This window comes from Pseudopipra pipra, chromosome 1 (genome assembly GCF_036250125.1).
Source record: "Pseudopipra pipra isolate bDixPip1 chromosome 1, bDixPip1.hap1, whole genome shotgun sequence".
Taxonomy (NCBI): domain Eukaryota; kingdom Metazoa; phylum Chordata; class Aves; order Passeriformes; family Pipridae; genus Pseudopipra; species Pseudopipra pipra.
Genome location: NC_087549.1, coordinates 12,168,123 through 12,312,301, shown reverse-complemented (window position 1 = coordinate 12,312,301; position 144,179 = coordinate 12,168,123). Strand labels below are relative to the sequence as shown.

Below are 144,179 nucleotides of genomic sequence, written 5' to 3'. Positions count from 1 at the left end.
TCACACCTTCAGTTTAAAAGCTTTGCAGCTCTCTCGTCTCCCATAAGTCATATTTTCTTCTCTGCTTGATACAGATTAGAGTTTCACAAACAAAAGAGTTCCTTAGTTCCAAAGTTAAATCATATTATCAGGAACACAGAAAAGAGTTCAGTAGGCAAAAAGCTGATTCTGCTAGTATCCCATGAATGACATTTTATCTGTCAATTAAAGAAGAAATACTTCCTCTTCTTTTTAATGCCAGAGAGCAGAATTAATGCCACAGCCCAATTTCTGTCATACAATGTAATAATACAATTATGAAGCTGAGAAAATCCTAAAATTTATTTTGCTTGGCCTCCAGCCTGACAATTTTCAGAACTCTATGCAATGCATGGATATGTTTCCCATTATAAAATTATTTGTTAAGCTCCATTCATTCAAGTTGCAGGAAGAGACAACTCAATGGTTTATCAATTTAATCTGAACATCACTTGACTTTTCTGCTTGGCCTGCATTCACATTACAGTTTCCCTAAGTAATTGCAACAGCGCATATTGAAATAGAGTCTTGAACCAGACGACAATAAATTATAGGCCTGTCAAGTCTTCAAGTCTCTTGTGCCAAGCATGGGACTCCCACATGCTCCCCTCCACAGCTGGGCTGTTCCCTTGGACGTTTTATGTGCAGCATCATACCAAGTTGACTCAGTCTGTGCCCTGCTAATCCACTTCATCTAGCACAAACTAGGAGATTCAGCTCAAAACTGAAACACCTAAAGACAAATGTCCCCATGTGGTTACATGTACTCTAGGTATCTGAGTTTCAGTCAGTAATGATCTAGGGCTCAGCTTGGTGCCATCAGAAATGCCCTAGGAGATGCCACATGACCTTCAGGCACTACTCCAGAACAGTCTGAGCTCTCCTTGGACCATATTTTGCAGATCCATCCAAATATCTCACCTGTTATGAAACCAAGCTTTGCCCTTTACCTTAATCCCACCCAGAAACATGGAGGATAAGAGCTTTGCAGCTGGAGAAGGAATCCGAACTGCATCTGGCAATGCCTATTTTCCTTGCAGAAAAGTGTTAGATTCATTACAACCCATTGGACTGTGTTCATACACATAAACAAACAAACCAAACAACAAGCAGAAGAGAGAGAGAAAAAAAAAAGAAGGGGCTTATGCTGTAAGCTAGTCACATTCAGAGCTGGCTCAACATTTGGAACTCTTCAAGATTGAAGTCTGTATGGACCTGGAATACTATCTCCCTCTCATGGAAAGATGGGGTCTTTTGGAAAACTAGAAATTAGATGTAGATTCATAATACTGCTGAAATCGTGGAAATATTGGAATATAAGGATTGGGTCAGGCCTCTTTTCCAGTATTATAAAAATATTGGAGACACAATTCATAAACAGAAAAATCTGTTCAATGAAGTGCACAGAAAATGAGTAATCAGTTGCTGTATTTGAAATATCTCTATTTTTTTCTGAAGTTGCTCATTTTATCTCTATTTTGGCTGATGTGCTGCCGTGTGATATCTCATTAAACTGCTTGTGATACTTGTCTTCAGGTCCACGCTTTTGGTGTGGCCATTTACAGTACAGCTTATTTTCATTGTCACATGGACCCCAACACTGGCTTAAACCAGCCAGACAGTGAGTGTGGGAGAACTTGTTAGCAAAGACTCTAACTGGGGGAGTAGGGTAGGTTGTGGAGAAATGTCGGAGTCAGGCCACAGCTCCCCAGGCAACAGGCACCTCACATGGGACAACCACACATGGGACCAAGGCCATGTTGGGATATCAGGGAACAGTCTGGGATGAGGACCAGGACAAGGACCAGTGAGGAAAACCAGGGTCAACACAGCTCTGGAATGGCTGGAGAGGGCCACAAGTATGGAAATGGACTCCATGGGGCCCATGGCTGGGCAGGGAAGACCAGGGCTCTGACAGAGCTGGAGACGAGCATCCTCCAGCATTGATGTAAGATCAGCCACTATCTAGACCTCAATTCAGCCACCTACACATAGGGATCTTGTCATAAAGGAGTTGCCACAGAACACAAGAGACGTCTGCAAACTGCTGGCAGATGTGATATAAGACCAGTAGTGAAGAGGCAGATGAAGACCACAACCTGAAGTATCAGGGGCCTCTTGGGAGCTGTGTATGAGCTACTGAAGAGAGCTCCTGACAACATACTCAATTGATTGATTCTGTTCACCATAAAGTGTGTGCCTAATTTAAAGTATACTGAATCATTTGCTTCTGGAGAAGGAATGTCCCCTGGAAGCCAAAATGCAGTGACACCTGAGCACAGCTGGACAAGCAGGGTTACAAGAAAAAGTGTTAAGCAAAAGAAAACAATACATGGCCATTCTGTTTAAGGAGGCCTGGTCCATCACAGAGGTGGACGGAGGTCAGAAGAGTGACAGCATGAAGATAAGGCAGAAGTAGGACATGGTAAAACCAATAGGTGCAACACCCATGATGCTGAGCTAAAGGGAAGAAACATAAGGAGATATCCAAAGAATTTTACCAGTGGCAGCCAGAAAACTCCTGGAGCTGATACAAAGGCATAAAAGCTCTGGCATCAGAAATTTAGGTTGCTCTTTCTTTTTTCCCGTCCCCACCACTCCCATGGATTTTCCTGAATAAATCAGAGTGGGGGCTTACTGACTGCTCTAGTAATGAACAGCGTCTTTGTGTCTTTCATTAACTCTTTTAAGAGAGTAATGTTCTCCAAACATAATATTCAGACACACATTGGTGAATGATCCTTACTACGGTTTTTTTTTCATTTCCCTTTTGGTTTGCATTTATTTGGTCTAATTAATATTCAACCTGAGGAATTCACTTTTCACTTACTCAGAAAAATGAAGCAGAAATCAGAGCAAAAAGGACTTTTTTGATATATCCAACAATGGATCTTCAATGTGCATGTCCTGCTTTCTCAGGTAAGAAATGGCTCATCTATCAGTAATTAATAGAGGGGGTGAAGTACCAGCATTTGTGGGTCCATTGCAACGTGCTGCATGGGCACAGACCACAAACCATTTTTTTGAAATTAAGCATTTCACTTTCCAAGGATAGGCAAAGGAGAATCTGGGAATCTGGCTTCAATTTCCAATTCTGGCACACACTGGTGGGGATTGAGCTGCTGTTCCTGGGTTTTCCAGCAAGTCAACTCAACTCCTCTTTACCTGCATATATCCATAGGCTAAGGTGCCTAGCAAAAATTTACCCAGATTTTGGCATCAGGTAACATTAGCCTGATCTAAACACTGCTCCAGATGTTTTAGTCCTTTCCTGATGCAGGGCCAGCAGCATGGATGCTCTCTGGATCCACGGCACTGATCCGAGCAGGCTTGCTGGCCTGACACCCTGGATAACACCAGAAAGTGGCACCAGTGCTCTCTTCTTTCCTGCATCCCATCTTCCTGGGATCAGGGAAGCACAGTTTTCAGTCTTCTCAAGCAGCAGGAAGGCCTGATCCCCAGGATCCCACCTCCTGGCAAACAATCAGCCAACTCTGACACCAACAGCAGGACCACTTCCCTCTGCTGTGGAAAGCTCAGTTCAGTGTCACATGTATGACAATGTCAGGCAAGAATCCAATTCTTCAGGGTGGCCTTCAACTGCATTAAACATTGGGACACACTTTCTCTCTCTGAAATCCCTTTATTTGCTCCCTCCACACTTTCCAAATTTTGCAGCTAATGAGGCTTGGACCCTACAGACAATAGCATTCAGTCCCACACCATCTCAATTATTATTTTTCAACCTACACACTACATGGAGCAAGGATTTTGTGAAAGAAATAATATGCAATAGGTTATAATCTTTTTCTGCTAACTATCCCTATCCCAAGATGGATTAGTTCTCCTCAATTATGGGTCCTTTCTCAACCAGCCCTGAGAACTATAGCTTTATTATTGTGAGCTTAAATAATTATGTATGTCTATCCTAATAAGAGAAAACGTGTTTTGGATTTTGTAACAGGTGATCTTGAGAACTTCAAGCCTGCTCTGTCACTGCAGTTGGCCATCATTCTCAAACTGACTAGTTTTATTATAAATTTAAATTATTAAAATCTCATTAAGTTCTAAGCTTTCACTGTGGCACAGACTTTATTTCCTTGTTAGTCACATTTCTATGGGGCTAATCATAGGAATATCCTCCTGATGAAAGTACATGCTGTCATCTCAGTAGCAAAGCGTTGCAATGCCAGGAAAAATTTTATCAACCCAAACATACTTCCTAGGTTGGAGGAAGGCAACTGCCTCCTGCATCATTCAAAGACTGGCAACATTAGCATTGAGTTGCTACTTCCTCTAGATTTAAGAGGTCAGCTCTGTTCTTACTCTACTGTCAGACTGTTCTTACTCTACTGAAATATGGAAAATGCCTCTGGCAATGTCTGGGTTGGAAGATTAGTGCTGTTAAAGTGATTTAATGACTATGGTTTAATCTATGGAAATTTCTGGACAAATAGACAGTACATGTACAAACTCAACTGGTCTAAGCACACAGAGTTAAACCTAACACATTTGGGTTGAGCCTACTGCTTTTAGGCTGACCATTGTCAGGGGAAAAGTAATAGATGTGTGGATGTGAAAATCGAGATACTTTCAGAGCTTTAGAGGTACTTATAAGCTAAGTCCTGAACTATTGCTGTTGAATCTCATTTCTCTTTGGTACCTTGTAATTGAGTGATTGCAAAGGTTTACAATAACCAACATATTGTAGCACAATACAAGACTATAAAATTGCTTTATTTTCCTGCCAATTATGTGGTGAGATATACATGGCTGACATGTCTTGCCACATAGGGGGAAAAAATCATTTCCCAATTATCTTTGTATATTTTTGGCTAAGAAGTTTTCTCATGAGTCACAAATCATTTTCTCATGGCATCAGTAACCTTATTACATATGCAACTAATTTTATTCTGTAATCTAAAGCAGTAACAAAATGAAATTTTCTGATATCTCTCCTGGCATTCAGTTATGAGAAGCTGCAATAATTTTTCCTTGTCTATGAATAGCAGTAGGTAAAAAGGATCTCAAAAACAGGAATACCATCGTGTTTTCAGTTGGCAATAAGAAATATAATGAACAGCATATACAATGATCTTGACCTCAGCCCATCAGTCATCACTGACTATTTTCCATCAGAGCTGCAAAACAATGCCAGCTCAAAAAACATTTCCATAGCACTCTTCTTTTATTTATCTATCACATGGAATTAATATTGGCCCCACCCTATTCACAGTAAGATCAAGAGAGAGTTCTAAATTGGTTTCAACAAAGGAGAAATTAAAGATTCCTTTTTCATTTGCTGACCCTTGAAAAAGAGAGAATGCTAGTAACCACATTAAATAAAAGCCAACATAACTACTTGGCAATCAACAACATCATAAATATGAAACATTTCATTTTGATGAACATTAGAAAATCTAAACATAGTGATTCCTGCTTGCTTGCTTCTTTTGAGTTTATCTACCTCCCCCAAGAAGTGGTCTTGATGTCCTCCATGAGAGATCATCCACTGTGAAATACATTCTTAAAAAGAAAACCACTTGACAGTGAAGCTTGTGTTAGTAACTGGCTATTTTGAAGTCTTTGTGATGAATTGCTGCTCTTTCCATGATCTGATTGTTTTGAATCTTCCCTGCTGTAAAAAGATGTCTGATGCAGTTTGAATACTTTTTTTAAAAAACAACCAAACTCCTGATCACCACAAAAATGATCACAATGTCAGACCAATCACAGATATGTAGAAGTTGCTGTACTAAACCTGTAAAGATCTGGAGATTTTGAGACAAATCTTTGAAAACTTCTCACTGCAGCCCACAAATGAAAAAGCAGCATGACTATTTCACCATGCAAATTATTCTGAAGATTTAACTCATAACATTGACCTAAGTAGGAATAACTCACCTCAAGCCTTCCAAGTTTTGAAACATCTCTATACACTCTGCTTTCAGCAGAAACCTTTGAATGGATTAGTGATAAATATTTTCAGCTCTGCTTCTGAGATGCTACAGAAGATTAGAGGTACAGTATCTCAGATATTATGTTCAGAGTGGAGGGCAGGCACCGGCAGAGTCAGAGAGAGCCCTGCCTTGTTGAATTACACTATACTGCACAGGAGGCCACAGCCTCAGCTTTCACCCTGTACACCAAGTACTTCAGTCAGCCTCTAACTACACTTTCATGTATAAGAACTGACCCATAGGACACACCAAGTGAGTTTTTCATACTGTCTTTCTTGCATGTGTGTCAGCTGTTTTAGCAAGGACCTGTGGTGGCTGATCCATTAATTAGTGCAGACTCTTTCCACAATCCAACTTGGGTTTATGCCGACCCAGTGAGGACACAGATGCACAGAGATGTACATGGACACATGTTCATCTGTGTGAAATCAAGGCTTCAGCATGGCCATGGCTCTTGAGAAGAACTTGCTTTTTAACATTTTTCCTTCTTTTAAAATGGAGAATTTTTTTTTCCCTCTTCCGTTTTGGAGACTGCTCTCGCTGCACAGCATCTAAAGAGACTTTACAGACAGAGTCACCAGCACCATCAGTTCCTCTGGTCTCTTCCTGCCCAGCCTGGCAAAGCTGGTAGCAGGGACCTACCAGCTGAGGACAGGAGCTGAGACAGTCCAACTGGAAGGGAAGTGTTTTGCCGTAAGATCAGGAAAGACCCGTCCTAGTACACTAGCTGGAACTGTGCCAGTACCAAACGGTATCAGACCGACTCCAATACCAAGTGTCTCAGCAGATCTGGAATGGTCAATAGGATTACGACCCTGATCCCAAAACCACTAATTCCTCACCAGTTTTTACTGGTGATGAATCTGTCTGTACATCTGTGACTGCTGAGTTCAAATTCTTCTGCAAACCAGTATACTTTGAGAAATTAAAAAAAAAAAAAGAAAAAAATGGACAGAGACGGGAACCAGTTTTAAGGCAGGCATGTCTCAAAAGGAGAGTTCATTTCTGTTGCTCAGAGATATTTCAGCTCTGCCAGTCTTTTGCAAAGCCCTGGATGCTCAGGATTCTCCAAGCCCACCTGGCTTCCAGATATTGGTGAATTTCAAGCAGGACTATGATGCAAATCAGGGGGTTTTCTTATCAAGCATCCACCCAAGTCCACATATAGCACTTACATTCACGGATGGCTCAGTTTCAAGAAGTTACAAAGCTGAGGGCCTGTTTCATCTTAACCAACTCACACTGACTAGCTTTAACTACTTCTTGGGGTTTGACCTTACAGCTCTCCAACTATACTTTTTCTACCAAAATTTTTTGTTTCGATGTTTTTCTTTCAAGTGTCTCAAGAGCACAGTTCATATGACTCCATATAAATCTGGAAATTTACAGCATGTCTAAGTTATACACAAGATGGTCAGAAAATTATGCCTAACAGAAAACTGTCAGCAGCAGATTATGAGAGAAATGTGTGTGACAGGTAGTGATAAAGCAGGAGAGAAATGCAAAAACCTGCAGGAAAACAAAACAAGAAGCAGTGGGTTTGGGTACAGATCACCAGTTGGCATTTTTGCCAGCTTAATCACATCAACTCTTGACCACATTTTCACGGTGTTTTTCTCTTTGCAAAAGCAATCTTACCAGCATCAAAATATGATATATTTCTTTGCTCCAGGAATTTAGAAAAACTGCACAAGCCCCAAATACCTACTTTGTTGGTTGATTCTGCCTCTAAATCTAAAGTTTACTAAATTAGCCACCCCACCAGTCCTTCCCTGATGCAGGGAGGAGTCTGAGTGGGTTTCTGTGGCTAGGTTTTGGCAGTGAGGGGGGGCTACAGGGGTGGCTTCTGTTAGAAGCTGCTAGAAGCTTCCCCTGTCTGGTGGATCCAATGCTGGCCAGCTCCAGCATGGACTTCCTGCCACTGACCAAGGCCAAGCCAATCAGGAGTAATAGTAATGCCTCTGTGATAACATATTTAAGAACAGAAAGGTATTGCACAGAAAGAATTCCAGCCAGGAAAGAGCGGAGTGAGAACATGGGAACAACAAGGTAGACACCAAGGTCAGTGCAGAAGGAGGGGCAGGAGGTGCTCCAGGCACCGGAGCTGAGGCTCTGCAGCCCGTGGTGAAGACCATGTTGGGGCAGTTGTGCCCCTGCAGCCCATGGAGGACCATCGGGCTGCAGAGACCCCCCTGCAACCCATGGAGGAGTCCATGCTGGAGCAGGTGTATGCATGAAGGAGGCTGTGACCCTGTGGGAGGCCCAAAATGGAGCAGGGTTCTGCTGGGGAACTGCAGCCTGAGGAGAGGGAAGCCAGTGGTGGAGCAGGGTTTTCCCAGGTAGGACTTGTGACCTCTGTGAGGGACCCACGTTGGTACAGCTCATTCAGGAAGGACTGCACCCCGTGGAGGAGTGACCCACAGGACAGCAGTTCCATGAAGAATTGTTGCTCATGGGATGGACACACACTGGAGAGGTCCATCAAGGACTGTCTCCCGTGGGAGGGACCCCACGGGAGCAGGGGAAGGACTCCTCTCCCTGAGCAGCGGCAGAACCAACAACTGACCGCAATCCCCACTCCCTGTTCCTGTACACCACTGGGTAGAGGAGGGAGAACATGGAAGGAAGGAGGAGTGGGGGGAAGGTGTTTTTTTAAGATTACTCCTCACTCTTTTGCTCTGATCCTGTTAGTAATAAATTTAAGTACTATCCCCACTTTGAGTCTGTTTTGCCCGTGAAGGTAATCAGTAAGTGACCTCTTCTCTCCCAGCTGTTATTTCAACTCATGAATCCTTGGCTGTTTTTTTTTTTCTCTCCTCTGTCCAGTTGCAGAGGGGCGTGAGAGACTGGCTTTAGTGGGTACCTGGCATCCAGCCAGGGCCAACCCACTACAGAATGTCAGCAGGGAAGAGGAGAATTGTGTGAAGGCGCTGCCCATTGTCCTTCCCTCAGAGAGCTCCAGCATTTTCAGTCTGAGTTCGTCCATGCGTGAGGACATGGCAGGTGAAAATGGACATGGTGGACCCATGCCTGACTTTAGGGTAGATGTGCTTAAGCCTCCCTTCCTCTCTCCCTTTACAGACTCTGTACCACTGGTCAGAACATCCTCCTGCTCTTCAGTTGTGTTTCCCAAGTTCATTTCTCTGACCTGCCAAGATGGTCAGAAAGGAGAGTTGGGTTTAATAACATGGCAAACAGGAAGAACATTGCCCAGAGGATCTATTTCTGGAAACCTTTGACACCTTCCCCTTTTAACCTTGATAAGAGGCGAGCAGAAGATGGGAGAGTGGCTGGGTAGAGAGGCTTTTGCTGCAGGAGGGCAGGAGGAAACCTCCCAGTGACAGAAGAGTGAGAAAAGGACAGATATGAGCCTGGCAATTCAGAAAAGTACATCAAGAGGGACACAACAAAACACCAGTGCAAACAGTCAGTTCTTAAAAGTCCAGCTGCCTGCTCCCCTCCTATCCTGCTTTCTCAGGTGCCTGGTCAGTAACACAGTGTTTTGTTCCTAGCCTCCTCCAGTGAAACTGTTTTTGAGCAGGATCGTGTCCTAAGGAAAAACCCTGAACAGTCCTGCTGGACTAGGACACCTTTCTGGTCACACCTTTCTGCACCCAAACTGGTTTTTGCAGACCAGGCAGTGATAAAACTTTGTTCCTCTATTAAACACTTCTCTAGTCAGAAGACATTCAAGACTGGGTTTTGGTAGAGCCAAATGGGTGCATAAGGTTAAGCCACACTAACGTGTGGAGCTATTTCTTTTTCCAAGTGAGAAAAAAAAAAAAAAAAAGAAAAAGGAAACTCAGCTTTTTAATATAGGCTTTGTCTCATCATTCCCCAGTATGTAGTTCAGATTTGACTCCTCAAGCAGGACATTTATTCAGCTGACTTGAAGCTAATCAGCAGTGTTTTGAAGTTAAAGCAGCCTTTGTTAGTCAATCTTGTTGTGAATAAGTTTGGGCGGAGGGAGGAAGAGTTAATCCTATGCTTTTTCCATTATGAGACCAAAAAACAGCAGCTACTGTCTTTTCCCCTTCAGCATTTTTTTTTCCCTTTGCCTTTATTTCCAAAAGTCTGGGATAGAAGATCCATATCCCCATCCCTCTGAAGTTTTGTTTTTAATAGGTTGCAAACTAAGTAAAGAGCAGTGATTTTTTTTCCCTGCTTCCCCTCAGTGAGCTGAAGCAGAAAACATGTTCTGCCGTCCTCTGGCAGAAAAGAGAAGCGTCAGGGAGCCACAGCAGAGAGGTCACCAATAAAATGGACCCAGAAAATGGAAAGACAGTGCCCCAAAAAGAACACACTCTGGGTAACATCAAGGCTTTTCTTTGTCTTGCAGCTATTTTGGCCATTAATATTTGAGATATTCAAGCCTTGAAAAAAAAACCAGTTCTGAAATAGGGATCCCAGGTCTTATCTTGAATTCTCTGAACATTTCCAGCTAGAACACAAGGAATGGTGAATCAAGTCCTTAATACAAATACCAACAAGGAGAAAATACTGCTTATGTACTTTCGTTCAATGCTTATGTACTTGACCCCACACACTCTTTTCCCCAGCTGGTAAATTAGAGCTTTTATTTGCATTTGGGTCCCTCTAGTGGAAAAAGGAAGAAGCCCGAGGACGGCTGCAAAACTTGGGTAGGACCTGCTGCATTACAGAACAGCACGATCTGCCACCGACGGTGTTTCTGCACCATTGTTTCACCGTTTAACACCGGGTCATATCGTGGCTTCATACAGATTAAGCTGTACAATCAGACCCCTGCACTCTGAGTGGCATTACTCTTTCCAGCCTCCTGGTCACCTACATATCAGGATATTTATTCCACTTCTCATCCATCATTCAGGTGTGCTGGGATAGAGCAGCCTCACACAGCTGTACAGACTGGGAAACAGATGGCTTGGCAGTAGCTTTGCAGAAAAAGACACGGGACCGTGGTGAACACCAAGTGAAACTGAGTCAGCAATGCACCCTTCCCAACTTCATTATGAGCTGCTGCAAGACTGAAGCCTGCAGGTTAAGGGAGAGATCCTTCCATTCTCTGCAGCACCGGTGTAGTCACAGCTAGAAAACTATGGCCAGTTTTGGGCTTCCAAACACAATATTAATGTTGATAGGCCAGATGAAGTCCCAGAGAGGGCCACCAAGGTAGCTGGGGACTACAGCACACTACCTCCTCCTCACAGGAAGAGAAACTGAGTCAGATAGTCTTGTTCAGCCAGAAGCAGCAGCTCAGGAAAGACCTTACTGCAGTGTACACTATCTAATGGGACAGAAGGTGAAGTCCACCTCTTCTCAGAGGTGGCATGTGAAGAGACACAAAGCAACAGGCACAAGCCAGAACAAGGGAAACTCGAAAGAGACACAAGGAAAAAATATTTCACTGTGAGCACAGTTCAGTGGTGGAGAGAGTATCCAGAGAGGGTGAGGAATCTCCAGCACTGGAGAAATTCAAGACTGGATTGGACAAGGCCCTGAGCAACATGCTCTGATTTCGAAGTCAACTCTGCTTGGAACAGGAGGTTGGGCCACATGAAGTGTAGAGTTTTCTCCCAGTCCAAATTGTTCTGGTTTGGATCTTTCACCTGCTGAATAACTCATTTGGGCCCTGGCTTTAGTGAAGATGATTTTGAAAAGGAGTGGTGTCTATATGAGAAAATTGCCAAATAGAATAATCCAACATATGAAATTGTGGAACAGAACTGGTATCTGCAGTTCTGCATGTCAGCCTGCATTCGTCCCACCTAACCCCAAGCACCTGCACTAGGAGTATGACCATCCAGTCTCGACCCATTCTGAATCCCTTTCTATTTCTCCATCACTGAAGAAAGAAGCTAAAACACAGAAGAATTCAGTGACACATTCTCACCAAGAGTTCAGCAGCTCTGGAGAACAATTCTTACGTGCTTCAAATCAAGGCACACCACTGTTCAGACATCATAGAATAGTTTGGGTTGAAAGAGACCTTAAAGATCATCTATAAGTTTATGTTTTCAGTTAACTCTGCTTACCAAAAACTTGCCATAGGGCCCTGTTCCCTTCAGCTCCATGACAAGGGGTGGAGGGCAGCATATGGACCTTGCTGGTAACCATACATGTCACTGGTTTCAAACACTATTATGAGCCTCAGTTAAAGACAGAGGCACAATTGCATGATGTCTGTCTCTGATTTCTCAGCAGCTGAATGCCCTAGTGGTAGTTCCCCACAGCTGGGTCCCAGCACATCTATTCACAGTGGCTGTTGTCTTGCTTACCTCCTGCCCACAACTAACATAGATCGGGATCACACTGGTCAGGACAACTTTGCATTCTTACTGAAGGGTATCTTCCCTGGCAGGACCTTCCCAGCCCGAGTCTTTGTTGTCTGGTAGAAACTGGTCCATCCCTCTGCCTCTGCCACTGCCTGTCTCTGTGGGATTTCCATGGTGGCACTGCTTTTTCCCGTGATGGTGAGCGATCCAGAAAGGCTCAGCAGCCTCTGCTCCTTTCAGAGGATGACTTATCCACTCTTCCCTTTGTACATGAGAGCAGCCAGTCTGGCTGAGAGTACGCCTGGCATAAACCTCCTGGGCAAAGGAGACAACTGGCGTGCTGGACCTGGCCCTTATGGCCCAGGGGTGGTGTCTGATATGACAAAGTATAAAAGAAATTCGTGTTTAACAGTGCCCTCAGCTAACCCTACTGACCAAAACACCACCCTCCAGCCAGAAAAAACCAAGATGCCAGAGTAGGGAGATGTAGAGATGCCTTAGCTAGGCTGCGACATGGATTTCAACCACATTAGCAGGAAGCTCTTCTCTTTGATGCAGAGCTGTCTACTACTCTAACAGAGAGTTTTGGAAATAATTACCTACAATAGGGGATTTAGGACTATTTTACACCAGGTTCTACAAGGGGTGTCCACAAGGTTATAAAATATCATGTCCCTCATTTCTCCAGGTCTGCTACTAGTAAAAATTGAAAGGTTGGATTTCACAGTCATAACAAGCTCAGAGGGCTGGTAAAGCAGCAGATAATTAAATGAAGAAAAAATTATACATTTAGCAAATTTGGCTATAATTCCTCAGAACAAACAAAGACAAATCATGACCTTAAGATGACTTTACTGTGCAATTTTGGTTGCTTGCTCCCAAGACTAGAAGTAGTCAAGTTCCTCATCAAAACAATTTTACAAAAACTTTGACTTGAACAATACTCATGCAATAGTTCACCCCCAAAGTTAGACTGCAACTGGCTGAAATTTCCTTCCAAAAATCACAGTCCAAGGAAAGAGGAGAACTGATGAATTTCAGCCAAAGTATTTTAAGTTTCAAGGAATTTCAAGTAAGAAAAGCAGGCCTTGGAGTGGAAAACTGTTTGGTAACACAGGGATACAACTGCTACCAGCTCCACCCCTAACATGTTCAAATTGGTGTATACTGCAGAGTCCATAGTAAAACTTATATTAGTGAGTCCAAGTGTTTCCACTATTATTTGTATTGATACTTGCCATGAGAATAGCAAATTTTTATGTATGAATAAAAACATCAAGTCTAAGCCTTTCTGGCACTACATATAACACTTCCCTTTTCTCCCATGTGTTAACATGGAGATTCACAGGCAACATGCCAAGAAGACCAGAGAAGCTAAATTCACTGTATAAATAATTCAGGATCAAAACCACTGGTGGTAAATCTGGAAAGTCACCATCTGACCTACCATATGTGGTTACTATGGAAATCGCTTTCTCCTTTAACTTAATGTACTCAGTAGTGGGAACCATTTCCTCATGATTCACATGAATCTCTGGCATGTGCTCCGCTGCTAAGTGCCAGTGAGAAGCTGTTTGTTGCAGTGATATTATAATACCTTGACAGGACTACAGGACTGGAAACCGCCTGAAACTAGGTCTGAGCTAGCCAGAGTGAAGCTGGAATACCTGTCTTCAAAAGCAAATCAAAATAGAACCTGGCACCCAGTATTGCTATGTGGTCATGTCAAATGCCAGTAATATCACTCCCAAGTCAGTAATAAAACTGTAGCTCACAACGAATAGGCACAGCTTGTTTCCAATACAGAAATAAGGTTCACGGCCACCTGTGTTCTTGTTTGGATTTAAAAAGGCTGGGTTTGTCATATGAAGGATTAAGTGCAGTGTAAAAATTCAAGAACTCAGGACTTCTTACCTGCCACTGTTAGTGCTACATTGTCTTCAGAAGTAATTTCACTTGTCTATGCCTGAAAAATTGAAACAATTTATTCCTGTGCATACAGATTGGATATCCTGGTGATTATAGCACCAGTCAGGAAGAAAAGCAGTTCCCAAGCTCCTGCAGAAAGGCTTTCCCTGGCCCAGATGTGGCTGCACATTTCTGGTCCTTCCAGCAGCTGGTTGTAGAAATCTGTGTTTAGCACACTGCAATAGGCTAGGAGGATTCACCCTGATATGAGCTGTGAACCTCCAGATGAGAAGGTGTTGAGGGGCTGTAACTCTCCAGAATAACACAGCTCTTGAATAACAGCAGCTGTGATTCTTTTTACTTTTAATAACGGCTGATCATTATTATTTTATTTGTTCAAATACCTCATTTGTGGCCAAAATGTGGAGCAATACTGCCTTTTACAGTTACAGGGAGCTTTCAGCACTGTTCAAGATTCTTCATGTCTATGTATATTGAAGTGTAACATGTTTTTTTTCTGGAATTCAAAATCTTTTGCCCCAATAGCCAGCTAGTTATGATAGAGATTAAAAAGCTAGCAAAGGAGTCACTAGTTTTTTGCAGAGCCTGCCTCAGCTCTGTAATAGAGAGGTCATCACAGTGCAAGATTTATACCCCATTACCTCCAGCACTAATATGCATTTTTCAAACTTGGGCAAATGGAGTTTGATCACACCTATTATTGTCAGCAAAACATGCATGAAGAATTAACAAAAAGCTCTTCACTATGGCTAACAGTGATGAGAAAGCTTTTGATTTGGTCTCACCTTAGAATCATAGAATCATAGAATAGATTGGGTTGGAAAAGACCTCCAAGATCATCAAGTCCAACCCTTTTCCAAAGTGCAACCCAGAGCACACTGTATTTTGGAGTGAGTGTGCAGATTCCCTGCACCTATCCTCAAAACAACATTTATTAAGTGATAGCAAGGACACTGTGTGCTACCAACTTTTATCAGGCCGTTAGCCTGATTGTAAGGGGTGATGCAGAGCCCAAAACAGCAGACCATGGAAAGGCATTTTGCTCTCCACTCGTGGAGCAGATTGGCTGCTCTGCTCACCCAGAGGAACACAGGAAAAGGATTGTCCCAAAGTGCTGAAAGCCTCTTAAGAGGAAAGGTGACCCTTGCACCTTCACATGTGGCACAGCTGCACCAGGGACAAGGCTAAGAGCTGCACTTCAGCAACTGTCTCTGGCCAGATACATTAAATGGCTCTTCTGCTTAATCAGTCATTACAAAGACATATAATTAGCCAAGTGAGGTGCAAAACTCTGAAACAGAAACTGCAACCTTGCAGCTATACATGTACTGCTGTATAATGGTTGTAGAAGTAAAAGTTTTATTCTGCTAGGGCAACTAAGTCACAGGTACTGCCTTAGGTGTGTGGGGGTGATCTCGACCTTGGATCTAGTCCTGAGTCTGAGCAGAGATTTACCTGGCACCTGGTAAGTTAGGTGCACCTCTGCAAGCTGAGGTAGCCTGGCTGTCCCAGCACCTCAGCCCCTCAAACTCTGCCTTTCTACTTCATATGGTGCTGGTGCACCTGTGTCTGGTCCTGCCTCATCCTCTCGATGCACTGGAGTGCCCACAGAGAGACTCACAGCAGCACTTTCAAGGTCCATAAGCTCTGTCTCTTCATGGGGCATGCCCAGGTCACCCACTTCCCAGACCAAGTCAAACCTGCAAACCCAACCCCATGCCCACACAACCCTGCTCTTACCATTAGTAAGCTCACAAGTCCCATGTCCCTGGTCCAGCTAACTGCAAGGCATCTGAGTTCCTCATGAATGATGGAGGGGGAATGGCACTGCACTCTCAGCAGACTGCAGAGGCAGCTGTCTCAGCACTTCAGATGCTGAAGACCCCTCTTTACCAGACAGGCAGATAAACCTCTTGTAATTAAGCAATGAGCCGCAGCACCTTTCATTATCTTGCAATCACACACTATTATGCTGACTTTCCTTACCTTCCTTAACTTTCATGTGCGAACTACTCAGATGCTTAATTCTGAAAATGATGGATGATCTCTAAATGGGCAAATCTCAATTTCCTTCCATACAATTAATATTGTCAGGCCTATGCAGACCTGAGATATCTGAGAGCTCTGCACATAAAGCTCTCCTTCCCTACAGCCCACAGAAATTCAAAAGCTGTCTCAACATGTCCAAAGTAAAGAAGACACAGCTGAGAGTTTTTGCACCATATTTTATGGTCTTTATGGCATCTAAAGCAAATCTTTCAGTAAGGGAATTTGTCTGATTAGCAATTAATTATTTATGTCAGGCAAACTCTGAACTCACAGTTGTTGCTAAGTTATCTGTTCGCATGATCATGTCCACCCGTTTCTGCAGGGAATGCATAAGAATTTGCATTACTAGGAAATCCAAATGTTTGTACTCTCAAAAATAGTCCAGAGAAAGATTATTTTGTTTTTGCACAAAAAGATTTGGGTTTCATCCACTGAAACAAGGGAAATCTTTGGCCCTCAACCGAATTCGCAGACAAAAATGTTTGAGCCTACAGTTATCATGAACCAAATAGAAATATTTATTTGGCCTTTACATTGTTCTATTTGTTTGTTTGTTTCAATAAAACCAGGAATTTTCCTCATCAGTTTTTACTTTGACAATGAAGTGATTTCTTTTCAAGCAGTGTTTCCAAAGGAATATTCCAACTGGCTTGAGCTGCTCACATTTTTGTCCAATAAAGAAAGGGAAAAATGTCAGTGTAAGACACAAAAGCTCCAGTCATACAAAGATGACCAATTATAAGGAGTGCAATTTACTTGGCTTTTTCCAAAAATTCATTCCTCAGTAAATAATTCTGAGTTTTTGTCCACTACAGATCTCAAATAACATTTCTAAAAGAAGCATTTATCCTTAAAATAAAAATTCACTCTTTTCACATGCTTTTCAAAAAAAGCATGTACATACACTTCACATGCAAAATTATTTCTAGCCACCCACACTAGCTTCAGTAACCACATATTCCAATTTCCATAACCCATTTTCTTCCCCACAATCTCTCCTCGCTGAACTGTCAAATCCTTCATTGCACTGTAATCTCCTTTTCCATACAATTTCCTTTCAAGAACCTCATTTATTTTCAGGTGCTGTAAAATAAATAATCATTTTCTAAATTGATCACCAAAGCTAAAATCTGGGCTTGCTGCTGCTGTCATTCTACTCATAGTTCGCATACACACATGTGCACAAACCTTAAGAAAATTAGAAAAAGTCTGGCCTTAGAATTTGAAACTCATGGGATTTCAGGAAATTCACTCTATTTCACAAAAAGCAGTCACATTGCACACTTACATCTCTCAACTTCAACCTACCAAAACACCATATCTGACAGAGTCCTGACTGTGTTCATCCAGCTGACTTAAATCCCCATTTTCCTGTCTTCCAGGCTCATACTGTCTTCTGACATGCAGTTTGAGGTACCTGGTACTAAAATCCCTGTAAGACCTTATACAGGGGGAACATCATATATCACATGCAACACCACAATAATAGACACAGCATACTCGATTAGCAACTGAATTATTCATTCTCTTACTTGAATTTTCTATCTCCATTCTTCAGCATAAATGAAGTTGCTATAGAATCACTACACCACAGCAGCCATATAAGTTGGTTCAGGAAGTTAGAAGAGGGAACAGAGGATGACAACCAAAAAAACCAAAAATTGAAAAGGAAGATTCAGCCTTCAAAGCAGCTGAACCCCCTTAAAACAGTGGAGTTTTTCCAAAGTACCCATCTAATGTAACTCTGTGTGGTGGGGGGAAAAAAGTTTTCCCCCTGAAGTTATAAAATGGTAAACCCCCAGGAAGTGGTTACCCTTGGGGTTGAGCCAATGAGCACTTCTGCAAAATATAAACATATCACCCAGACTGGAAAAGAAGGTTAGTTGTAGTTGTTGTTGGAGAGAGTGGCCATGTTCTAAGCCATGAGGAAGGGGCCCGGAGCCCCACTGGGGGCTATGCCCCCCCAGCCCCTGGCTGGGGGGCTACAGGGACTTGGAACAGTGTTAGACTGGGTTAAGCATCTGTAGCTAAGAGCTGGGAGTTTTTTCCCTCCACATGAGCAGCAGAAGCAGCAGCAGAGCAGTACTGACCAGAGAAATGGTAGCAGAGAGCCAGAAGAAGATAAGAACTGAAGAACCAGCAAACCAAGCACACAGCTAATCAGAGAGACACAGAGTTGTCTGAAGAGAGAGAGAGTTTGGGTAAGAACTGAAACAAACTCCCCAAACCCCTCTGAGACCTCCTAGAGAGGAGGAGGATGATGGACTCTTACTTGAGAAGAGTCTTGGAGTGCTACAGCACAGAAAAGAGAGGAGCTGAGAAGCTCAAGGCTTCCCAGAGCTGGACCGGGACGGCCAGAAGAATGCGGAGGAGGGCTTTGCTCCCCCCGCTGCTCTGAGACAGAGTATAGGAGCTCTGGTAGAACTCTTGAGGCAAAGGCCTTCAACTGAAAGCTGCCCAAGACATTCTGACTCAGGGGTGAATCCCCTGAGGAAGGGACCTTCATGGGATGTCTTACACTCCATGATTTGACGTGGTGAGGCGAGCCTTGTCCCTGCTACGCAGTCCATGGGAGAGAAAGACCCTCGCTTGGAGTTGAAGGGCCGAGAGGGGCTTGGAGACACCCCCTCCTCGTGTGTACTGGCAGAGATCCAGCTACAGCTGCTGCATGGAAGAAGAGAGCCTGCTGCCCTAGAGACACTGCTGCTCTGAGAGTGGAAAGGATCTCTTCCTTCTTCCCTCCTGGACTTTTGTCTGGAGGAAGAAGAGATATGATCCATTGTAAATACTGCTTTGTCATGGTAGAGATAGTTGAGATTGTGTGTGCAATGTATTATAATATTCATTTGTACAGTCATTGTAATATAAACCCTTCTGCCCATTCTGAGTCTCATGTTTTTGTCTGGAAAACCCATCTCACACTGGGCTGAGATGTGGGAGGGGGGCTTGGACTCGAGAATTGGATTTTGGGGCTCTCAAACCACTACACTCTGCTACTGTGTTCTTCCTTTGACTTCAAGATTAGGCTCTCCAGGTGCATTTGGCAGCTCTTTCCAGAAAATCTGCCTGGATATTCAGCCCGAGGCTACACTTACAGAAGTAGCTGGTTACTAAGATCTCATTAAAGTATTTTAGGGGTCAAAAAAAATCTGGGTTTGTCATAATTTATGCATTTTCAAAAAACTGTTTATTCTAATAGCATTTGCCCAAGAAAGAAATTGTTCAACACACTGTGAAGTTCATGTATCTTATTTGGTCTTTTTGGAACACCAGTTTTTATTTTCCTTCTCCTGAAATGGACTTTTGAAACAAAATTCAGTTACAAAAGATTTAAATTCAGACCAAACATTTTGTCTCATTCATCTGCTTTCTGGGAATTTCACTTGGAAAAGGTAGTTTTTCCTTTCCAGTTGAGAAAAGAAAATCAGAGTTTCCTTGAAACAGAAGACCTAGTCTCCACCCATACTATTTGCCATCAAATGTGCTTATAAATGTTAGGAAAGAATTTTCAAATAATCAAAACCGTATCAAAATTGCTCAGAGCTTCACTTGTGTTACACAGAGGAAATAGTGCTCTGGTCACTGAGACCAGGCTAAGTCCCACACTGGAGCACGTGGACCCAAGTGGCAGGTCTTTCCTGGTGCCTTGCTCCATTAAAAGACTTCCAGATCAACCAAAATGTCAGAAAGTAACACCCAGCTTTCACAGAGTTAGGCATGAAAACATTGCTCACATCCAACAGCAGCAGGAGCAGCTTTTGTAAATAGTATAAGTGAGCTTTTATGTGAAGAAACTTTGATCTGTCTCAGAAGGACACGCTTCTGAAAGTCACTTTTAATGTAATCCTGGGAGTATCATTATTAGTGATATCACTTTAAAAACTAAATAGGATAAAAAGTTGAATTTGTTGCACAAATAAGTCAATGAACTCACTGACACTGAGACTTCAGATCACACAGTGCCAAAACTCTGCAGTCTCAATCTTCCCTTGTGGTTGTCCTACCAAATTACATAACTGGAATTTTTTTTCATCCCTGAATAATTACAAAGAAGATGGACATTCTTCACTGGGAGAAGATTAATGAGTGTGTAGTACACTGAGAGGGATGTTACCACACCCCAAAAAAATGAGTCATGGGAGAACACTTTGAAGAACGTCACATTTTATGACATAAGATTTCTGCATCATTCTGGAGTGTTTTAGGACCAGAAAAAGGTACCTGTGATGTCACCAGGCCTATTGGGTGCTTCCAATCTGGGCTTTTGCTGCCAAGTATTCCTGGAGCGGTGATTTAATTTTGGCTGTGTCACTGCTGCTATGTCAGCTGTACTGCTGTGAATGCAGCTCTCGTGTCTTTCCAGCTGGGCTGTTGCTGTCCTTCAAAATCCTTGTCATGTGTGACTCTAAGAATGGACAAGTCAGCAAGGTAATAGTTACAATAATAAATTCTAATTGCACATATGGGGAAGATCAGTAATGTTTTACTGCAGATAGCAGTTATTATGGGACCAGGTCTGGGTCTAACAAAACCAAACAGCAGCCTGAATAAAATGAGTTTTTTGGAGATTCATGCTAACAAAGTGTGCAAATGTTTCCCTGCTCTCAACCCTGGTAGAGTGGCTCGATGAGGAAAGGCCATGGTGGGTTCCTTGCCTGGGAGAGAAGGGCTTCTGTCCTGATGTGGATCCTCCTAATCCAAAGGAAAGCTTATTTCTGGGCTCTCCACTCCAGCAATTTAAAGAACAGACCAAACAGGACCTTTTGTGACACAATGTACAGAGAAATACTAAAGTGTGCCAGCTTTTCATTGAAACAAGAGCGCAGTAATTCTCCCTTGGTAGTTTTAGTGAGATGGAGCAGCTTCTATCCCTGCATGGGATTCCAGAGCCCTCTGTGGCAACCATCTCCTTGGCTATAGACTGTTCCTCCTTCAGAGCTTCACAAGCACACTGTGACTGCCCCTCAGGCATTTTGAAAGAAAAATGAGGAACATACAGATAGTGTTCATTCTGGAACACCAATATATATTGAGTCAAGCATAAAATTATAAATGGAGAAGCAGAACCAGCACTGGAGAAAGTAGTTTGCAACAAAACCAAAAAGGAGCAATGTAGATGCAATGGCATCCCATGAAAAAGTCCCTTTTCATCTACTTAATAGCTGTTTTCCTGCAGGGACATGTAAAAACTTAATTGCTGGCCGTGCAGTAAGCTGACACCCATTCTTTAACTCGCACAAATCATCTGACATCATTCAGCTCCCTGGTGGGTGAAATAGAGCCAGGGTGTGAATCCCACAGAGGCAGGACCTCAAGACCCCAGCAGCCTCACATTGCAGCCTGTCATTGACACAGGGATCTAGACCATCCAGACTAGCACTAAGCCAGGACCCACTGCCCCATCTCCATGTCACAATGCAGACACAACCTCCTGGGGTCACCTGGGGATAGATCTTCATCTTCCTGAGACTCCAGAACATGGACCATCCAATGACAGATCACATGTTGCTGTGCCCAGCTGAGCTGGTCTGTTTCCACATGCACAGCCCACAGATAGTGCTGTACACAGGTCAAGGATGCTTTGCCTTCATTAATCTTTTCCAGCAGCAGACGAACTACCAAGCAGCAGAAAACTGCCATATCAAACACAGGCCTCTTCCAGTTTCTCACTGTACTGAGGAAAATGGTGTCCAGAAAGAAGGAACCAGAAGCAGCAGCCTCGAGCTCACTCCCTTTCTGCACTTCAAGGAAACAGGAGGCAGCACAAGGCAGACACCATCACATGATAAGTCAAGAGCAAGAAAATCAGTCATGCTATCCTGATAAGGAAAAGGTGGAAGATCTCATTAGGAACAAAAATATCAAATATATATCCACTAAAGCAACCCTCTGCTTATACACTGACCTTACAAAAGTAAAGTTAACGAGAATTTCTCCATTGACTAAAATGTCAGTATAAACTCTTTCCAGCCTGAAGTGACCCATTTGCATTGTAACAGCAGAGACAAATCTAAAACTGTGAATTTATGTATCGACAAAATGCAAAGACCGAACAGCCATACTGTAGCTGTCTGCTGACGACTGCAGGGCACACGTCAGTAGGATGTATACTCATCCATTTTGGGTGGCATAACATTACTGGACAAGATCTGAACAGAACACAATTAAGAAGATAAACCAGTTAAAGAAGTCAATTTAGATCCATATTAAAATACAGGTAACCCACAAAGTGATAGTGAAAACATAACCACACAATGTACAGGAGCCAAACCAGAATGAGTGCCTGCTGTATAGCATGTTTTGTTGACAGGATGCCTTGTTACTCACTGTGTTTCCTAAACAGAGGAACTAGAAGGTCAGACCCATTCTTGAACTGAGGCTGGGGTCAAAGATGACAAAGTGAGACAGGATGTCCTGGTGGAAGGTGACGGTGGCTGTCAAACAATCAATATTAACAGAGGAAGAACCAGTTCTGACATAGTCAAAAGTTTATTGCTGTCAGTGACTGTTGGATCCTTCCTCTGCAGTCAGTGATTTCTTTGATATAGACTGGAGGGACAGTGATTTTCTCTCTGGATAATTGCAAGAATAATTTCCCTGTCCCAGAATTTTAATAGATTAAAATTCTTGTACTTGGGGAGACTTCCATAACGTCTCTGGAGCCACATGATGACAAATTCCCTTGCTACTGCAGTCTGCTTTTGAACTGATCTTGGATGGTGGGACTTTCCTCTTGCTCGTTGCAAGGGCTCAAGGAAACTTTTTCACAGGCGTAAATCAGGACAACTCATAGATTTTAATTCCTGAGGAGAATTAGCTACATCACCATTTTTAAACTAAGATTTTAGGGCAAAGAAAATAGTTTTAAATGAGTCAGAGCAAAATCCATCATCCCTTCAGCATTATGCATACTTCTCTCTACTCTGCAATTTGAACTTTGGAAATTCCAGCAATATCAATCAGGGTAAACTGAGAGTCCCAAGGAATAATGAAATAAAACAAAATATTCAGTCTTACATCCATCACAACTTAGGAATTATCTAAAAAAATGAACTAGAACCTCTATAAAACCCTGAAAAAAATTTATATTTTGTAGTATCAGCAAAGTTGGAATAACCATCCTTCCCCCCCAGAAATTCACATAGAGCTATAAACACCTACAAGAAATATCAGAATTGTGACCACCTCTTAAACTGACTGTGTTGGAGGGGTTTTGTTGCAAATCCCAAGGTACTCTCAGTATTATTATATTTTATTATACTACTTAAATAAGCTTTAGAATTTATACATTGGACTAGGTACATTAACTTCCACAGTAGCTGTAATCCAGTAAAAAGTTTACAAAAGAAAAAAGCTTAGTAATTTTTTCATATTGTTTTATATATCAATAGAACAGCCAATATCAATTTTTTTAACCTTGATATTATGTGTTAGATTAAAATTCTGTGGTAACAACTTCCTGATTTTCTAGGAGTTGTAAGAAAAAAAGCTAGACTCTTCTATATGAAGGGATAGCTGAAATAATAACCACTTTCAGCCTAGAAATGGCACATGCCATCACCCAAAAGAGAACCACATACAAAAGGCAAAAGGTTTTACTTAATATTCTTCTGTGAACATGGATATTTAAGCAATAAACAGGGAGATCAAAGGAAACAGAAACACAAAGGATACAACTTGAAAAACATCCCCAGCATGGCAAGGTAAAAGAGAAAGCAGAAGTGCCAGGGAAAGGGCACATGGCTTGCAGAAAAAGCCACTGCCTCTTGTCATGGAATCGTAGTCATAGAATGAATCAGAATGAATCACAGAATGGGTCAGAAGGGGCCTTAACGATCATCTAGTTGCACTCCCATGCCATAAGCATCCAAGCCTTTAAAGTTCAGAAAAAAATTGATTTTGTATGTTACTTGAAAATAAGCACCCCTGTTGGAGAAGAGGACTACAACCCTTCCTCAGTTTCTCTTCTTCACAAAGGCCCATTGTTGCCACTCAGCAATTGGCTGCTGGTCTCCACGTCCAGGCAGGTCCCCTGAAGCCAGTGTGTCCCCTGAGGCAGAAGAATCCATAGGCAAAGCTCAGACCATGAAGACAAAGCATTTTCAGGCTCAGCATGATATTCCTGCCAAGCTTCCAAGGTGCTTAATGTTAAACAGCCCTGGCGAAATCAATAGCTCTGCTCACATTTGTACGCTAGCTCACAGCTCCCCTGGATGTTGCATGCTCATGTCCTAATTTGAATAATCAAAAACAATATCATCAATGTGGAATTATGATTACAGAAGTATAACATGAAGGAGAAAGTGGTGTAAGAATGAAAAACTGAAGGAGTATACTGACGTATTTAAATAAACAAGTCTTCAGAAAAAAATTAAGAAAAAACCATGCTACTGTAAATCTTCAAGTCTAATGGCAGTAAAATGAAAGAAAATTTAATGTTTAATTCAATTATTATTCATTAACGTTGACACTGTAATAGGATTTAGAAACCAATTGTGTTGGCCTTCACCAGGTTATCAGTCTGGGGGCTCCACCACCACCGAATACCCCAATTCAAAGAAATACTGCAATTCAAAAGCTGTTTTGCAGACTGCAGAGAGTTGCTCTCCCAGTGAGGCTTTGGGAACCCAGGAGGCATAACACTGAACTAGAAGCAATCCTGCATCAGAAGCCTCATAGCTCATCTTTTTCTGACCTATTTGTAAAAATTCCCCAATGAAGGAAGCTCCCCAGGCAGCCTGTTTCACTGTTCTCACAGGGATGTTTCATCCAAGCCAACTGCTACTGCAGGTTTGCAGCATCCTACATCAATTGCGGTGTGTCTTGACCTGGTTAAATATGGATTTTGGCCAGAGGCTTTGTTGTTAATGTTATAAAAGTCCACATGAAAAAATTATCAGGTGAAACTGTGTAAATATTCTAATTGCGTTAGTTTTGTTTTCCACTCCCTTTTATTTAAGAAGTCATTGTTTATTGGCATATTAATACTGGTATCTACTAATTTAGATGTTTGTCTGGAGAGTCAGAGTTAATTTACTAACTTGTTTTGTTACTTCTGTCTCTGTGGTGTCTATTTGATTGGAGTCCCCATGGTGTCTCTCCACTAATCCCCACCTTACTTCGAAGGCTCCAGACCAGTGTTAGAACCCCTGTAAACAGCTGTGAATTAAATGCAGATGATATTGGTCTTTTCTGTCTGCTATGTGCCAGCCAAAGTGACAAACAGACTACAGAGCCACATAGAAAGCCACATTTTCATATTAAGCTATAATTGTGATATACAAGGGACTTCAGTGGGCTGGTCAAAAATTGTCCTAGGGCTGCTATCCTGGCTCAGAGAGCAGTGATGTCCCAGTCTTAAGGGAAAGGGAGCACCCAAGATTTGCAGATGTTCATGGTTGAAAGGAATGACTAAAGTCAGAAGGTCCACAAAACCTCACAAAGTTTTATTAGTAAATCACACACTTGGCATGGAAATTGATACATTAGCCCCTGACCTCTTATATAAAAACGCATGACAGTGGGGTTTAGATAATGGGGTACAGTGATAGGGAAGAGAAAGAGAGAGAGAGAGAGAGAGAGAGAGAGACGGACTAATGAGGGGGAGAGAGAAAGAAAAGAAGAAAGAAAAAGAGACCACTAGTCCTGGCTCCAGAACCAATCCAGCTGGGCTGTCCAGGGTCTTGGGGCACACACGCGGAGCAAGTGCACTGGGCTTTCTGGAGGTACCTTTGTACAGATAAGTTTCCCCCACCCGGGAGATAAGTTTTTCACTTTCTATGCAAAATAGTTACCACGCGCAGTCTGTTCTTCCACATCTTTCTGGAAACAGGTCAGAGGGCTTTGGGGTCTTTGGTGGTCTTGATCCTCCCCCACAGTCGGTGCGTTTTTCTCAACCTCATTCCTGCAGTTGTGCTGTACTGTGTTGTGCTTATGTCCAGGAGACAGAACAAGGACGTTTGTCAGAGAAAAGTGCTGCCCCACTTCTATATGGCCCTCTTCTCCAGCCACATCCTTTTCTCCCTCACAGTGTGTTATTACCAACAATCCTTGGTTGTTATTACCTACACTCCTTGATTGGCTCCACAGCCATCCAGCTGTCGGTGTTTGAGACATACACATTAGCCTCCTTATCTTCTAGGCTTCTACCCTCGCTATCCTGGCTTTTTTAGCACAGCAAGTCTCATGTACTTCAGAAGAAACCTTTTAAAATATCACACAATAGTCTGATATGGATTGCACTAAGATCTGTGCTAAATCTCAGTCTTAAACCTAATTTTAATGACTGGATTATCCCAAAAGAGCAAGATTTAGTAATAAACCACTAAAATCTAAGAGAGGAAAAAAATGTAAAAACAGCTTTAATGTAGAAACTAATTTAGTAGTGACGGATAAAAACGGTGTTAGCAAGAGATAGGTAGGCTCCAGCTGTCATCCTTTCTCATCTCAGATCCAGATCCAAAGACACATTTGCATTACTAACTATTCTGTAGATATGGAAATCTCAGTGAGATCAGCAGGATCTGAGAACTCAAGTGGAAGCCAGGCACAGCCTTGCTCCTTCTATACCAGTTCATGGAAGCCTTGTGTCCCACTTGGGCTTTTATAAATGCTGATTCAGAAAAGATCCATGCATGTACCCAATTTTAAAACTCAGCTGTACTGACCCCACTGCAGTCTGGCAGAGTTCAGTTCTCTACAATGATTGGATCCCAGAACCACAGGACAGTTGAGGTTGAAAGGGACCTCTGGGCATCATCTGTCCAAAGCTCCTGCTCAACCAGGGCTACAAATAGTCCCTCTGTCTTCACTGAGACCACTTCCCAGGTACAAAGCCAACTAATCATGCATACCTTTTTGTGTAGGAGCCTCCAGCAGATCCCAAGGGAGGATTTCTGCTCTTACTGTCAAACGCTTAATTTAGAACAGACAAACAGTGTCTACCATGGTAATTCAGAGTTTTTCAATGAGCCACCACCCAAGAATGACTGCAGGCATCTCTCCAGTGGAATGCATACATCAGCAATGTTACATTGCACTGAGCTCTACCAGCAAACAGACACTTTCTGAAGCAAGATCAATGAGAGGATCTCCTTCGTACTTGACCCTAAATAATAACCAGCTGTGACAAAGACTGGGAGTTAGAGGCACCTAAGTTTTGGAGTGGAATTCAGTTCCAGACTCATAGGCAGAAATTTAGCTGTCCACAGGTGTAATAGTAGTGCACTCATGTTGCAGTCAGCTCCAGGACTTGATTTTGTTGAACAGTTTTGTTGAACTATGTAATAATGTTTGATATGCTCCAGAGCATCCAGTAGATCTATACAGGGGTGGATGACATGAAACTGCACCCATGAGATGTTCCGTCCCTCCTTGAGCAGTGTCAGAGGCCCAGTATGATCTCCTAAGCTGATATCCCAGAGCACCGTGGACCATGTTAATGTAGGCTGTCCTGATTCAGTCACCTAAGATAGGCACCTAGTGCCACTTAAGATGCCTGTCCCAGCTACAATTCCAGATGGTTACAGATGTCCTTTAGGTCCTGTACCATATCTGACAGCCTCATGCAGGTGTTGGCAAGTGCACTACAGCATCTCAAATGGCACTTGGTGCATACATGTGGACAAATGATATCACTTTCCTGTCACTGGAGAGAAAATATCAGTTCACACCAACTACTCCAGACAGATTTTTTGTGATGACGTGAACTGCATCATGGACATGTCTATTGCTATTTATTGGGTATAAACAGGCTCTAGATGATGCACTCATTTACAGACACATCTTCATCTGATCAGATGAGAAACACTCTAAGGAACACAGTTCCTCATATTACAGGGGTTTCCTCAGAGATTTTATTCTCACTGTATTAAAAAAAAGTAGTAATTTTTCCATGGCTGGTTTAATCTTTAATATTCCTAATTACGAAAAATTGTGAATACCTTTCAATCTGCAGAATACTTTCTTAACAGTAAAGAATAGAGCAGATCATTTCAGGGGGGAAAGTCATCAATTTTTTCACAAAATATAACATGAGAATTTACTAAATTAAGATACAATCATGGGTGAAAGAGAGTTGGAATTATTAGATCTCTTAAGCTGCAGAAATAGTTTAAGGGATGAACATAAATAGAATTACGTGCCTCCTCACAGTCTCTACCAACGAATATTCTATCCAATCAAAGTGAATACAAGCTTGATAGGATCAAGCAAAAATGTTATGAGTGGGGTGGCTAATTATTGAATGGAAGGCTGGCAGTGGAACAACTAATGACATCTCATCACTAGCTCATTAAAATGGGCTTCTCAATCTTGAACTGAAATCTGTAAAAAAAAAAAATTAGTACACTTTAATATATTCTACATTCCAGGAAGTGAATTCAACATAAGGACCTAAGGCTTATTGCAGACCCACTTTTGATGGGTTTGCAAGTGGAAGGTGTTTTAAGAGGAAAAGTCTGCTGGTCATTAAGAGTATCACAAAAGCAGTTCAAATTATGCTTCTCTTATTTACCTATGGGCCTTTGTATACTGCAAATGTGTGTGTTTATGTCTTCCTAAGGGATAAGACCTAATTGCCAAGGAGAACAAGTTAACCATTGTTTAAATGTAATGAATAACATTAATTTTACTGAACAGAACAGCAGCAAAAGTTATCTAGATGGATTCTTTTTAAATTTCTAAGCCAGGAAGATGCAGACATCATGCCAAACTAACCTAAGCACAATTCCCTAAAAACTAGGAATCAGACAATATTTTTGCTTCTAGTTTTCATATCAGATTATAGTCCACAAATTTGACTAGTTAATGGGAGTAGCAAAAGGTTTCTCAACACATAGAAGCTTATTGCCTATAGCCATGTTCCTATAGAAAAAGGGGAATTTATTTGGTGCTTTCTAGAGGACTAAATTATCTAGTCCAACCCCTCTGCCATGAGGGTTTCCCTTGGAGTCCCACAATACATGCACAGTGGGTTACCACAGTGTAGTTAAGTGTCAATTTTCATGTAGCGACCAATTCCATCATCAGCTGGGCAGTGATGGGATGCTGCTGAAAAGGATCCAAGGGTTGTGGTGGACACCATCTGACTATGAGCCAGCAATGTATTCTCACAGGGGAAATGGGCAAGGTGCATTATCAGTTGTATTTGGAACATCAAGGCTCCCAATCAAGGGAAGTAATTACTCTCTTCTATTGGGTATTGGATTGCTGGGTCTGGCTCTTGGCCCCACCCAACTGAAGATGATTGGAGCTCAGGGAACAAGACCTAGGAGGAGATGCCAAGGGAGATGAGCCTGTTCAGTTTGATCAAAAGGAGTCTAAGGGATGGTCTAACAGAGGTCAGCAGCTACCTGGTGGGAATTACAAGGGTGACAGGTAGGATCAGGTGGACTGTGCAGGCAGCATGGCAGAATACTGCACAGAAAGGTTGTGTACTTGGAGCTTTTCAATACAGCTTTTCAAGACAGGCAAAACCACCTCAGACCTGGACTAAAGTTCTCCTGCTTTGAGAAGGGTCTTGGACTACAGACTTCCAGAACTTCATGTTGTCAACTTGTCTGGGATCCCTTGCTTCAGTGGCTGCACAGCCTGACCATTCTTAAAGTCTGATCCTCTCCTCAGCTTACTGGTTGACCAGGGCCCTGGGGGATAGGAGCAGGGGCAATAGGATATTTGAAACAAAATCTCCATGGATAGATGCAGGTTTCCCTCTTTACTGGGAGAAATGGTAACAACTGTCTTTGTTTCAACAGCCTCTCTAAACTAGCATATACAGAGATGAAAGCAATACCACTCTTTTTAAGTTATTTGTCTCAACAGTTGCAAGTAACATGAGCTTGTAATATTTATGTTTGTGTTACTCAGGAAGAAAAGGCAGGGGAAGGACTGGCAATCAGAGAAACAGCTGCTGTGGCATGAGTGGGAAGGCATCACACAGGTTCAGTCTTTTCAGCAAACTGACCTTCCTAGGAAAGTATACCTAGTGACAGTTTGAAATTTTGTCTTTGAAAGGAAAAAGTGATTTTAACTATGTGGCAAGAGGACAAGAACAGTTAAGCACTGTTCTTGCCTCATTCACATCTGTAGTGCTCACAGAAATACACTTCACTCTTTTCCCTTTCTCACTGAGATGTCTCCAGATGCATATTAAAGCACAACATTGTCATGTGCCTGCTGCAAGATGCGGAGCAGAGAGCAAAGAGAGCTTCCAGTGTTCAGAAAACCTTACACTTCGGTATCTGCCCCTTCTGAGTCAGTGCTCTCTTCATTGGTGCTCAAAAGTCAATAGAGAGGGGGGCACACAGCATGTGCAGAGCACCATTCAAAACTGTTCACAGTCTGCCCTGGTTATTTTGTAGGTGCACAGATTTGAGACTTCAGATGATGATAAAAATCATCATTTGCAGCACTGCAGAAACCCAGGAATCTCCTTGCTCTTCATGTACCCTAATGGTTAGCCACAGTGGAGCTCTGTGATAGCCCCTCCTTTCTTTCTAGTGTAGAAAGAGAAAGCATCAGCCATGCACAAATGCTGGAGAGTACTAAGTGCTCTGTTCTTAATCTCCCCCACGTGTACGAAAAGTAAACGAAAGCCAAGTCAAGAAAATGGGACACAAAGGACCATATTTTCATAGTGCAGCTCTTAAGCTGTCAGCCATTACAAGCCCCGTGCACATTAGACCCATTTATGTCACATTTGCACTTGCAGATTGAAGGCCTCTGGTGCAATAACCATTCATTTTACACCAGCAGAGCCTTGACACCTGAGGCCAACATAGCCCTGCAAGGAGCAGAGACAGCTCCGTGAAAGCCAGGTTCTCTTTCACAAGAACTAAATCAGAGCCCTCTGTTTATCAGACAGGATCCTCTTGTTGTGTTTGAGATTTTGTCCATGCATCAGAAAAACAATTCCTGTAGTTCTGGTGGGTCAGGGCTTTGCTGTGTCGACAGGCTTTTTGTATCCCACAGCTATGATACATGCAGGCAGCTGCACTGGAGAAGTAGGGAAGAAGCAGGACCATCTCTCTGATGGCAAACCACAGTCCAAACACGAAGCTCCAGAGCTTCTTCACAAGCTGTTGAGAATGAATTAGCACCATTTGCAACCACAGGGTACTAGAGTAAAATGGCTTCAGTCTCAGGAATCTATAGCATATCCGGCTGTAATTCATGGCAGTTCAGCTGCTGCTGCATGGATGACTGCATCCCTGCAAAAAGTGGTGGGATTCATTCCAACTGTTTGAAAATAAGCTGGACACCAGAAGGGTCAGAGCTGCCCTATTCCAAAAGGCCAAGATGAAACATCTTCCTGCACAAACTCAAATTTCAGACACAGAAAGTGCCTGGGGAAAAAAATCAGAAATTTATAATGGAAACAAAGGAAAATACGTCACAACCATGATCAGACTTACCAGGTCTGTACGTGTCCCACATGGCAGAAGGCGAACCCTATCTGCGTTAAAGGAAAAAGTGCTTGGAGTACAGACAATTTTAGTTGAAAACTTAGACTATGGAAAGAGTAATCTTGGCTGTATTTTGCCCATTAAGCTTAGTGAAGTGCTCTGGGATAAGGAAATGAGTGAGAGAATCCCTGGCCAGATTCCACCTTGGCTTCTATTTACTGCAACCAACTTCACAGCTAATTCTTGTGCATCCCTTGCTCCATCAGAGCATTTACTAAATAACTTTAAGTACATAACTATCCCACTCCCATTAGGCATTAAACAAACACTCAAGTTTTGCTGGCTCAGGGCCCATAGTAAGTAAGAATACTCACAGATATAGCAGTAGTCAACAAAATTAACACCTAATTCTTTGCAGCAGGGCCCCTAGCATGAAGAACTCTTCTTCAGAGTGAGAGTGGGGTGGAGATTGCTCAGAACTCACCAAGCTCTCAGGCACAATGTTGGCATCCAATTCACCTAATGGCAGATAGTTCCTACACAGGTGTTGACAACTCTTCAACACCTTCAACTTGTTTTATAGGAAGTGGAGAGAAAAAACGTGGGTTTGCACTGTTCTTCATCTGATCACTCTGGAGGTCTGTCCAGGGGATTCATCAGTAGCATTCTGTTTACTATACAAGGGCCAGCTCCAGATAGACACACTCTTTCTAGGGAATTGATCCTTGCACCTGTCTGCAAAAGGCAGGGACTGTCCATCCTCCCAGGTCCTTACAGAGAAACTGAGACCCAGCCCAGGTGTGAGGGGCAATGAGGAACCCTGGCCTAGCCCAGTAAGTCTGGAGCTGCTGCACTTTCCAGGGAGCAACCTAAGCAAAAATCCCTGCCTCTCAAAAAAAAAGCCTCTCTGAAACTCAAGCCAGTGAGCCTTGTCCCCAACAGGAGCTAATCCCTGGATAAGCAAGGTGACTGCTCCACGAGGGGGATCCAGGCAACAGCAGGGCCTGAGAGGCACCTCTGTCCCTTGTACTGCCCACGCAGAGAAGCTGGGGAACCCCTCTCCTGTCCCCTTTTCCCAGCCCTGGGCCCTGTGGTAGCCTCAGAAACTGTCTCCCCTAGTCCCATCTGACAGAGAAACAATAAATGATGTCACCATGTGTCCCACCACTGCATTTTGGGACCAAATCCTGAGGAGTTGCTGGGCTGGCCCTGTATAAATAACTTCACACAGAGCAGACAGAGAAAAGACATCCCAAGAGCACTGGGTCAGGAATAGTGAAATTAGTGAGTTACTCCCAAGGACACCCACATCTCAAACCAGCCCTGAGAGAGGGTAATTAACCCCACACCAGCTCCATTCATTAATGGAGATGCAGTGCCCAGTGCAATGACAATGCCCTGAGAGAGGATGCAAAAACAAGCAGGAAATTATGTGTTTAGCCATGGTCTTCCTACAGCACAAGGATTGCTTCTGTGATTGCCAGGGCTCCAAGCTGGAGACAAGCGAGGCAGATGTGCATGTTCACAGCTTGGGTGGCAGATTGACGAAAGTAAATGCCCCAACAGGAACTGCCTGACAGATATATCTTTAATGTGCTGTGGGTTTAGTCCATAAACTCTTGCTGAATTCCTGCTTTCAGGTGAGTATATTCTATTCTAACTCTTGTGTTTGCCTTTCTGTACTGAAGTTGGTTTCTTTCTAAGATGGTTTAACGTGCTTGCAGCTTCTATCCTCAGAGTATGTCTTGGATCTCCTTGGGTACAAGTAATATGCCCATTGCAAAAGTCAAAGTGCAAACAGCTAAGGTAGAGAGCACTATTCCTCTCTCCTCTTATGGCTGGAGAGCTGAGGTCCAAAGAGACCAGCTAGCCAGTGTTACATGTGAAGTCTGTAGCAGCAGGTATAACACATTCCCCCGACCTGTATCCTCACAGCATCCTAACTAGAGCAAGGACTGCCACCCACTTGGTTTCCACTTTGCTTGCAAGGTTTTGTGCTTCTTGGGGAAAGAGATGAATCTCCTGGTTGGAGCTGTGTTGCCAGCTTGGGCTACATTATGGTGTTTTAACCAGGTGTGTATGTGCCTATGTCCACGAGAAACTGGTTTATAGTGTGTCCCAGCCTGCTTATAAGGTTCTTCGTCAAGTCATGTTGAACACACTCAGTGCAAGTTATTTAGTAGCTGCTGGATTTAGATGCAATTTAGCTCAGAGGCTGTGGAGATGTTGCCCAAGAAGTTCATGAAGCTTGTGAAGGGAAGCAGATACTGTGTTTTACTCAAGTCAGTTCAGAATCCACTCCTCATCCAAAGCAGCTGCAAGCAGAGGTGGTGAAAAGGTTCTGGAGAGTGAGTGCTCTATTGACAACTTCCAGGTATCTCCCCAGTGAGCAGGGAGGCCCATATCAAGTGTCAATGGCACATGTGAACAGCTGTAATGGGAGGAAAACACTCAAGTTATGAGGTTTGTTTTCAATTCTTTCCTCAAACTTAGCTCCATATGCTGTTACATTTTTCCAGCCCCTGCAAAGTGATTCATGTGGCATGTTGCCTAACATTGCATGAAGTGTGCCCTTATGAGGTCTCACAAGTACACAGGAAGAGCTCTGCTCTAAGGCAGAACCCACCAAGGGCAGGCAGAACCCACATCACTGCCTGTAGTGCTCCTGCCTTTCTTCAGCTAAATATGGGATATGAGTTCCTTCACTTCCCATCCTGCAGTGTCTCAGGGCAAACTATATTTGAAGTTCCCATGTCTCCTGCAGCTTTAGTCGTGCTGTTGCATCCAGTTGAGAGAAGACACGGCAACTCTGGCAGCAAACTCTGTCCTGTTGGCTGTAGAAGTCCTGCAAACAACTGGTCTCTGACCCATGCCTGATGCTCCCACATCGATCTCTGTGTCCAAGATCTACATAGCAACATGATGTAAACAGCATCTTCTATCCGGAAATGTAATTGCAAACTCTCAGATGATTTTGTGCCAAAAAGATATACCATAAAACTCTAGTCGTCTATTAATGAGAAGGACATCAGCAATAAAACCTCATATAAGTCTGCACGTAAACATGAGTAAGCATTATGGAGTGGGAGACAGACATGCAAACTCTGCATGCAAACCCTTGAGGTGATTTTTTTAACATTTGGAACTCTGGTGTAATAACCTTTCACATAAATACTGCAAGACTCCACTACATAATTATTCCATCTTGAATGTCATACTCTGTATTTTTCTCAGAATACAAGTGGTTTGGGTAATTGGAGGGAATATGTGGGAATCGGTCGCTCAGTACCAGGTTCAATTGCTTTTACAGCAGCATGAGCATATGTTGGAGGAATGTCAACTCCAGGGGAGGCAGGGAGACAGAAAGAATTTGATCTCCGCTAACACCACATCCTGAAAGTGGAGGGAGTCCAGTACAAAGTTGACTGAACTTAAACCTAAGCCAAACCATTCCCAAGCTAGTAAAAGTATGTTTCCTGTGATGAGGCAACTGGCATTCTGGACAAGGAGAGGGCAGGGGATGTTGCACCCCTTAACTTTTGATGCAGTCTCCTATCACGTCTTTATCATCAGATTGGTGGAATGCAGGCTGGATAAGAGTACAATAAGGAGGGTGGAAAATTGGCTGTGCCACCAGGCTGAGAGAGGTGTGACCAACAGTACAAAGTCCAGCAGTCAGGCAGGACCTGGCAACATCCCTCAGACCAGTGCTGGGACCAGTATTCCTTCTTGTCTCCCCTAACAGGTTGCATGATGGGACAGGGAGCATTCTCTGCAAGGATGCAGTCACCAAACCAGGGATAGGGATACACTGGAGAGCAGGTTGCTGTTCAGAAGGACAAGGAGAGACTGGATTAGGGGCCCTTCCTCCATATTGCAGGTTCCCATGTGATCCCCAAAGATTCTGCCCAAGTGTTTAAATGCCCCTCATCCAAAGTTTTAACTGTCTTGTGCGCCAAAGTCCTTCCCTCCCATGCACAGAATCACTGATAAGCCATCCTTCATCTCAGGCAGTGAGAGTATAAATAACTTTGAGGGTCTCAAGCTGAGATGCTTAGCCTGAGGGCCCTTGGTTTTAACTGGCATGAGTGTTGGACCTGGGAGAGCCCTCCATGAGGCAGCTGGAAGTATTCAGCCCTGAATGAATAGTGACAGGAAAAAAAGGTGTGAAAAAACAGCTGGGAAGATGGAAATCAAGAAGCTATTCTTCACCTGCAAGAATACCTAAGCCTGACTGGGTTTTTCCTCATCTCAGAAAGTGATTTTGGGTATAGATTTTTAAGAAATGAGAGCTTCTAACCTACTTCTTCTAACAGCAGTGTCTAACATTCAGGTATTCCTGACACTCGGGAATTTGCCTTAGCTGCAACACTCAACCCCTAAATAGCCCTAAAATGGGGATGTAGCTCCATAGGGTACTCTCAGACCAGAAGTTTCCCCCACTTTTTGCATTTTCAAGGCATGTCTTGGCAAGAGGCAAAACACTGTGTGCAAGCAGATGGAGAGCATGAGGACATTCATTTTCAGAGGGGAAACCAAGGAGACCACTGAGGCTGCCCTGAAGACCCACTGATTGGTACCTACCTTGGGGATGGGGTTGGAGCAGAAAAATAAACTAGCTGTGAAGAACAGGGACCAGAGTCTTCATTCATTCAAGGAGCACCCTGCACGTGTCAGGAGAAAGGACTGAGCCCTTCCCTACTCACAGCTAGGAACTAGCTTTGCAAAAGAGCATGACTTGACACCTGAGCAGTTCCCTCCACCTGAACAGATGTCTGCAAATACCAGCCTTAGGCTCCCACTCCCGCGGTGAATTCCCAAATGAGAGGCCTGAGTTCATAGGACAGCAGGGCACCTAAACACAAGGCTCAAAGATACACAGTAATGCAGCATTTGAGTCATGGCATTGAACCGCAAGATTTCTTACTTGATGCATCCATTGATGCTGCAAAGGGAGACTAAGATATTCATACCCCTCCATAAGGCTCCTGAGAGAACATGGGGCTTTGAGGCCAGGGAAAGCTGCCCAAATCATCTACATTTATGAGGCAGCAGGTCCTGCTAAGGGAATGGGGTAGTTTTAGGTGTGGAATCAAGATTAGGAGGAAGGAAAGTCAAGTCTTCCCCTTTGCCCTCTCCAAAATAGAGCATTCTTTTATTTTCTTTTTTTTTTCAGTGATGAATTCTCAAAGAAACTACTTGTTTAAGGCAACAAGCTGAGGCATTTAATTACAGTGATGCCATTCATAACATGACAGTTAAGCATCTGTTGACTTTTATAGAATAATCTTTATTCTATACCAAGAAAAAAAAATCTCTGGGCTAATCTGAGTGAAGGTCCCTGACCCCATGCCCCAGTAAGAGCAAATCCCTCTCTCCAGTAACTCAGATTTGTCCTCTCTGTGCCACATACAATTTGCATGATCATCCAGAGCTTTGAGATGGGTAAGTCAAACACCATAGAAACCTTCACTGCACATCGCTTGGTTTTGCTCACATCTGGTGATTTAGGCCATATTCTAGTGACAGCCTAGTCCAAAGTTTTTCAAACTATCTGTACTATTGGACATTCAAGTGGGCTTTGCTCAACCCCACGCATCGCTTCCACTGCCATGGGCTTCCCCATCTCATCTTTTCTCAGCCTTCCAGTGGGAAATGGCTAAAAGTGATGTGGTTCTGCAGATTAGCTGAATCCCTTACCATGATCTTAGAGAGAAATCCAGGTGCAGCTTAGGAACATTAAATGGGTGCCAAGACCAAATCAAACTGAAAACCACAGCTCTCAAATGTCACCACATTTTCACCATGCAATTCTGCCCTTGTTGAATACTTTCAGAAAGAAGTTCTGAGAGAATAATCATTGCAAAAGTCACCCAACATACTGCACTGTGAGACCGCATTGATAACGTTTCGTTAATGAAGCATCAAAACCTGCCGAAATCAGTTGCTTCACCGTGCAGGTAGGACAAGTTGCAAACCAAGCAGAGAACCAGCAGAAACCTCACCAGATAACCCCCATAGCCCTGTCCACCAGCTAACAAGCTCTGCCTTAGTAACCGCCTAACAGATGTTCACAATCCCTCCCTCCTCCAGATAGGTAGTATGTATGTAACTCCTGGCCAGGGCAGGATGGCACAGCACTTTCAGAAGCAGCAGTGGCAGTCCAAGACGGCACACACCCCATCCCCTCTTGTCTCACTTTACAGCAAGTCTTCACTTTACAGCCAAGATATTCAGGTAGCAAGAGAGGATGAGTGACTTACCAAAAAATTGTGAGGTAGGGTAATTATTTTTGGAGACCAGTTCTCTGAGGTCCTGTCCCAACACTATTTTAACTGTCAAGCTGCAGAAGAAGCTAAAGAGCCACTAATCTTCACCAGCTCCATCCCTACAACCCCATCACTCTGACATACCTGTAAAAAGAGCATTGTCCTTTAAAAGGCAGTTTTTGCTTGACCAACTAAAAATACCTATCTGTGAGGTGCATCTTCATTTATTTTAAATCCTTTTTGGAGAGATGTGCTCAAGCTATAGTGTGATTTGAAAGCTTTTAGAGGTGCAAACAAAAAAAATCTGCTCCTCAAAATCAAGCAGCAAAAGCCAACTGGGTTGGCCACTGCTCCCTCAGACTGTGCACAGCTCACAGGGGTCAGAATTTCACTCTCAGCAGCAGAACGGCTTAGTGAGCACACACTCTGGGAAACATGCACTGAAAAGACCAAGTCAAAATTTAGCTATTTTGGAACTGTTAATGTGAAAAATAGTACTTTATTATAGGCAATATCCTAGGAGACTTCCTCACACACATTCATCACTTGGAGCAGCTACAAGGAGGTTATGCAAACTTTCCATCCTCACATTAATTGTAGGAGCACCTTGGAGTCCCTGCAAGAAAAAGCCAGACTGCAGTAGGCACTTTGCATGCATACAATAAAGGAGACAGTGTGTTCTCTTGGAGTTTACAATGAAGGAGATAACAGAAATAAATAGATGAGCTTTGAAAGAGCAAGCAGCATAGAAAGCATCTAGTGAAATTATAACACTTTGAGTAAGCTGTGAATGCATGGAAATTGCTTTCTAATTGACATTTTTCTGAAACCCAGACTATACTGCTTGCCTTCAAGTGGACAGAGGAGTATCACAAAAACCTTCAGTACATTCAGCACAAGCTTGACAGCTACCAATTAACCCATCCATTAACTGAACAGTTGAGGGAAGAAAAAGGGGCCAGGGCATCATGACCCTCAGTGTTATTGTGCTGATTAAAGGCTCTGTAAATTATGGCTGCATCACCTGTAACAGTCTTCTTGCCTACTGTTTCAAGTTTCTTTGCTGTTTTTCAGTTCTAAGAGAAAAATCTTCTGATGATATTAGAATTCTAAAAAATAAATCTTCCTTCTTCAGTAGGCATAGAAGACTCTTCAGCTGATACATAACATCAAAACAAAGCAGGTTTTTGGGGAACAGACATTTGCTTTTATGCCATTTGCTGTACTGAAATGAGGTTGAGGCTTGTATGTGCCATCCGAGATCAATGAGAGCTCTCCGATGGGTCTCACTCCACACAGCTTTATAAAGCAATGATGTCTTCAGTCTTAGTTTTGAAAAATCTGTATTGCTGAGTCTTGCATTCACTTTATCATGCTGATTTCCAGATTACATGCAAAGCCTTGCATGCAAGTTCCCCAGCTCATGAAGAGAAGTAATAAAGACTGCACTTGCACTTTGAGCAGGAGACAGTATCTTAAATAAAGAAAGGAAAAAAGATGAGGGAGGAATTTACATTCCTCCATTTTATTTTGAACTATAGAAAACAAAGGAAGAGAAGAAACCTGAAAGGACAAGGATCAATTTCAGAAGGAAAGGATATGTCTCAGAGAAGTAGTTGAAGTACTCAGAACAGCACAAGGGAGTGAGAAGGAAGCATGCAGCACAGAGGATTGGGGTACATCTCCTTGGACAAATGACCATCCCACAGTAGGCCTGCAAGGTGCCCCACAGTGCACCCTAGACCATGTGCTGGGTGTTTCCCATGGGTACCAGCTGGGTTTCCCAAGATTCAGATCCAAGAGCATGCCAGCAGCAGGGAGGCCAGAATCAGCACACTTATTACCAACACTCACTCTTTTCCTGTAAGTATATCCAGACATTCCAGAGAAGAGAGGAGAGCCTCTCACCACTGCAAGTTCCACAAGACAAATGTAACATGCTTGAGAACTGCTCATCAAGGTGGTGGATGCAACCAGCTTGGTTCCCTGGGAAAAGTCCATAAAACACAGGAGAGTAAAGTTACATTAAGAGCTTATGGATTAGCATCCATGATGTCATTTCTAGAAGTGCTACACACTTACCACCACTCCCAGATTTCAAAGTGAAGTGACAGCTCTAAGTGCTTTCAAAAAAAACACAGTATAGGATTTTAATATACTTTTCCTGATTCAGAGCATGTGAGGATGTCTCATCATTACATGGATGGGGAAGAAATTGCAACTTTTTCAATGTTTTGGCAGAAAAACAAAACCTAGATTAAAAGATATAAATCAAGATTTTATTAGACAATCTTCAGCATGAAAACCCCTCAAACTGTATCATTTTAGAGAAGTTGGTCATCAGGAAAGGACATTGTTTTCTTTTTTTAAGCACGTTAAAAATGGATGAGCACACAGCCCTCCAGCAGCTCCCAGCCTGCCCACCCTCAGAGGTTCAGTTGGAAAATTGTGCTTGGAAAACATCTACAAAAATGTTGGCAACTGTATATCATCTTTTCCCCAAAAGACCTAATGGGCTTTTATTAACCAAATAGATCAGATGGCTTGGAAAATCCACATCTGTACTGAGCTGCTGAATGGGAAATGAGATCAAAATGTGAAACTAAGAACTTCTGATACTTTTTTCGTGACATTAAAACCAGAGAGAAGAGAAGGAGGTTTAGCTTCTCCATTCCCCCCTCATTCCCTCACCTCCTGAAGCTCCAGCAGAAGGAGGCTGTCAGTGACAGAACAAGCTCCCCATAGGGCCAGTGAGCCCTTTCCCAGCTGAATACATGGGAAAGAAATGAAGAGCTTTGGTTTCCAGAGCCCAGCCCTTGTGATGGTCTCAGTACCAGCATTATACTCAAAGAGACAAATCAATCCTTACAACCCAGAGAGAGAAAGAAAAATATGAACAAAGAACATTCCACTGGTATTTTTTTAAACCAGAGACAATACTTTTAACATAAGGCCTGTTTTCATCAATTTAAATTCATTTTTTAAATACAACTTCAGGGCTTATTAGAAGGAATGTTAAGATTAAACTCAGCACACAAGTTTCTCCGCTCATAGTCTTTTCCCTTCTGGATGATACAAAAAAAATTGCACACTTCCTTTTTTGCTCTGGCAGTGACTGCTGTTGTTATTATTTTCCTCCCTCTCAGCTGATGCTGCCAGTTGAGCATGGAAAGACACACGAATGGAGAAAATCAACAGGAGAAAAGGCTTTTGGAGTGAAAGTCACCTTATATCACTTAAAGTTGCTAGGATTAGCTCATTTGAACTCCTATGGATTTGGGAGGTGTGGTGTTTGCAGATAAATCCACCTTTTCTTCAGTGATATGGTTCTTTCACTATAATAAAGTTTTCACCAGGATGAATTTGAGTTTAGCTTTAAGCTTCCTAGTTCCTCTTGTTGTATGCTAGCACAGAGTGCTCTGTGCAAACCTGAATGTTTCCTTAGCAGTCAAGAAGGCAGGTACTAACTCAAGCTGAATCCCTCAAAATATAACCAGAGAGACCATTTCTGGGATACATAAAAAATTAGACACATGCAGCCCAGAGCAATAAAAAATAATGTGAAGTGGGAGGTGTTTTTCTGTGCAAACAACTGACTATTGAGATGGAAAAGCCTCATTAAAGAAACATAAAACTTAGAACTAATTGGATCCACATAATTATTCAGATCTGCAAAAGTCAAGACAGTCCTGAGATAAGCTTCCTGTATAGTTCTCTTCTGATGTGGAACTGTGATAAAGCACTTGGAGTGAATAATTACCTTATTCCCAGAGCCAGATAACAGGCCATACACAAATATTTATCTTCATCCAGTTATCAGCAGCAAAGCCAATATTGAATTCCTCATTCCCTTCTCCTGTAGTCTGGGTCTTTTAGGGAATGGGCAGGCTTGTAGCCCGGATATAGAAGCAGCACAAATGTCACACTTGTGCCTCATCCCAATGCTGGGGGTCTTTGTCAAAGAGGGAACATCTTGTAGGTGCAAAACTTGCAAAACCAAGGCAAACACAACTGAACCACGTTATGGAGACAGTGGACAACATTTAATCGGCTGAACTTGAACCTCTATCTGGGCCGAGCTACATAAGACTCCCATGCCTTATTCATCCCCTTAGGGGTCTAAAGTTGTGTCAGCCTACAGTCTGTACTCCCATGCTTTACACCGAAAATTACCTCAGTGTTCTCTTTTCATGACTCTTTTTATGTCGGTTCAGAGTATAACCAGTGCATAGGGCTAGTGCCCTAGAGTGCATAGAGCTAATCTGAAAATTAGCTCCTGTCCCACTGGAGTCAATAAGACATTAGCCATTTTGATTCACGGGGACCAGGATTTCAGGCAAAGTGCTTAGGAAAGCAAGAAGTAAGTTGGAAGAGAGGAAAAAGTGCCATCTAGACAGCCCAGGCACTACCTGTCTACTGGCAATAAAGGAAAGCAGTATCTCCTGTAGATACTTCAGCAGTATCTACAGCTGAAACTGCTAAGGTCTGTGGGTAGAAACTGCACTATCCTCCATCTCATGAAACCTCAAGGTTTCCCCCTTTCTCCCACAGCCTACACAGATCTGCAGATTTCACATGGTCCATGATACACTTTGATGATGTGATCACCAGATAGACCGCATTTGCAGTGGTCCTCAGACGAAAACATCACTAGACTTTCTAGTAGGACTCAGGGCAGCTGTAGTTGAAGTGGTGACACTCTTTACACCCATCCGCATGCGTTTCCAGTACCCAGCACACTCAGATCCACTTTCCCCAAAACTCCAAAGTGAGAACCTACTACCAGTGTGTAAGTCAGAACCAGGTAAGAGCACTGCCAGAGGCCCTCCTCAAACCTCTCAGACAAATCTACACTCCTTTCTTCTAACCACGGTACATGTCACTAGTTAAGTCAACAGGGAATTCCCTCCTAACCATCCTGTTGTTTCTTACCTTCAGCATTTGCTCCATCATCTTCTCCAGTTAACTTCTCTCCAGCAATTAATTCACAAAAACCCACTTTGGCACAAGCTTCAATGTTTTAATTGTCCAAAATTCAGATGAGATTTCAGGAGTACCTTCTCAGCCAGCAAGATCCACTGATGTGCTCTCGGCATTTTCCCTGTCCATATGGTGTCAGATGAAGGAATCCAAGAGTCTTACCACTGCCTGTATTTCTTATCAGCTCATTCGCTTTTTTTTTTTTCTGTAGGCTGAATTTTTAATCATGGTTTTCTACCTCAAGCATAGTCGCACATTCACGTGGTCACACAGTTTTCGAATGATGGTGAACCCCTGCATGGCCAGCTTGGTGCCCAGGCAGTGAGACATTGTAGCCATCCACAACCTGCTGAGTCAGCATTGCTGCATCCCAAATAAGCCCCTCTCTGAAATCAATTCTGATTTCAGCTGGGACCTCTGGGCCTTCTCATAAGACAAATATTTCTCCACGTAAGATCTGCTAGGACCACAGATGAAGGTGGACTCGCTGCATTAGGTATTTGTTTTCCACTGCAACCAAGTTGTTTTTAAATCTCTTACAGTTTTTGCAAGAGCATTAGTTTTACCATCAGCTTCAATGGGAATTTCTATGCCAGAGTAGCAGATGAGGCAGTCCACCACACTTTCCTCCACCTTTTTTTTTTAATCTTACAGTACACACAAATATTAACATATCATCCTGATAAAGCTTTGTTTACTGGCGCAGCGCCAGCCCCTATGCAGTGCCTCCTGCTTGGCAGCCTAATCTCCCGAAGTTCGAGGGATGCAGTCCAAATCTCTTAGCAACATTAAATCTCATTCAATTCACTTTGTTGGGGGACAAAATTATTTTGCTACTGCTGTTTGCCAGTCTGCCATATACAATATGCCATCCAGCAGTCAGGCCATTCAGCCTTTAGATATAGCAAGGAGGCACAGCACAATCCAGAACAGAAGCTCTGGCTAGACTGGGCATCCTGAGCTGCAATGCAACCCTTTAGCCAAAAACTCCATCAAGTCCTCAGAAAGGTCCACAGTGGCAACAGGTCCAAGCCACTGCTTGTGTTTTAATGGCTTCTGTTGATGGCCCCTGTGGTCTGCACCTAGCAGAGACATCTGTTCCAAGGCATCATTGCTCTCCCTTTGGATTCATATGCCATCCCTGGCTCAAGAGACACTGGTGCAGCAACCACCAAAGAGATGACCAACACAGCCTGGCCCTAGACTGGAGCCGGTCAAGTCCCCTGCCCACACTAAGTGTATGTATATACATCTCCACGTGGCACTGCTCTATGAATAAAAGGCCATTATTGCCTCCAAGGGGTGCTCTTTTGTACCTGTAAGAAAGCAGGGAAGTGTATGAGGATGTCTTCCAGGTCCGCAGAGAAGAAAAGGAAACTACTACTGAACTCAACTAGAAAATGCTGGGTGCTGTACCCTCCGGGAAGTAGTGGGTTAACATCAGAAGCCTCTTCTATGTGTCATTTTACACAGTATTTATGTTTAATTGCAACATGTGAATCTTTAATTACAAGTCTAAGACATTAAAGGGAAATTAGTTTAGTCCAAATTCATTTTCTTTCCAGAACTAGTCAAAAACAACCAAAGAAGCAGTAATTTGTTTCCACCACACAGCAGGTGGCATTATATCCTTCATTAAATCATAGAGATATGACTAATATTAATCTTCATTTGTATCACTATGCATCAAATTTGGTATCCATCACACCAGCCTTAGCATACTAATTATTTTTAAATGTATTTCATTAATGTGTTAAGACATAAGTAAAAGCAGTGAACAGGATCCAAGCAGGAATCAACCCCTCTCCCACCTCCCCTCCAGACAGTAGATCCCAGCACTTCTCTGAAAGGTCTGCACCACTATTAGAGCCTAATGAAAACATACAGAAAATCTACACTTATTTTTCATTCTATTGTTGACTTCCAAAAACCATTGCAAATAAATTCAATGTGTTGGGGAAGAGGGTACTCTTATCTTCATATTTTTTAATATTGAAAGGAGTCATTCTGAAACCAGATGGTAATTTTACTGTTCATAGGCAGCAAAATGAATACTTTTATCAGTTACCCTCTTAGTGTGTCCCCTCTTTGCCTTTCCTAATCTTCACCCTGTATTGCCACCCATTTATTGTAAAATAAACTCCCATCCTGTCTGCTCAGTCCTGGATGAAACACAGTTGCTGGAAGCATGACACTAAATTTAATTTGTGTCTCGTAATGTAAATGTACCCAGAGGTTGAAGCAACAAGCACATGTTTTTTATAAATCAAGTTTTACATACAGTATCTTTTTTTCCCCGGACACTCTGAAAGTGCAGGAAAATCAGTATTTTAAAGGGAGCATATAAGTTGAGTTTGACCATCTCTGTTGAAAAATGTCACTATAAATTTGTCAGTGAACTAGGGTGATATTTGAGGTGGCTACTGTGACAAAATATTTTGCAATGAGAAAGCTGCCTTTCTGGGATTTTCAAGATCAGGGAAAAAAAGCATTTCCCTTTAGCTGTAGCAAATACACATCACCTAACCTGTAATTTACCATGTTATCCAGCAGCTAGCTTTGCAAATCCAGCTTTCCAAAACTTAGAGAAGCTATTACTAGCATGGCCTTGCAGCAAAACAAAATCCCAGAGTTACCCTGGCATGCAGGGAAAATCTATGTGCTGAGGATCTAAGGGCACGTCTCTTACTAAGAGGATGATACAAACTCTCGGCTGAGCCCTGGTAGGATAAAGACTCCAATTTGTTTCTGTGAGCACTGTGATACTGCTTTTATATTTCTGACAGTGCTATAGATGCACTTTTCTGTGAAAGCAGGAAAATTCCTACTGCCACTGCTGAGATACAGGTAGGTCTTATAAATATTTACCACAATACATAGTAAGCCCAACTGAGCCTTCCTCCTGGTGTCAGCAATGGGGTGAACGATGTGCAGCACAGCTAAGCCAGTGGGTTTAGACTCCAGGGATCTGACTGTGCCATGGGTCCCTCGGGTTGGCAAAAGTCACAAGAGCCCCCATGCTGGCATTGATTTTTATGATTGCTTGACCACAGCCAAAGCCACTGGAAACCTTGTCTCCAGTCTCCCCAAGCCCTGTGTTCCAGCAATAAATTGGGGTAACCACAGGGGCTGATAATATGAGTGTGCTGTAAAGCTTATGAAGTTAATATTTTAAGTACCTTGAGACCCTGGTATAGACAGAGCTACAGAAGGATTGTCATTTTTGAGCCTGCACAGCCAAAGACCAGCAAACTGATAATATTCACTTTCAGAAAAGAGATTTTTATCTTCTCACATTAAACCTGCCCAGGGTAAACATGCTTCTGTCCTCCCGCTGGTAAAATATGTTGCCATAACTGTTTAGTGTAACATTTGACCTGTTTCTCTTGGATCTTCCTAGATTACGGTCAAGCCATTTGCACTTCAATAGTTCAGGGGCTGCACTGCATTTTCTGGGGCTGGAAAGTAGCTCAGCTGTAAAAACTTGCTGGAGGCTGTAAAATGGCATAAAGAGGCTAAGCCAGGGAGTATTTTTAAAGACAGTTTTGGAGGGAGAAAATCATTATACTTGATTCCTTCCCCTTCTGCCCCTCTTTTGGTTGTGAGCCTAAAAATTATGAAGGTCTTCAAGGTTATCTCTCCAAAATGGCTTAGAGACAAAGCTACAGCAACCATTTGCCAGCTCTCTGACTCAACAGGTGAAGTAGAGAGTCATCAGTGCAAAATTAAATTGTCTGATCAGTATAACACACTGGTGCTATATTGACTCTATATGTTCAAAAAGGTACAGGGAGGAGTAGATATGTGAGGCCTGTAAGCCTAATGCACCAGCTCTGCCATAAGGGACAGGGAAACTAAGGGCTGTGTGCTCCTCTATCACCATACAGACCTTGGCACAGCAGACTCACCGTGGTCCCCTAGATTGTACCATCCTACAGAACTGGCCACAAAGTCTTAATACCTGAAAGTCTAATACTATGAAAGTCTAATATTTCTCTGCACAGCGTGCCACTTGGAAGTGCATCGTTTTTCCCAGATTCTCTCCTCCCCTTCCCAAAACACCTCTCAGCTTTGTTAATATAATAAATAAACATACTATTTAATAGCCATGCATTGTTTAAATCCTCATAAACAGCACCATGTCTATTCAGCAACAAATAAAATAGACAAATTAGGCTGCCTGTTAACTTTCCAGGTCTCCAGAGAGGTGGCAAATTGTACCACCAGTCCCTCTAGAATTGCCAAATATCCCCATCAATTCTGTTTACACCATCAGTCTAAAGATGCTCTATTCTACTGTAAGGGACAGATAAAGACACATTCTGAAACACACACTACAGTACAGATAAATATACAAGCTGTCTCAGTGAATTAGTTACATGTGCAAATAGCTTCCTGAAAGAGCAGGCTCAGTTTGACAGTGAAGTTTTGATTCAAAATCAGCAGGAATCACAAAAAAAAAAAAAAATCCCCCCTGCTTTGAACCAGGGGCTCTGAACCAGGTCTTTGGTTAATTGGAAATGGATAACACTGGATATGGCACCCGCTGGGCGGTCTTTGGTGGCTAATCCACTCCAGTTGTCCACAAAGGCTTCCAGTCTTGTCACCCTTCATGCCAGACTCAGCAGGGAGGTGAGAGATGAATGCCTCAGAAAGTCAAACCACTAACCCCAGCTCTGTTATCTTCTGGATTGGGTCGGGGCAAAGCCATAGGGGAGCATAGGTGAAGTATGCATTGCCACCGGCCATGCAGCACCTGCCTCCAAATAGGTAGAAGAGATTTTGGTCTCTAGCACTTTCAATCTATGGATACACGGGAAGAAAAAAAAAACAGGAAAAAAAGCCTTAAAAATTCCGAGGATTTCTATTGAAATAGTGACATAAACTGGTGGGAAAGACTTCTCAAAGAAAGTAACTTTCTCTAGGGAAAAAAATACACGATTTTTCAAGTGCATGCCCCCCCCCCCCCAGTCCTAGCACTAAAGTCCTCTAAAAACCTCCAGAGAGGGTTTTAGCCTGGCTTTTAGGCCAGGCCAAATCCCATTGGCTTGTAGCATAAATCCCACTTTTGTTAATACAGAAGTTGATTTTTATTCCTTCTGCCAAAGCAACCTGGCCTGCCCAGTCCCGCAGTGAGGTCATAACTCAGGGCTGATCACATCACAGCACGTTGCCATGGCGATGCTTGAACTGTCACAAAGGATGTGCGCTGTGATTTCACAGCAGATGGGCTGTGAGGGAGGAAGCCCTCATTTAAATTTTAAAAATTGCTTCAGTAATTAGCAAGAGCAATAGAAAAAAAAAATCGAAAAGAAAAGAAAAATCCCCAAATTACCACTCTCAGCAAAGGTTACAGGATTCACGTGGGATCTGCAGGCCATCCACAGAGATGGCCAGGCTGCTGCTCCAAGTTCACTGAATTCATCAGCTCTTTGGGTCGCTGATAGGTGCAAAAATGTCTGGAGCCTGCCTGGCTACAGGAGGCCCAGGGCAGCGGTGGGCGAGCAAAGCCCCCCTGCGCGTCGGTGCATTTCAAAGCACGCCGGCACCGGGCCAGCGGCCCTTCGCAGGGACCTGATGGGAGTGGCAGAGGGCAGGCGGAGGCTGCCGCAGGCTTTATTGAAATACAAACTGCCTGACAGGAGAGGAGGTGTGACTTCACAAGTTTTTATCAAGGCGTTGGCTCGGTTACTTCTATGGCCCTTCTTAATACAGCACGAGGAGCACAGAGTCACACAGATGTGCTTGCACCCTGTCAGGGACAAGGTGGGGTGTTATCCCTCAAAGGTAAGAGAGAAACACCTCGGCCCCCTAATTCTCACAGCTCAGAAGCACTGATCCCACAATAGCCTACACTGGCCTTGTCCTGCATCCTCATCGGCTCTCTCACAGAGTGAACCCATTCCCACCTATTGTCCTGGTACTTGGGAACTGAAACGGACAGTGAACAATGGAGGCAGAGCAGATGCTGTCAAGCTTTCCAGACAGCCGTGGTGCAGCCCGGCTCCCTCCTCAAGCTTCTCCATCCCTGACAGAGGTGACCTTGATGAAGCAAAGCCTCGGGTCCCCATCCGCATGACCTCCAACATCTCATTGCAGAGATGCCAGCATCCCCTAGCTCACCACAGCAGCTCTCTTCCACATCACAGCAGCTCAGCAACCTCAAGGCAGAATTAAATGTCTCTCCCTTCTGCCTGCAGCAGACAATGCACGTGGTGTTTCAGGGACCTTGGGCTGAGTCCTCATATTTAATGGGGAGAGCAGACTTCAATGCAGTTTGTTCCTTGTTCATTCAGTGACTAACTGTTGATCTCTCTAAGAATAAGCCAGATGGTTCCCGTGATAAGTGATCAGCTCTCCTGGAGTTTTTGAAACAGAAAAAGACAGATGCCTGCGTGCCTCTTGCCAGGACCCATCTTAAGCTCAGGCGATGAGTGCAAATGCTTAGGGAGGTTGTGTTCAGGGGATTCTCTCCATCCAGGCTTAGCAACTAATCTTCCCCATCAGCCCTTCGTCCTGAAGGGGAGGCATCTTGCCTTCTTTCAGCTTCCCCTGGCTTAAGAGCACTACAAATCATAAGATCAGCCCTTATAATTGGATCAGACTTTGATATTGTTTTCCTTTTCCGTGCATTTATATTAACATCTCATTTTGCAGACAGCACATCTGATCGGTGCTTACTACTTCAGCTTGTATTTGCACACTCTGGCAATTGAGAACACTGACAGGAGAGATAAAGCATTTTAGCAAAGGAGAAAGTTTGTTTTGGGAAGCTGTTTTAATGGGGTGGAAAAAACCCATCAGGTTGAGGAATGAGTGGCAAATATACAAGGCTAAAGAGCTTTGTTTCTCAGCCACTGATGCAAAGGGCACCAGTCAAGCACCACTTCCTGCTCTCAGCACAGTGATCAAGGTCTCCACAAGAAAGGGAAAAAAGGTAACAGTGTTTGCCTGCTGACTTCTTTTTAATTTGTTTTTACCTCAATTTCTACTTCTGACTGTAGAGAAAGTCTGATTCTACTACTGAGCTGGCATTAAAAACACCAAGTGAGAGCCAATGAATCACTATACCCATGTAGGTTTAGAAGAACAGGGAGGAGAAGAGGAGTTAGGAGCAAGGTGTAAAATTAGCAATGGAAGCTGAGCTTGGTTCTTCCCAAAACCAGCTCTAAGGCAGTAGCCTAGGGCTGGTTCACCTGCCCTGGAAGAAGCAAACACATCTGTCTCAAAGCTCACAGCTTCCCCATTTGCTGCTATGTCTTGTAGGCAAAAATCCACTTGATCTCACAGGGTTAGGCCAGCATAAAAATGAGCAACATGTAGGCACGCACTCAACAGAAAACAGTACTTTTATTTACATGCCTCTGTTGTGGCTCTTAAAGGATGTACATTCCCTTTGAGGATATTTATGAAGTCTCTTCAGAGAGAAATTCGGAGCTGCACCTCCAAGACAGGGAATTAGATCTGTAATGCTGACTCAGCCTGCAATTTCATAGGATTAAACAGTCAGAAACAAACCATTAAGCTGAAAAAGATGGAAATGTATGTGACAATACATATGTCAGACACTCTTCTCCTCATCGTAAAAAAAATATCAGTACACATTTCATTATCTCTGACCAATGTCTTATTTCACAGACAAGTCTGAAACTTCATCTGAGGGCTTTATGAGCAGATGTCACTTTAAATCCAGAGATAGTGCACAAAGGGAACAGAGAGGGCACTAGATTTAAAGCAAGCAAGTGCTCTGCTCTCACTTTCCTGGAAATTGTTCATGTATATTCACTGTGTTTTGTAATCAGTGTGGCTTCCATTGTGTTATTAATTAAAAAGAGAGGCCTTATGCAAAAGAAATTTAAAATTGCAAATTTCCTTTTGCATATTCTGTAAAAGCAATTTCCATTTTATGTTACCCTGCATCATGTTAATGTTAGGTTTTTATAAACGAATTACATATTGAGACTTCAGAGTTTTCAGATTGCATTCATCACTGATACTTTTTTTTGCATGATTTCCCCAAGAATCAAGGCTTTTGTAATTATAAACTCTAATCTTAATCACAGTTCTCCCCTCCCTCACTAAACTTTTTATCATTTCTCTTAAATTCAATTAAATTCGATAGAATCAAAGCTAATGGACTAACTACTAACTACAAGTTTCCTAAAAGAGAGCATCTGGGTTGAGACACCACACAGCCTGATTGTCTCACTGCTCAAGATTCAGAGGAGATATTCAATGACCAAGTTGAAAAACACTCACAAAAACAATTTCTGTCCACTATATTTTGCACTTTGATGTGAGAAAATGCCAAGTCAGACACAAGCAGGTATCCTTAGACTTAGATTTAGATCATACAGCCTCTCTAGCAATAATACTGAATATACAGGTGCTCAAAAAGTTGTCCTTAGTTTATTCATTTAGGATGGTAATAACAACTGCTCCAATTTTAAACCAATTGCTCCAATTTTAAACCCACATCCTCCTCATTTTAAATACAACGAATTATGTCTCATCTTTAATGACCTTCCGGCTCCTAATTTGTGTGACATCATCCACAGTTTTGCAGAAGGCGGCTGAGTCTCACTGCTGGCCTTACTTGGTGCAGGGATCTCTTTGGTCTCAGGTTAGAACTGTTTTTGTTACAACCCGGGCTTAAGGTCTGAAATCCCACACCCGGCTTCCATTGACGGCCCTTTTTTGCACTTGAAAGGCAGAATTAGCTACCATATCACCTAATCAGTCAAAGACCCTTCTGCATTTGGAAATGCAAAAAAAGTTTAACAGGCCTTAAAGTAAGTGTCAGTTAGGACAAGAGCAAGCAGATGATTTTTCACCTGCTTTTCCATTGATTTGCCCTTTCAAGAATATTTTACACTCAAAAGCATAGTAGTCTTATTAACATTTAGGCTTTTCTTTTTTCCAAATCATAGAAAAGGAATTTAAGACAGTAGGAAAAAAGCGTATCCTGTGGAAAAATATCTTTGAGCCCTAGAATAACTCTTCCCCTCCCACCTTTCACCCCGAGCATTCAAAATTCAGAAACATTTCCAGGGATGGGCAGCTACTGAAGAGTTAAACAACATATAATCACTAGTATTTATAAGAAAAAGGAATAAAAAAAAATAAAAAAACTCCACACACAACAAAAACCCCCAACAACAACAAGAAAAAAAACAATTCTAGGCAGGAAAACCGGAATTTGATGAGCATCAGCAAGCTCTAATGGGCATCTTCCAGATGTGGACAAGTGCAGAGGGGATGCTCATGCCCCTGGCTTCTCCCTGCCTATCAGCTTCGATCTGAAAAGAACAGGAAAAGTTAGCAGAAATCTCGGGGCTGGTGGCAGCGAGGAAGGAATCCATCCTGTTATCAAATACTTACAGAGAGAGACTGTACTCTGTCAGGCAGTCGAAAACACGCCTACTCAGATAAGGGTATCCCTGCAAAAAAGTCTTTTGACACTGCTTTGACATATTTAAGTTCTTCCGCGATTATTCAGTTACAATAACTTAGAGCTCCTCTTCTGACATTCAAACACGAGCCAGTCCCCCAGTCCTTCACGGGGAAGGGAAACAAAATGCCGTCCAGCGAAGTTTCTCAGCTGGGTTAAGGGCTGCAGCCTGGCCACCCCGCTGGCGACACGGGGGAGGGAGAGAGCCGAAGCAAGAAGAGATTTAAAGCCTGTGGAGCTTTAAGTACACAATTAAAAGATTAATCTAATGCGATCTAGTCAAAGATACCGCATCGTAGATAGTACACCCTTGAAGTTACAATGAGATTATGCCACTCTTAAGTCCTACTAGCCTGGACTTATTGGAAGATCTGCTATCTAGTAGCAAGATACAATCGGTAAATGATTTCTTTTAATTAATTCACTGAAGTAAACAAAAAATAGCCTCGGTTCTATCTGTCTACATCTCTTTGGGACAAAGGCAAAGAGTTCAACGACAGTTTTAAATTGGGGAAAGGACTCCTGCGATGCAGCAGAGGAGCACAGATTGCAGGAGCATCCCTCGGAAATACACACTACCTTCTGCAAAGCAACAAACAACCACCGCCTGAAGCCCACCCCAAAGAGGATGGCTTGGAAAACCTCTATCACAAGCAGAGGATGAAGAAGTGCCTCCCACCTCCCCAGGTAATCTGCCCCGTTTCGGAGAGGCAGCCTCACGGCAACAGCCTCATCCAGCCCCTCGGGATCCCATCGCTGTCCCTATAGCAGGGGTCCAGCCCCCGCCGTCTGTATAGCAGAGATGCGATGCTGAGATAGTGGTCCCGTTCCTACGTCCTAGAACGAGGGTCCAGCCGCTGCCATCCCCACACAGGGAGGTCAAGCCTACGCAATACTGGACCGAGGGTCCTCACTCCCAGTCCCTCTACCAAGGGTCCACATCCTCCCGGCACCGGGGCCGAGGCGGGGAGGGGGGAGCGCCCCCGCTGCGAGCCCCGACTCCACCCGGAGGATCGGGAGGGTCCGCGTGGTTCCGCTCGTGGAGCGGGATGGGAAGCGCGGCGGGGACCGGCGGAGCGGCCGGCGATGCCACCGGGAACGGGCCGGCGGTGTCACCACGGGGGCAGCGGAGCCCCCTCGGGCAGCGCTCGGGGCACGAGGCCGGGGGGTCGCGAGGGGGACTCGTGGGGCTGAGCGGGGGGAGGCGCGGCTGGGGCCGGGCGGGCGACTGGGAGGACGCAGCCCCAGCGCGCAACTTTCGGCCGCGCCGAGGGACCCCGGCGGCCGCGCCGGCGGTGGTATCGTATGCAAATACGCAGGCTGACGTCAGAGATCATGTGGGGTTTGGCGTAGATCCCCGCCGATCGAGGGCTCTTTTTTTTTCCCTTTTTTTTTTTTTGCCTTTTTTTTTCTCCCCCTCTTTTTTCTTTTTTTTTTTTTTGTTTTTCCGCGGCGGGGCCGGGCCGGTGCGTGCGCTCGTGTTGCCCGCGGGCCGGCGCGGCGGGGGCGGGGGGCGCGGGGTCCCGCGGCCGCGGGCGGCGCACGGAGCGGAGCGGCGGGAGCGGAGCCCCGGTGTCCGCTCCGCCCGGGACAGTCGGTGCCGCCGCCCCTGGGCGCAGGTAGGAAACTTCCCAGGCGGGGCCCCCCCTCCCCCGGTGCGCGGCGCTCCCCGCCGCCCCCTCCCTGCGCTCGCCCCGGCCGCTCGCACCCAACTTTTCCTCCCGCAGGAAACCGTCCGGTTCCCGGCACTTCGGCGGGGGCCGGGAGGTTGGGGAAGGGGGAGAACGGGGGGGAGACCGCCGGGAGTGGGAGCCGGGAGGGTTGTTCGGGGTAGGCTCTTTAATTTTTTTATCTATATTTTTAATTTTTGGCCGTGCAGCCTCCTTCCCCTCGCCCTTCTCGCGCTCCCCGCCGCCTCCCGATCGCAAGTTTGGGTGAAGGGGGGGAAAAAGCGGGAGGAGGAGGAGTGGGGGGGGAAACATGTCTACGTTTGTCTATGTCGACATCAGCAACACAAAATATGGCGTCCGCTTTCGACAGGGCGTTACGTAGAGGCGAGCAGGGCGATTTTGTCAGCGCGGTCCCCGCCGAGGAGCCGCGGGCTCCCGGGCCGGGGGGGCAGAGCCGCCCCGGGGCGCAGGAGGGGCCCGGCGACGCTGCCGCGCGTGGCTCCACGCCCGCGGCCGGACTTGGCAGCGCTTTCCTCTGGTTTAATTTTTGATTTATTTTTTTCCCCCTGCCCCCACCCCCGTCGCTGCCAGCCCCTCTCCCGCCCGTGACGCCGTGGCCGTGGCGCGGGGCTCGCTGCCGGTGACTGCGGAGCGGCGGCACCGAGCCGGGACCGCGGCGGGGCACAGCCGGGCGCCCCGCTCCATCCCTCCTGCACCCTCGGCGAAGGGCTCTGCCTTCCCGTAGCATTTTATTTTCCCCAGAATAAAGGGAAGTTTGGGGAAACTCGGGCTTTGGCACGCTGCATCCACTTTTTTTTTTTTTAATGAGGAGTGACTTTCCCGTTTGTTTTAGCCGGTTTCCAAAGCCATCACAGAGCCGTCTCCTTTTATTTTCCCCTTCCCTCTCTCCCTCTGGGATGAAGGGGACAGGGAAAGACAGATTTCCCCCCCCTCCTCTTTTCTAGGCATAGAACTTGGAAATGATGTAGGGATGTACCTGTCTGACTTTGGGGTATCCCCGTGCCCAGCTCTTTCCTGAGCACTTTTGTTCGCTTCGAGCCTGGGAATCCCTCCAGACGGAGATGGCCGGGGGGGCGGGGCATGGCTCTGATTTCCTTGGGCTGCCCAAGCACCTCTCCGATGGCGGCTCCCCATCCTGTCTCACGGCAGGTGCTCCTCTGAAACCCCGAGAGCTTGCGAGGGTCTTGCCGTGCAGGGGAATTCAGCAAAAGTTTTGGGTTGTGAGGTGGAGAGCAGAAGGGGAGAAAGCATCCAAAGAAGTAGGAATGGGAGGGAAGAGGAGGACTCTTGCAGGGTGGGAGGGTAATACGGTGATCAGGATTGCTGGGCATCAGCAGCTCCTGCCCGCTGGGTCCCGCAGCAGTGCAGGGAGCAGCGGGTGAGGGTGGCAGAGTGTGCAGTGCCTTGAGAAGCTGCACCTTTGGCAGCACAGGGGATTTCCCGCAGCAATACCAGAGTCACAGCGTAAGGCTGTCAGCTATGCAAAACTTTTGATTTGATTCCTTTGTCCCACAGGTGTCAAATCCCAGTTCAGGAAGGGATTTTAGCACATCTTTTAGTGAAGCAATGAAAATCATCTCATCAACAACAAAAAAGTCTTTCTAAATTGGGGCTGAGAAGTAAAATATCAAATGCCTCAACATGATTATTTTACAGCAAATGATGATAAATCATTGCCGTGCTCTGCTTTGTCATTCAGCTCACCTACAAATAATCTACAGATAGCTGGTCAATGAGTTGCCTCTTTTAAAAAAAACCTACAGATTAAACTTTATGCAGGGTTTGTCATTCCTGGCTGGGGCTGGGGTGGTCGTTCAGGCACAGATGTGACATGGGAGCTCTGATGTCTCTAGCAGAAGCCTCGTGCATGCAGTCTTACTGGGAAATGGCATGTGAAGTAAGACTGCTATGTGCTGCCATAGTTTTATTAGACTATTAGATGAGTAATATTGTTGTTAAAGAGGTATCTGTGACTGAAGTGCTTTGTGAGTGTAATATATTTCTGTCCCAGTGAAGCCTTTCTAATGTAGATGTGGCTTCAGTATGTTGTATGGACTCAGCAGCTCTTTGAAACACAGAATTGCAAATCGATCTCCGGGTCAGGGAAAGCAAGGTGCTGGCCAGCAATTGGGAAGAATATGAATGCTAAGAAGCCCACGCATTTTTAAAGTTGTTGCTGGTCCTTGCTGTAGTTCTAACCCATCTGCATTTATCCCTTCAGGCTTCTGTAGAAAGAAATGGCCAACAGCTGTCCCATGTTGTCCTCTCTTCTTGTATCTGTGATGAACTCAGTGGTGGAAAGCATGTATAGATGTGTATAGCTCAGTGATCAGGCCAAAGCCCTTGTGATTACTCACCTTCATAAAATGACATTTTTCCTGCCTGTCCACTCCAAAAGTTCTGTCAGAGTTTCATCCCACAGGACATTTCTTGCTGTCAGTGTTTGAAAGTAGATCACTCTTTCCAATCGCTTTGTCTCAAAGTACCACTTCTTTTTTCCTTTTTACTCTAATTACAATCAACAATTTCTAGACAGTGTCTCTGTAAAATCAATAATCCATTATATGAAACAGCCCAAGTTGGCAGCATCACGTTTTGGTTCTCTCTTGTTGCAGGGGGGAAGTTTTATTATGTTTTTATTAAAGGTCAAAAAAAAAGGCCAACATTAAATATAGCAAACTTACTGGCTTCTTTTTGCATTTTCAAACCAGTTTCAAACTGCTCCAGTCTGGAATGAGAACACAGCAGGTTTTGCTCATCCTTGTAAAAGACAAAGATTTTAATGCCAGGCATGACATCACTGTATTTGCATGTGCAGCATCTTCAGGTTTTATTCCTTTTTACTTTGCTATTCCTTTTTGCTTTGCTCTAACTTGGATGATCCTCAGAAACTGTCTTTGGAGTCTCTTCTAGTTGGGATGTTTTGACCCATGTCTAAATTATTTTTTGTGTGTTTGCTTAAGGAGTAAAAACATGTACTGAAAATAAAACAAAATAGTATTTTAATTTGATTTTTTTTAGAAACAGACATGTCACAACTGAATTCCCTGAGATTTCAGTGTGGCTGTCAGATTTCAGTAAAGCTGCATTTACATTCTTTGTGGAGTGTAGTTGTAGTTTGACTTTCTTTCAAGCATGAGGACAATTCAGCAAGTGTGTTCTTTCCCTAAAAGTTACTGCACATCTGCATGATGGTATCTGTTCGTATTGAAAGTAAGTAATAAAATAGGCATTAAAATAATCTATAAATGCTTTAACTTAAAGCCATTAAAGTAATTGCTGCTCTTCTATCAAGGTGTGTTTATATGTGTCAGGTCAGCTGGAACTAAAATTTGTGGTTAGTTTATTTTATCAATCCTTCAAAAATGGATCTGAAGTTTACTGGATGTCATGATACAGTTCAGTCACAGGGTAGAAGTATTTGTTGGGTTTTTTTTTTAAAAGCCAAAAGAGTTGTTGATTTCCAGAATGTTCCAAATACTTTTCATACAGGGTAGTATTTGAGAGTTTCATTTGCAAAGGTGTAGCAAAATGGAAATAAAATGAATTGGGCCCTCAGAAGATGAAGAGAAGACAGTTAAATTCCAGCCTTACCTTCCAGAGGCAGCTCAGAAATCACCAAGCCAGCCCTCCCTCCCCAAAACTGCCATGCCTTTGCAAGTCAGAAGGGCTGTTTGGTTGACTGTTTTGTTTTAAAAAATATGCACTTGGGGTTGTGGCAAGAAATGTGAGTCTGGATCTAAAATGATGCACTTGGCAGGGTTTCCTCAGAACCATGAGACCCTAAACTGGTTTCTAAAGTGAAAACTGAATTTTCCATAAGCTGTTTTTATGTAGAATGACCAGCACTGTGAGTCTATTGGTGAAACCAGGAGATGAGTGAAACTGAGGGAGAGATGTGAAATGATGTTGTGTATTTAGCACTGAAGAGGCCTCAGATGGTTTTTGGTAATGAGCAGAGAGAGAATAACAGGCAAGCAGAGGAGGTTTATATGTTGGTAACCAGGAGGGGACTTTAGAAGAGTCCTCCTAAGGGGGTTTGTTCTGATAGATGCAGAGTTGGGTTATTGTGCAACATCCCCTTGAATTCATGGATGAGACTGCATGAGCTGACCTGCAGTGGGCAGTGCCCCGAGTGGGGCTGGCGGTGGGAAGGCTCATGTCAGTGCTTGACAGGGGAGAGTTTGCCATCTGGAGGGCCAACAGAGAGGGGAGGAGGGGTCGGGAAGCAAATGGGGAAGAAGGTGATCTGTAACACCTGCATGGTTAGAAATCGCACATCAGGAGTGGAGGGGGGTGAGATGTCAGCGAGTTTGGACAATGTTTGGTGAATTGTCCAGGTATGCAGGTACGAGCTGGGTGGTGAAAGCAGGGCACGGGTGAGGAATTCAGTGTAATTCTGACAGTGAGCCTCCCCAGCTACATCTGCTGTTCATGTCTTCTCCAGACTGTTGTCCAGTGTGGATCTGATCTAGCTAAGCAAAGCCTGGTCACCACTTGCTTGCCTCTCAAATTAACTTTTACCAACATTTTGAGAGGAATTTGCGGATCCCAACACCCCTCACCCCAGCCTACACAGACTACAGGTTAAATAGAGCCATGGCCCAGGCTCACCCTTGGGCTCAGTTTCCATCTGCATGGAAAGCTCTGAAATCATGTAGTCTTCTCTGTCTTCTGCTACCTTTTGTCTTGCAGCTGGGGGAGACCTGCTGGCTGCCCAGCCCCTGGGGCTGAGGGTTCAAAAGTACCTTTAAAGATCGTCTCATCCATGATGAGCAGAGACATCTTGCACTACACCAGGTTGCTCAAAGCACTGTCCAGCCTGACCTTGAACTCTTGCAGGGATGAAGCATCCACAACTTTGCTGAGCAACCTGTTTCACTATCTCACCACCTTCATCATAAAAAATTTCTTCCTTATGTCCAGTCTAAACCTACATTCTTTCAGTTTAATACCATTGCTCCTTTTCCCGTCGCTACAGGCTTTGGTAAAAAGTGAGCATGCATGTATTTATTATCTCCTTAGACGGGGTACCCAGAGCCTTGGAGCACACAAGCCCTTTGGTCGGGTCAGCATTCTACAACCACATCAAGAACTTTCTCCTTGGGTTAATGTGATTGTGGGTTTATCCTCCCAAACCCTGTCACAATAAGTGACATTGGCAGAAATGCCACTTTGCTGATGTAACAGCCTTTCTCCTTGTGGTTTTTGCCACCACAGCTGCATCAGTGAGTGACATGTCATGCCCTAGGCTGATACAACCACGTGATAAGTGTTAGTGGTACAAAACTGACATGTGTCCATGCAGAGATGCCTGTTGTCATGTGCTTGTTCAGCTCTTGATGTCTGCACATCAACCCTCCTCTCTGGGAAACCCATGTTACTGCTGGAGTTAAGCCCAAGTTACACCCAGACTTCCCTGCAGGTGGAGGCAGTGGAGCCTCTGGGTCACAGGAGTGGGCACATCCTGGTCCAAATGCAAGTGGTTCTGTACATGCCATGGAGTTTCCTCCAGACTGGTGTTGTCTGACCATGGTGTAGTTCAGTTCACTTGGAAAACTCTTCCACAACCTGAAATTCATCTTATCTTCCTGAAAAATATTGCAAGATGAAAAGCAAAGTTATTTGTCTTGTGTTAGTCCACTTAGCAAACCCTTAGCTTTGGGTTTGCAAAGAAACAGCCCTCTGCTTCTCTCCCTCCTTTCTTGAGACATAGATATATATCTTTAGTACTATTTTTTAACCTGCAGCATTTCCATGCTGTGATTTACAGTGTTGTTCCAGTTGGCATGGATGGAGGGGACGATTAATTTCATGTGAGCAGTGGGAGGCGTGGGATGGGAACTTCTTGCACCGGTTTTCATATCCTCTCACAGGCCTGAAATCTTGGGATTTTCTTCCCTTTTTTCCCCCCATTCTTCCTGTCCTGACCTTATTTCCCCTCTTAAATAATTTTTTAAACTTGCAATCTCAAATTACCTGTTGATTTTGGCTTCCCTTTTGTAGTAAATTGTCTTGTTCCCACAATTTTCTAATAAGTGTTAAAACTGCATATTTCACTCGCTGGAGCTCAAAACAAACAAACAACAAACAAACAAATGGAAAGAGATTTTCTCACTTTTTTGAGTCAATGATCATAACTGAGGAAGCCTTAGGTTCAGTGTTACTTAGCCTCTTGTCCAGTGTCATGAGCAGAGGAAGAAGTCTTATGAGCAGAACTGTATAGGGAAAAATGTGAGTCCTTTTTTTTTTAAACAGAATCTTGTTATTTGTGGTTTGGGGTTTTTTTTAATAGCACCCAAAAAAAACAGGTTCTGAGGTGCTGCTGAAGGCACCCTCAGAAGGGTTTAGTAAAATACCAATATTTCTCAAGAACTCTGTGCCCCTTCCCTCACCTCCAATATATGTGTTATTTTTCTCACTCCAAGTTTATTATATTTATTTTTTATATTTCTCAACCTAATTTCATGCTTATTAGTTTCAGTTACTTTATGTTACACTTTACTTAGATAGCAGAAGTGGAAAAATACTTGTTCTTTTTTCTAAATCTTATTTTCAGGACGAAAATCCAAGAGTATACCAGCTGGAGGTAGTTAAGTTTTGTAGGATTTCAAAGAGTGCCAGGATGGAGGCCTGGGAAGTGATGCTGAGAGGCTTTGCCTCCCCTCATGCCAGTGAAATCCAGTACTAAGCAGACAGCGCCAGCATCTCCGAGCTTTGCTGCTGGGCAGGCAGAGCGCTGCTGATTCACTTTTGCACAAAATAAAGGAAAGTCCTGGTGGTTCTGGCCTGAAGTGTTTTTGAGGATATGCCTTCCCCGTCCCTCTTCCTGCTGCCCACCTCAAGAGCAAATATGTTTTGTTGTGGGTTTTTTTTTCAGCATCCTCTTGAGCCCAAACTGTCAGGCACCACAGGGAGTTTTTCCTTGTCTTTTGTCTCTGCAGAAACTGATTTATTTAAATGATATGCTGGGAGCACACGGCTGTTACAGGCTTTGGTGCTTGTTGTCTTCTGAGCTTCGGTACAGTTTCCTTGAAAATTGTGGAAGGAAGGGTTATCCCTGAGAATCATGGTTTCCCCTGAAGCTGTTTTTTTCTGCATTTTTCCAAAAAGATTCCCCTTCCTGGTCATCTGAGAATAATGGCATTGGGTCAGGCCTGTTTATTTCCATGTGATTGAAAGTGTGGAAATTGTTTCAGTGCTCACCTCCCTTCTGGGGAGAGCACTTGGCTGCCTGGCTAGAAGTCCACATGGCTGTCACTGCGCCCACCCATGGGATTACTACACCAACACCCTCCTTTTGCTCAGGCATAGGTAGTTGCAGAGTCCTTTGTCACTCATTTATTTACCATCTGGCATCCCCATGTCATCTTTTGCAGCCTGTCACAGTTACGATGCAGCTTTTCATTATTGTCATGTCGTACTCGGTACCGGGAGGATTGATGACTTCGCGGTTGCAGGTTTTTGAGGTGTGTTCCTTATCTCTCAGGCCTTGGCAGCCAGTTCTTTTTGAGAGACAGAAGCCCTTTTAACCTGGGCTTTGACCTAAGGTGCAGGTCCTCCCAACGTGTGCTCGGGTATTAAGGCGCCAGCTCCACCGTGTTACCATTTTGAGGGCTAGGTTTAGTTTTCTTTGAAAAGCCAGCAGTGATACGACGCTAAAGAAGCTTCATGGCATTTTCACAGCAGAGAAAGTACCTGGGGTTGCTGCATGGGAGAGTTGGCAAATACAACAGGGTCCCTGACACACCCGGTGGAGGCTGGGGAGTGCAGGGGCTCGTGGCCACTGAGGACCTGCAGGATTTTTCCCAACTGGTGGGAGTAGGGAGTTCCCAGGTACAAAAGGTGATGAATAAATTCAACAGCTGCCTTAGGAAGCCTTTACTTCCTCTGCCTGTCTGGGATTCTCCAGCATAAGAGAAGAATCGGCTCCTCAGGTGTTTTAAAACAACTGGAATGACGAGGAATAATGATATGTTTGGAGGGAACTGTTTTCTTAGCTGCTTTTAAATTGGCATCTTCTCTTTCTTTAGAGTTGGAGCATCCTCACAATTTTACTGTTGCTAAAGCAGTTTTCACAGGATGCTCCTCCTCTACGTATCTGCCGGCATCTTGTCTGTGTGCCTGGCAGTGATGTAAAGAGGATGAGGTGGTTTGGGAAATACTGCTCAAGGCGAACACAAGTTTGAAAATCCACAGTTAATCAGATACAGGGAAAAAAAAGTGTTGGCTCTCTGTGAAGGATTTTGCTTTCAACCTTAAGTATGCTTGAAGTGCCTTAAATTCTGTTTGCTTGTCTTATTATCCTGGATCTTAGCCATATCTGTAAGTACCTTACTTTCATGTTTTACCTTATTTTTACATGTTTGCTCTCTGTATGATGGTCCAGAGGAGCGTGCGAACACTCAGTGCGTGTCCAAGCCAGGAGAGGAGTGTCACAATGTATTATTTATGCTGAAAAGAGCTTGTACATGGGGATGATCTCAGCTCCGGCCCCATCTCTTCTCCGGCAGCAAATCAGAGCACTGAGTTGGTGGATTTAAAGTTAATCTCCTGAAATCTGAACTACTTTTTGCTTGCTCTGTTCTTACTTCTTGGTGAGCAGTGGATGGTCTTGTTCTCACCTCAAAGTGCTCAGGGGTGAGTGCTTTCAGCCTCGGGGTGTGCAGCCCTAACATGCCTGTGGTCATTGGGCACCAGACACTCTTTGCCAGCTGGCCACAATTTCCTGCTGAGCCCTCTGCACCTCTCCCACAAAATTTCTAGGGGGCATAAATATAGGGTTCTTTTAAAAGAAAAACAAAATCTAGAAACTCCTGTCTGTACCCTCTTCACAGTTTAGGAGGAAATACATTGTTGAGTGCATGCTTTGCATTTTTAATTTCTTTGTGGTATCCTCTTCCTTCCCCTCTTCCCTTACCTGCCTGTTCCCACCCTGACATCCCTTTGGAGGGCTCTGTCTGCATCCCAGCAGGGAGCCTGCTGTGGCAGGGTGCTTGCAGCACAAGGAAGGCACCTTTCCATCTGCAGGGAAAACACTGTTGTGATGCTTGATGGAGTGAGGGATCTGCTTTGAAATGCGCTGCTGAACATGAAGCACTCAGTGAAGAGTGTGTGAGGTACTTTGCAAGGAGATACTTGGGTATTTAACACAAGGGCTGCTGCATCCCAAAATTGGTGGTGATGTAAACAGTATGCAGTACTGTATGGCAAAGGATTCGTGGCTGTTTGCAGGCTGCTTTACTTTCAGAATGTAGCAGACAGCAAGAGGGGATGGGAATTACCACATGGCCTCTGCCACACTTTGAACTTCTAGATGTTTTGTGTGCAGCAGTATGAGATGTAGTGTGCTGCATTTTGGACATGGTGCGTTTGCGCAGGAAAGCTGAATTTGTACCTGAGTCTGTATTGATTTCTGCAGCCAAGGTTTGAATTTGATCCTGTTTTTCAGTTAGCTGCCTTGGTCTTGAGACATCCTTTCCTATTTGCCTCTCACTGGCACAAGCAGTAGGACCACTGCTTGTGTTTTCATCTAACATGCTTCACTTATTTTATTTTATGTTGGTTTTTAATCTGCCTGCATTTTGGTCATCCCTGTGTAGATAGGGGTTTTATTTGTTCCTTCTCGCTCTTGTCTTGACACTTTTACTGAATCTCAGGGTGGAGGCTGCCATATGTTGCAAGGTCATTGTTTGGTTTGTGCATCAAGGCACTGCTGTAACATCTTCTCAAGAGTTCCCATGAGGAGCTTCTGGCACAGGTTGGCTCAGAGGCCCTTGTTCTGCTCAAATTCATGAATGCTGGTCTGCACAGCAGTGGAGAAAGACTGTGATTTGCCACCCTTTATTATTGGTCTTTAACCACCTACAGATACTCACCTTAAAACACTCTTCATGTTTTTATGTGGCCACTTGGCTTTTTTGGGGTTGCAGCTTGACTAATTTTTGGCTAGTGTATGAATGGCCCTTGTCCCTTTGCTGTGTTATAAAATCAGTAAAAAGTAAGTACTCTTAGGGTTGGAAACAGAAAGTTTAACACACACTTAGCACTGAAAGTTTTACATTGTAGCTGGAGGACAAGGTAAAATAATTTTTTTCTTCTTTCTTGAGTGAAACGGGCAGCTAGTAGGAAGTTGATTAAGAAACATTTGAGGTTGGATAGGTTTTTTTGGTCATTAAACTTTTTTTTTTACTTGTCTGTGGTTTTAAAATGTCCGTTCTTAAAATATGTAAAATAGATGATATGAGAATGAGGAACATCCCAACACAGTTGGATTTGGAAGGGTTCTTCATATGTTAAGTTTCATCCTTAATGTGATTTAAATAGTTTAAAGTATTTAGGTCTTTAAATCAAGGTTTATAATGACTTTAAGATGCTTCCAACTTAAAGCATGAAGGCATGTTATGTGCTGTGTGTTTTAAAAAGAAGCATTGTACAGTCATTGGTAATTATGTACTTTACTATTAAGTCTGAGTAGTAATTTTTTTTCGAAAGCATGTTTGGCAAATTATAGTTTTTAATCAAATTACAGAATAAAATAATTACTTGAAATTTAACATAATAAATTTATTTTATAGGTCTTAGTACAGTAAGGATCTACTTAGGTCACCTTTGATCTGCATTGAAAGTAGCAGGCAGAGTCTTGCTGGAAGGTGCAAAGCCAAGGACCAGTTTTGTCAAAAACTAGAGGACGATTATCCCAGGAGCTGCTTGTAGGAAACCTACTGCTTAGGTGAGAGTAGGGTGTTGATAGGGAAGTTTTTTGTCTCTTCAGTGAGAACCTGCAGATAGATCAGGCAAATCATAGTTAATTATTTAACAGAGGGCTCAGTGCTGCAGTTGCCTTTGACTCTTGCACTACTAAACATCTCTGGTTTGGAGGGTGGAATTAAGACTGTAACTTTGAAATTAAGCTTTTCTTTTCCTTTTCCTCTTCCCATTGAATGCAAGACTCTTGACTGCCAGCTCTGAACAGCCGGAACAGATGAACTTTTGCACTCTATGCTAAGGACACTTACATAAAAGGGATATAGTCAGATTGCATCCAAACCCCACTCAGTTTTCTGTGGGAGGAGATAGGTCTATGCTGACCCTGTCCACATGGGATCTTCAGGGAGCCTCTCTGCTACCCATCCTTTTTTTTTTTTTTTGTGCAGACATTTATCAGAAAACTACAGAAAAAGCTTAATCTGTGACAAGCCAGATGTGATGTGAGCTGAAATCCAGGAGACTGGTTATTCCTGGGGCCAGCAGGACCAACACAAACAGCTTTTAGTGCGTTTGACTTGTGAGATTGAATTCCTGCATGCACTGGAAAGAGGGGTCAGACTAACCACTCTTCATAGCACCAGTGATGGGTGTCTCTCCTCCACACCCTGTCTGTTTTCATTAGACCAGTAGAAAGTTACTGTACTGGGATTGTTAGACCCACATATGCATGAATGTGGAGGCAGATGGAAACAAACCTCACAAATCCCTTAAAATCAGGGATAAAAAGACAGAAATTGAGTTTGGCAGTGTCCAAACTTATACCCAATTCTTCTTGCCATCCCCTTTCATTTTGCTCCTGCACAGGCTGTAGGGCTGGAGTTGCTCCCAGCAGCCTGGCCTGTGGCACCCTTCCTCAGTAAAGCTCCTGGCAAGTGGAGTTGCCAAAAGGTGACGTGCTTTCCCAGCTGCAAACATACAGACAAGGTGATGTCAGTTCAGAGGTATGAAAAAGTGCAGCAAAAATACCTTTTCACCATAGTCCTCTCTGTATATGAGGCTGAAATCACAAAAACTGTTCTTTGAAGTTGTCTGCCTGATTGTGTTGTGAATTTGGCTTTCAGGGTGCAGCTTTGAACAAGCAGTTGAGACTGTTAGAGACCCAAACCCCCAGTCATTTTAGTGGCATTGTTACATATGTGTGACTAGAGGGTGCACACAGGCACCTGCCCATAGGCATTGCGTGTGGTCCTACCTGAGTAAGAGTTTGGAACATTGCACTTGTGTTTAAGTAAGATGCAGCACTGAGGCCTTTTCACTCCCACAGATGTGCCCAGAGCATCAGGACGGTCCGTTCAGGCCATCTGCAGAAGTCTTCATTCCTGCTGGGTGACAGCAACAGGGCAGGGGTGTTGCATGTGGTTCTGCTGGAGGTCCTGTGATCACCTCCTGGGTTTTGCCATGGTGGGGACAATTTGTTAGAAGGATCAAGCCATTCCTTTGCATTATCACATTGTAGTGAATGGGCAAACACTACTGTTCTCATCTTGCCTTTACCTCTGAGATCACCAGCAGCTGCTTCATTAACTATTAATGGCCTGCTCATTAATGCTGTAAAAGGCAAGGACCAATCTTGCAAATTTTCTGGACTCTTCCCTTGAAATATTTATGACTTGCTCACTGTGCAAAAGGGCAAGAGCAACAGCAGAGAACATGCCTTCAAGTTTTGTTGAGCATTATTAAAGAGCTCATGAATATGAAGAAGCTGCCAGCTTCTGTCTGTTTTTTGGCTTTCCAAGCTAGCACTGCACATCTGGCTCTAGGGGTTGAGTGAGCTGGTGGTTTGCTAAAGTATTGGTGGCAGAGCCTTGGATGCTTTATTGATGGTCTGTAGTTCCTGTAGTGCCTTCCTTTGCATGTTCCTCTACAAGCACCAAAGTGTAATTGATACCTCCAGGGAAGGTTACCGGGGGAGATTTTGTTTAAGAGATGGGGAAAGTAAGGCAGAAAAGTTGAATAATTTGCCTGGAGCCAAGCAATAGAAAGCCAGCAGAGAATGGAAGTGTTTTATCCAAAACTGTAATGCTACTTTTGAAGTCTGGTTAGTGTGAATGAGGGGGACGCTCGTCAAGCCTCCTCTGAAGCCATTGCTACAAGTCATTCCCATTGCATTCCAAACAGAGCTCCCACATGATTGCAGGGAGCAGCACTGAGTAGTGCTTTCCCTGGGAATGTGCTAGTGGTTTTAGCTCCCTCCAGTACCAAGAAGCAGCAGGGAAGCGATTTTTCCCTTCCATTCAGATTTTGGAGATAAAATTGGGTTCTTCGCATTGCTTGTTTATACCAGCAATAAAGAGTCTGTCCACTAAATCCCAACTGCAGCTCATCTGGTGTTGCACCAGGCAGATTAAAATCTATATTTCTTTTCCACAGCCATCTGCAGAGCGAAACTGGTGTAAATACGTGTGGGAGGCGTTTTTTGGTAAAGTAGGGAGATATGTTTCAAAGAGAACAGGTATGACTCCAGGAGTGAGGACTTGTCTGTACAGTGCTTCACATCTCTTCCTTATGCAGATGGCCTTCAGAGTAAAAAAAGCTCTTCTGTGTTTGGAAGATGCAGGGTGTGTTAGGAATAACCAGCCTTCAATACTGTTTGAGCTTCTGGGCTTGCACATAGTTCTCAGCTGGAACCAGGTGGCAAAACAAATCTATATTGGAAACATTCCCTGGTACAACTTTCTCATTATTTCTTACAGAGTGTGAATATTTTATCCCACATTATATCACATTGCAAGGGATGCCTGATTTCCCTCCTGGAGTCATTCCTTTTAGTTATGGTAGATCCAGGATAGAATTTCAAAGCCCTTCACTGAAGAAGTGCTTAAGGGTTTGTCTTAACAGCTTGATTTCACACTGCTGTAACAAGCGAATGTGGTAGCCACAACTTAGTGGTAGAACATGGTCATGTTGTGCCCTATATGACTGCAGCAGGCCCTGGTGGGACTCCATTGTCACGCTGATCTCCAGGAATATTCCAGGAGCGTACTGAATACCATCTGGTTTTGCCCTCAAAACTACAGTGTTTCTGGGGAAGACTTGGACTCTGCTGCTACAAGAATAGCATGCAGATCTTGAGTGACTCTCGTAATTCTTTACTGAAGCAATTCCTCCAAAAGCTGGAAAATGGGTAAATGCAAGAATTGAGACTCTGTCTGTTGACTGGTGCAGCTCTTCTAGAGACAGGTGCACTGGAGGCTGCAGAGCAGATCTTTGGTGTTTTTTAGTTGCCAATGGTGCTGTTACCTCACCATCTGTAGGGCTGCTCTCTACCTCATGGAAGATCTGCCCCTCATCTCAGCAACGGCACAAAGTTCCACCTAAGTTTTGCGACCCCTTTCCTAACTTCTTCCTTCGAAGTTAGGAGGAGTCTGCCACCCCAAACAGACCCTATTCCTCCTCTCTAAATTTGAGGTTGAATCACAGGTAAGAGATGTTGTAAAATCTCTGTTCCTGACCAGAGGGAAGATCAGTGTAATTCAAAATGTTGGGGGTTATGTCTTATCACTGCCAAAGGCATCAGTGATCAAGTATCAATTATGTGAGAAAACACAGTGAAAATTAACAGTGTCAGTAAGTAGAAACTTACTGTATCCTGTGAAGTAACTGGAAAAAGGAGGGATTCTCTGTCAAAACATCAACTTTCGGTTCTTGGTATCAAACCATGAAGTAAATCAGTGGCTGGCAGCAGTGGAATTCCAGGTGTGTCTTCTGCATGCTGCTCAGCTGTGAGTTACATCTCCAAGGAAAAAGCATGTCTGTGTGTAGTCTTGTGCAGATTCCTGATTTCAACACTTTGACTGAGAACTGGATCTTGCTTTAGAGGATGCTCCAACTCATTATTCATTTTCCTTTTCTGGCAGGGCAGTCATGTCTTGTCAAGATAAAAATGACTGTTCACATTCATGAATAGTGGTTTCTAAAGTCTAGCCCTTAAAGTGATGTCTTGGCATCTAAGTGATCCATGGGGTACTGGTAGTTCACTGGTACTTGTGGGTCTCCAGCATTTTTGTTAGAAACAAGCTGTTTACTGGCTATATCTGTGTTTGCCTGTGTCCTCAGGGGCGATGCACAGGGTTAAAAGAAGAGTTAGCTTAAATTTTCAAGTGCGTTTAGACTGGTGGGTACTTCAGCCAGCAGACGCTTTGGTTCATGGTAAATTCTGATTTAGGAAAGTGTTACACAAGCCTAAAATTAAGAGGAAAAAATGGCAAAACTGGCTAATGGGCAGAAATGGGGGAGCAGATCAGCCAGCCAAATAAAATGGCTCCTAGTTAAGTTTGGGATGACGCTGTCCTGAGGGACCTGCTAAACCTTGCCTTTTCAGAAGAGTTTAATCATCCTTTGAGATGTGTTAGTTTCTCATTTTTGCCACTGATGCTGTTTATTACATTGTGCTTACCTTGGCTTAAGAAGTGAAAATTGGCCTTCTGACTGCCCTGCTCCTGTAGGTGGGTCCTTCTGCACTAATGTGATGTGAGAGAGCCCAAAACAGTGCTCATCTAGAGTTTGTGTATCAATGAGAACTGTCCTGTTGGAGTTTTAATAAAACCATTTATTTCATGGCATCAGCTTCTTGGCTCTTACTTGACAGCACCCAATGGTCTGTGCCTCCAGCGGAGCAGCTCTGGAAAGGCACAAAGACTGGATTTTTTATTATCACACAGGCTGTACTGTATGCTGGGAAGTTAGCTCGCATCCTGTCTTCAGAAAATAGCTTGGGATTAAGCCATGCCTGCACTTCAGACCTCTGCCAGCAAATCTGTACTGGCCAAATGAGTGGAGAGGTCCCTGAGTGACGTGGCTGTGCTGTCACAGCCCTGAGGCACAGTGTGCACTGTGGGAAGCCACCCCTTCTCTGGCCTGCGAGGGACTCGTGCTGGGCTCTCTATGAGGGCTCTGCTGCGACAGCCCTGTCTGCCATGTAGCATTTTGACGAGGTTATGTGGGTGTTCGTCTGCTGCTGGAGTTTTTCTGGGGTCTTGGTTCCTGTAAATTTCTAATGGTGTGTTTTGAGATCCTCCTGAATAAAGCAGAGGTGAAAGACACGTTTTAGTGTTGCAGGTCCGCTCTCATCATCCTCCTTTGTGGGGTGGTTCTGGTGTTTCCACTGTGGTCCAGAGCAGGGCATGGTGGGTGTTATTCTAGCTATGTGCCATCCAGTGCTGTATAATGTTGCAAGATCCAAAAATAAAAAGTGGAAAAATATGCAGACAGAGGAAACAAGGCACAACTTTACCTCTTGGGCAGAACAACCCCCTTCCCTCTTCCTACCACAGCTTCAGCCTTGGAGTCTTGAAAGATGGGTAACTGTTGGATTTTTACTACCTGCTCAGTCTTTCCACACTGACTTTTAATCCTTGCCTTCCTTCAAGAGATTATGTTGTTACACTGCTACTACAGGTCCTTTGATGAAACACTGCTCTTCTCTTCCTCCCTAGTCTTTTAGAGCTGCACATTTCTTTGCTTTAGGAAAACACCTCAAGGTTATCTCCAGCCTTATTGGAGAAGCAGAGAAGAGAGTGGTTTATTGGTGCTTATTTGAGCCCATCTTTCTTCAGATACAAGCACCTGGTATCCTTCTGGGTATTTTCCATCCCAGTATTTGTTACAAGAATTAAGTGAAGAAGCTCTGAGGAATAAAAATGGTTTACACAAGGTCGGGTGGGAAATTAAAACCTCCTCTTCCATAGCCTGGCTGGGACAATACCCTCTTGCCCTCTCCTTTTCCTCTGGTGCACTCATGTCCCTGGGTTTTGAGTTGCTTCCTGAATGGCTCAGCTTCTCAATACAGTATGGGACCACTCATTTCCAAACAAGTCCCTAAGTATGTGCCAGGCGAGTGCCACAGATAGCAAAGACCACATCAGACCTGCAAGTCTCTTACTTATCTGTATGCTTGTATGTTGAAAGTCACCCTTTGGCAAAACTAGTGCAGTAATTTGATCTATTGGAATTGCCCAGTTAAGTCTCAGATAAGATAAAAGTCTATTGAGGTGTGATTATCAACAAGAAGTCATGAAGATCGTCAAGTTGGCCTCCATTAGTGAGTTTGACTGCTTGAAACCGATACACGGCAAATCTGTGATTTCTGCTTGGTTTTCTCTCAAAATAAGAATGGGAAGTGTCTCATCCTTTATAACAACCACTCCTCTCCCTCCAGTGAAACTTGGCATTTTTTCTTCCTGCAGAGGGGACCTAGAAGATGATTTTGCTAGAGCAGGGTTCCCAGTTAAGATGCAGACATGATATGCAGAAGCTGAGCATGAAGTGTTACTACTCTCCAGCAAGTTTCATATATATATATATATATATATATATTTATACACACGCACATACCAGTTCTCTTAATAGCCATGGATCGCAGGGATGTCCGACTTCCAAGGGCATGAAGCTCTCACATTTAGCCTGTTGCAATAGATAACAGGAAATGCAACCTCAGTATCATTTCCATTTCTCGTTCCTCCTATTCCACACTCTCCCTGCAGCCACGAAATCACAGTTACTGTAGGAATTCATACCACTGTCCCAGTGTTCAAAACCAACACTTGCTATTTTTACCTCTGCTTGGGTTTTAGCTTTGGGTTTTTTGGAAGCAAAATGCTAAAGACAAACAAGTCAATAAGCACAGCATTTAAATGACTGTGCAGTCATTATAACTGATATCAGGGCAAAGGAATGCAAACAGGCCAGTCTATGGCTTCATGCCTTTAGCTCCTGTCCCTCTGTTTTGTTTTTAATTTTGAGCACAGGAAGGGGCCAGTGTGTGACCATATGCTTACAAAATACTGGTTACAAATGTCTTCCAAACAACGTTGGCATAGTAATGATATGTCATGTATGTGTCACGTTTTGTCACACTATGAATGTGCCTGTGTGACTCCAAACCTTACTGTGTTTCCTTCTCCTGTTCCTCAGCACGGGTAATAATAATTGTTTCCAAACAACTTCATACTTCCTTCTGAATAAATTGGATTTCACTTCATTCAGTGCCAGTGGGAATTTCATACCCTCGGAAATTTGCAAGCATATTGCAGGGAAAATGTTAAGCATTTGCTTAAGCATCATTGATATTGATCTGGTTAAGTCTGTTCTTAAATGTTAGGAACTATTGCTTCTTTCCAAGCATTGGTCTTACTGGAGGATTAAAAAAGAAGGAGAGTTGCTCTCCACTTGCAAGGCCCTGAAGATGGAATTGCACCTGGAGGGAAGAAATAGTCAGCAGATGATGCTGATATTGCTGTGAATATTATCTTGGTCATACCTTTTCATTTGCCAAAGATAAGATCCTTTCAGCATGATCTAAGATTCCTTCAGTTTTCAAATGTTGGGGTATTTTTTTTCTCCCCTTGTGATTTGTTTTCCTTTATTTTTTTTGTCATGTAATTGCCTTTTCAGGGTTAACAAGGTTTTCAAGTTAACACTACTTTGAGGCAGTGATATGTAGGCCAAAGAGGTTCACACCTTTTTGGTGTGAGCAAGTTCGTGTGATATTTGTGGTGGGAGGTCTTGTGATGAGAATGCAGAGGAGCAGGGACTCAAGTCCCCTAGATCCAGATTCAGTATCTGTGGCTTTCCCTCCTGCGAGCCTTTGGCAAATGAGAGATGAGTGCAGGCTCCATATAACCATCTTTAAAGTAGATATCCCTTGGGGAGAGTATCGATTAATTAACATTTCAGAGGCGCTCTGAGTTTCTTTGATAGGTGTTGCAGAAGTGCAAAAGGAGGTTTTTTCCTTGCTAGACATAGGCTGTCTAAAGGATGAATTTTAATGATGTTGGTTTACCTACGAAGTGCTCTTTTTCAAATGGAAGACTATTTAGCTTCTTTTGTATGTACCAATATGGTATTCTACTGCCAGTTTAAGCCAAATAAAATATACGGCATCTGTACCAAGACTGGATTTGGTACCCTCACATCATGAAAGCTCATGCTGATAATTTGCCAGTAGCCTCAGGTCTTTGATAGTAATTTGGCAGATGCTATATTGAACCTAATTTGCATCTGTATTTACATAAATGCTTTAATTAAAATTATATGCACCAACCTGAGATAGATGAACAGCACTGCCTGCTATTTGTTTACATTCCCTGACAACAAAACCCTGCCTTGGCTGCTTCTTGCTGATTGTATGACTTGACAAGACTATTTGAGGTGCAGACTAGAAACCTGACAGGTTTCTGGTTAGACTCTGCTGCAAACTGCTGAGGAGCGACATGAAGCTTTCAGGACAAAATTCTGCCTTTAATTTAGCAGCAGAGATGATCTGAGCAATTTGATTCAGGGGGTCAGATTTGGTCTATATCCAGTGCTAAAGCTCTAGCTTTAAGGTAGTTCTGTGCAGTCAGGATTTATAGTTCCTTGCACATGATATCTGCTTTGTTACACATCCAAAATGTGAAACCCCACTGAGGACAGTAGAAAAACATTTTAAATACAGCTTCCATTAAGAGAAAATTTCTGAGCGCTGTTCATCTTTGAACAGAGCATTACAGAGCTCCTTGTAGGATAGAGTGATCTAGGGGATTTCAGGGCGCAAGTGAGGTCCTGATTGTTTCAGTGGGACATGTGAGAGCATATGACTGAGTCTGGATGAAGGCAGTGAAGACTCTGGATCTGTTTTTGCTTAGACCACACATTTCATTTGGAAAACACAATCATATAAATACAAATTACATCCAAACTCTGCAGATTGCCTTTGGACAGTGGAGGCTGATGGTGCTGCGCTGCTTCCCAGTTATTCGGAAATTGTCACAGTGTTGCAAAGGAAAGAGGTCAAGTGGCAAAGTTATGACTGATTTCACAGAGAGCTTTGAAGATACACAGAGGACAGGCTAAAAAGTGCTGTGACTGCCCTGCCTTGATTTGGAGGGTTGCTGAGCTTTTTTTAAAGTTGTTTACTTAACTTGCATTAGAGGAGATAGTTCAGAGCCACTGTTTCCTTCACTGAGAGGTCATGTATATGTAGAGGATTGGAATTGTGGTCCATTTTAATAATAATTAATACATAATTAAAGATTTCTTCCAACCCAAACTATTCTATGATTCTGTATAAATTTGATCATTACCACTCACTTTCTTCAGTGACTTCTGACTGTATTTGCCTGTAGTCATTTCTGAATCTAGTTGAGAGAGTCCATTCAGTTTCAGCACATTCATACATTAACCTTCATACATTAACATTCGTACATTAACCCATTTGCCTGATAGCTCTGTTGGAGATGATAAATTGTCCCCCATATTACGACCTGCTGTGGGATGGGTGGCCAAAACCTGTTTACTATTGAAGTCCACCTGAAAGAGCACAAGCGAAAAAGCATCTACATTTGTGGCAAAGTGGCCTAAATATTTAAATTAGGAGGTGTTGGTAAGCAGGCTGGAATGCATGCTCGAGGGTGTGGTGTGAGTGGCAGTCTAGGGGGATGGTGTCGGTGGAAGCTGCAGCTGGAGCCCTCCCAGCGCCGCAGCGCTCAGCCTGGTACAGGAATGGCAGCCACCAGATATGCTGCCAGGGGCACCATCTGCCAGCAGCTGGGGTCTACTGGGGGTCATAGCCAGGCAGCACTTTGCATTGCTGGGATGTGGTGGTCTTGGTCAAGTAGTGGGCGTGACAAAGCCAGATTTGCACTCTTGCAAAGCCACAGCCTTAATTTAAACTGACATAACTAAAATAAATCCAAACTATTAGTCTTGCTTTGCCTTATCCATAATAAGAGGATGAATACACTTCCCATATTAAATTCATTATGTCATGGGGGTGCTCTGATACTTAAGAGGGAGTTGGGAAAGTCAACTGAAGGGAAGCAGCCCTTGTTCCCCCTGATGTGAGGGGGAGGAGGGGAAGATACTTGCTGGTTAATTTTCAACATGAGACGAGTGGATGAAGGAGCAGGCCTGGGATGTGGCACACAGGGAATAAAAACATTCCCCCAGGGAAAGTGTCCTGCTGGGGTGAGATATTTTTGTTGAAATCTGCTCTGCAGTTGCCTCCTCCATTGGCTAGCTGACCTGGCTCAGCCTTCCACTGTCCCCTCAGACGTCTGTGCTGCATCTCCCAGCAAGGGAGGAAGCAGCATGGTGGCTGGTGGGCAGGAGCCCCAGAAAGTTCCCCGCTTCAACACTGAAACAGCTGCTGGTTTGAATTTGGATCAACATTCAAGGTGTTGGTACCTCTGCTGGTGCTCAGTTTGGTTTTCCTCCCCTCTGGCTTTCCCAAGGGGAGCTCTTGTTGTGTTGTGAGGTCAGAGAGCAAGTCAGGGAGAGGGTTCAGAGAGCAGCCTTGCATTTGGAGAAGGTTTCTTTCAAAAATCATCTTGTCTGTTTGATTTTGGAATCAGTGCTAGTGCTGTAAGTCTAGTGAGTGCTGTAAGCCAGCCTTTAATCAGCCTGTGTGTATTTTAAGAATTGTGCCGACGGTTACAGGCTCAGAGATACCTGGAGATTTGGTCGAGAGAAGCCTGTCCTAGTTTCTCGGGGTAGCCAGCAAGGCGTGCTCATTTCCCAATTTAACATGAGCCTTCCCAGTCTTTATTTTTCAAGGCATTTTCTTTGAAAGGTTGCAAAGCTCCAAGTAACCAGTTAATACATGGGGGAAGAGAGAAGTCAGAGTGTAACATAGCAGTAATCCCTGCAATTAGAAGTATATTAATAACTACACTTCGGCCGTGGATGGAGTACAGCAGGGTGGGATTCTGGAAGCAGGGTCATCCTTGGGCAAGGGGACTCCAGCCCAGCTGCAGAGAGGGCAATTCACTTTTCTGAAGCTCTTTGGTTGTAGATGTGCAATGCTGGAGACAGCTTGCAGCAGCCTAGTGCAGGACTGGCATGGTGTCCCTAGCGAAGACAAGGCTTCACTACTTGTGGCGTTTACTTGTGGCAAGTACATGTTGGGGTTTAATCATTTGCCTATCAGAAGTCTGTTAGGCTGGGGGGATTGTTTGTGTCACACAGAGGGTGTGATGGAAATCATTACTCATCTTTCCATCCCAGCTCTCCACGCTGAGAAAAGGGAATGTAAAAAGGTTGATGGATCTGCCCAGACAATTCTCTGGGTCTTGAGCATGCCAGAGCCAGGAAAGAAATGCTGGGCTTATTCAGATCCTTCTTGAGCTCTGATTTGGAAGAGCATGTGCTCTGCTCACCGCGCACCCAGATCCCTGTGAAACGAGGTCTTGTCAAAGCAGGCACCAGGCTTCCAGCAGAAGCACACTTGATAATCAGGCTCTTGGACGTTGTTGTTCCTAGCATCACACGACCACCAAAATATGCAAAAAGCATCTCTCAAAAGTAAAAGCATTCCATTCTGGAAAAGCACTTGAAAGCCATTCATTAGCTCTTTATTTTCACCAAAACTTAATTAGAATTCCCAACTACTTTATTTTTTTCTGTTGTCATCTGAAGTTGCAAGCAAATTTTGGGAGTCTCTCCTACTATAATCTGTCAGCTGTTTGTAGGCATCCTCCTAGAAGTGTCCTTTCTCCATTTCCCATGCATGTACAGATGAAGTTGATATGAGACCTTCAAGATGTCTTCAGGAAGTCATCTCCTCCCAAAATAGGATCTGCTCTTTTTGTCACCCAAGGCCAGTTCTTACATATTATTTCTATTTCAGAGCACCTCAAGACACACGTTGGGTGTCTTGATGAAACAACATAAAGCAGAGCTGGGGGCTGTGCCAAATAGTTCATAACCATGGAGGAAGACTTGGCAGAGGGGCAGAGAAAGGAAGAAATTAATTATTGGTAAACCATGAGTGAGTGTTTGTCTCGTTAAGTTTTGAGCACCTAGAAGCAAAGAAGTTAAATAGTATTAATGAAAACAGAAGCAGTATGGGAAGAGGGCATTTACTGAATTTAGAAATCAATCCGATGCTCTTTCACTGTTAGTTGGACTTTATTATTAAAAAAAATATACCTTTTTGATTTGGAGTCACCCAACAAAACTAATCCTTGGCTCAGATGGATGTTTGAATTAAGTTCTGATGTTCTCTTTTTCTTCTTTTTAAACTAAAAAAACCTTAACTTTAAAAAAATGATACGGTATTTGCAGAATCAATAGAAAAGCTGACCCAGATAAAAGTGTGCAAAAATTGGTTTCATGCCCTAGAACTTTTCCTGCATGCTTTTTGATGCAATGTATCTGATCCTTCAAAAAGGAGGTAACATACAGTGATCTCAGCAGCTTTGAAGAATTGTTCTGGAAGAATAACAAGGAGCACTGGAGAAAGGGGTGTGCACTTGTACGTTTTTTCCCCCTCATTAAATATACCATGAGACAGAAGAAATTTAATGTCATATTGCTGGTTATGTGGAAAGATAAGATAAATTTTATATGAAATCTGATTTTGTCTGATTTTTAAAAGGTGAAAGTGCATTTCTCCTGAACAGCTCTTCACAGTGGGGTGTGAATTGCATGTTATCTCGCTTCGTTCAAACCTGCTCCTACTGGAGTGAGTGGCAAAGGTGTATCCAAGTAGTAGTAGGGTTCTCTCTCAGAAATGTAATTGTGTCCTAGATCCTGAATCAGATAGAAAGCTGTGAAAAGTATCTGCTGCTCCAGATGTTTTCCGGTAGAATCATAGAACGGTTTGAGTTGGAAGGAACCTTAAAGGTCATCTAGTTCCAACCCCTGCCATGGGCCTGGACACCTCCCACTAGACCAGGTTGCTCAGAGACCCATCCAACTTGACCTTGAATACTTCCAGGGATGGGGCATCCACAAGTTCTCTAGGCAACCTGTTCCAGTGCCTCACCACCCCCACAATAAAGAATTTCTTCAGTATATCTAATCTAAACCCAATCTCTTTCAGTTTGAAGCCATTCCCCCTTGTCCTGTCACTACATGCCCTTCTAAATAGTCTTGCCCCATCTTTTCTGTATGTTCCCTTCAGGTACTGGAAGGCTGCAATTAGGTCACCCTGAAGCTTTCTCTTTTCCAGACTGAACAACCTCAATTCACTCATCCTTTCCTTATAGGAGAGGTGCTCTATCCCTCTGATCATCTTTGTGGCCTCCTCTGGACTCGCTCCAACAGGGCAGTGCCCTTCCTTGGGGACCCCAGAGCTGGATGCAGCACTCCAGGTAGGATTTCATGAGCACAGTAGAGGGGCAGAATCACTTCCCTCGACCTGCTGGTAATGCACGTTTGGCTTTCTGGGTTTCAAGCTCACGTTGCCAGCTCATGTCCAGTCTTTCATCCACCAGCACTCCTATGTCCCTCTCAGCAGGGCTGCTCTTGATCTGTTCATCCCCCAGCCTGGACTGAGGGTTTCCCCAACCCAAGTGCAGCACCTTGCACTTGGTCTTGTTAAACCTCATGAGATTCCCATGGGCCCACCTCTCAAACTAAGGAGGATCCAAATTTTAATTTGATTCCAGTACAGAACTTAGATCTGCAGGAATCTCACACTGAGTATCTGAACGTCTGTTGCTTTGGTTTCTAAAAACATCCCAGGCTGTTTAGGGCTGTGGACCAGGACACATAATAAATCAGTGTTCAATGCAGGCATTGGTGCAGTGAAGGTGATAAATCAGTAGGACGGATTTGTAGGACTGAAAGACTGGCAGGCTGTAGGAGAGTTTCATTCCATCGCTTTGTATTCTTGTCCTTAAAGTCTAGCTGGAGGGGAAGGATGGGCCCAGAGTTACTGATTATGAGTAGAATAAGTAGACGCAGTGCCCAGGCTGTGCTGCCTATTCCTAGGATAGAGAGGAAAGACCTCAAAAACAACTGCTTTGTGGGGATTTCCACAAGTTTTCCCAGTCCTTGGGACTGAACCCATTTTTTAAGTGCTTGATGTGTGCAGACTTTCCCCTTTTGTCTTCATTTGCTGGAGCGTGGGGGGACTGAAGAGACAGTGCTGGGGCTGTGCAGGGTGGAGAAGTGCAGCAGGCAGGAATGTGCCCCGGGAGATGCTGCAGTCAAACTGGACCTCCAGGAGTTTGCAGTAAGGAGAGCAGCTGAAGCTCAGCACCGAGCAGGAATGTATAGCAACATATAAGGCAGCCTTCCCTGTGGGCTGTTTGTGGCTCTGTGATTATGTGTAGCTGAAAATAGGTCACAAGGCCCAAATATGTGGGGCTGCTGACCCAGGTGCATCTCACTGAACTATCCAGATAAGGCACAGGGATGCTCTTAGTGAAAGTAAGAGACTCAATGAGACGTAACAGTGCTGGTCTTCATGAGCGAATGAAGCATAAATACAATTATCTGAGAGGAGCAAAGTGATTGTTTTTTTTATGTTTACACCCTGTGCTCATTTCTTTATTTTACCCCTTTTATATTGATGGCTGCTGTGTTTGGCAGGAATTTGCAAACACGTTGGTGCTTACAGCCAAAAGTTGGAATGGTCTAAACAGCCAGCAAAGGGAAACCCCTTCCCCTTGTATTTATTTTTGTGGGAGCAAAATGTAGTCATTGTCTGGTCTTGATCAGTTTTGCTTTTTTCCTTTTTAAGTTGTTTGTTTCATTTTTCTTTTCAGCTTGAGGGTGAAGGGAAACAAAAGAGGGAGTGAATTAAGAGCAGGAGAAAAGAGTGACTGCTGTTGGGCTGTGTCATGTGGTGAGGAAATCAGGCTGAAACTGGAGAGACCAGGCCAAACCTAACAGTCGTACTGGGAGGCCTTGAATTGTGTCACTCTGACAGTGGATCTAAGCAGTGAAAATAGCTGGTGATGTTTCTGGTTGCAGTCCAGCATCGTCCATATGTGAAATTGTGCTGATGGGCTGCTGCTCACAACACTTTTCCTACCTGCCTGCTCTTGGAGACAGTCTCGAAAGATGACTCCTGTCCTTTCCAAATTGACACATGCATTTGGACCATGGGGACTGATGTGGGGTAGCATGTTTTTGTATTGTGTTCACTTCAGTTCTCTCTTTTGGTCTTTTCCACCTGTTGTTATGGGCCCGGATATTTAGTGGATAGAGGAAGGAGCGTGTGATTTCTTGCCTGTGTCCTTAGTGTACAACTTACACCATGTCCCTCCAGCAAACTTGTCTGACAGCTGGATGAATCTGAACACAGGGACTGCAACACTACAGGCTTGGGGAGGACTGGCTGGAAAGCTGCCCAGAGGAAAAGGACCGAGGAGTGGTGGTCAACAGCCAAGAACATGAGCCAATATGTGCCCATGTGGCCAAGAAGGCCATTGACATCCTGGACTGTGTCAGAAATAGTGTGACCAGTAGGACCAGGGCAGTGATTGTCCCCCTGTACTCAGCACTGATGAGGCTGCACCTCGAATCCTGCATCCAGTTTTGGGCCCCTCGCTTACAAGAAAGACATTGAGGTGCTGGAGTGTGTCCAGAGAAGGGCAGCAGGGCAGGTGAAGGGTCTGGAGCACAGATCTTATAAGGAACAGCTGAGGGAACTGGGGTTATTTAGTCTGGAGAAAAGAAGGCTCAGGAGAGACCTTATCACTCTACAACTAACTGAAAGGAGGTTGTAGCTGGGGGTCAGTCTCCTCTCCCAGGTAAAAGTGACAGAACAAGAGGAAATGGCCTAAAGTTGCACCAAGGGGAGGTTTAGATTGGATATTAGGAAAAGATTTTCACAGAAGGGGTGGTCAGGCACTGGAACAGGCTGCCCATGGAAGTGCTGGAGCCACCATCCCTGGAGATATTTAAAAGATGTGTAGATGTGGCACTTAGGGATGTGGTTTAGTGGTGGACTTGGCAGTGCTGAGTTAAGGGTTGGACTCAGTCGTAAAGGTTTTTTCCAACTTAAATGATTCTATGACTCTGTAAGAGGACATCCCGTGGTGTTGAAAATTAATTAGCAGGTTAACAGTCCACATCTTGGTTGTTTAAAATAAAATAAAAGTTATTGCTGTACGTATGTTGGGCAGCAAAAGTGTCCAGCAACAGTGCAGCAATCACTGTGTTGGAAAACAGTTACCAATCATGGTTCTGGCAGAGAAGGGTCTGACAACTATTTTCCAGCATATTTATTACTATGGCCAAGTAGGTAAATAACCAGAGGATGACAGTCTGAAATGCAAGGTTTAAGAGAAATAATGTGAAATAGTTTAACCTTACTAAAGGCCAAATAAATTAATAATGAACTTTCTGTTCATCAGAATCCTACAGGACATCACTGTCTCTCTCTGGTTGAATTTTCTTATGCGGTCAGATATTCTTCTTTTTCTAAACCCCTTGCTGCCAATTTAAAATAGTATATGAGACTGAGATTTCTCACCCTTCAAGAAAACACTTTGATTTGTTGAAGGAAGCTAGGAACAGTTAAGGAGATAGGAAAAAAAGTAATATACCTTTCTCTGTGTGACATCTGCAACTGGGGGATGTGTTGAAAAGTAGATATAATCTGCTTGGAGCGATGCTTTCCCATTCTCTTTCATTCTGATTCAGTGCTCTGGTTCCTGATGAACTAGACTTAACAATGGAAAGTGAGGTGCAGAAAGGCTGTAGGACCTCAGTGAAGACGTGGGGGATCATCCCCCTGTGCTGGGCCATGGAGTTAATGTTGTTATTTGTTTGCATGTTTTAAGAGAGCACTGAGATGAGAAGTGGAAGAGTCACTGTCCATCTGTCTGTCCAGTGCCAGGGAAGTCAGGCCAGGACCCTCGCTAGCCCGTTTCACCTTGCAGCTGAAGCCAACTGCAGCTGTTGCTGGCAGCCAAACCACTTCTTCTTACCAGCTTTAAGGTAAGAGCTGCTTACCTGAGCAGCCTGTGGCCGAGAGTTGTAGCAATCCCCTGGGGGTGCCAGTCAGGCAAAGGTAGCCTCAATAGCTACCCAGGCTTCCAGCATGTTTTCTGAAATCTTCTAAAGCTCTAAGAGAGGGACAATAGTTTCTGTGGCAGTGCTGCACGCTGAAAATGGACCTAAACCTATGAAGTTTTTTCCTTTATTTTTTTTACAAGATAGCTTATTCGCTTTTTGCTCTTATGTACTCTTATTTTGCTATTACTTGCTCTTTGCTTATTTTTATGCTTCTGAATATTTCCAAAAGCAGCTGGTAATATTAAGAAGGCATTGCAAAGAGGAGTTTGGCCCATTCCTGTAGATAATAGAAGTTTACCTGGAGGAAGGAAAGGCTGGGAAGCTTGGAATGACTCTATGGGAGAGCTTCTGCTCACAGATACCTGCGAATGGTACAGTGTGGATTAAGACCTTTTGAGAGTGATTGTCACCCTGCCGAGGTGGAGAAGACAACCCTTGGCAGGAGCCTCCTACTCTGTGTTTTCCAGGTCAGTGCCAGGTTTTCCTGGGGAGCTCAGGGGCTGCCAGCAGCAGCTGCTGTGATGTGGAAATACCCATCTCTGTGTCAGCTTCATTCAAAAGGCTGGAGAAAGGCAGCTGAATGCCGAGTGGCACAGGGATAAGACCGCTGGGGATGGAGAGGTGGGAGGGATTATCCCATGGCCTCTGAGCATCACTGTCTGCACAGTGTGTGTGCACTTATGCGGAGACCTCAGAGCACTAAGGGGTTTTTAGTGGCTTTTTCAGTAGGTGTTTGATGGAAACTTTCAATTGTATTTTAAGTGTCTGTTGTAGGGATGGGGGCAGGGATGGGTTAATTTTATTAGCTTTGTGAAAAGATGTTGAAGGTAAGGATGCTCATGAGCATGATGCTCCATTGCTCTGCAGTCTGCCGGGTTTGATAAATGTTTAATGAGGGCTGGACCAGCAGCCGGGAGTTGTTGGGGCTCTTGGGATCTGTTGAGATAACTGGGATTTTCAGCGTGTGGAGACAAGACGACTTTCAGGAACGTTTGTATCTGCTAATCATGCTGTAATAACAGTCTGCAATCGAGAGGCTGCAAACCCCCCATTTCTGACACAGCTGTGCATATTTAATTCGATAGAAAGCATTTCTAGTCTGCTGTTAGAAGTAATTCAGATTGCTAAGGTGGTAATTTTGATCATGGTAGTTTTTAGGGAAATAGAGGTATAAGCTGCACTGAAAAGTTAATAAATGCCTGGTACAAAACAAATGCTGGGGGGTAAAGAGCACGGACATAATGGGTGGCTGCCAGTGCCTCACTCTGCATCCCCGACCTTGGCTATTCCTGCCTCGCTGAGCCAGCAGCAGAGGAAAGCAACAACCCTGGGCCCATTAGGTTCATGAAGGAAGTTTGTCCTGACCTATTGCCTGTACCACAAATTTTGGACATTGGGGCAGTCGAGCCGTGGTGATGGATCACCAGCACACCAGCAGTGCTGGGGGGAAGCACCAAAGCCTGGTGGGGCCATGGAGGGTTGGCATGACCTGCTCCATGGCAATGCTTTCAGCTGACCCCAGGGTCTAGACCACCGAGCTGGCATCTTTCAGGAAAAGAGGTCAGGAGGAGTGTGGGTTTTATTTTCCTTCATCTTGAGCGCAGCTGGGAAAAGCAAGTGCTTTCAGGGCTCCCAACTCCGTTTCTCTCTGTAAAATGTTCTTTTGCAAAATTGATCATTTCTGTAGGTTGAGGGAGTCTCTAAGGAACTTTTCTGTCAAGCATCTGAAAAGTACCATTATTTCTCTTCCATGCTGTAACAGCAGCTCGACATTTACATTTTAGCTCACTAAAGATATCTCAACAATCTCATTTTTCGTGAGAAATTTCATGGTGAACAAAGCAAACTAATCCCATTTTCAGGTGGTTAGTGGTGTAGTGTCTGGGTTGCAGAAACCACATGGAGTGCTGGTGTTTATCAAGTGTTTTAAAAGCCTTTTTGTTTATTTTATTTTGTTTTGCCATGAGATGTTACTTTTTTTGGAAAGCATCTAGAATAATGAAGCAGCTGGTGGCTGAGTCTCCTGCGCAGGGTGCAGAGGATGAAGGATGGCTGGGGTAGCTGGAATCATTCACTGTGTGCTGTGGACCACATAAACAAACAAACAGGCAATTCCTGTGAACCAGGAGGTGGGTGGTAGCTCACAAACCACCGTTACCTGTTCTGTATGTGTACTCACCGTGACACCACATGGGAGCCTGCAGATACAGATCTCCCCAGCTCTTGTCCATTACTGTGAGGTGTTTGTGTGGCACAGCTCATGTAGGTGAGAGCATGATGCCTGCCTGTGAATGCCCTCCCGTGCAGTATGGAGGTCTGGTCTGAACTTGCCTGATCCCGGCATTGTGATGCTCTCATGTCAAGGAGAGCTGCTTTTCCTGCCTTGTGCTGGCTTGGAATAAGCATGCCCCCAACAGGAGGCTGCTCAAGAGCTGCCCACGCAGGGATGCTCAAGACAAACAAACTCAGGCAAGGTTTTTGTCAGTGACTATCTAACTGTTGAAAAAAATTCAGTGTTTCTATATGAAACATGTTTGTGACTCCGTCATTGCACTATTGCCTAACTCCAGGCATTCAAAAGCAGTAGCAGATCTCCCAGAACCGTGAAATAGCTTGAAAGATCTGAAATATGTATGTATATATATTTATATACATATATTACCAACTTGTTTCTGAGCTGTTATATTAAACCCAAATCATGTTCTCATAGCCACGAGGGGCAGAAACTTTTTGCATACTTTCTGAAGAGGATCGTGCGGTACGAGTACAACGGCAAGGGATTGGATTTAATAACTGGAGATTTCTTCCTGCTTTATGTTTCCAAAAGTGGAGATCCTTGCAGAAGCTTCACCAGCTGGGTCTTTAGGAAAAGCACTAAAATTTGTGAGGCTCATTATACAGTCCTAAGAAGCAACAGCTCCATACATACATATTTATTTTAATTAACTTTCTAAGCAGAGGTTTGAGATCAGAGGAAGGATAGGGACCTGTGTTGCACAGTAGGTGATTTTGTTGTTCTTTGAAAGTGTTTTACTCATAGGGGTGGTTTTAATTCTGTTGGCAGGTTGTAGAATCACTTCTATGTGTTGGACACAGCACTGAAAAAGCAGAATTTCAGATAGCAGTTTTGCTATAAAGATAACCAGACTAAACCCATTAAATACAGAAACAGCTTCATGCTAAGCTTGTAGCCTACCATGTGAGAATGGAGAACTTGACCCAAAAGAGGGAGGAAGAGCAGCAGAAAGTTGCCTGCTGAGTCCAAAAGTGATGTAGGTGTAAAGAGCACAAAATCTGCAGCTATCCCTTGTGTTTATTTCTCTTTTACGATTCAGTGAAAGTGGCTTTTTTTCTGCCTTACTCTGAGACAGAGGAAAGCGGGAAGCAGCTTCCCTTTAATCTATGAATAAACATGCAGCTTTTTCTAGTCTAAGCTCTTAAAAATTGGTTATGGTTGTGTAATAGCTTCTGGGTTCCCAGCTCCTCCAGTAGCCAATATACTCTTTCAGGAAATCAAGTCATATCTTCCTTTGAAAAGACCCAGAAAAATACCAACCTAACCTGCTGGGAAGAAGCAAAAGACTCCAAGGGATTTCTTTCGAGTTTGCCAGCTGACCTTCCTCTGGCCAGATAACAGAGTCTGGAGTTTCAAACTCAAATACCGAGTTTGAAAAGCTTGAACTGAAAATGCAAGTTGTGCTCATGGTGCTGCTGAAGCAATCAATAAGTTTCTGCCTCTTTTCTTGGGGGGCTAGCAGGGTGGTTTGCCGCTTGTGTTTCTTTTGCTCAGAACAGTCCCATGACCATTTTGTTATCTCTTTACCAGTTCTTGCAGACCCTCAGGCACAGTGTTTTTCAGGTGTGTATACAGCCACTGCCAAAGGGGAATTTTTTCTATCAGTTCTGCTCTTGCAGCTGCTGAAGCTAAACCTTCCTCTCCTGTTCTTTTAGGAGGAAAAAAAAAAGTAAAAATGAGGAAAGCCAGCTTTAGCTTTGGGACAGAGCAGGTGAGTCCCTTTAAGGAGGAGAAGGACAGTTTTGATGGCATTTTGTTAAGCTCCCAATAGCCAAAGAGTTTGTTCTGGTACATGTCAGCTGCAGCAGATGTTTTGTGGGTATTTCCAGTGCAAACCGCAGCAGTGGTATCTTAGGACATCAGCGTGTGAGTGCTCTCCACTGTCTGCTTGGCCTAAGAAATGTGGATGTTTTTTTTTTCCCAAGAGGGCCCCAAGGTTCATCATGTTACTGTAAAAGGGGCTGGAGGACCAAATCTTTGAAATTCTGCTTGTCAGTGGTGGTTAGTGGAAAAGGGAATTGCTGGAATTCCTGTCAGCATTCCTGGTTACTGGTGAAAAAGCTAAATTATCACTCATACAGTGGAAGGGATGGCTGCTATTTTCTCCTCTTTTACTTTTCTCCTTGACTTACATGGCTTTTCCCTCTTTTGTAGGTGTCAGAAGTACTGCTTAACTTCAAAGAAGTATTAAGAACTGAGATTCCCAGGATGTAAGAAATCCAGTGCTGTGAGTGATTAGCTTTTTTTTTTCTGTTTTTCTTTACGTGGGAAATTCAAGCTTACCCAAACAGAAGGAGAATATTTTAATTTTTTTTTTCTTTTAAAGACACTTCAAGAAATGTTTACAGCAAGCAAATCCAGTCTTTTGGAACCAGCTGAGTGCCTTTGGCACCTCTTTGCAACCCACAAAATAAAGTCAGCATTGTATTACCACATAGGCTGAATAATTATCTCACTGCAGATATGAACCACATGAATGCATTTAACTGAGAATATGGTCAGCAGAATGGACCATTAGCACCGTCTGAACCTTGTTTGTTGTTTCCAAGCCATTGAAAGACACAATCTTGGTGAAGATTTGAGGGTGCTTGTGTGTTTTGAAAGTAAAGAAGAGCACAGATTGGCTGTGAGGTTGTTTCTGTGTGTGCACAACACCCCAGCCCTGTCATCAAAATGGAAAACTATCCAATATTTGGCTCTTTCCTGATGTGATAAAATAGCTTCAAAGGAAGTTTTATACCACAGGAGATACCTGCACACTTGTTCCAACGCAGCTTGGCCAGGAGCTTTTACATATATATAAACCCCTCCCCCCCAAAAAAAAGTGTATATTTAAGGAGCATCTGCACTATGACCTTTTTCTGTGCATTGCTAAAGGGTTTGAGCTGTGATTTTGCATCAGCTGTGGCTTATTTGCAGTTTTGCAGGTGGACCAGGCAGGGCTATATTAGACCCTGCTCAGGAAGCCTTGGCTGGAGTTTCTGACTGTCTCCCTGGGCTCCTGGGGCAGCTTCTCTTGTCTGATGTGAGGCTGAATAACAGGGCAGAAATTTGGACTGAGGGTTTGGATGCTATTGTTTGGGACTTCATTGCTTTCTGTAAGTAATTGCTTTTTTTGTAAGCAAATTTTCTTAGTAGAGAGGTTGAATAAGGGGTTTTTTTGAAGTTTTTAAAATCAAATCAACTCCCATCCCATTTTTACCCTGTTCTATGGTGATGGAAATTTATGGTTACTTGGAAATCAGTGGAGTTTTGTTTCCATTTTTATTTCAGTGGCTTACAGCCTGTCTTCTGTTACAACAACAAAATCTATTTGGGTTAGAACAGAATAAAACCCCAAATTGAAATCAGCCTGAGAAAAGAAAGGGCTATGTTTTGTTAACAGGAGAGAAACTAAGTCAATCCATGTTTGGTAAAGATGTGGTACAAATTTCTTAATAAATACTTAACAAGCATTCAGGAATTGGTAAGCAAAAAAAAAAAAGAAAAAAGAATCCTACTTTCAGCCTTTTGTGAAGGATCCTGGCAATCAGTGCAGTTGCTGGGAGAAAAGGGATGTGAAGTGATGACAGTGTTTTGTATTGATCATCCCTCAGTAAAGTGGTCCATGGTTTATATTCTTCCTTTGAATCATGTATGTTTTCTCCTAACTCCTTAGTGACTGTCACATAAGACCTGCTAATTGAGCTGTGGGGTTTATTTTTTGTCAGTCGCTTACAAAACATTGCACAGGATGGGCTCTGGCCTGTTATTAACAGATGTGTTGACTTCAGAGTGATGGGAAGAGTAGATACTGATTAAAGTGAAGAAAGTTCAGCAGAAAGATGCCATGTGTACGTATTGTATCTCTCAAGGTATATCCACTCATGAGAAGTGCTCTTTGCTCATCTCAAAAATAAAATTTTCTTGTTTTTCTGTTAGGTAGGCAGCGTTGAAATTTGGGAAGCATTTTTGTGGTCCTAATGAATCTACATCCTAATGCACCCCTGTGGTGGTTGCTTCCACAAAGGGAATAAATGTGGGGATCTGCTCCTGCCCTTCAGAGGAGGGCTGCTGGTCCCAGGTGAATGTTGTCTGTGTTTTTAAGTCAAAGCAAAGCAGAAATGCTGAGGGAGGCATGTAGTCCACGTGCCTCTGATATATCATAGCTGTGTTAAGAGGATGAGAGAGAAAACAAGAGCAGCCTGCTTGGATGCTGCCCAGGTATGTATGGTCTCAGATGGCTCTGAAATTATTGCAGCAAGATGTAGTTGCAGCTCAGGAATGAAAGGAGACTTTTAAGTTTCATTTGCCTGTCTTCTCCTGCTCTGGCTGCACGACAGAAGCCTGAGTGAGGAACTGGGGAGCATAAGATGGCTGCAGCAGGGTGATGCTGACTTCTTGCTCAGAAGCTCAAGGAGAAACCAGAGCGGGAAGAATTCAGTTCCTGTACATCTGCTCTCTGCATCTTCTTGCAGTATTGCCCTGCGCAATGTTTCAGGATCAGGTGTTCAGTGAGAGATTTGATGGAGGGAGAGAAAGAAAAGGAGGCTTCTTTGCCATCTCCTTTTTTCTGTTTGCCTGCTGGTACCCAAAGGTGGAGCTTGCCAGCAGCTGCTCCCAGAGGTGCCGTCCCCTGCAATGGACGGCAGTCTGGGATGTAGCAGTGGCTTAGGGTGGCCTTGACTGACACCCATTCAGAGGGGACCTAAACCAAGAGCTGACATGCTGTATTATGAGCAGTCAGAAATGGTGTTGGTTTGAGAAGCTCCTGCCACTTCTGGTGTGTTTGGGACACTGATGAGCAAACTGTGAGTGGTGGTTGCTTCATCTGTTAGGCTTTAATTCACCTTCCCTTTGTAAGGCAGCATCTCTGTTCTGCTATTTAAGAGCAATACCCACTTTTTTTGTGGGCAGGATTCCCCGATGTAGTTTTGTTCTCAGAGCAGTCCAAGGCAGAGCCATCTGTTGGTGGAGGATCAAGCCCTGGGAGGATGCAGGGGAGGGTTCCCTTCAGGTTGTATGTGCTCAAGGAGAAGCATCCTCAGCTGTAGCATGGTGGTGTGGTGGCTCTCTGACCCCAGGTCTCTGTGAGGACAAGTTGGTGAGGTAGCTGCAGATCAGGGAATGCCCAGGGCAGGCTGCAGCATTGGACTGCAGAGGCATAGCAGGTCTGGCAGGAGAGCAGGGAGGACAGAGAAGCTCTTTTATGTATTGGGAAAATTTGGGGAAAACTAACTTGGAAAAATTAACTCATTTATGTCAAGGCTTTTGGATGTATAACTGTAAAGGAGGCACTTGTTGCAGTGAATTATTCTTTATCAGATAAGATTTAGATGGGTTTGGGGTTATTTTTATAATTTGGAGCTTGAGCAGTGAATTTGTAAACACTTTCTGCAAAGAAAATGACAGCAGTGCATCCTAGGAATGCCAGCACTACGCACAGAAACAGCTTTACAAAATGCAGCAGTGGCACTGCCTCCTTGCTCTTACGTGGGGCTAGGGATTGGGCAGCAGCTGCAGCAACCCTCGAAGACTGAAACCATAACTTGCACTTGACACCAGAAAAGCCACTGCTTCAAACAGTGTACTCCCCACAAAATCCATGCACATTCTCCCCATGTTCAATCAGCTGACTGTCTGGAAATGTTGGACAGACTGTGTTTTATTTTTAAAAGGGGGGGGGGGGAATACTGTTACAACTGAAGAATAGAGATGTGGAGGAGAAGTTGGTTGGAGAGCAGTCAGGAGAGATGAGGCTTAGCCAAAAGCCTCCATTGCAGTTCCCAGCTGAGAAGGGATGAGGAGATTTCTTCCATGTAACTGCAGATTTGCAGTTCATATCTCAGCTGAGGGGTGGAAAGAGGGCAGGTTTTCCCAAGAGCTGAGTGCTGCCCAGGTTTTGGTAAAAAGAGGGTTGCTGCTGCCTGGCTCTCCTGCAGCCCCAGTGTGGTGGTCCTTTGGGGTCTGACTCTGTAGACAGGAGCTGATGGTGCCAGAAGAGGCGAAAGCAGGTTTTGTTCCGTTCTTATTTTTGATAGTGTCTCTTCCTCCTTTTCCATTAAGTATGGTGTCACAAATGACATCAGTCCAATAACTGCTTGTGGTTGTCATAGTCACAGCCTGTGACACCCAAACAAAGCAGTAGGAAAGTGAAGCTGGCATACAAATGCTGTAATATTAATCACATTCCTTTTGGTTAATAACTGCATGGTTAGGTATTTATTTTCCATTGGAAAAAAAGAGGAAGGGGACTTAAAGCAAAAAATTGAGTCATTTAGGGGGAGGAAGGTGGTTCCCAACTCCATCTGAGCAACACAGCTGCGCTTCTGTCTCCCAGTACTCTTCCCCTAAGCCAACATTGCTCTGGACCTCAACTACCAAACTCTCTCCTGCAGCTGTTCCCATCGTTGCAGACCACGTGGTGATGGTCCAGCATGGAAAGGCAATAGGAGATATTCCACTGCCTCTTAATATGAACTATGTCCCCAGGGCAAAGCCTCCCAGGGACTGGCAGTGAGTACCAGCAGGAGCCACAGGTCAGCCAGCTTTGACTGCTGGATGGATGAGGTTGCCATTCTTGTGGTGTATGGACAGAGCGTAGAAAGGTTTTTTCATCTTCTGGAGGATTTAGATGCGATGCGGGAGTGGTTGTTTGTGGTTCTTTGTTCTGTTTTGGGTTTTTAAATCTGTAAAACGAGCTATTCTGGGTGAGCAGCAGAGCTTGTTTGCCCTTGCAGGGTTTAATCTCCACTCCTTCGGAGTTTTGCACAGTTGGCCTGATGGTAGGAAGGTGCTTGCTGCAAGAAGTAATTCCAATAATTAAAAAAAAAATTTACAGAAATAGATCTGGTACAAGTGCTGCATTTGCAAGACAGGCAGGTGGTCAGGGCTTGCTGGGCAGGAGCCACCTAAACCCCTTGCTGCTGCGGGCATGTGGGGAGCCACCATCCATGATGCCCTCACCAAAATTCCCCTTGCCCAGGGCTATCCGCCTCTGTGCCCCTATGGGAACATACTGACCCAGAGTGCTCCAGCATGGCTTCCCCAAAATATTTGGGCCTGTGATTCGTGGGATGAGCCCAGACAACCACCCAGCCCTGCCTGAGCCGGGAGCAGGCAGCAAGCACACAGAGCAGTGTGGCAGGGAGCACTGACCAGCCCGGGGGCTCTGGATTCCAGCATTTAGTGCTGCAGCTCCTCCCGGCGCTTCCAAGGGGGTGCTCATTATATAATAGCTGCTGGTTGATTAATATGCTGTGAGTCAGAAGCGCCAGGGTATTTTAGCTTTCTCTAGTTGCTATGGCAATGTTATTTTAACAAATAGCTTTTTAATATTTAATTAAAACAGCTTTTGGCAGGCTGGAGTAAGAACTATTACAATTACTACTACAAAGGGTTAGCAATGAAGTGTATTTCAGAGTCACCTCTTTTGGTTGGGTCGGTGTCATATGTCCCCCACTCCAATCTGTCAGCTTCAAAAAATTAAAAAAAAATAAAAATCATTAATTTATTGGTTGTGAGAAACATATTCTTGTTTCCAAGACACAAAGCAAATGCAATGCAAATCTGCAGTTACTCTTCACAATTGAAGGTTGTCAATTCTTTCAGTGTACAGTGCCAAGGCAGCTCTCTAAGGATGAAGCGATATGATGGTGTTTATTAATTGCTGCTTTGTCACTGGTATTCCTTCTTCTACCTTTGCCTCGCAGATGAGATCATTCCCATTTTACTTGCTTCATGTTTCCTCTCTGTCAGGTTGGATGCTTTTCCCTTGCCAGCTTGTGGAGGAGGCTGGTGCTGTGTCCAGATCAGGCTCTGGATGGAATCCTAGTCTTTTTTTAGGTGAGCTCCTCTGCTCCCTGATACCAGAGGATTCTGCAGTAGAGACAAATGAACAGAGAACTCAGTCTCCAGAGAAAAATAAATATTTAACAACTCTCTTTGTAAATACCTTTATTTATAGAACAGTTGCAGGTTCTATCATGCTTGATAAATGGGAATGCTTTTTATGCAAGAATTCTGCCTTGAGGTACTCAGTGGATACTTAATGTTGTCTGTGATATAATAATGAAATAAATGTGTCGCTCTCATGTCACCCTTTCAGCCCCTATTTTCTGTGATTAACTTCAGTATTGCCCACTTTGTCTCTATTCACATTGCATTCCTTAATATTATACTGAAACCTAGTTTGGACAGTAACACCTTTATTTCCTGAGGGAAGGGGAAGGCTGCAGAGACTATATGTACCTCCATCATGTTATCACCCTGGTGTCTCACCACGTCCTTGAGGTTGGTGAGCTCATCCTCTTGCTCTCATAGAGGCTGGGATAGTGCTATTATCCCATCTTATAAACAAGTGAAAGTAAACCTGAAGAGACAGATTAGGATGTGTTTCACCCCAGCTGCCTATAAGCTAAGCAATTGTTTTGTCTGACCACTTCCAGCATCAGTTGAAATACTGCACCATTTGCAGAGATGTTTTGCCCTGCTTTAGGACAGATGTTTGAGGCAGGTCACAGGTGTAACACTCAAGAGTTATTTGTCTCTCCCCATGTAACTCTGAGCCATAAACTCAAATGGGGAAAAACTGGACAAGAGAACTGCCACCCTGCACCAAAGATCTTCTATACAATTTCTGTAGGTCCATAACAGTGTCCAGGCTGGAGGATGTCCTTGCTTGTTGCACTGCTCTGGTCACACAGTGTCAGGTCCCCAGTCCAAAGCAGCACAGCTAATCTCTGCCACACATTTCTCGCAGCTGGGCATTGAGGATTAAACAGCTCAGAAGGAGGTGCAAATCCTGTCCACAGGCATGTAAACTAAGGTGCAAAAGATTTGCCTAAATCTTTCTAGCAAGCCAGGAAGAGAACTAAGGCTTTCCTTCTTATTTACACTGAAGATGTGTTGTTACGACCAAAGTGACAGTGATAATATTATTGCTGTGGTAATACAGGAAACAGTATGGCTGTGTTAGGCAGTTCTTTAAAGCATCCTTCTGAGTTGCATCCCATACTTATTGCTAATTTTTTTGATGTCTTTTTAAACCCCTCTGCTAGCTGATGTCAACCTCAAGGAGTCCAAAGGCAATCCCAGGATGTGGTGGAAGCAGGGGGTCTCTGGGTGGGTAGTGACAGCCACAGAGCAGCACATGGTTGCAGCCACTTGTGTCAGCTGCTGGTTCCTGAGAGGTCTGGGAAGGAATCCTTTCTATTTTCTACCAACAAGGATCTGAAACATACTGCAAAAGTATTTGACTGGTTTCATAGCAAATGTGGGTCTCCATGAGGCTTGCAAGGCAGTAGCTGTATGGCAGGAGGTCCTGCCATAATAGAGGGGCATCACTGAGGGACAGGCAGTGACTGTTGTGGGGGAAGCTGATAAGCAGGTGGATGAAGCTGGCATTGCCATCGAGTGGAGGAAATGAGTGCCTCTACTTTAGCAAACACAATCGGGCTACCCCAGAGGGATAAGGGGGCTGAGAGGTTTGAGCCAAATACTCTGACCAAAGGGAGCTCGTGGAGCCATTCCTTGGGAGGAGGTGGGAAGAGTTTGGTGATGGTGACTGGCAAGGGTAGGGAGGTCTGAGCATCAATGCTTCTGGATATCAAAAGCTGATGTATTAAGTAGCTGAAATGGGAATTCTAGTGAGCAGGCAGAGAAATAACACTTCTACCTGGAATTTTCATTACATGGCCAAATTTTGGAAAGGATACAGAGAAAAGTGCTGCACAGTAGCAATCCTGCTTGGGCTACATGCTGGAGTCTGAGAGAAATCCCCCTATGTTATGGATGAGAGAGAGTGGCTGATAGCCAGAATGCTGACAGTATAGCAGGTGGGAGAGCAGGGAAGGTTGGGAGCTCTGCCATCCCTGAGCAGAGGTGGCCCAGAGGTGAACAGTGGGCTGTTGGGGAGGGATGGCTGTGCCATGAGTCTGTGTGGTGGAGCAGACCCAGCAGTGAGCGATTTGGGGAAATCCCTGATGGGTATTGATTGCTCCTGAGTGCTGTGATAAGTGGCAGGTCTGGGTAGTCGGATCTGCTCTGGAAAGCTGATCCCAAGGAGGAAAATTGGGTTCTTCGAGGGAGTGGCAGGGGGAAAGAAGAGGATGGGTGCCTGTATTTTTGTTTGGGTAGCTGTGCACTGGAGTTGTACTGGAAAAGCTGAAATGTGATTTACAAGGGGAAATAAAAGCTCCACTGCAAACACAGACTGATGTGAAAGAGTTTACCTGCCAGGTCCTCAGCTCAGCCTCCCTATATGGGTGAAATGTGCTATATAGATCTTCAATTTACAGTAATTTGGGGCTCGCTTGTTGTCTGGAGAGGCATGACATGTACTCTGGCAGATCAGACTCCCCCCACCCCTGAGTATAAGGGTGGATCCAAGCTGACAGTGCTCAGAGATACTGCAGTAACAAAGACTCCCCAAAATTAAGCCCAAGGACCTTTCTTTTCTGTGGTTGTTTAGGATCCATGCAAGTCGGTGATCTTCCCCAAATCCCCATGTTACCAAAAGCATGCGGTCTCCTCCCCTCGCCTAAACACTCCCTACACTTAAGTGGAAGCAAAGCCAACTTTAGCTGGTCCCAACTATTTAAAAGATACGTTGCTACTTTCATGTGTCCCTGATAAGCAAGAACATCAAGGGATGGAATAGAGTCAGGTGAATTGAAAGAGATTGGAAGCGACAAAAATTGCAGTGAGCTTTCCTAGAGCTTCCCATCTCCACCTGTTCCAGTCCTTTCCTTTATCTTTTGCTGCCATCAGTAGTTTTTGGTAGTGTTGTCTTCTCAGTGACTGTTCTCTCATGGGGATGTCTGTTGGAAATCAGGAGGTTGATGTGTTGAAAGCAGGAGCACTTGGGCCTGTGAGTCTGCTTGTGTATTGCAGAATGTGCTGCTGTCTCCTAACCCAGAAATGCAATGGCAGTGACTATCACGTGCTTTGCATCACCAGTAGTTTCACACCGTACAACTGTGATATTTGCACAGGTAATGTGTGCTTAATCCCTATTTTGCTGGTAGTGGCGTTAGGGTAGAGCATCACATAGGTGCTGAGCACAGTCGTGGTCTCTGAATTGACTCAGTTTTCATTGTCAGCATTAGTCATGACTCAGGTATAAACAATCTGGCAAGTTTCCTGTCTGCAGTTCTCCAAGTATGGTCATCTGCTTGCGTGCCTCAAACCAGACTGTAACTGTGTGTGCTGCACTCTGAAATCCAGCCAGGTTTGCTACAGATTAATCAAACCCTGCAGCACTCAGGGGCAGCTGCATTTCAGATGCTGCTGTGAGTGTGTGTAGGGAAGGGTGAGGAGCAAGCGTGGTGCTCAGGATCTACTACAGGAGGACATTCAAGTTCTAGTAGGACAGGGAATAGTCTTTCATTTATTGTCTTTGGTTGTTATTAATATTGGATTAAAATATGATTTATATTATTTATATTATATATGTAATTGTATCTAGTGGTTGTATATTAATTATTATATACTATATGAATGCAAAGAACTACTGCATTATTTTTAGCTCTGTTACAAAACATTCAGTGGATTCCCATTTTGATGTGACCTTGCTCACCTGTTAGGAAAATTTTCCTGTGTGACTATCCAGGACCTGCACCACCTGAGCTGGGACTGAAGCCCCTTCACAGTGGGCAGCTCCAGTGAGCCACCCCACTTACCTCCCTACACTCACACAATCAAGACGGAGTTTCCTTACCAGCTGGACCCCAGGTTTCTCATAGAAGTGTCTCAGACGTCTGGATCCTTAAAATAATTTAATCATGGTGCAATAACAACAGCTTGAGCTGGGTGCCTCCCAAAGAGGGACCCCAAACAAAGGATCGAAGTCTATGTAGTGAAAGTCTGAGCTCTTCCAACTCAGTATTTGGCTCCTGCTGCATCTGAGTGTCTGGTCACCTGGCTTCCACAGAGGTCCTCTGTGCCCTTTGTTATGCCCAAGAGTAGGCACCCACTGTTGCCTCAAGCTCCCACCACCCAGAGCTCAACCTGCAGCTCACACTGCAGCTGCACCCCGAGCTACTGGCACTAAATGTATTCCTCAATGACTCTGATGGCTTTTGATCAAGTAAAAGCTCACTGAGTGGCCATGGGCAGGCCATCCCTCTGATACTGGAGGAGTGCAGAGAAGGAGCAGCTTTCTTCTTTGATCTTGCTTCTGCTGGAGTCAGTAGCAAAATTTCAGAGGACTTCAATGAGCCAGGATCAGTGCTCTAAAAATACTACCAAGGCACTTGGGAAAAGCACTCCTGAGTAGGTGAGGAGAGCCCTTATGTGCCTGCAGGGCAGAAGGGAGCGCACCCTTGGTAGGTGTTACTTCTTTATGAACACATCCTTTTGGTGCATGTTATTGAAAGGAAAGAAACTTTGCAGCAGTAGTTTAATGTGTAGTGCTCTCTGTTGTAGCAATAAGCTTTGATCTGTTACTGTAGAAATTCTGCCACTTTTTATGCAAGAAGGTCCAAAAGCCCCTTCCTTTTCCTGTCCGTGAAAATCTTAATCTGAAGGGTGTATTTTGTGTGTGCCATGAGGACCGCTGAGCATCTCTTTCCAGGTGAGTCTGGATGAGTAATTGTGTCACTTGGATGACCTCCTGACATATACATCAGCCTCATGCTAGTCCTGACTGCCAGAGGTGGAAGTGAAATTAGAGATATACCCCGTGAGTTAAAAGCAGTGTAAAGCTTCTAGACCCTGCTGTAACTTTTACATCACCTTCAAGGATTCCAGAGAGTGGTTTTGAGCACGGGAAGTAGACAGGGTAGGCTGGGGGTCAGATTTGTATCCCCTGGGATGTGATGTCTGCCCACAGTGGTTGCACAGGCAGGAGCAGGCATAGAGTTGCTCATCTCCTTTCCCAATGGAAAATGGCTTCAATGTGTCCTTAAGCCTGAGGCTGACCAGGGGAAAAAAAAACCCGTGCTCAGGCCCTGAGAGGGCCCCAGCACTGCTCTGCAGTTGCGATATATCTAGTACACACAGCTGTGTACTAAGGGACAGGATAAATGGAGAGGAGGGAGATAGTGACCTCCAAACAGCTCCTGTGGTGGCAGATTGAAAGGAAACACTCTGTGTTTTAGCTGCTCTTTGTAGAGGGGAAGGTGACTCCGAAAGGGCATTTAAATAGCAAAACAAGTAGATGGTATTTTCAGGGTTTCCTAAGCTAGTTGCAAAAGTAATAATAATGAAAAGATCTCATTTATAAGAGTGGGAAGTTTCAAGGCTGCAGCTCTGAGCAGCATGCCAGGGTTAGGAGTGCTGTGGAGCCCTGTGATAGTTCCAGTGTGCTGGTTTGCTTTCAGGCTCATGGAGGGTTCCTTTCCTACCTGTCTAGCCTCCCTCTGTCCATCTGTGCTGTCCTTGCCCAGAGATGTAGGGTCTATGAGAGAAGGCCCACTGGGCCACTGGCAGTGACTGGAGTTTCCCGCTTTGCTTTTTTTTTTTTTTTTTTAATATTTGCTATGAGTAGGTTTAGCTTAGGAATTATCCCTGCAAATCACAGTCCCTATTTCTGACACCTGGCTTCTGCAACGCATCGCTTGTCTGCCAGCAAACACGTGGCTGTGCCCATCAGGTCCCTGAGGCCAGTCATAGATACCTGTTGAAACTGTGGCTTCTCCTCCTAAAAACCTCAGTGGATTTCCTGTGCTCTGGGATATGTCAGGGGAACAGAGCACTGAGCTCAGTTGTTGTGGCCTCTTCCATGGCTGCCTGAAACACATCTGTAAACTTAGTGGTGGTAACATCAGTGTAATGAGCTCCTGAGCAATGTATGGCATCGATAGCACAGCAGCTGCTGGAAAACTGCAGAGTCCCTTTACAAGACACCTTCTCAACACCGTGAGCACTGAGATGATGCCATACAAACTGCCTGCTGGCTGTTCAATGTCTACCCTAACGTGCTGCTTTTGTGTTGCTTTCAAATGCCAGAATTTTGCAATAAATGATTGCAAGTGCATCAGTTCTTGCCCCCTGCAGTGCACGTTTGTGGTCTTGTCTGGTCCTGGTGTAGTGTCTGCTCAGGTGGAGGCTCCTGGGGCATGTTGAGCATTACAATATGCTCACGTTTTGTGTCATCACCATGACTGTGCAGCACCAGGTCTGTTTTGGGGGAGAAACCACCCTCTTTTGTGCAGCGTAATTGGTTGCTGTCGATCTACTCTGTTTGCTTTTCAGGAAACTCTAGCAGGATTAAGCTTGCTGGCACTGTCTGACGCTGCTCTGTGCCTCTGCTCTTCCTCAAACACTCAGCCTTGAGAGCTCTAAAAGGCTGGACAATCCCCAGGGTCACCTCACAGGAAACAGGCGTTCAAAGAGTTCATGTAATTAGCTGCACTTTCTTTTTAGATACCACCTAATCTGCTTGAGTGAAGGAACCAGCTGTCCGATTTGCTTCATCAAGGCTGGCCTGGGCATTGTGTGAAGACCTCAGTGTGTGTCCTGGGGCTTTCCCTGGCTCTTCCTGCTGGTGGGAGCCTCAGCTGGGATGGTAGCACAGATAACATTATAGCAGGGTTTAAGTGTCAGACACCTGTATGAAATGCTTAGGACTTCAATTTTTTTCCAGGATACTGACCTCCTGGGGATCCCATTACATTGTTTAGAGATTTGGGTACTGAACACATCTGAAAATTAGACTGTGTCTGCTTTACAAAGGATGGATTTTATTACAGGCAATTGGAAGCTGGGGGTGGGAGGGCTTTGTATTCCTGTTAGTCAATTTGGTGGCTTTTCTTTTTTCACTTGGTCAAAAAGATGGCTGATAGCATGGCTAGATCCATGCACACTGCCAGTCTGTGTATACTTCCCCATGTGGGTTACTGGAGGTGACAGATGTTCTGCTGCTGCTCCTTATTCCCTTCCCTGAGACCCTCTTTGTCAGAGGCTGGTGCCAGATTGCTCTGTGCACCTTCAGCACAGCAGTGGTTAACTCGAGGTGAGCTGTGTTTCATGGGAACTCCAGGAGGGTGGTCCCCACTTTGCAAAGGTTAACATCATTCTGGTGGATACCACTTGCACTTTGCCCTCAGCAGGGTAGAAGCACACTCTCTCACTGCTTGAAGGGTTCGAACAAAATATGCCTGATTGCATGAGTTGAAGTTTCTTAGACTTGACCCTAAGACAGATTTGCCTGCAAGGGGCTATTGTCAGAGACAGCAATGCTTGGTGTTGCTTGTTGTTGCTGAACCACCAATTGTTGAATATCTAGGTTGTTGCTCAAAATTGCTATTTTTCTCATAGTGTTATTAGACAGTTTTGAAGCCTATTGATTTATGAAGACAGCAATATTTAACACTTTTTTTTAACCCTCAAAGCAATTTACAACTAATAATCCTCCTCACTCTCATGTGAGCAGGGACATAGTGTATAAACTCTTTGGGACAAGGAGTGAGGCTTGTTTGGGTTTGTAACGTGATTGGGGAAAAACTGCTGATCTGGGAAAACCTTGCCATAGAAATCCTGCCTAGGATTTATACAGAGAAACCACTTTGTGTAAGTAACTCAAATGTGCTGGTGAAAGGATTGGGATGTTTCTAGTGCAAGCAGTTAAACCATACCTTGTCATTCTCAAATTTATAAAATGCAATTTTAGCTGTCTTGGGAGGTTTCCTCTTGTTTTTTAAAGTTCCAGAAGTCTACGTGGGAGATCGTAAAATTGGATGAGTACTGTGTGACTGAGGGATTTCTGAGTTAATTAGTAACTTGAAACATAAGAAAATAAAGATTTTCTTGACTTGTTGCATTAGTAAGATATGTTTGAACCAGTGCTGCATGTCGTTAAACATCTGGTGAATCACATCTGACATACATGCCAAAAAGAGTCTGAGATAATGGGACCAAAATGTCATGCAGTAATGATATTCACAAAACAGAGTAATTTCCTGGAATATAATCCTCAGAGATTGTAAAATTAAATTTGAAAATGCATCCCCATTCCTATCTTGCCCCTTAAAAAATAAAACCACTGGAAATTGTTAACCCCTTGGTTGTTCTTACAGCAGCTTGTGAAGGTTAAGCTTATTGTTAGGTCTCAAGTGCCTCTTTCCTACCCCAATTTGCCATGGCCAAGGGCAAAGTGAATCCATGCACCATCCGTTTGTAGAACACACTCGTGCTAGTGGAGGCTCCCCATAGAGATATAGATGTTTTCTGCTTTGTTCTTCAGGTCTGCCAGCTGTTCAAGTCTTCAGGCTTCCTGAAACAGTGACCATTTTGGGTAATACCACTGCTATGTGTCATGTAATGGGCAGAAAAAGAGTCTCTGGGCTTGTTTTGGTTTTATTTAGAAGATACTCAACGAAGAGGCATTGTTAAGTGTATAGGGAATTGGCGCTGGCACTACTGGTGGTGTTCTCCAGGGGTCTTTTACACCTTTAGAGAATGTATAATCTAGTCAAATAATGGTAACTTATCCTAAAACTGTGCTAATTAAACTTAAGGGATTGCTGAGGTTGTTGGGTAGGGTTTTCTGAGAGCTGGGTTCCAAACCTGCTCTGTCTGTCTCTAATCTGTGTTTTAAACATTGACTTCAGCTTCTAGCTAATCTTCTTTAACTTGTGCTGTGTTAGTCAAGCAGCTAATTCACTGGGAACTCTTGCAGGCTCCAATCTGTTTGCACAGTCCTTATTGAATCAGAATGGAAAAGCACTGTGGAATTTGAAAGAAAAGCAGAATGTGGATTTGTGGTCTTTCCTTTTTATGTAGTCTGTTTGAAGGAGGAAGACTGAGGTACCTTCACCTATGTGAATCATCAAATCATTAGCAAAAATATAGGAAAAAAAATGTGTTTTATCATTGCTGCCTTGGCCAGTGTGCTGAGTTGAGAAGGACATGCCTGTAGGTTGGGCTAAAAATTGGGCAGGAGTGAGGGGCATTGCAGTTCCTGTGGTTTTGGAATGGGAGAGAAAAGCCTGGAGCCCCTGACCAGGGCTCTGCTTGTAGCAGCAAGCTGCCCCTGCTGGGTGGGATTCAGCAGCAGCAAGGCTGGCCTTTTGGGCATTTGAACTGACTTCAGGAGACTGAGGGCAAAGCTGTTTCTTCCTCATTCTCCTCTTCCCTTCCTCTTCAAGCCCTTGTGGCCCTGTAGCCCTTTGCTGCTGCCTATTCCTTTCTCTCTGTCTTCTCAGCAAGCCCAAAACCAGTTGAGGTCCAACCCAGCACCTGCTGTTTTCATCAACTAAGTACAAATCACCCTTCTCACCTCAGGAAGACCAGGTGCAATCATCCATGTGTGCTCATGCACAGACAAAATAAACTTACAGTCCCACCAGGATAAATGTTGTATTAAAATCACACATGTAACATCATCAGAGTTCTGGTTTAAGCAGGGCAGATGGAAAATGCCCTGCTGACCTAATGCCCATTAAAAAAATTTAGCTGTAGCTGGTGTCAATGCACTGCTTTCTTCTTTCCCTTTCTTTCCTTTTCTTATCATTTCTGTGTTTTCTCTTCTGAAGAAGTTCAGTGCTGCATGAAAGAGATTACAAGTGCTTTTCATCTTGCCTCTTTTTTCCCCCCAATTTTACTGCTTCCCAGCAAGCCTCAGGAGGTTTTTTGGTGTGGGGGGTTTTTTGGGGTTTTTTTTGAAGCATTTGATTTGTAGCTCTCCTACCTGCTGGGAAAGATTGACCTGTTACTGAGCATCTTCAGACAGCCCTTCTTATGAGTCACTTGGGACTGGAAGCACAGAAGTCCAGGTTGAAAGGTATTTCTTTCCTGATGCTGTTTACACCCTAAGGGAATAGTGATGGCCATGTGCTGTTTTTATATAGCTGGATATACATTGGGTGTATATGTGCCTACATCTTGAAATAGGGTTGTCCAAGGAGGACAGGCTTTTTTTTTCCCCCCTCTAACACCCTCGTGATTTCTCCAGATCTGAATGAAATCCAATTGCATTTTTTACCCCCACTCTTTCTCTCATAATACGATTTTGGTGCGGTTTTGCTGTGCAGTTTCGTTTTCACAAGATTCAGGCTGTGCTTTGGTTCTTCTGAAACATGAGGTGTGGATCCCGTGCAGAAACACTTTCAGTCTGTCAAATAATTTGTAGGTTTCCCCATTTGCTGCCCTAGTCTGTATGTCTGGGGCAGGAGGAGACACAGGGAGAGCAGTGGTGCTGAGCCACTGTACCAAGAAGTGAAGGGAGAAGGATGCCTTTCACCTCACTTGGGTTCATTGCAAGCCCAATGGACCACAGGGCTATCCTGTTGTTCAACATTTGAAGCCTGAAAAGATATTTCAGGGCAGTCTGGACAGGGCTTTGCTTTTTTTTGCTTTTTTTTTCAGTTCCTACCATTGTGATACCAACACTAAATTGTTTCACCTTCAAAGGAACAAACTTGACACGCCGGAATGGCTGTTCTTCATCCTTTCTAAAGGATGAATCAGCCAGCACTGAATTTCCTCAGATACATCTTCTGCTTTCATGTGTTGGTCTGAAAACACTGACCTCAGCAGTTAGGCTGATTTATTCTACAAAAGGAGTAAAATCTGTCTATTCTTGTTTGGATTCAGTTTTGAAAGAGTAAGGTCTAGAATTAAAAGCAAATTATTAGAAGAAAAGAGAGAGGCCCTTTTTTAATTTGCTTTCCTAGACCTAATACTAAGGTTCCTTTCTCACTTGCTCATGAAACAATTAAGACCAAGTCCAATGGACGTCGCCCTTGAACTCTTTTAGTTAATGCCACCTTTCATCATTAGCTGACAGCGAGAGATGCCATGTTTGAACCTTGGCAAGTGACAAAAGAGACCAGTGAAGATTTACGCACTGGCCCTGCTCTGAAGATGAATCAAACGCAGGGTGACCCATCCTGTGTCATTCCTCCTGTCCCTTCTTGCCTGGGGGTGGTTAGGATGCAATTAACTGATGTGAACTGCCAGTATTTGGAGAGGAGGGGTTTGGGAGCTGATTTCAGCAGCCGGATCCAATTTCTCAGCAGCCTTGTGTGCAATTGGGCTGTGTTTCATCATATTAGCTTTATTTTAATAAGTGTTACGAGAGGACTGCTCAGTGACTGAGGATTTTCCATTACAGGCTCAGCAGCCTTTTCACGCTCCCTGGCTCTCTTTCCTCCTCTTGCAGTTCCACACATGGGATAATTTTGCTTTAGAAGTTACGTTTTTTGAAAAGGAGAGCAGGGACCCATGGATTGCATGAGCGTGATGGGATTTTAAGGATTTCTAGTTTGTTCCCTCTCTTTCCCCTCTGATTTACTGTTGTGAGGCCACAGGACATACCAGGGGAACCGAATGCATTGGGTCAAATAGAGCCCAATTCCTCTCCAAGCCCAAAGCAACCCTAAACAGGGACTGCTTCTCAGGAGCATTTCCAGAGACCACACAAGTCAGGAGCTACATGAGCAGTTTGTCTGGTTTCTTCTGCCTAAGTTTCCTTTGCCCCATGAATGTTTTGGTGAGGGTTGAGAAGACAAAAGGTGTTGGAGGAGAAGCTGATCGCCTCCACAAAACAAAAAAATCATTAAGAGAAGACGAACTTTGGAGAGAAAAGACAAAAGTAAATCAATAATTAATTTTTTTTCTTGGGTGCTCTTTCAGGTAAGGAGCATGCAGTAAGTCTTGACCTAGTTCCCTGAATATCACAAAGGTCTTGAGACCACAGTTGCTTCAGGAAATGTTCATGAGCAAGTGTTTCCCTGTCAGAAGGCAGCTGATCTGCTGGAACTGATGCTCTCCACATAAGTGGGTGTTTTGTCAATGCTTTTGTTGGGAAAAAGATCTGAAACCCAGGCTGGATATGAGAGGTAATGGCTGATGAATGCTCCTCTGAGACCTGGTTTTAGGTCTCTGCCTTATGGATGGGACTATTATCTCTCGCCTTCCCTGCTTCTTATTTGGATTTTGGGGTCAGGTGACTTCAAATAATAGCATCAGCTCTTGCTGTGGAATGTGGTTTTTTCCTAAACTTCAGAAACTATTATGCAATTAAACTTTCACATAAAGCTTCAGGAGAAATAACCCTGGACTGCTCTAGTCTGGGTCATCGTAGTGCTTAAGGCAGCCTTGCAGGTGATAAGACAGGGAAGGAATGCTTCTGAGAAGAGAGGCTGGGGGGGAAGTCCTTGGGAGCTGACTTGTGTGTCAGTTTTGAATTGCTAATTGTTACACAGAAAGTTTGGCTACATGGCTAGGTTGAATACTAGCCAAAGACAAGACCCTAGCTCTGATGTGTCTGTGAATGCTGAATTGCTTAAATATTCATCCAAGAACACAGGTAGGGTGTGTGTTTTGAAGGAAAACTTGTAGTTGCAGAGACAAGCTTTAGAGCCTAGCCTATATTTAGTTACTACTGCAGCAATGGCAGGTTGGTCCTAGCAGAATATCAGGTGCAACATCTGGTGATGGCTTTCAGAGGCAGCAAGAGAGCTCGTGAGTACCCTGCTTGCCTGCCCTCCACACTGGCCAGGCTGCCCACAGCAGTGGCAGATCTGTCTGTCCTCCCCAAGGAGATACCCACAGCGAGCATCCTGCTGTTGCATGTGAAGACTATCTGAAAGCATGGCCAAGTTGCCTTAATTCCACTCCTTTCTGGTGCGGAGAATGATATTTTCTTTTTTTTACTTTTTTTTTTTTTGGACTAGAGAGGTAATTTTTCATGCTGTTTAGAAAACAAAATACATTGACTGTGCTGTACAAAGTAAACAAACCAACCAACCTGAAAATGACCGAGCAGCTGGTTAACAGTTGGAGCTAAGACATGTCTCAGCAGTGAGGCTGTGGAAGTGCTGCCTTTCCCCAGTGTATTTGGTTTCTCAGTGTGACAGGATTGCCAGGCTGGTGGCGACAGCCGGAGATTTTCAGCCGGCTCTTTCCCTGCCCTCCTTCACTGTGCAGCAAAGTCTGAAGACAAGCACACTTGGTGCTGGGGGGTTGCCATGGAAAGAGCTGCCATGTCGCACCAAGTTTGTAGTGGGGTGTTTGATTGTTGTTTCTTCTTGGGAGAAGAATTTTCACAAATGTTACAAAACTGGGTGACCATGTAAATTAATGCAAGCTGGTCACAAAATCAGTCTCTCTTGAAATTATATCATTAAGGATTTTTTTTCCTTCCCTCGGAAGGAGCACGCGTGTTTTGGCAAACAAATACTGAATACTAGTCTCGCACTGGATTTTCAAGCCTGCTTGCAGCACAGAAGAGAGAGTAAGAAGGAGGAGGGTTTGCTGGAGCAGGTGGGAGTGAGTGTAAGCCCTGGGCACACTGTCGTAGACCTGTTCTTGGCCTCCCAGAAACAGGGAGAAGAAACCAAGTTTTAAAAAAAAAATTTAAAAAAAATATTTAAACAAGTGCCCTTTGGTGAGAAACTGTTTTAAGGAGCTGTTGTCCTCCTTTTGTGCATTTCTCAAGTATTGCTCAAGCATCATTGTTACAGTTTCTTCATCTGGACTAGCGATGAAGTTAGCCCTAGGGGAAATCCAGCCATCAGGGAGGCAAAGAGGCCGATGCCTAAAATGACTCCAGCCCTGAGCCAGAGCTGGAAATAGTGGGTATGAAGGGATTAAAACCTGTGGGAGGAGATGGGAGGAGACAACTGCCAAGCTTATTTTGTCATGCTTTAAGGTGTTCCGATGGCAAACCCTTCTACTGGGTGAGAAATAAATGAATGTGAGGTTTGCCAATTCTTTTGTTGTTGTTTTCCCTGTCATTTTATTATTCAGTGCAGTAATAATCTCTCCGGGTGAAACATGGTCCCTTTTGTGGTTTGGGAGTGTGAGGGGCATTCCAGTCAGATGCCAAAGCATGCAGGCTCTGGATGGTCCAGATCAAACTCAGTTGTGGAACTAGGAACTGGTTTGTTCTGCATGCCTTGATGTTTAAAATTAGAAGTGGAAGAAACGAAATGTGTCCTTTGTGGCACGTGCTGTGGCAAAAGTCTGCAAAGGCATGGATTCTCCTAATCTGATAGTATTTGCAAGTGTGTTGATTCTTACTGTTTTTTAATACATATCAGATCAGATCTTATGAAACTTCATTTACTTACAAAGATACTTCTCACTTTCTTCCTCTGCATGTTTCCAGAAGAATCAGTGCTTCTTTTGAACTGGGGTATTAAGAAGTTTGTGAATGAGCCAATAATCATCTCTTTGTATTTCCTGAGTGAAAGGGAAATACAGATATTTTCGAGTCCTGCTAAATCCCACTTTTTGCCAGCAGCATTGTGTCAGGGTGTGCTCACTGTCTACTCCCTACACCCCATATTGGCATCCTTTCCCAGAGCTCCTGGGTGCTGGCAGCTCCTGGCCTGGCCTAAGGACCCTCGTTGCAAGGGCCAGTTGAGGAAAGGTGGGACAGGATGGATTCAGAGCTGCTGCATTGAAAAAATAAAAAATTATATACTACATGCACACACAGGCTGGCAGATTAAACACAAACAGAGAAATGTTACACAAAGGAATTGCATGTTGTTAGATCAGATCTGTCTGCCAAGTTTGTGGAATCTTGAGGACAGGAATATACCTGAAAATAGGAGAGCCTTATGTTCAGGTGGTCTAGTAGTATCCAGGTACCAAAAGTTGTGCAGAGAGGCTTGAGGGCAGAGCCTTGGCGCTCCCTCAAACCCATCTTTGCTGCAAGTCTGGTTAGAGTTCACTGGAATTAATGCTCCCCAAAGCAGCAACTCCACTGTCCTGCAGTACTTGATATGGGAAGAAGGATCTCATGTTTGGGGGAGGGGGACAGTGTTTGGGTTTGTGGATTGCAGTCCTCAGAGGAGTTTTTCTGTCCCAGCTATGGAAACCCAACTCTGTGTGACAAGGGGGAAGGATTGCACTGCGTGCCCAACTTCTGGCACGAACAAAGGTCCTTTGTGGCCATGCCAGATTTTCCCAGCAGAACTATTACTGTGCACAGAGGGCAGTGGCTCTGCCCTGTGACAAATTGCAGCAGCAACGGGTACGCAGGGAGGAAGAGGAAGCTTGTTTGGTCCCGTGATATCCAGGGGGAAAATGGCGTTTGTTTGCCTGCCTGGTGGATGCCCTGATTTGTTTGGTAGGGACACTTAAACTGTATGCAGCCACCTGAAACTTCATCATACTGTGGGGCAAGACAGGCTTTTTTCCCCATGAGTAAGCACAGTTTTTAAAAGCTTCTAGCTCTGGCAGGGTTTTCTCTCTTCCTCTCCCCCCAATTAGAAATTGTATATATAATCTTTGATTTTCCTAAGGAAGATAAATATTTGATTGGGGGCATATTTGTTGGATGACAGAAGACAGTGTTACTTAATTAATAACTTCAACTCCAAGCAAGTTTTAATTTCACACTTCATAGGGTGTAAACATCTGGAACATCAGTGATGCTTCAGCTGGCTTCTGGTTTCTGATGGCAGACAACAGTTGGTATCTTTTAGTCTTGTATGCCTTAAATGCTCGGTAAGCTGAGGACAGTGTCTTCAGTGAAGGGAAAGCATGCAAACGTTTCAAAGGATCTTTCTGGTCTTGCTGTTTGTTGTCTCTCAGCCTCTTCTGTGGAACATGTGGTAGGTCCTCTGTCACACAGCTCATAGGATTATACTAGAGCAAAGTGTTTTGTATGGGTGTGACGATTGGATGCTTACAAAGAAAAGAGATAATTCAATCAGTTTGAAAACAAAGTGCAGAGATAAAATTTGAAGCCAATAAGGGGAAAGTGATGTGCAGAAGTGATCTTATTGGGCATTACAAGAGATGAAGTACAGCAGATTTAGTAAAAGAACTTTAACAGGCACACCATGTGATTAGGATGACAGAAATCAAAGTAGCTAGGCATCTTTTAGAGGGTCACTTTTCCAGAATTTGACCTCAGAGCTGACTGAGGAACTGACCAAGGGATAATGTGACATATGCTAGGAATTCTCAGCTTGTATCGCCAACAAGCAGGAAAAATATGCACTTGACTGAAAAAGGTGTGAGTCAATGCTTCCAGGGCCTCCAGAGAGAAAAGAGAACAAGTATATTGATGGTGCCCACAAACTTTGTATGAGATGGTATTGTCATGAGAAGATCATGATCACCTGGGAATCCTCCCTAAAATACTTGATTTTTCCACAGTTCGCGCAAAAAAATGGAAAGGGGAAGAGTTCTTGTGCTGTAGGATTCAAGCAAAGGAAGACCAGGAGGAATAGTGTGGTTTTGCTAATGATATGCTTTGCAGCAGCTGCAGAAAAAGGTAGCTTTTAGCTTGTGTAAGGATAGAGAGAGGTTTGGCACCATCAGTAGGCGAGCTTCTTTCCTGTGTACGTGCACCTGGCCCGATGGGTGATTTCTGAGAGAAGGCAGATAGTTCAGACCTTTGATCGTCAGACTTTTGCTTCCTCCCATGAGCCTCCTGGTGAGAGTTGTGGTGGTTTTGTGACTTTGGTGCTTGTTTGCTGAGACCTATCTAAGAGTAACAGCTCCTTTTGCAAGGGCCGTTAAATGTTTTCCACTTGTGAGCCAGAAGGATAACCTGAATTTACTGGAGGTGGGAGCAGCCTGTAGCACAAAAAACCTTGCTGCAGTTTCCAGCCCTGCTGAAGACCTTGGGTGTAAGGCATGATTTTGCACTGTTGCTACCCAGTCCCTTTTGGTGGCAGCAAGCTGTAAATTGACTGGACCATTTAACAAAGCTTCAGCCACGGTCTCTTCATGCCTTAATTGCCTGTCTGAGCAATGGGAATAATAGCAGTGCCTTAATTCACAAGCCTGCTGTGAGGATAGGTGTCTTAACAGCTGTAAAGCCTCCAAGTACTGGGCCAGTGGGATCCTCTGACTACCACAGGTCATTAACTATGTAAGCCAGACTCCTACGTGAGAGGAAAGGACCCAAAAAGGTACCTGTTTTACATGGTGGGTGGAAGTCATGTCATTGCTTTTAGAGAAGAAAAGCCTCCAAATGTGGAACTTAGATTTTCCATGGTCTGATAAGAGGCTGTTTTTGAAACAGTCTTTCCTTTAAGCAAGTAGAGCACAACAAAATATAAAATGCAACAAGATGAGAATGAAAGTTATTTACACCAAGATATTTGCAATAACCCTCAGCAGAACCAAATTGCTCATCACCAGGAAGCTGAGACTGATACATAGCACTGCATATGCAAGTACTCTTCTAAGCACCTCATTCCGCTTAACCGGCAGCAGCCACCTTTCCTGCATGTTGCTTTTTGTCTCTGTCTTGGTTGGGAGTAGGGTCTGGCTATAATTGTGGAGAAATTGTGTCAGATTTGAGGAAGGAGATGGCTTTTCCTGGCAATTTAGGGGTTCATCGGTATCACAGGAGTTTCCTAAACGGAGATCCACGTTGTTGGGAAGCACATGTTCATCATCTGCCAGCAGTGTAAGGTCATTCATCTGAATTTGTCTAGTGAGTGGGAGACCTGACCTGGCTATGGGCACAGGCAGCATGGGTGTCTGCAGTGTGCTCCCCAGAGCCAGCAGCAGTACTTGTATGGGGTCTGTTTGCACATGGCAAACAGAACGTGGCATTTTGACGGGGGATGCCTGAGGTTTGCCTCCTCGGTTCATCAGGGTACTGAACCGTGTGAGTTAAGCCAACGGCTGACTCTTCCTGTGCTTAAAACTAGAGCTGCCCTGAAGTGCCTTGGACATCAGATTTGTTTGGTATTCTCTGGCTGAGTTTGGAGGACACTGGGTGTTCAGGTCCTCTGAAAATTCATGTGGCAGTTTTTGGGGGTGGCTTTGTTTTGAAAGAGGTGTGTTAAAATTCCTACTTCTGGAAATGTTGAGGTGAATGTTTCTGTTTCATTGCTGTGCAAGTATTCAGTATGGTGGGCTGCAAGACACTGCTTTGTACCCCAAACCCAGCTTTTGGGCTTCCTTTGATAGTGTCTGGCATTATAGCTCAAGAGTTTCCATTCAGGAAGTGAATATTTTTAATTGTTACGGTTATAAGCCAAACCTGATGTTTTAAAAGACAAAATTACTGGATACTGAAGCTTTTCCCAGTGGTGCAAAGGTTCACACTGTATAAGCAGTGTCAGTCTAGATGACTTGAAGGGATAGCTGTTGAGTTCACTGATGTGTAGACGAGTAGATATAGGGAAACGAGGGCAGGAGAGAACAGCAGAGTTTGGGAGGCACAGGTAAAACCATGCTGTGAGAGGGAGACGTTATGTTAATCTGCTTGTAGTGTTTTATCTTTTCATCTGTATTTCTCCTTGGGGAACGTGAAGATACACAGAGAAGCCCTTGGGGGGGAAAGGAAAGAGGTACAGTGACTCATCAGCTTCATAAATCACAAACCATATGCGGTTTTTCTAACGCATCATGAATGAGTCAAAGGGGGGAGGTGTGCAGCTGTAGACAAACAGAGGTTACTAATGTTTTTTATTAATTATTGAGCTCCTTCCTCTCTTTTGGGACTTCTGTAGGCTTCTTCAGTGCTGCAGTTTTGTTGAATGAGGCTGATGCAAAGGCTGCTTCCCATACTGGACAAATAGAGTTGGCCAAGCATCGCATAAGTCTGTGTGTATTACTTCTCTTGTTCCAACATCCTGGTCACGTAGATTTCTTCTTCTTTCTTTTTCCCTCAAATCGGAACACTTCTTAGAATTGGTCACCGAATAGTCTCATGGCCTCAGCCTTCACTCATTCCCCTCCTGTTGGGTCCTTTGGGCACTTTTTTCCCTGTTTCCTGCTCTGATGTGTGCCCGTCAGAGCCAAGACGTAGGGGCTACTTGTTGAGAAGTGAAAGCTTTTATTTTTTGAGAAATTTAGAGCTTATTTCTACCCTGTAGCCATGCAAGAAGGATGCCCAGAATGTGCATCTGCAAAATCTGTGAAAGCGTTTGTGAGAGCCTTGATCATTTTGTTTGGAAAAAGTTGACACTCAACTGACTAAAGTTCTGCTGTGGCTCCCAGAGCAGAAAAATGTGATGAGGGAGCTAAGCAGTGTGAGAAGTACTAAATCAGGAAAACTTCTGTACTGTTGCTTATGTTTTGTAAGCATGTGGAGTAAAGAAATCAAGTGTCTTGATTCTGTCATAGCCCATCTTCTTTCTGTTTTGGAGGCATTTAACTGATAGCGTCTCCATGATAACAAAAAATCTGATGAGAGAGAATGTGTGTGTGTGTGTATATAAAATATATATAGTAATATCAAAGTGTACCCTGTCTAGGTGGCAGTATTATGGAATGATGGGTGACACAAAGGAGAAAGGGGACCAGACGTCGCTGTTAAGATGTTTGATCTAAAGAAATGGGAAATGATTACTAAAAATTGTTGTAAGCAAAGAATACTTGTTTTAACACAACCCCCTTTCCCAGAAAAAAAAAATCACTCTTTAAAAGCATATCTGAAGAGAAATAAAGCTGAATGTTTTATTAGAATAAACTGGTTTTTTCCTGCATAAAATCAAAGAAGGATACATCCAGGTTTTACTCACATAGCTGAAGATAGTGTCTATAGATAACTTTTGGGTTGTATCTGTGAGTCTCTTGTCCTCCCACTATGTGGTGCTGGATAAAAACTCAGTATGAAAAATTACTTAAATCCAGTGACTTTAATCCAGTCTAATTATGAGAATTCAGTGAGTTGCAGAGACAGGTAATTAAACTAATTAGAATGGATGTTTTTATAGCATTTCTATTTCTCTCTTAAGAACTCTGTTGGTCCTTATTTCTCTCTTATGAACATGCAAGTACCCGCCCTAGGAGTAAACACTACTGATTAAAGGAGGTAATTTTGATAGGGTACGTGACTGTTATATTGGAGCTCATTGCCCCTGGAAGCCACCAAGGGAGGGTGTTGGAGAGAGGTTCACTCCCCGTGCAGGTGTTGAGAACATTTGCTGATGTATCTGACTGTACCTTGCATGGGTGGTTCATGCATCTTCTTGGTTGGAAGAGGTCAGTCCGTATTTCTCCTTCCCAAAGCAGACAGCAAGACCCCAGGAGTGCACCCACTGAGTTTTGAGTGTGTACAGTCAGAGGTGCTACTGGGATTTTGGGTCCTTTTGTGTCCCTGAGCATCTGTGACTCCAGAGGAGGGCACCAGCTAAGCCACGTGTTCATCAAGACGTAGATGCAGGTGCCTCTGACAGACACACACACTACAAAGAAGAAAAGCTTTTCCCAGACTGCACCACTATCACAACCCAGTGGGAGCTGCAGCACTTGCTGATCACGTTTGCTCACATGCCCCGTTTTGTGTGCAAGCTGTGTGTTTTCAACCCTTTTTTGGAGGAGAAAGCAGTGGCTGGGAAGCAAGGAAACCTGGATTTTGTCCCCACCTTGGCACTCCAATTCTCTCCCTCCTGCCCATTGTTTGCCCCATGTGTTCCAGTGTGTACCCTCCTGGAGAAGGACCATCTCCTGCCTACCCTGAGATTAAGGCTGCTGTTATATGTGGAGTAAGTGACTTGCTACAATATGAATATTCTTTCAGGGCCTGAACCAGTTTGTAAAGTGCTGTTTTTCGTCAAAGTGGATTATTCTATCACTTTTCCAGAGAGCAAAAAAAGCTATAAAGCCAGACCTAATCCAGTTTTTAGCCTGAACTTAAGCCTCCATTTAAAAAAGAAAAAAAAAAAGTACAAGTCAGTAATTGCAGATTGGTATTTATAATAGAAAATTCACAGCACACAATGTTCAACTTCGCCTTCTCTGGGAAGAGGTTGGCCTCTCACGTTCATCCCACCATTTTCCCCATGTCTTTGGCTTTGCAGCAGCATGAATAAAAACATTTTAGTTCAAAAGAATAGCCTTTGAGTAGAGTACTTTGAAATAAGCCTATTGCGTGGTCCTGCCACACAACCTATTTTGGTCAAGCCTAAGAGGGGTTTTTTTCCACAAATACCTGTGTTTTTCAGAGGAAATTTCTCTGTCTCTACACAGTGGTTGCATCACAGCTAATTTGTTAACATTAAAAGGCAGCTTTCACGTGATTAATTAAGGCATGCGCTTCTTCGGGGTTTTCTACAACTGTTGGTGTCTTTTGAAACCTGTTTCATCCAACCCTCAGCCCACCTCCACCGAAACCTCAGATTTTTTTAAGTGTTTTTACAGAGTCTCTCCGTGACTGTGCTGTAGAGGTGCATGGCAGAGGTGGGATGTGTGCTGGATTTGCTTCTTCCCCCATTCCTGTGTTGGCACGCAGTTTCACAGGACATGTTGCTGGGGGAGTCAGGAGTCCTGGAAGCAGTTTGGTTTACTGATGGCCTTTGAAAGGTGTGAGTCTCTCGTCCTTAAAAGAAAGAAAAATTATCAGTTGCTGCTTCTCTGTAGACAAAAATTCATGGCCACAGCACCCTGCTACAAATAGCTATGTGGGAATTATTTTTATAATTAGAAATGTCTACACCAACATATGCAAATTGAAAATGTATAGCACTTTCAATTTTATTTTTTCCACATGCCTGCAAAAATTATTGCTGTAATGATCTGTATACCTCTCCATTAACTGTGGTTTACTCAGCTTGCAAAGAACTGCAGAAGTGTTGAAGCTCTAGGCTGCTCTGACTTAAATGCTGTTTTAAAAGCTCTGCCCTAGTTCACAAAACCTGTCTTTCTTTCTATGGTTTTCTTTTGTAAATTGTTACAGTCCTAATCCATCATGCAGCAATTATTTGCCCTGGTTAGCTTCTGCTTATTCTGCTGCATATAATTAAGCGATGTTTTAAGTGTTTTATCACAGTGGAGAGCAACAGCATGTTTTTTGCTGTGCTAGCTGATGTGCTTTTTGATATTACTGTAGCAGCTGCATGCTGAAAACAGTTGTAAAGAAGGAAGAACATCACCCTAGGCAAGTTCCTTTTTTGCACCGTGAAATGTGTATTTCACCTCTCATCCTTGTATTTGTAGGAAAAAATATTACTGCAACCTTAGTGAATGTGAGTTCAGTGTCTCTGATATGGAGCAGGATAATAGCTCAGCTCTGTGCTGCATGTGTTTGCATTGCTGCAGCCTTTGTGGGTGAAGAGCTGATGGTCATGGGGTGTTATGATGCTGTCAAGTAATGTCCATTAGTTTCTACTCTGCTCTGCTCTGCTATGAACTCTACGAGCATGACTTCTGGTCAGCTACGCAGGTTGAAGTCAAGTGTTAAAAGCAAAGATGCTCACAGGGACACACAAGCTTGGAAGGTTGTGGGAGGGAGAGGATACCATCAGAGCTCACCAGAAATGAACAGACGAGTGAGATCCGTTGTGGTGTGGTTGGTCACATGCCCTGGAAGGGGTGGGAAATTCTTCAGCTCAAGAAAAAGGTGGTACAGGTGGTATCTCTACTTTAAAAGCAATCTGTGGTGTTTGCAAGGCAGTGGGCAGCAGGACCTGGCTGGCATGTGAGGGCAGAGTGTGGCATCCGTGTCAAGGTTTGCTGAGATCCACTTAGTGAGTGATAAAGTGGGGATAGTGCTACAAAAGAACCCACGGACTGAAAGATTTGTGCCCAGCAAGTCCTTGCTTGAGCTCTGTGCTGTGCACTTCCTCTGTCATTTCTGCTGTGTCCCTGGGCTGGGGAAGGGGTGTGGGAAAGCTGTAAGGAGGAGTTTGTATCTTTGTGATATTAAATGTCATGTTCAGACAGGGGGGTGTGTTAAATTACATGGGTGGAATTTGCACTTGGTTGTCCTGCATCGCAGAGAGGATGCTGTTTGTGGAGACTGAGCTCCTAAGCAGTAAAGCAATAAAATACTTCCCCCCTCTTTAAACATCAGCCAGCCCTTGCGAGTGAACACCCCTGTATTTCTATGCCTGTTTGCAGGTATCCTTGTGGTAGTGGTTTTCCCATTGTTCATTTTTTCAAATAAGACCAGGTACTGGGAACTCTCTGCCAGCACAGGCAGAGCAAACCAACACAGTGAGATGAAAAATAAGAAAGATTTTATTGGCAAATTACACAAGTGTCTGTTAAGTAGTTTTGAGGGTTTTTTTCTGGTTAGTTTGCTTGTCTTTAAAAGCAAGGTGTATCTGTGAGAAGCAAAGATCCATTTGCACCGGCTAGGGGGTTCAACCTGTTTCAGCCTCTATATTACTTTATTCCAGCCCTAAGCTGTAAGCAAGATGCAGCACAAAGTTGTGACGTTTCTGGTGCGCTTTTTCCTTTCTGCGAAAGTTAAGGTTTTTAATTTGACATCTCTTCAAATTTGGCTTTTTAATTTGACATGTTTTCAAATTGGTGGTCTTTTAGACAGCCTTTTTCAGACTCAGTCATGTTTTGGGGTATTAGGGAAAACAGGCAACATCTCACCCTGTGTCCTCACTGTCCTACCACTTCCCCAACCACAGGTTTCAGGGTTTTGACTGATGCTTTGTGCTACCAAGCTGTGTACCAGCTGCCATGGAAAATTCCTGCTCTGCCATCACGTTGGAGGAACCTGTGGGAACACCACTGCAGAAAAGGAGTTCAGTTTCTACACAAAAATTTGCCTTTTGTTGTGGGGGAAGTAGGATATAAAACTAGCTATGTGCACAAGGTAAAGATGAGAGAGAGTGAAAAGATTTCAGTATTCAGCAAGAGAAAGCTTTTTTAATTTATTTTTTTGTATCCATTAGCATGAACCATACAGTTTGCTGCTGGAAGGTGGCATAGCTGCACAGGCAAAAGTTTTCCAGTGCCATCCAGGCCCAAAACACATGGTCTCTTTTCTGTGTGATTCTCTCCCCCAGTTTCCCAAATCTGGGGGCCAGGTGACCAGAGAGGAAATTTGGCATTTCCTCAGTCATGCACAGAGTTGCCATCGAGGTCCCACTTCAGTCTCTGAGCCATTTTAACAGGAGTTTGATAGATCACAGGACTGTGGCTGGATTATTTCATTAATTAAACAAATTTCAGAAATTAAAACCAGATTAGGGCCTCACTCATAACTGCTCAGACACACTTTTGGGATGATAGTTTTAAAAGAACATGTTGTCTCTGACTTGTGTGTTCCCATCCTGGATGGCTTTGCTAAAGCAAAACAAATGGAAAGTTTTTGTTCCTGCACATGGGTTCTCTGAGGTTTGGTTTAGACCTCATTCACAATGACACATTCTGCTTGGAGCCAAGCACTTTTGTTTTTCACCTGGTTGCCTTTTTCTGTTTTGTGAATTTGCTCATTTAAAAAGAAAATTCAAATAAATTAGTTGTTTTTATTTTTTCCAACCCCCTGCAGTATGGGAAGATGAGCAAAAGATGTGGCAGGTGAGGGCTGACTTCCCCCCCACGCCCAGGGGGTAATGGCTGCTCACAGAGCCAGCTGCTGACAGCACCCCTGCACTCCACGCCTGTGGTGCTCCACGCTGGCAGCAGCCCTACAAAGAGGTCATTTGTCCAGGGTCTTGTCCATAACAAAACAATAATAATAGACTGAACAGAGTCAGCTCTAGGGATAGAGGTTGACCTAACCGTGGTGCAGCCCTATTCATTGAACATCAGATATGGATTTTGCTCCTTGACAGGATATATGTGCTGTGGACACAGCTCAGGTGATGAAGTGTAGCTTGGGTTCCCATCAGGATGTGCTGGTTGCTAAGCCATTACTGCAGGGTAACCTCCCTGCAAATATTGGTAGTCTTTGCCATCTGTAAGTAAAGTCCAAAGGTTTGTGGGGTCAGGTTTGCCTGCCTGCTGAATTCCAGTAGACTGACAGCCTGAGAGAGCTGCCTCACTCCTGAATTGGAGGAGCTGAAGTAGCATCATTTAGCAGCTTTGTCAGGAGCAACACCATGTATTTAAAACTGTCTGCTGGGGCTTTGATGTTCTGGCAAGCAGCTCACGTTTGAAAGCTGTGAGATGCTTCTTATGCTTTCTCTAATGTCCTCAGATGGGATGTGGCAGGACCTGCAAATGTATATGATGCAGCTCCCAGGGATCTGTCATGGGGAGGGGGACCCATCCTCCTTTGAAACTGTGTATTGTTTTATGCCAAATGACATCCCTACTGAGGTCCTGGAAGAGCCATAGCTTGGAGGTCCCAATAAACTCATCTTGCTTATGCAGTTGCTGGGCCTCTTTTCCTCCCCATCTTTCAGGGTGTGGGTTGAAGGGACAGAGACAGTCTCTATATGGTTATGAGCACCCCAAACTGCACATCTTGGACTAAAAGTCATTTGTTTTTTTTACTGACCTCCAGAAAGCAGCATTTGACTTGAGCTTGGTTTCTATGGTGGATAGTGATTCTTGTGTGGCAGAAAAAACTATTCAAAATATAGGGTTAGAAACCAGCAATTAGACATGCAGAAAGCCACTATGTGGAATAGAAGATGTAAGAGAAACAACAATCTGTACAATTTTCTAGAAAAACTGTAGCAAACAGACTTTATGTTTCCACCCACTTATATATGTTTTGGAGGGACCTTGCCCCTTCCTCTATATGAGAACATCCTTGTTTGGGGCCAGTCCTCCTGTCTTGAGAAGAGTTGGGAGATCAGCTCAGCAACTGAGTGCAGCAGAGAGCTTGCTGAGTATCCAGAGACTGAGGAATGGAGAACATTAAGTCTGACTTTTAAGAAACCTTTGACTGATTCAAAGTTGTAACCTAGATATCCCAGAATATGCTGAGTTGGAAGGATTATCAAGTCCAACTCCTGGCCCTGCACAGGACCATCCCCAATAGTCACACCGTGTTCCCAAAGAGTATCGTGCAAATGCTTCTTCAACTCTGTCCCACTTGGTGCTGTGATCACTTCCCTGGGGAGCCTGTTCCAGTGCTTAGCCACCCACTGGGTGAAAAACCTTTTTCTAATATCTAACCTAAACCTTCCCTGACACAGCTTCAGGCCATTCCCTTGAGTTCTGTCACTGGTCACCACAGAGAAGAGATCAGTGGCTGCCCCTCCTCTTCCCCTCAGGAGGAAGTTGTAACTGCAATGAGGTCTCCCCTCAGTCTCCTCTTCTCCAGGCTAAACAGACCAAATGCCCTCAGCCACTCCTCATACGGCTTCCCCTCAAGGTCTTTCACCATCTTCATTGCCCTCCTTTGGACACTCTCTAATGGCTTAATATCTTTCTTACATTGTGGAGCCTAGAACTGCCACAATATTCAAGGTGAGGCCACCCCAGTGCAGAGCAAAATGAGACAATCCCCTTCCTCGACCAACTGGTGATTCTTTCCCCAGTTTGTACATACATCCAGGGTTGCCCCATCTCAGGTACAGAATCCAACACCACCTTTTGTTGAACTTCATATAGTTCGTGATTGCCTAGTCCTCTAATTTATCAAGGTCTCCTTCTCCACTCTTCCATCCCATTGTTTTATCTTTTTGTTCTTAGCCTTTCTTCTTGTGGAGGAGGGGGGATATTCAGTGAAATATAAATAAGCCTTGCTCTGTCTTTGATGTCTTTCGAATTTTCTTCCTTTTGCTGATGTTGCCACATGAATTTTGCACGAGGTCATACATTAGAAAAGGAGCAGACCATTAGGTACAGCTGTGGCCTGGGAGAGAGAGCAAGCCACAGGGGAGCATCCTGGGAGCCATGGCTCCATCCGCATCTTCATTGCCGTGGCCCAGGGCACTGCCTTACACCTCCCTTCCCTCATCTGAGAAAGTCGGTGTCACAAATGTAGTGGGGTGACCTGATCACCTTCACTCTGTTTCCAGCAGCAGCTGGGCTTTCAGAGCCCATTCTGCCCCCTTCTCTTATCTTTTGACCTGTTTCAGCCAATTTTACTATAAGGGAAGAAGCTTCAAAGATAATTCATTTTCTGCAAGTGTGATTAAACATGGGTGACCAGGAAGATGGGTGTTTGGACAGTTGTGTGTTTGTCTCTAGCTTCTGATCCTTTAAGTGGGACAGAGCAAGATGCAGATCACTGCCAAAATATCTGAGGGAAGATAATTGTGAGGGGAAGCAGAAGGGAATTTTGAAGGAATAGATGGAAATGATAGAGAATATTCTGTGTAATCCAGTTTAAAGGTCAGTCAGCACAAATCTACAGAAAACCATGCATCATTTCTTCCACTGTTCATCTGCTTGTTTATTATTAAAAGGCAGAAGGAAAAAAGGGAAACAGAAGAGGAAATTTTGGCTCAGAGGTGCTGACGCTTTGGGGAATGGTGATGACAACACTGGTGATCCCAGTTTGGAGGGAAGTGGCACTCTAATCCTGACCAAGGCAGAGCCATAAGCCCGTGGGCAGCCCCATCTCTGTTTCATGGAGCTCAGCAAAGATGCTCCATTTCCCAGAGAAGCGCACTAGGAGCTGAAATGCACCCCTGAAAGTCAACCAAATGGTCTCATGCTTCACCACATCAGAGCAAGTGTGCAGGAGCATCACTGGTCTCTGTCAGGGCTGGGCAGTGCAGGGGTGGCAGTGGCTGTGAACACAAAGCACTGTACAGATATGCTGAGGCATCTGCACTGTAACAAACAGTGTCTGCATGGCATCTTGTCTGTGGTGTGTTTGGTGTTTCACGGCTTGTGTTTCACCAGAGCCTTATCTGTGAAGGTGCTGCATGGAGAATTCGCATATGAAGTGTTTTGTGTATGGAGAATTGCTTCACACTGGAGTTTGAGTACATGGAGCTGGAAGCTGCCATCCCTGCTCTTATTTCCAGCTGGAGGTGCTTCCTCTGGCAGTATATCATTTTGAGTTTCCATATATACAGAAGTGGTATGATCTGTGATAGGCAGGCAGAGCAGCAGAAATGTGCTCTAGAGACTTGCAGAGTATTCCTCAGCTGCAGACAGAACCAAGAAGTTAGCTGCTGCTTTTACAGTGGCTATTTCTGACTCTCATGCCAGGGCTTAAGCAAGAGGAGAAGGCTCAGGGACAGCATTTGGATGGTTATAAACTGCTGATGTGTCCAGATGTAACTGCAGTGGAATTTTATTTCATTAGATCTTTATATCTTGGATTCTGATTGCAGCTTATCATTTACAGGCTTCACAAGGAGAAAACCTGCATTTGTTTAGATATGAGATGACAGACTCACAGAATGGTTTGTATTAGAAAGGATCTTTAGAGATCATCCAGTCCATCTCCCCTGTAATGGGCAGGGACATCTTGCATTGGATCTCTATTTCAGATTCTCCATTTAGTACACTTCTACAGAAATCAGTGCAGGCCTTACCCACTCGGCAAATCTCCACTTTCCAGCCTCCTCCAATTTGTAAACCTCAGTGCCTCTCCCATCCCATTCCAAGTACTTCTTGAGTTTTCCGTTAAGATTGGGAATTATTATGAAACCAGAGACCATCTGATCAGGAAGAATAGCAAATTGGATTCAGTGATAAATTAGAAAAAGCATCCTGTCAAATAGGGAAGTGACCTTTTTTTATCTTCTTTTGATTAATGAAACTTTTGACAGCTAAATTCCTCTCTTTTGCTCCACCCACTCCTGATGAGTGCAGGTAGATCCTGAAACAGCTGGTGTAGTTTTTCTTCATGCTTTTGTTTGACTCATGTTGGCATCAGATCCTTTGGAAACATATTTTACAGAATTCTTGCATTTGGGAACTTCCAAAACTACTTCAACATATATGAATTGTTCTTTAAAATGTTTTGGGTTTTAGTTTTGTGTTTTTTCTTTTTTTAAATTCTGTAGAGAATAAAATGCACAAATTGGGACTTGGTGAGACTGTCACAGGAAGGGACCATGTTTAAAAGGTATCTAAGGGCTTCTGATACCTTTGGTAGCTACCTCTGTCAATGTTGAGTGAAAAGTGGTGTTGTAAGGAAACTTTTCTTCCAGAAAAGACTTAATAGGCCTCCACAGATAGGCTGCAGTTTCTTTGAGCCCACTTTTCCTTAAGGCACAGACCTTAGGTAGTGTTGATTTACATTAACTCTTCTTTATGCCTTTACTTTTACAACCAAGGCAGCTTTATTTAGAAATCACCCATCATTAGTAACCACAGTCACTTAGTAGACATATTTACAAGGTAAGTGACAGTGGGAAGTAATTAAGTTTAATATAAATCACACTCAATTTCAAATCTGCAGGCTTCAAAATAATAATTAATAGAAACTGCAGCTTCTATAAAAAGATGCAGTATTTATAGCAGTATCTTCTTTCTTTTCCAGCTAAACACATTGAGTCTAGTGGAAATTAAAATCCCCTGTCTGTTCATCTTATTTGTTTCAAAGTAATTTTCTTCCTGTGGTGCACTTCATTGCAATTTACCCACTGCTTTTATTCTTCATGGGGAGATCTTTGACTCTTAATATGATGACGGGGAGGAGGAAGAGTTTGGCATTATCCAAAATACCCTTACAAATGCACATACAAGCTGTGGCTTTCTGATAAATCTCTGTTAAATCAGTGCCTGATAAGGTGTGCTTTGTTTCACAGGTGTCATGCAGCTGACAGGTCCACTCGCGGAGCTGATGGTCACAACCAGGGCAGAAATTCATTAAGCAAAACAGAGTAAAATAATCAAGGTGTTTTGGAGCTGTTTGCAAGATCTACTGAGTTGGTCGCTCATCCTGTCAAAAGAAGACACCATTTGGGGCAACAGTGTGCTGCCAGTGGCTGCCATGGCCAGCAAAAGAAAGTCGACAACTCCCTGTATGGTGCGAACTTCTGAAGTCGTGGAGCAGGAAGGCGCTGAGGGTGTAGAAACTTCTAAAGAGAAGGGGACTGGCACACCACAGCAGGATTCCAAAAAAAACTGGCCTTCAGAAAACTCAGTCAAAGACTGTGAAGTGGTTGAGGCAAAGCCCCCAGCTGAAAATCAGTCTAAGAAACCCCAGGGTGGTTATGAGTGTAAGTACTGCCCTTACTCAACACAAAACTTAAATGAATTTACAGAGCATGTTGACACTCAGCATCCAAATGTCATTCTCAACCCCCTGTATGTCTGTGCTGAATGCAACTTCACAACCAAAAAATATGATTCTTTATCTGACCACAACTCAAAATACCACCCAGGAGAGACTAACTTTAAACTGAAATTAATTAAACGCAATAATCAGACTGTTTTAGAACAGTCCATTGAGACCACCACTAATGATGTTGCTGTCACGGGTGGGGGGCTAGAAAATGCAGAGTGTGATGATTCACATCATGGGGGAATTAGCACAAATAAAGTGCCAATGATGAAACTGGGAAAGCCTAAAGGGGAAACCAAGAAGGGATCCAAAAAGCCAGAAGAGGGAGTTATGGAAAACCACGTGGATGGTGCTCTCCCCCGTATCATAACTGAAGCCACTGAAGCTATTGCTTGTATAAATGGAGACCTTCTCCAAGATGTGTTAGCCCATGTTATGCCCTCTGTACAGCTACCACCAAATATCAACCTTGTCCCCAAGGTCCCAGTCCCTCTGAACAGTACCAAATACAACTCTGCACTGGACACTAATGCAACCATGATCAACTCCTTTAATAAGTTTCCGTACCCAACACAAGCAGAGTTGTCATGGTTGACAGCAGCATCGAAACATCCGGAAGAACAAATCCGAATCTGGTTTGCTACGCAACGTTTGAAGCATGGTATAAGTTGGTCTCCTGAAGAAGTGGAGGAGGCAAGAAAGAAAATGTTCAATGGTACTATCCAGGCAGTTCCCCAAACCATCACCGTCCTACCAGCTCCTTTGGCAACTGCAAAAATGCCGCAGCCCATCATCCAGACAGCTTTGCCTTGTCAGATACTGGGCCAGACTGGTCTGGTTTTGACTCCTGTGTCAAATGGTTCAACTGTTTCCTGTTCACCAATTACACTCGCTGTTGCCCCAAACCAGGGACAAAAGAGGACAATACAGACCTTATCAAGTGCCCCGGAGGCCAAGCGTCCTCACGTAGTTCAGGTGCCTGAGATTCCTGCCAAGCTGACAGCTGTGCCGCTGACACCAGCCAGTGAGCGGAAGAAGACGAAGGAGCAGATAGCAGAGCTAAAGGCCAGTTTCATGGCAAGCCAGTTTCCTGACGATGCAGAAGTCTACCGGCTTATAGAGGCAACAGGTCTTTCCAGGAGTGAGATCAAGAAGTGGTTCAGTGACCACAGGTACAGAAGTCAGAGGGGCATTGTGCAAATTCCTGGCGATGCGTTAGGGAAAGATCAAATAACACCTTCAGCTGGTCGACGCGGCTGGTCCTTTCATCCATACACAGATTTCACTCCCCAGAGATTCAAAGAGATAACCCAAGAGCAGCGTAGGACCCTTGAGGAGAGTTTCCTAAGATGCTCTTTTCCTACCCAAGGAGAATTGGACAGGCTTCGAGTGGAGACTCAGCTGAGTAGGAGGGAGATAGATTCGTGGTTCTCTGAGCGGAGAAAGATAAGGGACAGCATGGAGCAAGCTGTCTTGGACTCAATGGGATCATACAGAAAAATTAAAGCAAAAGGAACTCCCAATGGTGCAATAAGCCAGGCAGAACTTCTGAGTGGCTCTCAGCTTCCTGGTGCTTTATCTGTGTCCTCAACCACATTTAAGAAAACACAAGAGCAGATTCATCTACTGAAAAGTACATTTGCAAGGACCCAGTGGCCATCGCCCCAGGAGTATGACCAGTTAGCATCTCAGACTGGGCTCACAAGAACTGAAATAGTCCGCTGGTTCAAGGAAAACCGGTCTTCACTAAGAACAGGGTCACTTAAATGGATTGACCAGTACCAGCAGCAGTATGCTGTTGATGGTCATAACAAGCAAAGCCAGAAAAAGGGCTCCAAACACGCTGAGAGTCCAAAGAACGGTAACGAGGTGTCTCGGCAGCATTACCAGGATCATAAAAAACTGAATGAAGAGAATGGAGGTAAACCAGTGGTGAGAGCAAAAAGAGACTGTGAACCACTGAAAGACTCTTTGTTGGGGAATCAAGGAGAGGGTATGGACAGGGTGGATTGCAACAGCCACGACGGCCACGGCAGCGAGGAGAACGAGGAGCCGGCGGAGGTGAACTGGGTGGAGGTGACGGTGGGTGAGGACGACGCTGCATCAGACTGTACAGACAGCTGGAGCCAAACGGCACCCGAAGGCCAGACAGAGCTGGCAGACTATGACTCTGAAAGTATATCTGGAGACAATTCCCACATATAGACAGGTAATGCTGATGGTGCCCTGTTTCTCTGAGCTTGCCTCTGTCTGGGTCTGCTTCCAGCATCCTGTAGCCCCTCTTCAGTATAAATTCCTGGAACCCATCCCTGCTGGATCCTTGTGCCTGCTGGATGCCTGAACAAAAGGGAGACCCATTCTGCTTGTAAAGTAAAGCCAACTGTGTGGTAGCAGAGGAGTTAGTGCCATTTCCCTTGTTTCTTGTCTCCTTATGGGTTAAGTCCTGGATAAGGGAGATTTTTCTAGGTATTTTTTCAGTATGTGATTAAACCTTAAACTTTCTGCCTTTAAACAACCTATGAAACCTCTGCAGCACTTGATATAAAACATACCAGCTGAGCCACACAAAGAAATAGTAAGTAATACTAGTTGCTAATATCCCCATTGCTAAGAGATCATTGATCTCCTGTGAATAGAGGCTGCGGCTGTTTTTGCACCTCAGGTCCTTCCTTTGCAGCATCCTGCCCTGCTTGGAATAAAAGGTCAGTGGGGGGAGGGCCCAGGACAGAGATGCTTCTTTATGCAAAAGCAAGCAAAAAAAGAAAAATGTTGTGGGGACTGAAGTGGCTCATGCAAATGTGCTCTCTTGCAGGTGAGAACTGTCTCCAGCCTCGCTTTGTTCTGCTTGCTCACACTAGAGGCTTAGGAAGTGCCCCAGACTAAGCTGTGTGGGTGTTTTAGCAGCTCTTCTTCACAGGATCTTGAATTTAAAAGCAAGCTGCAGGGCCTTGCTTTAAGGGGGGTTTGTACCATCTTTCACAATGTGAAAGGATGTGTTATTTGGAGGTCTGAAGCATGTTTCTGATCAGAGTTGCGCAGGTATAAATCTGGAGCAAGCACGTCAGCATTTCTTGACTTGCATGTTGAATTGAGTTCACTGGAGCCTGTAACATTTTGTGTTCAACCGAATCTGTCTGTCCCAAACTGGAATTTCCTTAAGCTAGAAGTTACCCTACAGAAAGCTCAGCATCCTGCATTAACAACCATAGTGAGAGAACACCTGTTTTAGAAGGAGTTAGTAGTTTTCTGGTGTCTAAAATTAAAATATACTTTAGCATTTCTTTTTAAAGAAAAAGAAATACAAAATACAAAAGCCAGGCAGGACTGATAAAGTGCCTCTACGCTTGCACTAAAGACTTTACTGTTATAGTTGGCAGTATTTGGATTGAACTACCGGTTGCAGACATGCAGGTTTTGGTAGCAAGCCCTGTTGACTAGCACTCCGTTTTCTCCATGTGCAATACTTGTCCAGAAGTCTCCTGGGACATCTTCTCTGTGTTAAAAAGGAAAACCCTGCACTGGTATTATTTTTAACTATGAATTGTGTCAGCTAATCTTGAGAAATGTTATGACATCATCTATAACAAAATATGTTAAAGCTTCAGACTGCAGTGCAAGGCACTGTTCTGCATTATCCTTGCAGAAGTTGGTAATTAGGGATATGAGTAACAGGTGGCAAAAGCACAGATTAAAGGAAGAAGGATGTGGGAACCTCGGCTGGAGGCACTCTGGGGTGCCACTGTTGTACAGCCACATAAGAAGGGAGAGCCAGGATCTGATCTGCCTTTTAAAATCAAATGTGTGGTGAATAAATGCATTGTGGGATTATTTGTTTTCAGAATTGTTATTCTAGATCATTTCCTCCTTCCAGCTATGAATATTGGTTGTGAGGAGAGGGAGCAGACCAGGGGTTAGGAGGGGGAATGGGGAGGAAGGTGGGAGCTGGGGGAGTTGCCTGAAACCACTCTTTCTTACAAACCTGTTGTACTACAAAACAAGGCTCTGCAACAGTCCTCTTCCAGCAGCGTAGGTTTGGTGCCTGCACTTTTGTCAGTGCAGGTATGTTGGCGTGAATCTCCTGCCTCTGTGCCCTGGTGCAGATGCTGACCATAAAGCTCCAGGGCTTTGGGGGTGCTCAAGTGTTATCAGAGAGGAATTTTAATAAGAACTTTGATCTCAGTTAAACTTTGGCTGAGTGGTCCTTTTGGTGAGGAGCTTTCCGGTGGTTGCATGTAAAATACACCTACTGAGAAAAGGTGCAGTGGAGCCGGACTTCTGCTGCAAACAGCATGTAGTAAGATCAGAGGGCATTTTGTCCTGCTCTTTGCTTGTCTCTCAGCATGCTGATCTGGGGACTTGACAAAAGCCCAAAGTCTTTTTAATTTTCCTTTATTCTGCCTGTAAGTTTCAGGGCAGAAACGCAAGTGCCTGCTCTCTGGCACCCATGTGGAGGCATTGTCACAATTATTGTGACACAAAATTTGGAAGCTTTATATCCCACACTGGTGGGACCCATGGAAAAATCTCAGCTACTGTCTCCTTTTTCCTTAAGGATAAGCTCTCACTCTTTGTCCAGAAATGTTCAACTAAAGCTTTGGTGTTCAGCTAACAATGTGTTATGTTAAGTGACATTCAGGTATGACTAAAAACGAAAGACTGTGCAAGACTGAGAGCTTGTTTCTGCCTGTTTTCATATAAAAGCCTGATTTTTCCTCAGGTACCATATGTAAGAGGTGGACTGAAGAGCTGACAAGGGACTTCTCTTGAGTCTCACACAGCCACGCTTCCTGGGTGAACCTTTCACTGCTGAGCCCTACATCAGGCAGAAACATGCTCCTTTGATATTCATGCTGTTGCTATTTTGTCAGCTTGATGTAAATAGTCTAAAATGATCATTTGTTGGTGATTGATCTCCATACTCCTGTTGGCTAAATTTGTGTGCAGCTTCTGTAAAACCTCATCTCTTCCAGACTGTCTTAGTCACTCTCTGCTCTGGTGTGTAGCTTTGAGTTTCTGGAACTATTGGAGAGCATTTGTGTTACAGCCTAGACAGACCTTAAGCCTTAAAAAATTGAGTATTTCAAAACTGATCCCTGTTCAGCAGATTCTGCTTCTGCTGCTGCTACAACTAGAGGAAGTTTCACAAGTGCCTGACCTCCTTGAGAGCAAGATGCATGCTGGGCTCTGAAGTACCCTCTCAGAACTAAGAAAAGGCTCTGTTACTAAATCCATATCTGAAGCTTTTGGCAACATTGGATTTTTTCTGTGGAGCAGGTCAGGTTTTCTGAACAGTGAGGGTGAGAGACCTGTCCCCATAGAGCAACAAGGCCTTCAGGATGTTGAGTGGCTGCTGTCAGGTGCACTGAAGCCATCACTGAAAGTGTTCAGATGTTGCATCATGCAGCCTTGTGTCCCCCTTGTAATATGACCCAACTGTTCTGTCAAGAGAGTATTTTAGATCCCTTTCCATGAGTATAAATATTCCTGTCTTCCTACAGCATGGGTCAAAATTAGGTCTGTTGTCCCCATTTGTGCAAAACTGACAAACAAAAACTGGTCCTAAATTAAGTACAGCAAACTACAGCTCAAACAGGAGAGCAGGACCAGAGTGTGCCTGAGTGGCTGGCAGCTACTGCTGGCTTTCTTCGTGATGTCGTCTCCCTGTGGGGTTTTCCCAAGATCAGAGCTTTTGTTTTTTCTCAGAATCATACTTTTTCACCACCACCACCACCTTTCTGCAGTAAACTGTCTTTTTTAGAGTTATTTCATGACCTCCATTTTTAATCCTGAACCTTGCAAGATGTAGACCCTAAAGTTTATGGCTCACAGTGGGAGCAAGGTAGGTGGACACCCTGGAAGATGTGTGCCCTGGCTCTGGGTAGGCTCTATGGAGATGTCCCAGAAAAAAAAAAAAGTCTGAAGACAGTTGCCCCTTGCAGATGCTGTATGCAGATGCTAGGCATCAGAGGTAGTCTGGTTTCTTTTGGCATTTCCAACCCCTTCTGCACTGCTACAGGAGCTGAGATCACGTTTGCTGGTGGCACAATATGTTCCCGTTCCTTGGTGCCCAAAACTGGTAAAAGGGAACAGCACTGGGGCTTCTCTTGCTTTCTGCTCAAGTTCTCACTCTTCTTGTGGTTTAGGGTTTCATCTAAAAGGCTAGCTACAGTGCCTGTTACTGGTGCTGTGCTCCAAGGCACCATCCTGAAGTAAATCAGCGTGGGTTTGACTACTGGTTTTTGCAGAATTTGGGTCACCCTAAAGCATTTGAAGGAATGAGAATCAAGTAGGGAGGATGTGCTTTTTTCCCGTGAAACCAGTGAGGCGCGCTGAAGACCTAAGTTCTAACGTAATGAAGGACTTCAGGGGGAGATGCAAAACCCAACACTGCAATTAAAATTTTCCAGTGAGTCAAGAGGAATGGGGGCCTGTTTGAGGAAAGGTCTCAAGGTTGGGGAGGACTTTTCCCCTTGATGTTGGTACGAGGCAGTCCTTTTCCTGGGTGTGACTGTGTTGTTCTCTGCGTTGCAGATGCCAGGCAGAGCTCACTATTTCTGTGGGAAATAACAGACCAAATAGCAACATCTATACAAGGTGTAAAATAATGGCTTAGTTCAGTTTTCGGGAAGCACTGCTGCAGGATGGGTGAGGAGGATGGTGCAGGAAAGCCATCTCATGCAGCTCCAGCTTGAGTGGATGTTTGCACTTCTTGCACCTTTACACCTGAGAGGGGAAGAACATGCTGAACATAACCCTTGTCATAGAGCCCTTGTTCTGTGCTGGGAACTGGGGATACATGTAGATTGGTGGCTATCTGAAGATTGGGTGTTGGGGGGTTATTTTTTAATCTCTGGTCCATGGCACAGCCTTTATGTAGGTGCAGGAGTCATAGCGGAGCCAGGGAGCTGCTCTGCAGAGCACAGGCACATCCAGTTTTTTCCATTGTCTTGCAGTTTGTATCGTTTCCTAAAATAGTGCAAAACAAGAAATATTATGAGGGAATTTACTGGGGGAGAAAGACCTGAGGTGTTCTCGGTTTTAGCACTATATGTCCTGTGGTCACAAAGTAGCTGCCCCAAACCTGTGTGCACATCATCTTTGAATCAGTGTGAGAATCTGCTGAGTCAAGGCTGTATATCCATGTTAGAAATCCATAGGGGATTATTAGCTGGGTGTTAACATGCAGCAAAACTACAGCACCCTACCACATCAGGCTGTGATAAGGATAGGCTTCAGAGTACAGTTAATAGAAAATACAGTGTTACTGTGTGTGCAGGGATGTAAACTGGAATGCCATGTTAGTTAACAGCTAGTTAGTTGTTCATAGTGCCTTCAAAAATAATGCTACTTTTATAATTTTTGCAGGGGTACTCCTCAGCTGCACTGTCCTGACATTGGAGGGGAAATGCTGTCTGAAAATAGAAGAAAACTCTATTTTCCTGCCTGGGGTGAGATAGCGTGTTGCGACTCCAAGTCTCAAGCGCCACTTGTGGAGGCACAGCGAGAAATACTCTTGTGGAGTGTCATCATGGAATCGTTGATAGTGCCAAAGTCCTACTACTGCATTTCAAAAGAAAAGAAAGAAAGAGAAAAGGGTCCTTGTACATAGATTTCTCTTCAGTTTCTCCCCCCCCACTTTCCTGCCCAGCCTCTTCCTCTACTGGAACAGATTTGTACAACACGAAAATTTTGTTAATTTTTTTAATAGATGCAAGTTATTCTTGCATATAATGCAGAATTTTGGGTTTGTTTGGGGGAGGGAGGTGTCTTTTGTGGAGGAGGGAGAGGACAATTTTTTTTCTGAAGTGTTTAAAGACAGAGTTGCAATCTTTTGGCGTCGTCTTGGTGCAGATCAGCATCTGAGCCCAGATCCCCACCCCAGTTTACATTTCAGCCCAGTTAAACATGTTCTGGAGTGGTGGGCTTGTTTTTTTTTTTCCCCTTGTTGTTTTGAATTTTTTGTTTTGTTTTATGGCCACCTGCTACTGGTTGAAGTATTTAAATCTCTGCTTTTATGTGCTCCTACAAGGCAAGTCTTCTCCGGCTCCTGTACTTCACTTTTCACCAGCCAGCCCCAGCTGTGGGTCTCTAGAGATTTGGCTAGAATGCCTTTTTTTGTTCTGATTTGCTGGGTTTTTTTAGCACTTTTTGTTTAAACTTGCAGTACAACCTCCAGAGGGGTTGGAGTGAGGAAATTAAGATGCTTCATAACTCAAACTTGTGTTTCTTTGGCTGGTACAGTGATGGACACCATAACCAGCAGTCTGCCCTCCAGCTTTAGATGTTGTAGCGCACAACAGAAATTTCTTATTAACCCTTGCCACTAAATTTTTAGATCGATCCTAGGTTCCTGATTGCACTTTTTTTTTTTTTTTTTTCAAATACTGCTAATATGGATTTGTGTGGGAGTGTCTGTCCGTGCACATGTGAGGAGGAAATGGAGAGAGAGCAGGAGCCTGGGTGCAGGAGCCGTCCGGTGCGTTCCTCTGATGAGCTGGGTTTGGAAAACTTGCCCACCTTTCAGTATGCTGCACAAATAGGTTGCTAGGGAGTTTGAATAAATCTGACTTTTCTAACTTGTTGCTCAGTTGTTGTAACTCAATAAAGCAAAGGCTAAACATTTTGGTAACCCCTTTCTCATCTCTTTATTTTATTCCATTTAAAATCCAAACTCATCCCAATCTTGGTGCACAAGGACTTGGTGCCTTTAGAATCACAGTTAGGGTTTTAACTGGTTTTGCAGTATTCAGCTTGCAGTATTCAGCTTGGCAAACACTGACCAGATTGAAGTGAACTCAGTGAATACTGATGTTCATTCCCTCCGTGTCAGTCAGCTCCTTCCTGCAGGAGGGATTTGGTTAGCGCTTGGGAATGGAGAGTTGGGAAACACCTTTTATTTTGGTTGCAGTCACAACTGAATGAATGAATGAAGCCGTCCCTGTGACTCACCCATTTGTAGTTATTCTCATTAATCATCAGCACAACATTTAAGTATTGAGGGAGGTTTACAGTGGGTGGCAGCAAGCACTCAGTGACTTTTCTTACAATAAAGTTGTCTGGTTCATTGATGAGGGGGAGTGACTGCATGGGGCACCACTTTGCTTGCTGCATTTGTGTAACAACAAAAGGTGGGGAAATGACATCAGCTCCTCCATGGATAAAGGCTGACAGAGGATGAGTCTGCACATCTCCCATCACACAGCTTGGATGTTGATCTCTGTGGGGGAGGCAGAGGCCAGTGCAGTCATGTATGTACCCCCACATGGGTTGTCAGATCAATTGATGCAAGCATCAGGTGACCAATAGGAAAATGCAGGACTCTGTAACTGAAACTAATGGCCAGTTTTGTTTGCTTTGCTTACATGAAAGGATGCTAATATTTTAATTGCCCTTGTGAAGTTTTTAACAGCCACTTGGCGGCTTAATGTTCCTGTTTGCATCTCTCATGTCTGATGCGTTTTGTACATCTGTGTGTTTGGAGCACTGACTTACTTTGCTTAACGCCCAGGGAGCTCAGCAAGAGGTTGAGGAGGAACAAGACCCACCTGGCTCTTTCTGTATTTGAACATCCCGGATGCTGTGGGATTAAGGCCCAGGACTGGGGCTCTTTAAGATCTCTGCAATTCAAATAAAACAATAGCAGTGGCCCCGGAGTCTGTCATCACACAGATAATAAAGCTGAAGCTGTCCCACAGCAAACAAACAGGCTTGCAAAAGACTGGCACAGTCTTTGCCAGCAAGGGCAGACCAGTGGCACCAAGGAGGTTTGTGCAGGCAGGTGATGGTGTGGCACCAAAACTTCAGACGCTGCGGCTCGTTGGGGAAAGCCGAGCCCATGTTTTGTCTTAGTTTAAAGTAACCTGTGTCCCCCCAGAGATTGCTTCAGTGTGGCTGCCAGAACGGGTTCAGAAACTGAGCATTGGAAGCAGGCTTTGTTTTTAATTAATAGGGACGCAGTGACTGTGTTTTTAGGAGAGTCCCAGCAGCCAGGCACAATCAGGACATTGTTTGTGCGTGGCGGCCATTAGGGATAGGCTTGGCCTTGGGGTTTTGTTGCACATGGATAAAAACAGACTGCTGACACAGAATTTCCTCCTGCATGGCCTGTGCAGGACCCTGACATTGGCACCATGGTGCGTGGCTGTGAGCAGGGCCTTGTGCCTGGCAAAGTCCTCCTGTGAGGAGACGGCTCAGGACAGCCTTTCCTGGGCAGGGTCCCCCCAGGATCAGCAGTCCCTGGTGCTCAAGTTTTGATTGACATCTTCCACCATTAACCTAAGTGTCTTGAAATATTCTAATCAGAAAAAAATCTAGTTAACACAAAAACATGCAAAAATGAATCGGATTCTTGCACATGTGCAATACATTTTTTTAAATGTGACTTGTAGAAAAATCCATCACTGGGAAGTTGGGAATGACTTGAATTAGGTGGCCTCTGCTTCCTTAATTTAGTCTGCTTTTTGCTGACAAAAGGATGGATTCTCATTGTATAGACACATTACTACTTCTGCCTAGTCCATAAGATGCTGGGAAGCTCCTTACCACTGTTGGAGATCTGGGGACTCCAGATCAAATTCAGACAGGTCAGACAGAAGCCTTATTAAATGTCAATAGGGAGAGACTGCTCAGACAGTCGAGAAGAAGAGCATCACTGAATAGTTTGAGTCAGAAGGAACCATTGAAAGATCATCTCATCCAACACCACTGCTTTGGGCAGGGATCTCTTGCACTAGATCAGGTTCTTCAAAGCCCCATTCACCCTTAGCCATGGGAAGTTTTGGGGCACCAACTTCAGTGTGTATGACCTCCCTGTAGTCTAAATGATTCAGTTTTCTCAAAAGGGGGAAAAAATCCTGAAGAAAACCAAAACAAAAAAACCCACCAAAAACCAACAAACAAAAACAAAACAAAACCCCCCAAACAAACAAAAAAAACCCCAACCAAACCCTTTCCAATCACACAGTAGCACCATTTCTAACCTCAAGTCTCCGGATTCTGACCTTTGGGAATTTTATTTAATGTATTACTTTGTAAGTCAGCCAGTGAGTGTTGCAAGTAACCTGCATTTGCAAGGTGAAACCCAGCAGTTGCAGGTCTCACTCTCAAAAGAAGGGGTGTCCCAGCACCACACGGACCATCACAGGCTGGAAGGAAAGGGCTGGGTTATACAAGAAATCTGAGTGATTAAGAGCAGAGTGATAATTATGATCACCTACAAATCCAGAGAAATACATAGGTAGTTAAAACAGCAAAAAAGATAATTAATATTTATGCATTATATTTGCCATTAGGAGGAATTTAACCACTGAAACTTTATTTTCTTGTAGCCCTCAGATATTGTTAGGTAGCAAAAAGACACATCCTGATATATTACTAGCTTACAGAAAGGGGAAAAGAAATAATTTTGAAGGCACGTAAGACAACATTGTAGGAAGTCCATTTGGCATCCTGATAGCAAGGAAAGAGCACACCAGTGATGGAAATGAACTTTTTATTATCATGTGCTAAGGAAAAAGACATGAGAGGGAAGTCATCTGTACTCATTTGATCAGTAACTAATGGAAAGCAGTTGTGAGTGGGGCCTGTGACTCTTGAACATAATACTGGAAATATTCATAATGCAGCAGGAAAAGTGAATGTATTGAGAGTGAAAGCAAGAGAATACACAGTGAAGGAATGGAAAAGCAGCATGAAAAAACAAGGACAGGATTTCTCTGGTGTTAGGCAGTTGAACCATATCCCAATCAGATTACTGCAAGCTCTGGCGAGGACGGAGGTAAGAGCTGAGTGACCGAGTAATTGTCAGACTAAATCATACACCACATATCTTGAGCACAGCAAGAAAAAGCAGGGGGGTTCTAGTGTTTTCTTATTTCCACCAAACCTGATGATCCAAAATGATAGTTCCAATTATATTAAAATTCTCATAATTTAAGTGTACTTTACACATCCAGCAAGTTGGCTCAGGTGCAGTAAATGAGACATTTTTGGAGCTTCCTCAGTACACATCACTTTCCTCCTTTTTTTAATCTTTCTTAAAAATCTAGATCCTCCCAGTCCAGATCATATAAAACTTAGTGTGCAGCAATTTTAATCTAAAAAATAAATAATTTTGCAACATATCTATAAGAGAGTGAAAGGAATAATAGCATGAACCCAAGTTTATGGACATAGAACCTGAGACGTGTGTAGTTATTCACAAGACTGCTGAATAAATGTGCAAAGGGCAAGAGCTGGAGTTCAGCTTGGCCTTGTCTTGACTTCTCAGCGAGGAAGCTTCATTTTATATTTGTATCAAATCATTGCTGTTTCATTGGCATTTCTGTCTTTCACTCAAAGCCTTTCCCTCTACAAGAGGCAAAGGCAGAAGGGCAGAAACGAGCAGGTCAGGACTAGTGCTGGGGCTTCTCCACATCCCACACAATCCTGCCAGGACATCCTTCTTCTCCAGCACAACTCTCCAGGCAAAGCTTTCACCTTCCAGCCTTAATTCCCTCCACCGTTAAGTCTCTCTGTAAACGTTTTCCCTCCATCTTCCTTTCCCAGAGACTCATTTTGGGGGGGTGTTGTGGTTTAACCCCAGCTGGCAACTCAGCCTCACACAGCTGTTTGCTCACTCCCCCTCAGTTGGATGAGGAAGAGCATTGGAAGGGTAAAAGTGGGAAAACCCACGAGTTGAGATAAAGACAATTCAAAAGATAAAGCAAAAGCTGTGTACACAAGCAAAGCAAAAAAGGAATTCATTCACCACTTTCCATGGGCAGGCAAGTGTTCACTCATCCTTAGGAAAGCGGGATTCCATCACATATAACAGTGACTTGGGCAGACAAATGCTATCACTCCAAATATCTCCCCTTCCTCCTTGTTCCCCAGCTTTTATTGCTGAGCATGATGCCGTATGATTTGGAATATTATAGATTCAAAGAACAGTTTGGGTTGGAATGGACCTTGAACGTTCATCTAATCCAACACCCCCTGCAATAAGCAAGGACATCTTCAACTCCATGAAGCGCAAATCAAAAACATACGCTCATACCAGCTACTGTGAAGAAAATGAACTCCAACCCAGCCAAACCAGCATAGGGGGCACCTGGGGAAGGTGCCAGGTGCTACCCCCCACCCTGGCTGGCATTTCTGGTCATTGCTGCAGCTGCTCTTTTATTCCTACGGAGGGGGAATTTCTTCTCCCTTTATAGTAGAAGCTCACGGCACGCAGTAGGGTGCTTTATAAACACATTAGCATGCATGTGTGATTAAATCCCTCATGGTATTAGGAGCATTGCTATCTTCTCCAACTGACAGGAACAGAACTGTTCAGCCTCTTTGGCCTCCCTGAACCACTCACACGAAGTCATTAATAATACCAAAAAGCATTTTGCCACACGATGGCATGTGAGACACATCTGTACCTAAATGTTCAAAGTTGACATATTTTGCTTTTTCATCCTCCCATAACCCCAGCAGTCCCTCTCATCTAAGTGCTGGGGCCACCAGCCAGTGCTGGTGAATGATGATGCAGCTCTTCAGGGAAGTGGAAATACTTGACTTTCCCTCCTGCTTTGATGTGCTCCCAAGACACATATTAAACAGCAGCATCATGTTTTATCGCCTGACTGTTAAACCTCTTCATAAAGGGATCTTCCTCAGTGCCTATTCATTGTATCTGGGGTTTCACACAAACTCAGGCTACTCCCTGATGGTCTGTTGTCTACAACTCTACTCCAGTTCTCCCAAGGCACTTTTGAACATTTACCTTCACTTCTGTTGGCTGTAGCTTCAATTATTTAGCCCTGTGGGTTGGCTGCGGTCTCACCCAAAGGGCCATGTTCCCCAGAACTGTCTCCATGCAAGGAGAGGATGCTAAGTGGGAGAGCTGGAAAGTCAGGGAGGTTCCATGCAAGCGGGAATTTAAATCAGCACTAATTTTGATTTTTTGGGGTAGTTATTCACTATTACTTGTGACACATTTGCACATGCTAAGAGCAAGGGGACATAACTGGAGCAGCTGTAGCAGAAATGGGATGTATATGCAGAAGTACCCCAGAACTGGAAGCACAGCTCCAAGTCTCTTCTCCCGCACAGATTCAGACTTCAGCCACAACCAAGCAAACAGCAGGCAAAGAGCACCAGTGTTGCGGTGAGGGGGCCCATGGGTTTGACCCAACGCGGCCCAGGTGAAGAGCCCAGAGCCAGGAGCGCAAGCCAAGACCTATCCCTGCATCTGAAGGCTGGCATGCTCAAAGGCTCCCTTATTAGGGATTTAAACAAAAGGAATTTTAATCTTTTTTTTTTCTTCTTCTTTTTAATGCCAGCATTTGAATGGGGGGGGATGCAAATTTTAACACAAAGCCACACACTGAAGGTCATGGAAAGGCAGACATTGTCTTCAGTAACATTAAAAGGAAGACCAATCCTGCAGTATCAGAGCAAAGAAATTAATACTTCTTTTGATTGGAAAGAAAGTTTCTCCATGCCTGGTTGCAGTGCAGCATTGCACAACAGAGGCTGCTGTGGTTGAGAGCAAGGAGAATTAATTACTTTGCTTTTTGAAGCATGGACTGCTCTGCTCTGCTGTGCCAGCTTCAAGAACGATAAGCGCTTATCCAAAGAGCGCGGTTTTGTCCTCCGGCGCAGGAGTTTTGCCTGTCCAAGTCACAGGAGGCTGCTGAATATTTGGTTTGCCATCTCAGGGAAGGACACTGAACCGAGCACCAGTGTTGGCCACACAGCGCCGTGGTGTCATTGCATTTGGCACTGCCCCAGAGTGCTGGCTACTGCCACCACAGCACATTACAGCCCCACAGCACAGACAAGGTTTTGCCAAAAGCACATTTATCTCCAAATCACCTCCTCTCAGAGGAATTTGCTTTCAAGGGCATTTCAGCATCTAAACAAAGATGAAGTACACCTCTCTGAGGGTGCAAGCAGTGAGGTGGTGGCACCGAATGATGTTCTCCACGCTTTGTCCTCAGCTAGGCAGCAGCAAGTTAAGCCACAGAATGGGCTTACTGATGACGTGTTTGGCCTTTCAGGGGGGCTGAATTATTTTCTTGAGTCTCTTACACCTCCCACCTCCACTTATTCATTTAGGAGGAGATTTTTTTTTTATACGAGTGACTTGGAACTGAAGTCATACAGGTCAGCAAGGCTTTACTCCCCTACTCACAAATAACTTCCAGGTGGTCCTTGGCAGGAGAAAAATGGTTTTGTTCAGTAAAAGCACCACCCACCAGTTCAGGGTAGCTGCAGATGCTGCTGCACTGACCTTCAACAGGCAAAATCATATGGTGTTTAAATTTCCACTCTAGTGCTGACACCCCTTCTGAAAAAAAGCAGTTCCCTCCTCTCCCAGAGCCACTGTTTCTGGCCACCTGCAGCTCCAGCTTGCCAGAGTCATAACTCCTAGTGCTCTTCCTATTCCCTACTTTTTAGCAAAAGCTGTTGATTTACCTAAACAGTTGCAAAAGAACCAAAGGACACAGGTATAAGGTAGTTTTTACATGAACAGCTCCTGCTGGCCTGTTGTTAACAGATGCTTCCAGCGACACTGAGAGAACCTCATCCCAGGTCTCTGTAGAGCCAAAACCAATGCCTCCTCAGCATCCTGCACACTGAATTTCTTCATTCATCTTCACAGTCACAGCATCAATAATTTTTTTTTAAAAAAGCATGCCAAACATAAGACTAAATCTAAAAGCTACACAGAGCTTATCAGGCTTTTATCACCCATTTCTTGATACCAGCTAGAATTGCCCTATTCCCATGCCTGGCATAACTGATTTTAATTTGATACTCCTGAACCATACTCAGCTAGCACCTAAGCAAGCAAGAAACAAGCTGACAGGTAAGAAAGATCAGCACTTCTTTTGAATTATGTTCTTCCTGAATTATCATGTGCAGATAGCGATTTCTTAATTGACACTTATGCTTGTTCAACACTAGATCAATCCTTTGAATATGATCCAGACTACCTGCTTCTTAAATCACCACTTGGGTTGCAAGACAGATGTACAGAGGTGGGGGGAAAAGACAGTTATGCCCCACGTGCTCTCTGCTGTAACCTATATTCAAAAAGAGAATTCCTGCAGATCCAGGGCATCAGTACACTTCTTTTTTCCACCTCCCTTCCCACTCCTTTCCCCAGCTCTTTACCGGGGTTGCAGTGCCAGTCAGTGGCTGTTTTTCTGGGAAACATGCAGCAAAGCTGAAGCCTGACACACAGTGGCATACTCAGAAATAAATTCAAGTCCACAGAATTGCCCTAATTTGGGCAATATTTGGCTTACAATTCCTTCCTGTCCAGCAAGGAACATCTAAGAGTAAGCTTACCTTTTGGCATTTACTTAACAAAGCTTGCAATTTCAAGACACTCCTTTGAAAGGGAAAAAGATTAAAGCTTTTTAGGTTAGATAGCAGGTGATTTCGTCCAGAGATTCATTTACACCTTAGGTAAAAAAAAAAAAAAAAAAAAAAAAAGCAGCAATACAGCAAGGTACCTGAGTGATCTTGGCAGTGGCATCAGCACTGAGTTACAGATCACCAAACATGAGGGAGATGCCATGTGCTGTCCTGCCCCTCACCCTGGCTGGAAGGGATGCACAGCCCAGCCCCACTGTCCCAGCCCTTGCCAACCCACTGGCACTCCCAAGCTTCTTCACTGCCGAGCCCTTCGTGTTCCACCCAAGTCCCCCGAGAGCGAGCAGGAACGAGCCCATCTCCAGGCATTAAAAAACAGATTAACCCATAGAGTGGGATTGGATTCCCTCTGGTCTGTTAGCTTTGGAGGCATCAAGACAAAACTATTCTTGGACAACCTTCCCCAGAGTCAGGGTGCTGCCTTCATGGTGACAGAAGTATAGTTGTTTTCCTGCTTTCCACTCTTTTCCCTAGATTACTCCTGCTTTTCCTCCCCTTCAGTAACACGCCTATGCATCCTCTTCAGCATGGTTTTTCCTTTGAACAATGCAGCCAAGGGTCATGATTAATCACAGAGTTTTCCATACTTCATTTCTCTGCTCATTGTCCCATGCCACTTGTTGAGAACCTTATCTTTATTAGCTGGTCTTATCACAACTTGATTACACATTAACAGAAACTCTCCTTACTCAACAGGATTTCCTTTCAGCTTCAGAGGGCAGCCCTTTGGAGCAAGCCACTCCAGCCTAGGAAGTTATTGATCTCATTCAAGATGCATGAGGGAACACGGAAAGCTCTAGGACAACTCTGAGGAACTGGTAGGGACAAATTTAGAGGACAAAACACTTCTATAGGGGATCAGACCCATTAGATTATGTTTTTCATATTGGCATTAAATTATACAGTGAATATTTGGTCCCTGTGAACTGTGCTCTAATAGCAGCTACAGAGATATCTCAGATCCTTCAGCACGGGGATTGCATCCAGCTAGAACATCCCCCTACCCACTTACCTATTCAACCAGATAATACAGCCCTAGGGCCTGGTTACCTGTCTGCTTTCAAGAAATTAGACTGATACAGTTCTTAAAGAATTACTAGACCTTCAAGTGCAGTATCATCACACATACATGTCTAACAGAGGATCTTTCTCCTTCAGTGCTACTATAACCTTGCCCAGGAAGGTTAAGTGACATGAACTTGTATCAATTGCTCTTGGTTTTAATTCTTTTCTTAAAAAATACATTACACAGAGGAATTCACTATTTGGAAAGGACAGAATGATAAGTGCAAAAGAGGGAGGAAATGTTAGAGATGAGAAAAGCAATTCCTTAGCAGGTGGCTCTGTGAACCCCACAAACCCATCTCTTGTGAAGACAATGGTCCATCAAGAACTCCACAGCCTGGTGAGACCTCCCAGTGTTGGACAGCCCAGGTGAGAAGCAAGCAGAGCTCACCATTTGGTTAATCACAGCTTCCCTTCTGTTTGGGAAGAGTGCCTTGTCTGCAGTGACATGCCATTGCCGTGGCCCTTCACACTCCCCTCTGCTTCCAAAACAGTCCATGCACATCTCCATGGGGTGGCTCCAAGGAACAGAAACAAGAAGGTTTGGAGAATTCAGAAGACACTCAGCTAAAACAGCTAGAAAAAGAATGGGTAAGACAGAAAGCACAAAAACTCTTCTTCTGAGGTAGCAGCTCCAAAAGCAGACATGGCATTTAAGAACGAGAACTCTTGAATTTAACGAGTTCCATTCATCAGATCATCTGAGAGAATGAGTAGCTGGATATCTGGAAAACAGAGATGGATGTAAGCAAGGGAAGAGGTATTAAAGTGGTTATTACCTACAGGGGAGATAAAAAAAGAGAGATTGGTAATTTACTGCCTGCCTGACAGCCAGTAGAGGAGGCAAGAAAAGATTATAAATCGCTATCAAACAAATATTGCTACCGGGCACATGATTTTAAGTATCAAGACTCAACTTCTGTTTGCATTTGGAGTTCTTTATGTACGATGGCTGTCATGGCCAGCCTGCTCAGGCTTTCTAAACTCATGAGGATTTACAGTCTGCAGTGGCATCTGATGATTCCTGTAAGTCTTTCCTGCCTCTGCAGAATGCAGGCAGTGGGTGTGGGTACAATGCAGTAGAGCTGTGAATATCCCTCTTCTTCCTCCTGTGCTATTGTGAAGTATTAAATTAGGCCCTAACACTTTGAGTGAAGTTTCAGATGAAAAAGAAGGAAGGTAGATTTAAATGCAATAATACTGCTCTTACTAAAATATAAAGGAAAACTAAAACTGGGATTGTAACTAACCCAATAAGAGCAGCAGACATGCTAGGAAGCTTTCACCATGAATGCAGACACTCTCTCCTCAGAAGCTACAGGTTCTTAAACCTCTCCTGCTCAGAGAGCGGAGATAGAAATCTGTTGACAATGATCCAAGACAGGCATTTTTGCAACATGCAAATCCCATCTCAGACAAGAGTCACAAAATTATTTCTTTTTATTTTATTGCAGTGAGAAGCTGCCACCACAACACTTTTAGAAACAAAGGCTGCAGAAATGTTTTGCCCTAATCAAAATAGTAGGCTCTGATTTCAGCTTTTAAGGTTTTATTTGAGCTCTAAAAGCAAACAGAAAACCCATTGTATCTCCTAAGCTAAATGAAGAATCATTTTAGAAATAAAAACCTGAAGCATTTCCTCCTCAGCAGTATCACAAAAATTAATTACTCCCATGTTGCAAACCCCCCCACCCTCAACACAATTTCTTTCCAACACTATTCCAGTGAAACCTGCACATGCTGCAAGCACACACAAGTCTGCTCTCCAGCTAAGAACCTTCCCTCTGCACACACCAAGGTTCTACCCCTTTATTTGCAGAGTAGGAGCCACCTTCCCCTCTTCAGCTTTCAGGAACAGCAGTTTATATCTTCAGGTTTCCCTGAAACACTTTGGGAAAGGCTCTACTACCCATGAGGGGCCAAACCAGAGCCTCCTCAAAATAATATGCCCACTTCGTCATCCATGTCTGTCCTACTCCCTCCTGGGCTGTGCAAGCCCACCAGTTCAACACAACTGACTATAGAAAGTTAAACAAAGCAAGCTCACAGTCAGGTCATGCCTCACACTTTTCTCCTTCCTCTTAACCCAGTTCCCACAGATTTTTTTTCAGTGTGTTTAGGTGTGCTGGTCTCCCTGGGGAGCCCCTGCCTCTGGCTATGTGCTACTTGTACTACTAAAGCCAAACCAGATGTTGACACAGCCAGAGAGGAATATCCGTCCCTGTGAACAAGTGAGGCTGCACTTCAACTTGAACATTGCTAAGATCGAACTGTGGAGTAGAAAAAAAAGTAAATATTCCCATGCTGGATGAACCAGAGCACCTCTAATTTCAGCAAAAGTTTGAACTCTTGCAAAATTTTTGCACTCCTGGTTGTAGATCCTGACAATCATCTTCTAAGAATATCAATCCCTTCAAGATTTAATCTGGTTTCTAATTTTACACAACACAAGGGCTGAAAGAACAATGCCACCAATTGCTTAAAGCTTTGGGGTCTTCAAGCTTCTTGATGCTGCCCCAGAATCTTTGCTGTACTTTTTCAACATTAACTGGATTTTGATCTTAAATTACATACCTTGGGGAAGAAGGGTGAGACAGAACAGAACACAGGAGAAGACTAACTTTCCCCTTGTTATACATTAAAAACCCCAAAGCCTCTAGCACCTGAGCTTTGAATCAGCTTTTAAGAAAATTACTCTGTATGTAAAAGCTCCAGAGTGAAAATACCAAAACATGAACATCAGTTACAGTTAACTCCTTAGCTTAAGCTCCTAAAACAAAAAAGGCCAATGCCCAAGGCACACACATGCCATTTTTTCTTTCTGCAATTGTTTAAATTCTTAACAGTAATAAGCACAGGCAGTTCAGTCAACAAACAACGCCTTAAAAAGACAGCTACAGTGGTGTTCCAGGCACATGATCAAGGCTTCCTTCTAGCCAAAGGCTTGTCCCTGAGTCTAGTTGTAGATACAAATACCAAGCAGTGTCTCCCTTTGACCCTCCACCCCCTGTAGGAGTAAGGATTCAGTACATGAGGACAGAGACAAGCATTTCTTTGCTTTGTGGTCTGAACGGAGACTGTCATTTTCTGAGCCCATACTGCAGAAAAAAAGCACTTTGAAAAACATTCTTTGATCAACGAATACAATCCCTGATTAATGTTTTTTCTTCCCATTCTCAAGTCCACTTAAAAAACAATTTCTCAGCAACTTTAGATTCCTTCCTGACTGATTTAAATTATTCTTCCCTCCAAAAAACAGCTTCTCTACCTCATACATCCACCACCGCCACACACAAACTACTTTCATTAAAAAAAAGAAGCAAAGATGTAACCTGAGTTGCATTCCTCTATCACAGTATTTGTTCCCCACAGACTGGGGCTATGAGCACTCACCTCTGCCCGAGTACCAGGCAACAAAACCAGTTTTGATTGCACTGATCTGAGACCCTCTCTGTTGTCTATGAAAAGCTTCATGCACAAAGGGCACTGTAGAGACTGCAAAGGAGGGCAGCAGCCCCTCCAGCCTAATCCCAGCCTAATCCAAAAGGAGATGCAGCCCACCCAGAGCACAGGGCAGGAAGGACAATGGGACGACAGCCCCCTTCGTCTGCCCTCTTGACTGTGAGTGCACTCTTAACCATGGCCTGATGGAGGTTTTACAGCACCAACACTGAGCAGTGCCAGGCAAGCAAGTCTTAACGAAGCCAAGTGCTACAAAAAGCCTTCTCAGTTGGAGTAGGTGAGGGAGCTCTGATTTTAAAACAGGCTGAGGGGTCTGGTACGGTTAACTACTAATTAACCTACAGGTTAATTAGGGCTAACCGATACACTAACTTGAAAGCAAAGGGAAACATTACTGCAAAGAAACTTCCTCCATTTAACTAACTACCTACCTACCTACCACAAGGTGACCTGAACTCTGTAGTGTGAAGGGGGAGCAGGTTGGCTCCATTGGTTAGAATATGGTGCTAATAATGCCAAGGTCATGGGTTCATTTCCCATAAGGGCCATTGACTTAAGAGTTGGACTTGATGATCTTTGTGGGTCCCTTCCAACTCAGAACGTTCTGTGAATATCTGAGGAGATTCAACAAGCAGCTTGGCAAGCCCAAGGGTTGGCACAGGCAGCATTCTCACACCTCTCAGGACAATGACAAGTGAATCAAACAATTGATAAAGGGATCCACCCGCTGTCCTTTAATTCATGGCCAGTGCAGGGACTAAATACACCCTTAAGAAATACAAATAAACATGCAGATGCAAAAAGACTGGTTCTGATGGTTTTGATTTAAACACTGCCTCCAATTGCCATGATCTATATCACAAAGACTTATGGCTGGTTTAGTAGTCCAGAGAAACCTGGCCTTAAAACCTGATTTGATTCTAATGGCATTTTTCAAGTGTTTTGTCCTTTGGAGGAGGGGGCAAAATAAAAAATTGAAGCACTAGAATTAAGGTTTCATCATTACTTTTTGCCCCTCCAACATCAACAGGATTCTGTAGAGGCCTTGCCAGCATCCCATAGTTACAGCTCCTTTTATGCCCTTTTGCTCCCAAGCAGTGTAATCACTCCTAGATCATGTTCCAGACGATAAAAGGGTGAGCCACTGCTGCAAACAGAATTTCTTTCATCACCTAAACAGTGTGCTTGAAAAATACAAGCAGCTGAAGTGTTTTCATCATTTCAGCACATCATCACTTTGTTAAGTACTTCTGCTTAATATGCACATATTACAAATTTTAACTTAATCAAATCATCACAATAGACTCAATTCTGAACTTCAACTCACACTGTTACTATCATTCGTGGCAAAATAAGAATCTACAGATGCATAAAACAAGAAAAGCCATTTACTAGTGAAGGTGATGGCAATGCTGAGAACATCTTCACCAAAATTAGCACTCTGCCATACTACAGCAAGTGCAAATTGATCCACCATCCTAAGCGTAGTAACAGAACAAGGGAGAATATGAATCATCTTAATTTTATGGATGCAGAACAGGATTACAAAGTCATTAGGTGACTTGTTATATCAGAAGCTTCAGACTGTAATTAGTGTTATCTCTCCAGCTCACTACCTTAACCATCAGGGCAAAGCAGTCTTCCTCCCTGATAAGGTACACAGGGATATACAAACACAGAATCTTATGTTGTATTGCAAGCAATATGCTACTCTGAGAATTAAACTCTCAGTTTTTCTAGTGTGACC

At 44.0% G+C, this 144,179-nt stretch overlaps 1 protein-coding gene and 1 long non-coding RNA gene across 8 annotated transcripts; one reads left to right on the top strand and one right to left on the bottom strand.

Annotated features, from left to right (window-relative positions):
- Positions 1–46,124: 46,124 nt before the first annotated feature.
- LOC135416044 (uncharacterized) lies at positions 46,125–48,100 on the bottom strand. The gene is made up of 2 exons (XR_010431420.1): positions 47,407–48,100; positions 46,125–46,357 (listed from the first exon to the last, which is right to left on the bottom strand). It is a non-coding gene; the product is annotated as an uncharacterized LOC135416044 (long non-coding RNA).
- A 5,712-nt stretch (positions 48,101–53,812) lies between these two features.
- Positions 53,813–130,118, top strand: ZHX2 (zinc fingers and homeoboxes 2). Of its 7 annotated transcripts, none has more exons than XM_064645751.1 (5): positions 53,813–53,933; positions 85,960–86,032; positions 86,725–86,903; positions 121,011–123,698; positions 128,855–130,118. In XM_064645751.1, exon 4 carries the CDS (start codon positions 121,196–121,198, stop codon positions 123,692–123,694), a length of 2,499 nt encoding a protein of 832 aa, XP_064501821.1. In that variant the 5' UTR covers positions 53,813–53,933; positions 85,960–86,032; positions 86,725–86,903; positions 121,011–121,195; the 3' UTR covers positions 123,695–123,698; positions 128,855–130,118. The 7 variants fall into 7 exon arrangements, with proteins under 7 accessions (XP_064501821.1, XP_064501851.1, XP_064501811.1 ...); XM_064645741.1 differs by lacking the exon at positions 53,813–53,933 and adding an exon at positions 81,838–83,638; XM_064645761.1 differs by lacking the exon at positions 53,813–53,933 and adding an exon at positions 84,826–85,593.
- Positions 130,119–144,179: the final 14,061 nt, after the last annotated feature.

What these genes read in the sequence shown, in the direction of transcription:
- ZHX2 (XM_064645781.1), top strand. Translation starts at nt 121,196, where the DNA reads ATGGCCAGCAAAAGAAAGTCGACAACTCCCTGTATGGTGCGAACTTCT.